The sequence below is a fragment of the Xyrauchen texanus genome, chromosome 13 (assembly GCF_025860055.1).
Source record: "Xyrauchen texanus isolate HMW12.3.18 chromosome 13, RBS_HiC_50CHRs, whole genome shotgun sequence".
In the NCBI taxonomy this organism is placed as follows: Eukaryota; Metazoa; Chordata; class Actinopteri; order Cypriniformes; family Catostomidae; genus Xyrauchen; species Xyrauchen texanus.
Window position 1 is genome coordinate 35263276 of NC_068288.1, and position 121896 is coordinate 35385171.

The following is a 121896-nucleotide window of genomic DNA, read 5'->3' on the forward strand; positions in this document are numbered from 1 at the left end:
GGAACTAATGATATATAACTATTACTTTTCCATTATCAGAGGATGAGGAGGCTATTATGTATTTAATTAGCTGAATTAACATGCTGGACAAATACATTTTGTCTGGCTTTAGCTTTTCTGTTATTTAAATTTAGTTTTTTACAGACACCTCCCAGTTTTTTCCAGTACATTTAGAGCTTTTTTTATTATTATTTTAATCAGACATAAATTATGTAGAATACAGTCTCACTTCAAGTGAAAAAAAATTCTAGAACAAGATTTATACTTTTAGAAACTATAACTAATGAGTGCATCTATGTAAATACAATAGTGCATTCTTAACTACAGAAAACAAATCCACACTCATTTTGATTTAATCCTACGAAGTAAATCTACAAGCCATTCTAGACAGCAATACAATTCTAGTATCAGATTAATATGTCTGTGATGTCAAATCAGTGTCCTCTGAGTATAGAACTTATCAAGATCCTGTCTGTCTGACTGTCAGTGAGTCATAGTTATGATTCACTGCTGTGATGTCGATGACCTTATTACACAGATTTGGGTAACCTGGTATATAACTCTGGGAAACCTCTTGAAATTCAACTTTCATTGTCAACTTTCAGATTTCAATTCACAAGAGGCAGTCAAACAACACCCAGAAACTCTAAAAAAAATCCTTCTGAGCAAAGCATTAGTTAAAAAGATAATTTAGATATTTTAACTAATATTTTAGTAAGCTTAAAAGTTTCATCAGATTCATTAGGTTAGACCCAAAATACCCATTACATTCTCTTGGAATTAACAGTATCTTAGAATGAATTGTTTTAAGGGCTATTTTGCGTTTTTGAAAGAGAATATCAATGAACTAAAACCAGTGCCGGTCCTACCCCATTTGGCACCCTAAGCGAGACCATCCAGTAACCCCCCTCACCCACTAAAATGATTAGAGAGCTATATATTAATTTTTACACAAAAAGTACAAATTAACACATAATACATCCTAATGTGTATAAACCCAAACTAGCAAAACATTCATTTTAACAATGTTGGGATATTTGGGACATTCATTTTAACAATGTTGGGAAGTATGCAATATATTATGGCTTCTTAAGTAAGCATCATAAATCGGTATCACAGAATTTAGGAATAATTTTAATGTAAAGTGCCCTACAGTGTATTTCACAGCAGGCACATGTATAGGCTTTTATCATTACTGTGGAGTCTGGGGCCTATCAAATACACAATCTATTGTACTATGATGTTAAAGGGGGGTTTAAAATGATTTATTTATTTTGCAAAAACAGCACCAAAGCATTCATTTCTGGTGATTTTAGGAGCATCGTTTTCATAAGTAGCCTATATATATATATATATATATATATATACACATATACACTCACCTAAAGGATTATTAGGAACACCTGTTCAATTTCTCATTAATGCAATTATCTAATCAACCAATCACATGGCAGTTGCTTCAATGCATTTAGGGGTGTGGTCCTGGTCAAGACAATCTCCTGAACTTCAAACTGAATGTCAGAATGGGAAAGAAAGGTGATTTAAGCAATTTTGAGCGTGGAATGGTTGTTGGTGCCAGACGGGCCGGTCTGAGTATTTCACAATCTGCTCAGTTACTGGGATTTTCATGCACAACCATTTCTAGGGTTTACAAAGAATGGTGTGAAAAGGGAAAAACATCCAGTATGCGGCAGTCCTGTGGGCGAAAATGCCTTGTTGATGCTAGAGGTCAGAGGAGAATGGGCCGACTGATTCAAGCTGATAGAAGAGCAACTTTGCCTGAAATAACCACTCGTTACAACCGAGGTATCCAGCAATGCATTTGTGAAGCCACAACACGCACAACCTTGAGGCGGATGGGCTACAACAGCAGAAGACTGGTGGTGTAATGGTGTGGGGGATGTTTTCTTGGCACACTTTAGGCCCCTTAGTGCCAATTGGGGATCGTTTAAATGCCACGGCCTACCTGAGCATTGTTTCTGACCATGTCCATCCCTTTATGGCCACCATGTACCCATCCTCTGATGACTACTTCCAGCAGGATAATGCACCATGTCACAAAGCTCGAATCATTTCAAATTGGTTTCTTGAACATGAAAATGAGTTCACTGTACTAAAATGGCCCCCACAGTCACCAGATCTCAACCCAATAGAGCATCTTTGGGATGTGGTGGAACGGGAGCTTAGTGCCCTGGATGTGCATCCCACAAATCTCCATCAACTGCAAGATGCTATCCTATCAATATGGGCCAACATTTATAAAGAATGCTTTCAGCACCTTGTTGATCTTCTAACAGTCTTGTAAGAACTAGTACAGACTTACAGTGCATTCAATGTTCACATTTCTCAGTACATGTGTTCCTTGGGAATCAAACCCATGACCTTGGCATTGCAAGTGTCACCCTCTACCAGTTGAGCTACAGGTACTTTACTTATTAAATCCAGCTAAATGCTCTCAGTTTCAAAAAATCTTACTAAAGTGATTTTTGCAGCCCAGAAATTCCTTTTAAGAGCTCTTAATAACTACATAATAAATATTATTCTCTTTTCCCTTGTTTTTACATTCATTTCGAGTTCATGAATGGGATATTTGAGGCTCCTCTAAAGGGTTGCTTGAGGATCTCCAGAGGGTTCCACCAATGTGGCATGTGAGGAGACTCTGAGGAAGGTCTATATGTTAAAACAACACCACTCACTAAGACTTCGATTTTCACATATTTGTTTGGATATGCAGGGCAATTATGAAATCCTTCAAGTTTTACTCTGCAGCGAAAACAAATTTGAAGTGAATGTTCTGTAGGATATGCAGTGATTAACTAAGGTCCAAACAGGTTGACAAGAACTTGATTATTAATGTAATGTGTTCAGCTGTATCAAACATGATGAAAAAAAAAGTGGAATAGAAAATCACTTTTGATCCTTTAGTCACTCAGAGAAGAGGAAATTGAATTTAAAAATGAAAGAGTGAGCTGCGATCACAAATGGAGCTCCAGTAATGTATATTGCTTTGATTTGTTACTTCTTTGAGCTGAGCTTTCAGGCAACAGAGAAAATCAGACAAGCATATCTCTGACTTCGCTGTAGCATTGGCAGTTTGATTAAGATATGTTTCAAGAGCCTCAAAGCCTTTCTCTTTTGACAGGGTTACTGATGGAACCATTGACAATTCTAGAGGTCTTTAGAGTTTTTTTGCAGGAACTAAACAGTAAGCTTCTCATTCTTCAGAGAACTGAAATGGTGCCTGGTGGATCTCCAGAGGGTTCAGCTCAGGAACACCAAAATGGTTCCTTGAGTATCTTTTAATGTTTACAATGGTGCCAATCATTGAACTGATGCAACAGCAAAACATTTATAGTGGACAAAAAGCTCATAAAATCATGTGTTGTGAATATTAGATATGACATAAGATGTAAATGGCATAAGCTAAACCTTTTGAACTGACTGTATCCCTCAAATCTCTATTTGCATTCACGTTAAATTAAACATGGTGTCTTCCCTGAGGTCTTCAGTATACTACACTGTCAGTGGTTTTCCAAGTGGTACATCTTGTGTCCGATGTACGTTAGTGCATGATGGTGTTAGACATACTAATATGGTGTAGGACATAGTACTTAAATACTAACTACAGCAATGTACGTATATTTTGGGTGATATTAATTGTTGTTTGTTGAATTTTAGGAATTAATTATTCCTAAATCTGCTGGCACACAAATGCACAGAAATGTATGGTTTCATAGTTTATTAAATATATTTTGAAGTTGTTCTCACCTTCTGCTGTTTGGCCCTTTGTAGAATCCATGATGAACTGTGGAAAAGCTGAGACATGCTTCATGTTGGATGTTGTTTCCCACAAGCCTTTTTAACTAGGTTTTCCACAGTCATCTAGCTTCACCAGATGGAATCATGTTGGTCAGCCAAGCTTTATCATTTTGTTAACAAAATGGTTATTATGCTAGTCCACTAGCTTTATCAGCACGTATCCAGCACTATAGCCAGTATAGTATCTGCCTGCACCAGCATGGAAATTAATGTAAAATTTCAACATGATTGCTGCTTCCTTACTCCTGAAACAGTCTTTAAATTCTTTCAAATTGCACAAATGCAGCATATTTTCAGAAAGGTATTAGGAAATGAGGTCTAAATGGTTCATGGCTTGTGTGTCAGATTCTTTCTGTTTTTCATCCAAAAGGAATATTTTTTTTTTCATGGGGAATTTATTTATTTCATAGCCCACATACATGTTTATCACAATAGGCATGTCATGTTTGAACATGCTAATCCTATCCAGTCAGCTCATCAGCAGAATTCTAATCAGACTTTTGATTACTTTCACCTGGTTCTCATTTCCTCTTTGCACACAAACAATGAAAGGACTACCCAAGCTGACATGCCTTGCTAGCATTCTAAAAGCAATTTGGACCATGTTATTGCCATTATTCATTGTTTGGTTTGCTATATCCTGTATGGGTGTTTTGGATGACAGATTTTGTACATTGTGTGCCTCAAATGTAAATACATTATATCTCTGCAGTTGGATCTTGGTTAGATTTTTTTACAAAGAGTATTAGAAATTGAATTAAATTATTAATAGGGATTGAAACTATTTTATTAAACGGATAGCTCTTTCTCTAAATTCTGAATGTATGAGGCCCATTCTAAGCCACTGAGAAATGCTGATAAATACACACTTGTGACTGCACATTCTATATTAAAGGAATATTCCTGGTTAAATACAAGTTAAGCATGTGTGGCATAATGTTGATTACCACAAAATAAAATAAAAAATAATAATTTTGACCTGTCCTGCTTTAAAATAATAATAATAATAATAAATGTTTAAAATTAGGCACAATGGAAGTTAATGTGGCCAATTTTTGAAGGGTCAAAATGTAGAAATGCGAAGCTTATAAATTTATCAAAGCACTTACATTAATTCTTCTGTTAAAACTTGTGTATTATTTGAACTGTAAAGTTGTTTAAATTATTGTATTTATGGGGGTATTAGGGTTTACGGCATTACGTCGACATGGTAGCGAAGTTGTAAAATTAGATATTACTTTACACAAAAAAAGGTCAGTAGACAATTTTATCACACTAAAATTATGTACACACGTATATTGTTTGAATCTTGTGGCTATACTATACTTTTCAAACCTCAAGTGTAATGGAGTATCATGATCCTCACTGTAACATTGATTTTCTTTCCCTTTTTTGTTTTTTTTTAAGGAGGGTTAGTCCAAATGATTATATTGAACCTGGAATATTCCTTCAATTCCTTCAAGTTGATGTGTTCCTTGTCAACTGTAAATAACAGTTAGGATAATTAACTATTTTACTTGGTGGAAGAATTGTTATTCAGATTACTACTACTTCTACTAATTAATAATAATAATAACTGTAAATTAATGTTAAAAAAACTATTACAAAAATATAATTCAAATAATATTTTGATATTTTTAAGTTATTAAATTGCTGTTGCTGCCATTTTATAAAAGCAATTAGCCACTTCAGGCTGTGTATTATGTGATTTTACCATGTGTAAAAGTATTTTCCACTTTGTGTTGTGTCTTGGAATAACACTTTCCAGTGGAAAACTCGCTGTAATGCATTTGAGTTGCTTATTGTTTTAGTGTAAACAGGAACAAAAGCAATTCACCTCTGACAATCATCTCACACTCTTGCTTAGCAGATCCTTCATCATTGTAATGAACTAAAATTATGATCTGTTGTTTATTCGAAGTCATCTGTTTGCTGTACAAGATCTTAAAGATTCTGGGTACGACTCTGTTTTTATAATGATAAAAGTAATGTGACAATATGCTTTGGAAGGGACACTAATTCATTTTGAATACCATGTATGGAGATCCTGACAGATTTTGGAAGGAGTGAATAAAAACATGTCTGAGCTAAGGGCAATATACTGACAGACATGACAGACCAATTTACCTTTCTGCACTTTCGAAGATATAATCACAGTGGTGAAAGGCCCTCAACAATATGCCTTAGCCAAAATAATGTACACTGGTGAATGATTTAAATAAGTGTGTAATGACTGACCTGGGAAATCATGTTTGTCATCTTTCCCAGATTGTAGTCATTCATTCAGTATTAAGACATTAATATCAGACCTGCAGGATTTCTATTTTTGCTCAGTATGAGTTTTAAATACAGGATGTCTATTTTATTTATCTCAAGTAACTGCGCTGCCACTAACCTTGCATTGCAGTGATTTTTCTTTTTTTGCAGTAAACTTTATTTACAGGCAGACTGATGAACTCCCAGACGTTGAGTGAAATCTCAGATTAAGGCTTGCCAACTCGAGAAAGTACTTACCAGTTTAGAGTGCAATATGTATCAGACAGTGAGCGAACAGACTATGGGTGGTCTGCGGGGGTGCCGTCTGAGACTAAACACAGTATTATGTGGCTATTGAAATGATTGTACATTCTGCTCAAGTACATTGTTCAGTTAAAATAATTTCTCTCCTTCTCCCTTGTAGCCATGCCCTTCATCATCTCCATGTTACTGGCCAGCCTGAACAGCTGCTGTAACCCCTGGATCTACATGTTTTTCGCTGGGCATCTATTCCACGACCTGAAGCAGAGCCTGCTGTGTTGTTCCACGCTCTATCTGAAGTCCTCTCAGTGCCGCTGTGATCTGGAGCACGACTCGCGCAAGAGCAACTCTTCCAACTATGTTATCAAAAGCACCAGCAGCCAGAGGAGCATCACCCAGACCTCCGTCACATAAGTCAGACATCCAATTTTTCTGACATTTTTGAAAGACTGGGAGATTCAGATGAAGGAAAGGACAGTTAAACTATAAATTAATTTGGCACACAAGACTGGAATTGAAGCTAAATCTCACAATCAAGTTCACCTCAGTTTTGTTTTCTTTTGGGAATTAATCAGAATGTCATTTAATTATTCCCCTTCTTTGCACTTTTTTTTTTTTTTTTTTTGCTGAAACGTAATCATTTTCTCATCTCTAAGAACCTGGAGTATCAACTGAATAAAGACAGAGTAAACTGTTCCTTACTTTCATTTACTGTGCTTCTAATTACTAAGGGGATCAGTTTTCAGCTATACTGTATGTTTATGTGATGTATACATGGGAAAGAGCACGAATGTCACAGTAGAGACCACTGAATCTTAAAGGGGAACCAAGAACATGTCTGCTGTAATTGGAAAATTTTAAAGGGGTTTTTATTACAGAGGTCATATGGACGTATCTGATCTGCCCTCTTCTGCTGTGAGAGTACTTACAGGAAAAAGCCTGCCTTTCATCATTAATACTGTCAACTCCCATTAAAATACTCATTCATAAAAAAGAAACAGTAGTGAAATATAAAATGTTCAGTTATTGTCAAAGATCAAGTTAGACATACTTTGTACTGAAGTGGACAGCAGGGTCATGTCATTTTAAACATTAAAAGGACACAAATGTTGGTCAGTGTGTAAAGAATGCACATATGGAAATAAGATGTTGAAGACACATGAAGTGTTAAAATCACCTCTATTTCATTCAGAACCCAATGACAAACATGGCCAGTTGCTCTTTTAAATGGACTTGTCAAAAAAGAAGACTGACCAACTCCCACTCCTTTTTTTTTTTTTTTTTAAAGAACACAAGCGCTATTTTGGCACATAAATGTTCTTATCGCTGCTCTTAAGTATACATGTAAACTTTCCTGTCTTGCTCAGAGGTCCATATGCATTTGCAAAATGTTTCTGCAATTCATCATTGTAATCAAATATGACAAACACACAAATGTTGGTTTTATTGTACAAAGAAGGACTGGTTGTTCTCTCCTACCCTTTTATGGTTGTTGGACTTGTAAGAGAAAGTAAGTTTACTGAGATTAAAATGTTTATTCCAGTTAAATATTTTTTTACGTATTGCTCTAAAAGCACAGTTTCAGTATACACTTTTGTTGCTGCATCTCCATAAAATATTTTTTTAAAAGAAAATGCAAATTTCACACAATTTTTCCACTAGAGCTGCAAGAGAGAAAATATGCTTTTACTGTAAAGAAAAATGCTAAAGGCTGTATTATCAGCAGAAGATTCACTGAAGCTCTGTTACTTTTTCATTTATAAAGCTACTGATTTTTCCCCCTGAAAAATATACTTCCTATTTACATTTAATATGTGTAGCTGTAGTGTTTATTTATTGAAATAAATTGTATGTGTTGATACTTCTAACTGTGAGTAAATGTTTTAAGAATTTGAGTATAATAAGCCAAATATCAATCATCCAGTGAGTAGGCTATTTGAAATCAAATAGATCAGATCATCAGACTGTTATAATATTACGTTTGACAGCCATTCCTTTCAATTAAACAGAAAAAAAAAAAAAACAGTACAGTACACTGTAATTTTGTTTTTTAATAAAATAAAAAACTGGCAGCTGTGATTACCAGAATAATTATTTAAAAAATTTACAGTAAATATTTAAACATTACAGAACAACCTGTACATTTAACAGTTTAAAACTTGTAATTTTCATGACCATGCTGGCACAGAAACAGTCTGCATTTTACTTTATAAGGTATTGTTAATCACTAAAAATTACAGAAGAGCACATGATGACATGATGTTCACCAATAGTGGCTCTTCCAAAAGTCTCCTGTAAAGTTTTAAAGTATTATGTTCAGATTGTGCTCTAAAACGTTTGCACTGAAAAGCCTTATATTTGTTTATTTAAATTTTTGATGTAGACGTAATCTTGTGTAGGCCTATGATCTTCCTTGGTGGGGACATCAGCATCTTAATCTGGGGATTAGCATCCAAAACAACATGTGGTGGTGACCAGCTATATTTTTTTCAGCAGGATTACTATTAATAACTATTGTAATAACATTTATCCATTTGAGGGGTTATTAAAAATTATTTGTGCATATTGTTTGTGTTGTACACAAACACAATGCTAAGGGTGTTGTGGGTGGTTGGCAGGACGTTGTTATGCAGTTGCTATGGTGTTCAGAGCTTTTTAACACATTTCTATAAGGTTGCTTTGGAGTTTTGTGGGACCCCATAGATCTGTTTTAAGGTCTGCAACTGATGGCGTATCGCTTAGAAAAGTAACGCCACACTCCTCGATAACTGCACATTTGAGGTATCATTTACTGTACATATGTCTGCTGCAGAAACTGTGAAGAACAAGTCATGCTTCGAAGTTTATACTTCTGGTTAGGGGTTGTTGAAATCCCTTTCCTGAAGTACGAGCAATAGCAGTTGAGACGCTTTCCTTAGCAAGCACCACTAATAATCATATTTCCCCTTAAAGATAGAAGACACCTCCAAACCATTCTATCCAACCATTCAAGTGTTTATTTTGTAGTTGTAAAGAATACATCTTGCATTGTCATGATAAATACACCACGCTCATCAACATCCCATTTTACTTCTGTCAAGCCAAATGAGAAAAACCTTACGAAATCAGGTAATAAGACTTATTCTCCATTGTCAGTGGGAGAGGCCTTTCATCACATGAAAATTTCTGAACAAGCAGAAGGAATAATCCTGAATTGCTCCCAAAACCCTGGGAGAAAAAAAAATTGCATAGGTTTAAACATACAGATAGACAGGGAGCAGTAGGCATTCATCATTGCTTTGTGTATGTACCAGTAGTCTTTTCTAGATGTTTTAAAGGACTTCAAGATATGACCACTTTAACCCAAATATTTGTGATATAAAATATATTCCTGCAAGGGCAGAACATGTAAACTTTGACATCAACCAATAAATCTAAACCTCTTTGCGTATGGCAACCCGAACGCTGCTGAATATTTTCCCCAGTGCCTCGAACAAGGGGTCACAGAAGGTATGGATGCAGAGAGAGAACATTCGACTCAGACACTGGGTCTCGATCAAATAGCTCTTGATGCAGGGCATAACAGCCCAAATATGACAGAAGGAGATGCAGGCGAAACAGAAGCCCCACAGCAGTGCCACTGGGATGCCAAAGATAGCTGACAGCACACGGTAGCACCAGTACTTGGAGACGGTAAAGGTTGTGTAGCTGGCCTTCCATACTCCATCCATACTGTGGGTGCCATCTGGTTCGGCTATCACATCCTCAAAATCCACCTTGGATTAACAAAAAGAAAACATGTTAACATTGCTGCTAGGCCAGTCATGATCAAGGTTATTTGATCTAACCACGGTTATTTGAGACAACCACGATTATTGGGCATTCAAATTCCAATCACATTTTAATGCCCAAATAAGGGAATTTTAAGCAAATATACATTATAAATGCCATGAACGTTGTGTTTATGCGTCATTCAGTTGAACACCAAATCTGAGCATCACTGAGCCACACTGCGGAGGTCAACAAGTTCCTTTCCTGAAGAGCAGGTGAAGCACTCTGATGCACGCTGTCAGCAGAGGCTCCCGCGAAAATGTAAACGAACAAGTATAAACTTTGACAGTGAACACAAAGCATTCCGGATTGACTTTAAATGATCGTGTGATGGCAAATTTTCATGGTTCATACACGCTGTGTTAATGACACGCAGTGACAAAGAGGAGACGCACACTTTATTTCTGTGAAGTGATAAAATTATTAAACAAAATCGCAAAGGTTTTGCTTCATGAGAAATAAGGGCTTGTGGGTTTAATTAGAGCATTAAAATAAATTGTGAAAGTGAAGGAATTAGGAAAGAAATGTTTTACTGTTGCATAATATAATAAAAATATAATAAAATATATAGAAAAATTGTATTTTTTTTGTATATAAAAATAAAGTTCAAAAGCAAGTTTATATGTCAAATTGACAAAACTAAAGTTGACCCCCCCAAAAAAGAGACATATTTTAAGTATTTAGAAATATGTGACTCCAGTCAGACTTCCTAAGCAACCAACTGGCCCAGTTGCTATGGTAGGTAGAGTCACATTGGGTAACCTACTCGTGGTCGCAAAAATGTGGTTCTTGCTCTCAGTGAGGCGCACGGTGAGTTGTGCATGGATGCCACGTAGAATAGCGTGAAGCCTCCACATTTGCTAGCCATGTGATAAAATACGTGGATTGACGGTCTCAGATGCAGAGGAAACTGAGATTCGTCTTCCGCCACCTGGATTGAGGCGAATCACTATGCCACCACAAGGACCTAGAGCGTATTGTGGATTGGGCATTCCAAATTGGGGAGAAAAGTGGAAAAACTTTTTTTACATTTCTTTTTTGTATTTAAAGCACTGTCATGTCATTCACACATTTTTATAGCCTTAAAAGGAAATAATATGATTTTTCTATTTATATATTTGAAGTTAAATATGTAAAAATGACTTCTTAAGGTGTATGAAGAGCACCTTAAAAATATGACAATTTATATGACAGTTAATCGTGAAAGCCCTTAATGAGACAATTAATCGCCACAGCCCTAAAACAGAAAATTAATCAACATAATCACAATTATTCGTCAGCCAAATGTCATAATTGTGACAGCGTTAATTGCTGCTTTTGACAACAATTGTGTTATCCTGTAATGTATTCAGCTTTTCTGTGGCAAACCATGTAAAATGACTAGGCGTGGGCCCAAAAACTAACTGGTGAAATATGTTAAAAAAATTCTGTGACAATGCCCTAACAGACCAGCTGCTGTCTAGCATTCCATTAAACAGATAGTTCACCCCAAAATGAAAATTATCTCATCATTTACTCCCCCTCTTGCCATCCAAGATGTGTATGACTTTCTTTCTTCTGCTGAACACAAACAAAGTTTTTTAGAAGATGCAAGTGAATGGGTGCCAAAAGATTGAAGCTCCAAAATGCACATAAGACTCCAGTGGTTTAATCCATGAGTTCAGACACCATATGATAGGTGTGGGTGAGAAACGGTTCAATATTTAAGTTCTTAATCTTTGTTTTTGATGATTTGCATTTTTTGTGCATATTGCCCCCTACTGTGCAGGGAGGCAAATTTATAGTACAAACTGACTGAAATAATGATCTGTTTCTCAACCACACCTATTATATCACTTCAGAATATGTGGATTTAACCACTGGAGTCTTTAAGATTACTTTTATGCTGATTTTATGTGGATTTTTGGAGCTTAATTTTTTTTGGCACCCTTTCACTTGCATTGTACCCACAGAGCTGAGATATTCTTCTAAAAATCTTCATTTGTATTTTGCAGAAGAAGGAAAGTCTTACACATCTGGGATGGTATCGAGGATTAAATGGTGAGAGAATTTTCATTTTTGGGTGAATTATCCCTTTAATATTACCAGTAATCAAACATTTATGACCAAAAATCGAAAATCACTCACTGCTCTTGGCTGGATAGTTTTAAAAACTATTAATGTGTCATAATCATAAATTGAATACCAGTAATTTAAGTAGTTTTATGTTACATTCCACTGCTTTTTTTAATTTCTGAATATTTATGTGAAAACTTTATACTGCTGTTAAACTTAAAGTAAAAGAAAAATGTTCTTGTCTTATTACTGACTATTTGTCATTAATAATTACTTTTGAACTTAAAACAATGTTTACTCAAATTAGTATCGAAACAGGTTTTGGTAATCATCAAATTGCTTTCAAATGTAGGGAAAAAGAACATAATAACCTAATTGAATTTGCACCGAATCAAAATCAGAATCAAATTGACAGCTTGAGATCAGAATCGATAATCAGGAAAAGTGTACCAATACCAAGAAAGATTCAACTACTTTGGGTAAAAGCATCTGCTAAATGAAAGTGTAAATGTACTTGCATCAAGCTTGTTTGCATGAAGCAGAGATTTGTATATGAAACCGTCTCAAATGACGTATTTACAAAATATTGAGCAATCAAAAGTCAATGCCAGCAATAAAACTTGGCAGACATGTAGCATGAATACTCTGCTGTTGATACTCCTAACATGGATGATGATTAATTCTTCATACAGCAACATTTGACATCAGATTCCCCTATCAGTAGGTGGCAGTCTGACACCTTGTTTATTTTAGCTTCAAATCTCATAACAACCAGAGAGCATTTAAAGGAACTATTTTAGTATGCTATTTTCCATCTTAATGAAACATCTATTTAAGATCTGATGCAGAGAAGTTTTAAATCTTCAGGGACCGCTATTAATATGCAATATTAATGAGATAATGATTAGTGAAAATGTAAATCTGAAACTAAAAATAAATGAATAGCGGTCTGATAGAGTTTCAGAATTTCTCACATTTCCTCTAATACTGCTGTATCTCTTATTATGAAACTATTTTCAATAGAAGGGAATGTTGAAGATTACACACATTCAGATTATAATAGTTCTCATTTGCCATTAAAGATTCTATGTTCCCTTAAATGTAAAGCCACCAAGAATAGCTATCACAGCAACAGAGAGTTGCCAACAACAACAACAACAACAGGATGATTACATTCACAGTCAACAGTGAGTGAAAACCATACTGTAATTTATGACTTAAATTGTATGTAGCTCAATAGCCAATATAAATTGCTATTATTTTGCTCAGTGATGTGAAATATTGAAACAGATGGAAGCTGCTGAAGTAGTAATAAGTCTTACTTTCTGACACACCCTTTTACCTCCTTCTATAAATACTGATATTATGGTCTGTCCTGCCAGTTGAAGTTGGTTTGGTGCTATTTTTGGGTCATGCCTTGTAGCTACAGCAAACAGTGCTGTGCAGCATGCATGCAAGCAAGTCAACCAATCCACTTATTTCAATTGTGCTTTTTAGGAAGCTAGTGAATTAATGAGTAAACATAAGCATGGAGTCTGCATGGTTGATTAGGTTAGGGAACATATTTTTGGAGAATACAGGTAAAGTGTGGCACTTTCTGACAATCTTTTATTGGCATTGTTTAATAATACAAATGGCTACATAAATATTGTCCCAAACTAGTTTACTAATTTAATAGTTATTGAAGAATATACACATAATGATGATATCCCACTTTACAAGTTAGCCCACTTTACTTGTATTAACCCTATATTTATGCATTTTGGATCATTTTCTCTCATCATAAATGTAATTTACATTTATTTAGTTTTTGTGCTTAATGTTAGGTTGTGCAAAAATACTTTCCTGACCCAATTAGTTTAGATAGTATTTTGACTGAATCAAGCAACCATTTAAGTGCCAAACTTTGTAACTATCAGGTTAAAGCTGTAACACACCAACAATTCCACATACCTTCACAACATCTTCATTGATCTGCTTGGGGTCCCTGTTGATCAAATCGATCTCCTTGGTGTGACTATCTCTCAGGATTTTCTCTTTGCTGGTGTTATATTGGTCTGCCATATTGGGGGCCTCTGTCCCAGGACTGGTCAGAATGGTAGAAATGTTTTTTAAAAGGCTCCGTATAGGAAATTAATTTAGTAACTAAAGGAATAGTGTCTGAATGGTCCACAGTCCCTAGTCCCCCTTAATTCTCCAATCTGTGGATTGACAACATGCCTGGAATGCTAGGGACAGCTGTGTGTTTCTGTCTCTCTCTCTCTCTCGCTCACACACTGGCTGTCTCACCCTACTGTATCTTACCCCTTCTCTACCCCACCCATCACCTATTCTGCCCCACACAGCCCACACACTCCAGTCCATAACTCATACACTTGGTAAAAGCTCTCCTCATAGGGGAAACCAGAGGCCGTGTCACATTTCACACACTGTTGTGGGGTCAGCCATGCAAGAGTTGCACAGTGGCATGAATTTCCACTCTAAAGCGACGCTGTGGAAGCTGATGCCCAACGGCCTGTATTGAATTTAAAGGGATACTTCACCCAAAAGTGAAAATTCTGTCAACATTTTTTTACACCAACTCGTATGACTTCTGAGGAACACAAAAGATTATTTTAGGAAACATGTTAGTCTCAGTCATCATTTCATAAGTTAGTTTACTTTTTGGAGGTGAACATTCTGCTTAACATTTCCTTCTGTGTTCCACAAAAAAAAAAAAAAAAAAAGTCACTCAGGTTTGGAATAGGGATGTTAACTGATAATCGATTAACTGTCGTTAACAATTTGATCAATTAAGCTTATCGATTGTCAATTCATTAATTTCAGAACACATGTATTCAATAATCATGCTAGCAGATGTTGAAAAAATTGACTGTCTATACATTCATCAGCCGCTAGAGGGCACAGTGCTGCTTGCTTGCTGTATGTAATACAGAAGAAGAACTACTCAGACGCATCCTTCCTCTCATGTAAAGAAGAGGCGGGCTCAATTTAATCAGTGTTCGAGCATTTCGCTCAAAATGAATATCATTTTCTGCACACACCATGATAGTTTGTTAAAATACAACATGACAACAATCACTGTTGATCCTCTGGTCTTCTTGTTTTATCTAAACCTACAATTACATCAGTGATTGCCAAGAAAGCTCGAAGGCACAGTCAGCAGACATCTCATCACCACAAGAGTTATTTTTTATTTGAGGTATTGAGTTCTTACAAATTGCTTTACACTTGCTAATCAAATTAGTCAAAAAGAAACACATTTCTCATGAAATTTTATTTTCTCCTATTTGAGAGATGAAGGCTATTCCAGTCGTGGTAGGCGGAGCTGTGGGAGGCTGGAAACTAAGTGTCCTAGATGACATTACACTACGCCACAGCAGCGACACCTGAGGGTGCAGTTTGTCTTTCATTTATTTCTTTCCTCCATACTAGTGAAAATTGTTGCACTGTGTGACAGGTGCTATTTACACAATACAAAGAAGATGCTTTCGGTTCCTATTAACATTTTGTGCAAATAGTCTCTGCTTTTAAATTATATTTAAACAGTAGGCTGCATGCACATATATTTTGGAGTCTTTCATGTGCATTTTGTGATATTAAAGTTAATGATTAATTGATTAATTGATCATTGATTTCCATGACAATCGATTATGAACATGTCTGAAAATTGACATCCCTAGTTTCGAGCAACATAAGGGTGAGAAAACATATGAATTTTCATTTTTGGGTGAACTATTCCAGTTTTATATATATAGCACTTTCCACAAAACATATTGTTTTGAAATCAGCTTAACAGTAAATAGTGCATTAATTAATACAGGGGCAATATTTAATATTATACTAAATAGTGCCTCAATTTGCCTTCCCTTTTTTGAAGCAGTAATATATATATATATATATATATATATATATATAACAAATTATATTCCAATAATTTCTTACACATATTTAAAATGCAATGCTGTTTTAAAATAATAAAAAATGAAATGCTTTCTATTCTAATATATTTTACGTAATGTTCTGAAGCATCTTTCTTCTTCCAAAATCTCCAGGTCCATCTTGTTAAGTCTTCTCATTCATTAGTCCATATTCAACCCTGAACATTTTTAATAAATGAAGGAATGCATGAAGCTGGCCATATTCCTACTAAAATGCTCTTTGCTATTTTCTCTTCACTGGCATTCGTTTGGATTGTTTTGATATATAATTTGCCACAAATTAGTTTGAATAATTTAAATTATTAATGTAGTAGAGAGTTGTGAATTGCTGCAAGATGATCTATACTAATTAGAGACTAGGATGGTTAATTTCCCACTGTTAAAAACAGTCCAACAGATATAAAGAGTAGACACAGGCATGTCTGGGTGGGGTATTTTTGTGCCTCTCATCCCTCAGGACCGGAACCCCACCCCAGCTCACAGAACGCTGAGAATATTTCTCTAATTAGAAGACAGACAGAGCACACACACCTCTGGCACATTTCAAGCCTCCGATTCCATTTTTGGTGCAGGAGAGAGGAATGTAGGGTGTTTAAATATACTCCCATTTTCTTCTAACAATGTCATTCTGTTTAAACAAGAGGCAGAAGAATGACGAGCAATGTAACAGCGGAATTACACAAAAACTGAAATTGCTACATAACTATTGTTCCCATTGTTTGCACTGAAGTTATTAGGACTGTGTTAAAACCTATAGGCATTCACATTTCAAATATGTTGGTTATTAAATCAAAATAATAACAGGGCACTGAATTGGCTACAAATTTTAGACAGAACATGTCAGGAAAACTACAGAAATTGATACACAGGCTCCTTAAAGACTTCAGAGAATATTTATCTCAGTCCCAGAAGGTAATTAAGACTTTTTACCAATGGTATCCAGCCCGTAATATCTGGGATTTAACAAGCACTTATTTAAATTCAGAATGAAAAGTCAAGTGGAAGAATATTTAAATGTGCAAGCCAAACTTAGAAGTCAAAGCTGGTTGCTGTATTGCTGTGAATCCTGATGCTGTTATGCATACATGATCTAGTTGAGGAACTTTTTTTCTTTTTCTGTCATTCATTCCTAAATTCATGGAATATTTTTTATGCCTATCTAACTGCATACAAAACAATTATAGTCTCCTTTAAGTCTTAAGCAGGGAATTGCACCTAGATTATATCACTTTAATTTTGTGGAGAACACATGGAGAAAAGGCCACAAAGAAAGTAGATGGTATGGTGCAATGCATAATTTGTATGTTAATGTGCTTTTGAGACTGGGACGTATCTGTTTAAAAAGGGGACCATAGAAATTGAAAGTTATATAGCTGTTAGTCAGTGAACACACACATTCACCATATCATTCATCTTTTACTTTTCACCCCTGGTCAGAATTTCTTGTGTGTGGGTGTGGGTGTGTGTGTGTGTGTGTGTGTGTGTGTGTGTGTGTGTGTGTGTGTGTGTGTGTGTGTATGTGTGAGCGTGTATTTATCACTTTGTGGGGACCAAATGTCCCCATAAGGATAGTAAAACCCGAAATTTTTGACCTTGTGGGGACATTTTGTTGGTCCCCATGAGGAAAACAGCTTATAAATCATACTAAATTATGTTTATTGAAAATGTAAAAATGCAGAAAGTTTTCTGTGAGGGTTAGGTTTAGGGGTAGGGTTAGGTTTAGGGGATAGAATCTATAGTTTGTACAGTATAAAAACCATTATGTCTATGGAAAGTCCCCATAAAACATGGAAACACAACATGTGTGTGTGTGTGTGTGTGTGTGTGTGTGTGTGTGTGTGTGTGTGTGTGTGTGAGTGTGTGTGTGTGTGTGTGTGTGTGTGTGTGTGTGTGTGTGTGTGTGTGTGTGTCTTTTAGTCTGTTTTAATGCAAGTCATTCCTTTATTTTGCTCCTTTTTTCTTTGGTCTTAAAACAGTGAAATGGCACATGCTTAATTTACTCAACTTTGGATTAATTTTCTTTTGTATGTGGCCCAGAGACATAATCATTGTGTACTGTTATTGCTTTAAAATTTGTTCTGAAATTAAAGCGTCTAATCACCAAAATTAAATTAAATGACTGAACATGTTAAGACACATTTTGGTTTGTTTTGTTTTTTGTAAAAAAAAAAATAATTAAAGTTGGTTTTCAAATAGTTAACATTGTATTAACAAAACTGGAAGCCAATATATTTTATGTTTGAATTAAAAAAGGTGTTTCTTGTCATCAAAAGAGAAACAACAGATGGAGAAATATGTATTTTGATAAATAGTACAGGTCTATTTGTTAATGTGTGCTTTGCATTCCTGAGCAAAATGTATGTTTTTCTACAGGAGAGATTGGTCCAAAAACTATAAAAACCTCCACTAGACAAAAATAAAAAATACCGATTCAAATGTGCTACAATGACACGTCCAACATCACATGAAATTGATTACCCATTTACATGTATCCTGTAACAAATAAAAGAACATATACAATGTTTTTACAGCCTTTATTTGGAACATTTAACACATGTCAACACAAGAAGGAAAACTGTTCCTGTAAAGCATTTACATGGAATCGTTAGTAAAGAGAACAATTATATCTTGAATTTATGGAATTTTCAACATTCCCTTCAAATGGAAATTTTCCTTGGTTCTGTGCATTGATTAATGTTTTGCCAAATAGGTGCTAATGAACTAATTCCCCAAAACCTCTGCAGAAGGAGGAGATGGCAATGTCCAACACGCTGTGCACCTTTGCCCAGTGCTAGTTTATTATGACCAAGAACTACACACAGTGAATTATCAGCCTAAAAAGGAGAGAAGACAGATAAGTTATCATTAGTATCTTCTTTTACACTTAAACCCAGCTTTTGTCACAGTTGGGTATATTTCCTTGAAAAGATACTTTTGTGTAAGATATTCATCCATGGAAAATACATATACATGTTATTTTAGCTACACTTGGCAATTATGGTTCCACAAGGTTCTGTCCTGGGCTCCTCATGTTTTGAATTATCATTAACAGGGAGCATACCAGCTACAGTAGACCTTTGGTTAATAATAAAGAGCTGTATTGCAGCCACCTGAAGTGATCTAAGCTCAACAGATTTCCACTACAGGTCAACTCTGTCAATGAATTCAGTTTGTTGATGGCCTTTTTTTGCAGTTAAAAATATATTACGACATGGGTATTGCATGCTGGTCTTTTTAGCAGGACTGCCTCTAGTATAATTAGAAAACACATAAAATGAAAACCGAATGCCACACACTCTGAAATCCTTGCCTAAACAACAGATGGGGAAATGTCATTGGTAACAAGCAGGACCATAGCATGGAATTCTGGGCCCATTACCTATTAATATAATACAGTTTTGAATTAGTTGTGGGCCACCCTGTTCCTTTGGGCCCCGTAGAATCGTTATGGCCTTTCACCCCACTAGCTACAGCCCTGGTAACAAGTACATATTAAAACACTTCAGTTTTTTTGTCTATCTGTGCACATATCTTTAATTAACATTAATTAACATGTATATCAATGTATTGTATCATTTTGTCTATAAATGGCAAAACAATATACTAACAGTTAGGACTTAATTATAGATGACAACAAAACATACTGGAAATATTATTTTATTGCACAACAATGTTTTTTTTTAATGAATTGTTTGTTTGATAGTATATTGCAATTGATTGTTGACTCAGTGGTGACTCACCAGAAATGTAGACAGCTGAGGAAAGCAAAGAAAATGCCTGCCGCAACTGGGACGGCAAACAGAAGGGAAATTACTCGGTAAAGCCGAGTCTGTACTTCAAACAGAGCATGACTCCACAGCCACACCTGATCAAAGCTCCTCACTGACGCAGGCTCTGCTATCACATCCTCAAAGGTCACCTGAGCGAACACATCATGAGAAAAGCTTTTTTTTGGTTGCCAAAGCTTTAGATGTATTACTCTTCCTAACTGATATCTTGGTAACTCTGTGTAAATTGAAGTTACTTGAAGGCTAATATAACTTGAATTGTTGCTAAAGTTACATTTTATTAAAAAAAATAATTCTTACTAACAGGGTAGCTACTATATATTTTTTAGTATTATCTGTATATGCACAGTTGTGTGACAGAAAGCATGCATTTAATAATTGTTTGGTCAAAATGTTGCATTTTTACTGACTAATTGCACAGATGCAAAAAAAAAAAAATGGATTCTGTTTGCAACATTGTATGATATAATATGCTGTACACCAAAATGTACACCAAAAGTGATCTAACTGTAATTTGATAACATTAAATGGGCATTCACAAAGTCATCCTGTCATACTACTTTTTATCATAAGAGGGCAGTGTAGCATTACAAACAAAACCTACCAAACATGACCCAAGATTACCATCCATTCAGATATAGCCTAGTATAGCAGCAACACTGGACATCATTTATTTCAAAAAGCTATTGTGTAGTTCCATTTTCTCTATGAAATTTGCATTTGGAAGACCGGGCTTGTTTTCACAGAGGGACGCTGTCACAAGCAAATGTCCAATTATATGAATTCTTGTTTTCTCTAACAGATGTTATCTATGCTGGTTTTAAACACCTTTTTCAAAAAAAAATTATAATTACTTATCATTTCTGTGAATTCTATTTTCAAACAAAATTCAACAATATTTTCATAATTTTGCCCCATCATTTGGGGTAGATTTTCACAAAAGTTCCATGTGTGTTCATCAAACTTTATCTTTATTTCTGTACATATACAATGGAAATGTTCAATAGCTTTTATGTAGTCCAGCTTTGCATCTGTACAGAAACACATTTTCTATAATAACCCTACCATGAGAAGTACTTGAATAAAACATGTGACATCTAGCCCTGGTCTAACCTACAGAAACGTCCTCTCACTTTCAACTGCTTTCATTTTCATTACATGTGTAAATGTTTGTATAAACATAAAAAGATTCAACAATTAAGACATAAACTGAACAAGTTTCACAGACATGTTACTAACAGAAATGGAATAATGTGTCCCTGAACAAAGGGGGTGGGGGGTTAATCAAAAGTAACAGTCAGTCTCTGGTGTGTTCTTGCTGTGAGATGTTACCCCACTCCTCCACCAAGGCACTTGCAAGTTCTTCGGACATTTCCTGGGGAATGGCCCTAGCCCTCAACCACTGATCCAAAAGGTCCCAGACGTGCTCAATGAGCTTGAGATCCGGGCTCTCCACTGGCTATGGCAGAACACTGACATTCGCAGTATGGCTAGTTGCATTATCATGCTGGAGGGTCATGTCAGAATGAGCCTACAGGGAGGGTACCACATGAGGGAGGATGATGTCTTCCCTGTAACGCACAGCATTAAGATTGCCTGCAATGACAAGCTCAGTCCGATGATGTTATGACACACTGCCCCAGAACATGACGGACACTCCACCTCCAAATTGATCCAGAGTACAGGCCTCGGTGTAACGTTCATTCCTTTGACTATAAACGCAAGTCCGACATCACCCCTGGTGAGTCAAAACCGTGACTTGTCAGTAAAGAGCACTTTTCGCCTGTGCTGTCTGGTCCAGGAAAGGTGGGTTTGTGCCCATTGGTGGCATTTTCTGCCGGTGATGTCTGGTAAGGATCTGCCTTACAACAGGCCTACAAACCCTCAGTCCAGCCTCTCTCAGCCTATTGCAGACAGTCTGAGCAATGATGGAGGGATTGTGCATTTGATGGCAGTTGTTGTTGCCATCCTGTACCTGTCCCGCAGGTGTGATATTCAGATGTACCGATCCTGTGCAGGTGTTGTTACACGTGGTCTGCCACTGCGTGGACGATCAGCTGTCCTTCCTGTCTCCCTGTAGAACTGTCTCAGGCATCTCACAGTACAGACATTGCAATTTATTGCCCTGGCCACATCTGCAGTCCTCATACCTCCATGCAGCATGCCTAAGGCACGTTCACGCAGATGAGCAGGGACCCTTTCACACAATTATTTTTAAAATACAGTGATCTGAAAAAGGGACGCTTCTTTTTTACTGAGTTTAGCTAATAAAGAGGAAAGAAAAAAATGTGTCTCACAATGTGAGAAAAAAAGACTAAATCAAGCTGGGTATCCACCTATTAGTATTTACACAATTAATGTCTGTTGGCCTGAAAAGAGAAGGCCATTATTCTGCACAGTGTGGATTGTATGACTCACCTTTAGACATTTGTTGATTCCCTTTGGGTCTCTGTCCTTTAAGAGAGCTTTTGTTTTACTGCGAGCAGCAAATTAATCCTGCTGTCCTTCTGTTTGCTTTTCTGTAGCACCACAAGTATTTTAATACATTTCATGGTGATTCAGGAGTGAAGAATCCCCCTTCCTCTACAATTATCTCTACATATATAGTGATGTCTTCTGAAGATGCTTCCTGGTCCGTGATGTGCAATATGTGTGTATTGTTTTGTGTGTGTGATTGAGTTAGATGCTAGCTGTAGAAATATGTGTGCAATGTGCAGACTTACTACTTTCCAAATTAGTTCTCCAAGAGGCAGGCCTGTTTCTAGCTATAAGCGGTATACGGGTATGCTTAGGGCCCCTGAGCCACCAGGGCAGAAGCTGCGATTAAGACTCAGTTATTTATTATGGCTCAATTAGACAGGTATAGGGGGCCCACTTGTGGTGGGGCACTAAGTAGGATTTTGCTTAGGGTTCCCATATGCTCAGAAACAGCCCTGTCAAGAGGGCAACTCAAATGACTGGCTTGATTTAACACATGGCAGAGGATGGATATTGGATGGGTATTTGGTCCATGCATGAGAATGCATTTTGTTCTATAGTAAGGAACTGTATCACAGCTCTTGGGCACTCCCTGTTGGTCTCCAAACACAGAACAACTTGCAGTATATTTTTATGGTGCAATCTTGTTTATAACAGGACAAGGACTCTTCACTGTGTGTATCTTTCCTCTTGCTTGTGTTAGCAGTGTTCCGGACAGACATGCTGTCTGTATATGCGTTGCTCTATGACACACAACGGTCGATCCTACTTTGGCTTTGTTCTACATTTATTTAAATAAGTGGAGCAAAAATAGACAAAATATTAGGCAATATTGTGACTAAAAATCAAGTCACTCGCTATGGCTATAAATGTTGTAAAAGCAATAGAACACTTGCAATTGTGCAGTTGTACTGACTATAAGCATGGCTGTGGCCTGCAGCCGAATCACAGCCGTGCTGATATCAACATTGCTACTTGGTCGTATGATATTGCTTAAAGTGATTATTCACCCAAAAATGAAAATATTTACTTCATTTTCTCACCCTCATGCAATCCCAGAAGTGTATGACTTTCATTATTCTGCTGAACACAAACAAAGATTTTTAGAAGATTATCTCAGTTTTGTTAGTCCATTTAGTGCAAGTGAATGGTGACCAGAATTCAGAAGATTCAGAAAAAGGACATAAAGACAGCATAAACGTTATCCGTACGACTCCTGTGGTTAAACCTATATCCTCTGAAATGATATACCGGTAATGGGTGTGGGTGAGAAACCGTTCAATATTTAAGTCTTTTTTACTACAAATCTTTGTTTGTGTTTTGCAGAAGAAAGAAAGTCATACACATCCTTGAGATGTTGCTTTTTGGGTGAACTATCCCTGTAAATATCATCAGTAGGTGAAAGTACATGTACATTTTACTGTTATTTATATTCACCTCAGTTGCCTTTTAAACAACAGCCTAGAGCAAAGCAAGAATAGGAAGAGATTGTGAACACAAATCTGCAGAATCTGGCCATCCACTGTTGATCTTTTTGATGTCAAGTATATGTTGCTGATTTTATTCAAAAGTAATATGGCAATGATTTTCATTTACTGTAGATTATTCAAAGAAAATGACTCAGATGTCCCACCAGAGAGTGATAATATTACAAAATATGTGCCATTTTTGAGTGCCAACTTACTGTATTTTGACTGAGTTTAATTTTAGGATCTTCTTAGGTTGTTGTGGATTACTGCCTTTGATTATGACCGATTCATTAATTAATAATTTATAGTAGACTGACATGTGAAATGGTACAATCAGTTCATTAAAAGAACCTTCTCAAAATAATGATTTGCACACAAATCAGCACCACTATGACTTGAAAGCAAGTTTTATTCTATATCTACCTAATAATGCATAATAGAACAGAGAATATTTAGAATATTGCATATTCACAATAAAACATTCCATGTCTTTTAAGATTTTAATGATTTCCATTCATATTTCAGACTCTGAAAACAGTTTTAAAATTCTGCAATATTTCAGGTTTTCCATGACCACTATAACCTGATTTAACAATGTGCTTCCAGGAGCATCTGCATTCTTCAGCCTTTACAGCCTTTAAGAGATCATCTTCCAGAGTCATCTTTTAATAACCACAGTCAGCCTTGACTGTCTGTGAGGGGACCTCTTTTTTATCTGAGAGCTGAAACATTGTTAATTTCCCCAGACAGGCCTTCCAGAGAGTCGTCATGAGCAAGGATATAGGCTGATAAATGTACCTCCTAAAAATCCTGAATTCTATGAGTCATCAATATTATGACCTTTAAAAGGGAGGCATCTTGTGCTAGAGATTCATTATATTTATTAATCTATCTTATCTTTTTTCTGTTACTGAGATACTTCAGTTTTCACCTTCATACTACAGAGATACTCTTATACTTCGGATAATAACACTGATTAGTTTCCAAACTGTTGTGTAACAGGACTAATTCCCCAAACGGCTTGACCTAAAAACATCTGGCATCTGGGAGTGGAGGACTGTTTTTAAATTGGTTTACCAATTTATATATAAGCCCTTTCTTTACAGTGAAGAGTGTGGCCTTCAAAATATTACAGTATTAAAAAATCCTCATTAGAGGTTAAAGCACAATGTACACAATTTGTTCACTTTTGAATGCAAATCTGCGGTGTGTGAGACTGGAAATGCCAGAGTAAAGAAGATTTGTGATGTAAAGTAAATACTGAATTTTACCATGATATTGCTTTAAAAGTATAATCGTGTTCGTAATCTGAGTTTCCACACCCACTGTGTCGCTATCAAAAGGGCACGCATGCGCTGACAACCTCCGAAACTTACTGACATCTACCTGAAATAAACTAACTCTGGAACATTACCTATTCCGGAGCAGGTTATGTTCAGAGAGTAAGTTGCAAGGCTACTAACATATCCTGAAAGTTAGCTCAGTTTTTGGAACCGAAAGTTGAGGTTATCCAAAAAGTTGCTTAACCTGCTTTCTGGAATACCCCTCTGGTCTTCATCTCTTTATTTACTGTGTTTTTGGAGGGGGTGGGTTTGTCGCTGATCAGCTGACTGCAATTTCACCCCTCTTTAATCATTTTTCTTTAATCTTCACTTCAACATGTCTAAAGCCTTTCAGGTTCTAATTTTACCTGGCCTTGTTTTGATCATGACAGGGACACTCCACTTTGCGAATTCCTAATCATGCTACATGTATCTGCTTCTCTCTCTGGCCCTCCCCTCTATTCCTGACTCTCTCTCTCTCTCTCTCTCTCTCTCTCTCTCTCTCTCTCTCTCTCTCTCTTGCTCTCTCCTCTTGCATGGCTCGTTGTCTCATTGTTTGAAGTGACAGACCAGGTCACTCTTTATTGAATCACTGATGAGAAAGGACCTGTTTTGAACTAGATCCATGGCGGGTTACATCATGCTAGCTTCTTATAATAGACTTTCATTATAATTTTTTCCTCTACTTACAGGTAGGCAGCACTCTGTTGACAGTTTTCTTTAGTTATCCTCTTTTTTTCTCACTGAAGGGTGAAAATCAAGTAAAAGCAATGACGATCTCCCTCATAACATAATGAAACGAACAGGCATTGCTTTGTCTCATTTCATGCCTGTTGGCTCTTGCCAGAAAAATAAAATGATCATGTAATCTCAATTTTATGATCAAGTGAATGTCACAAAACCTGACAAGAAAATGAAACATATTCTTAAGCCCATTACGATTTTTTATTTGTATTTTTTGCATTGAGACATTATAATTTTCATGGCAATTAAGCACATTTCCCATACCAATTTTCGTTACCGTACTGCAAAACAATTAACTGTCATTACTGCAATATGAGGAAATATTAATTAATTAACATTTTGTATAAAACATTGAATTGCTTTTTGCACAATTTTATAAATCAATTTATTATAGTACATTAATTAATTTATAGAGTTGGGGTACTCGAGTTTGAACTCGGACTCGAGTCCAAGTCACATGTCCAATTTTAATGGACTTTGACTTGTCACTGACTCATTTGTATGCATTTGTACACAGACTTAACTCAGACTAGAGCCTTTGGTACTCTGTATTTTTATTCCGATGACATTTGTTATGAAATGAAAAAAAGTTGTAGATATAGTTGTTTCAATGTGTTTCAGAAAACACACGCGCACACACATACGCACATGTACAGTCACAATCATCAGTCAACCAATATGCTTGAATGTTACTAAAGAGAATACTGTATAACATGGTCTACCGAGGTGGCTGGCATGCCAAAAACATAAAGACAGGTATGTATCCAATGTAATAGAGCTAAACAAGGCAGTTTCACACCACATGCAACCTGACAACAGGTAAAATTGCATGTGGCATTTGTGCAGCCAAGACGGTGCTCGCAGTGCGGTTTCATCGTGGTTAGAAACTGCCCTGCATTGTGCGTTTTCCCACAAATGAACTAGAAAATCATGTCAGTGATGACATGGCCCTTATAATATCAGTGGGCTTTTCCAGTGTTTTTCGATGAAGCATTTGTAGTCAAATCATGAGACGTAACTTCTCAGTGCTTACCCGCCTGGGGTAAAAGGCCTCAAGGGGGCTTATAGTGAACTTGTGTACCTACCGAGGCAATATTTATAGGACATATGCAAATACTTTTGAGATAGCAAGATGCTTTTTTGAGAAACAAATTAAGATGATCCTTACTCAAAATATTCCCTTCAGAAAAGGGTGCATCATTTCTTGTTAATTACAATCACATTTGGCATTTCATCACATCTCAAGTATTCTATTAACAAATTAATCTCCATTGTGATTGGATCAGTCAATGTGATCTTTTTACCCCAAATACAGTCCTTTCACTTTTTGGAAAATGTTTGATATTATGGTAAATGGTCTGCACTCATATAGCGCCTTTTAACCTTAGCGGTATTCGAAGTGTTTACACTGCATCTCATTCACCCATTCACATACACATTCACACACCAATGACGGCAGAGCTGCCATGCAAGGTGCTACCTGCCATTGTGAGCAACGTGGTGTTCAGTGTCTTGCCCAAGGACACTTCGGCATGTGATTTGAAAATTAGGTATATACATGAATTTGAAAATGACAAATAAGTATTTTGTCTCAAAATTAATGGAATAATTTCTAGTATATTCATTTGCTACATACAACATTAAAAAAAAATATTAAAAATATTACATAAAATGACCTCAAACTTTAGACATCACACACAATGATCTCATGGATCAGGAATATTTTGCAGTGCATACTGTCAAACATTTGTTTAGGAAAGTGCTTTTGAGAGTTTATAAAATCAAAGGATCCTTTTACCCCTCAGGGCCTTTAGCCCAACTGTATCCTACGCAAAAAGGGAAAAGACCTTAAAATTGCTTCATGTTATCTCATTGTGAGTAATTTTCTTTCACATATCATGATAACGATATGAATAGTACCTGCTTTTACATTTGCCATTGAAATGAGTTGATGAATTGGAAAATATCATATAGTGTATCTTAAAAAAGAAGAATGGGCTTGAAACCCTTTATTAATCTGCTAGGACAATGTTCAGAGGCACCTTGTTGCTATGCAAGTCTCTGTCTCATCACATTTCCATGGTTACAAGGACAAATGGAATTACTGACATCAGAGCCCCCTTAGATACATGGAGAAGGTTTTTGCTGTCAGCATACTGAATCAGGCCTGATGATGTAACTCATGGAATGGTGTGAGATACTGATGAGAACCATCAACTTCTTAATCTACAATAAAACAAACTTTAAGTTGTCATTAAACCGCATTTCCAAATATTAGGTAAGAATTTTTTTTTATTAGTTTCACAAAAATATGGTACATTCAGCAATACTATTATTAATGAATATGTGTGTCATAATATCAAAATACTGGCTACACGCATCATTATAAACCAAGACTTCAGTAATAGAAATGACTGAGTATGCATAAGTGGTGATGATTATGAAAGCAATTATAGATTAACGCAATGTTTTATCAGGTGGCAATAAATGAACATATAATGAAAATATTGATAAGACCTTATCTTGAGCATTTGCTGTTGTCACTGATACATGCACCATAACAACAAATTATGAGTACATAGATTACAAAAGGGGACACTGGTTCAAAGAGCAGTTAGACCAGATTTTTTGTTTTGTTGGTTCAGGAAGAAAAAATAAATAAATCTTTTTTTTCCATAGCTAAATATATTTTTTAACGATAACTCATAAAACTTTAAGGACAGCCCTAGCATGAGCTCTACAGTTATAAATCAATGGTAAATGCTTCTGTTGAAGCCATTATTTCAATCTAAAAATAAATTCCAGGTGAAGATCTACATTGCATGGTGCTGAAGAGAAATGCGCCACCAATCCAAAAACCACAGCCACCAAAGTGTGCCAAACAAGCTCTGCAGCGACAGCCCCCTTGATTGACATACAGTGAATGATGCAATCGAGTCGGTCATCCTATACACTCAAATCTGAATATTTTGCAATAAAATGTAAATCTATTGTTTCAAAACTTACAATCAACAACTTTTTCTATTGTTTTGGTAATTTGTTTCGGTAATTCGCACGCAATCAGTAACAGTGGGATTGTAGTTCATTCCCTCATGAAACACATTAAGGACACAGCCTTGTACTTTTGTCTTTTGTACCTTTTGTCTGATTTTAAAATATTTTTGGCTTCCAATCAAAGATTGTAATGGTTTAATTCACATCAGAGCTGGATGGTTTGGTTCACGGCTTAGAACTCTTTTATGAAGCATTCTTTGTATTCCTATAGAAAAATACTTCCGAAACCAAGTCACCTGAAAATGAAGGTGGGCATGGTTGCTCTCTATTACATGATTCTTTCTACTGGCTTTGCATTGGGCAAAATGCTAATGAATTTTCATAAGTCATAACATTTCATAAATTTTTTGTTTCAATTTGTAATTAGATTCATGCACATAACGGTCTTCTTTTAAAACACAAAACTTCAAACTTATGTTTATTCCTCAGGGATCTGGCCAGGTAATCTGGCACCCTGGTCCACAGTGTTCTTTGGGCTGGAATTGCCACAACAAGGTCTGGTGATCTCAGCTGTGCTGCTGGTCCTCTGCAGGAACTGCAGAAGGTTCTCCTGGATGGAACCTTCATGACTGGAGGCTCGAAGTTCTATAGGTCTACTGGTGCAACATTTTCTTAGTTTTATGAGTTCCTCCCGGATCTGTCTGTTCAGAAGACCATAAAAGAATGGATTCACTGCAAACGAGGAGTACGCTAGCCAAGTGACAGCCTCTTCAATGTCTCCTGGGCTCTGAAGTGGAGTGATGATAGACATGTAAAGATGGAAACTGAAGTATGGAAGCCAGCATATGAGAAACTGTCCCACAATGACAACTAGGGTGATAGCAGCCTTTCCACCCCCAAAGACCCTCTCTGGAGACAATCTCTGGGGAAGGCTTCGGGTTGTGGTTATCATAGTGGTCTGACTGTTGATAGAATCTGAGCGACGCTTGGCTTCGTTAGCTGTCCATGTCGGCATCAGGACGTGCTGACGGGCAGCTGTTCGTGCAACTTTGTACACATTGCAATATACAGTGAAGATCACAACGGCAGGGACCAAGAAACAAAACACACTGAAGAGAATAGCAAAAACGTTCCTGAGGCGACTGTGGCTCCAGTGTAAAGAGCAATGGGCTGCTGCAATGGAGCTCTGGTTCCCATATGATGGCCAACCAAGAAGTGTAACCAAAGCCATCAAAACAGATTTCACCCAAATAAAGACCATAACGCCAAGTGCAAGGTTTAAAGTCATCTTTACCTCATAACGCATAGGGTGAACAATGTAGTAGTAGCGCTCTATACTAATTGCAGTCACAGTAAGAATAGAGGCACATATGAGGAACACATTTAGAAAGATGTAGACCTGGCACTCTAGAACTGTGAATGCCACAGTGCTGAAAAATGGTGAACTTGACACTATCCCAAGAGGCATCAATAATATAGCACAAAGCAAGTCAACTGCACAAAGATGACACACAAATACATATTTCTTCATATGCGGGGCTCGAGCTATGGCCACCATAACTCCACTGTTGCCCAATAGGGCTGCAAGGTTAAGGGTTACCATGCAAAAGAGCCCAACAAGATCCTTAATCTGGGATTCCGAGTGGATGACCTCCTCCAAGCTGGGAGGGGTAGGCTTGGTTGTACTCCGCTGGTCAGACATGTAATTTGAAGTCGTGTGATTGGTCAGGAGACCGAGCATCAGACCTGGTATGGCTCTCTCCATACTTCACAGTTTAGAGATAGTCTCAGGCTTCTCCATGTTTTTTCGTTGTTTTCTTTTCGTTTTATCTCCTGGTTTGTTGGGAAATCATGTCTGAGGAGAAATAAAAGGATTTTTGTTGTATAAATTAAAGATGAAAGTTGCTTCCCAGAGAAAAATACTATATATATCTGAACAATTTTGTTACGGTAAATTCACGCTGCGTATATTACAAATCACAGTCCATAAATTGACAAGAGACTATTACTTCTTAATAATTATAAGATTATTGTGCCATTAAAACGGTCATAATGAGGAAAGGTGCATGTTTTATATCCATAATGATTAGTTATATAATGTAAACTAATAACACCTCCATTACTCCATCACACACATTATACAGATAGAGATATCCCCTTCATGTCTACTAAACATTTATTGCCAGAACAACACAGGGCGTTGTTACATTATCACAAAATACACTTTTGTGCAATTAAAGATGGAAATTCCCTTTCTTTTGAATCTTGGAAAATCTCAAAATGAAAAGTAATTAGAAAGTAAGCACATTTGCCCTGCTGTGTGTTCTTTGAAATGTTGATCACCTTTGTAAGGTGCCTGGAAAGACATTGTCAATTTCCTTTCACTTGACCCTTCATGGAAAATCTTCCTTAGTTTTTTCTACCTACTCACCAGGACTCTCTATTTGCTAATGAGAGCAAAACAAAACCCTGCACTTCCTTGCTAACAACTGACAGATACTTTGACCCAACAGGAGCATCGTGTTTTTTTTTTTTTTTTTTTTTTGCATGATAGGGGATGTTGACCTTAAGGGATCAATGAAGATGGAGGACAACGAGACTGTTGTTATTGTTGTTTTTTGTCTGTGGGAGTCAAGTATGAGTCATACCTGATTGTGTGCCGTGGCCTCCCCACAACACCCACCTACATCCTGACCCTTCCTCTCCCCCACACAGAGGGTCTAAAGCAGTGAGATCATGGCCCCTCGCATAAACTTTATCTCACTTTACAGGAAATTTGAAAATACATGTTCCACTGAACTAAAATGTGTGAACTACTGTCATGTCAGTTTTTGCTCTGCTGTTCTGAATTAATCTCACATGTTGCGCAGACACTCATTATTCACAATTGGCAGTAAAGGCAGAAAATTAGATTTTTCTTACCTGTCAACCACTGGAACATCTTCACTTTTTCAGACAATTCTCCAATCAGATTTGGGATTAGAACATATGAACATGTTTCACAAATGTGGAAACTTTTTCCTATAAGGCTTTTGCTACACCTGCAGACATTTAAGCAAGTACAGTATTCTGGTATTTTCACATCAGAAAGTGACGTGAAATCCCATCTCACTCAGCATTTCAGGTGACTTGAATGAAGACCAACCAAAGGAGATCATAATGCCTTGCAAGTGTTATCATGCAGAACAGATTATCACTGGCTCCAATGAGCAAAGTTCATACAGGTGTTCCTTTTCCATCTGAAAAGATCCAGGTGAAGAATGGATATGGTCCCACCTGCTCTTCCAGTTGTCAGCAATGTTAATCAGTATTTACACCACTTAGGTCGATGTCTGTCAGGATGCTTTCTCACCCTGTGTCCGGTGCTGTGGAGGGCTGTGACTGTCACACATTGTATCATTGTGATTTTTTTCTTCCTCTTTCAAACAGACACATTCTCCACTGTCCTCCAGAGCGGCAGTCATCCCCTGGGTCCTACTGCACACCAATAATCATGATCCATTGGTAGCCTGGTTACAAACTCAACTCCTTTATTTACTGATAAGGATATGATGTGGGTTCACCATTAGTATCTCACCCTTTTAAACATGTTAACATTCATTGCTGTGCAATTACAGACACACAGAAATACACATGTATCCACATAGAATCAAATGTAACTGCAATTAATTAACTTTTTGTGAATTTCACTGTGAACATACAGTACATGTGACAGTGTTATGTTATACTGTATCTTAGTGTTTAGTCAAGAAACCTTTCCAAAATAATGTAAATTTTACTGAAGGAGATAGGTAAGAGCCGTAGACATGTTATTTTGTAATTGTAATTTGTATTTGACTGATTTTCAATTAGCTTCTTGTGAATAAACATCTCAGGAAAATGATTTTACAATAAAGATATTGTTTTCTTTAAAGTACTCAGTAGGGGAGGTAGAGACTTAGTGTATTTGTTTTAATATGACACTTCAGAGTAAAAACTATTTTGCTATGAAATATGAGGTATTTCAATGCAAAGTTATTACTCTTAATTTTTTATAATATTTGTTGAGTGACAAGTTGCACAAAAACATGTTAATATAATTAAACACAATATTTGAAAATGAAAGTAAATATCATGCCATAATACTGAAAAACACTCAATTAAATTAAACTAATATAAAGTGCAGGCAGTTTTAAGTCATATTTTTAGTACAGAAATGTGCAAACAAATTGATATATATATATATATATGTATATGTATATGTGTGTGTTTATTATATCAGTGATTTAGAATATGTTATAGTAAAAAGAACACTACATCAATATATAATATATATAGTATAAATCTAATAGATATTTTAATCGTATGTAATTTAATGCTTTTTTTGTCTCAGTACCATCAAGATAAATGTTTTATATCCATAATGATTAGTTATGTAATGAAAACTAATAACATTAACTAATAGGCTTGAGTACTAAGCTGAATGGAATATGATGCAAATAATGTGCTTGTATATACTATATACTGAGTATTAATAATGCATATATGAAGTCTAGCCAAGACTGAAATCTAAGTAAGAAATTTGAGAACACACATTGCATATTTACAGTGCTGTGGATAGAGGAAGAGGTAGTGTAGTGTAGAATAAAATATTTGTGTTTTAAAAAGTGCCATCTACTGGTAATTATGAGAACACAACAGAGAAAGTGTTGAAATATAATTATTTATTATCTTCTAGGCTTTTCATTCAGCTATAGTGGCTGACACTCACACTAACATTGATAAAAACAATCCTTAATCTTTACTTAATCTGAATTTAACATATGTATGCTATGTAAAAATGTATGTTTTTTTAAACCCTAACACACAACAAGAGAAAAAAAGGATTATATTGGGAAAATATCTGTTGGATTCATAGTGGAATATGATTGTATAAATCAAAAGTGCTTCAAACTAATAAACTGATTAAACATCCAACCAAAAGAAAAAAAGTGTTTAAATCACATATCCTTCATATGCCGTTTTTGTCACAAATGTTTGAGCAGTTTGCATGCACAGATATTTGCACGAAGAAGTGCAAGATGAGTCAGGTACATTTGGCAGCAATTATCATTTTAAAACAGGAAAGTAGAAATAAATAACATAAAACTTGCACTGTAAACCAGAACCATTTAAATTTCAGACATTCTTAAAATAAATTAGAGTATAAAATAAAATAAAAACACCCAAAAGAAAATTCAAAACATGCCCTCAAAAGGAATTTACCATTTTGATTTTTGTTTTTGCCCTTTTTTAACATTTATGACATTTTTATACAAATTGCATATTATATCAACAAAAGTGCCCAACATTTAAAGTCACTAAATTGTTTTTGTATGTATACAGTACAGAAACCTGCAGTCAGGTTAATAACATAAACAATTTGTCAGTTGTAGAACAGCAATATTAGGAAGCCATTCAAACCTCACCCAAAGAGAAGGTACAATGAGTAAACATAAAGCTATACTACCCAAAGTATGGGTTACATGATCAAAAATGTATCAAATATGTACTGGTCTTCCCAACTCAATAAAGAAAAGCCCTATCAAATCAGCATTACATTCTCTAAGTAAATTTGCTAACATAACTTCATTCTATCACCAAGATCTCAAACTATAATCAAAACATTCAACATTCAAAACTCTATAGTGAGAGTGAAAGCCCATTGCAGAAGTTGCAATATCTATAGCTGCCTTTTTCAACTCACTACCAGAGACTTTTGAACTGTAGCTCCAGGAGGTAACGGATGCGACATTGACTTTCCTTATAAATCAGATACTCACTGTTCGAGAAGCTACTTCCTTCATACTGCCGCTGATTTATGGCTTTTCCCTGAGGAACTGCCACCTGTTTGCCATCCAACTCAATAAAGACATCTTTCGAAGGATCTGTAAAAGAAGAGAGAAAAAAAATCAGACTGGAAGACTGAAGATATTGTCAGGAAATATATACCAATATTAAACAGGGTGTAGCAGACGCTGAAAAGGGATAAAGGTATGATTTTGGCGAAAACCTGGTTCTTGTTGTCCACGTGCAACTACACTGTCATAGCCAGCAGGAGCCTTTCTTAAGCTGGAATTGTCCCTTGTGATGGTGTGCTCTTTTCCCAAAGCAACTTCATTTAGAAACATAATCCCAATGTTGTTGGATGGACAGACTGCAATTAAAAATAAAAACAATAAATCTGTCAAATTTTTTCAGCATCATGTCTTTTCAAATCTGAATGACTTTATAATAGGGCTGGGATAAACGATTATTTTTTAAACGATTAATCTAGCGATTCATTTTTTTCAGTCTGATTCGATTTCGATTTGATTAATCGACTTGTGACAACACCGGTAATACCGGTTTCATCGGGGGTGGGGGTATATAAAATGTAAAAAAAAAAACATTTGCCGGGAGTTTGATTGACTGGCGATCTGATCAATCAATCATAATACGCCATTTTTGTCCGACAAAGTAGTCAGGAGAGAGAAGATTAACGTCGGTGGATTTGAATTTGAATAATGGATTGTAGGCTACCATACTGACATCATTCCGCGGTTAAAACAACAGTCCTTCTGATGTAGGCTACATTCATGTTTAGCCTATTTGATGCTATAAATTAACCAAGGAAAAGATGATCGGTTCACGAGCAGTGAAAACTTTAGGTGTCGACAACGTATTATAGCCTACTCCAACATCGAGTGCAAAGTGGGGAGTTGAAAAAAAACTTACGGTGCTCTGTCATCTCAGAGGTGGCGCCTCTTCAGATGCTGGTGCATTGCCGTGGTGCTAGAATGGAAGGCCATCTCCATTTTGCAAAGACGACATATCACAGAATTGTTTCCTTTTAAATTAAAGAATTCCCATACTTTAGAGGAACGAGTGCATGCCGCCTTGCACTTCTGATAGTCTGAGGAGCCACTCGTGTTGCTACTACTCGCCGGCGCCGCCATCTTTTGGATCCGACGAATCGACACGCATATTTTGCGTCTACGTATTTTTTGCGTCGACGTCAACTTTATAACTTTTATGTAAGTGCAAAAACAGTTCTTTTTTAGGCTTGACAGCTACTGGTCTCCATGTATTTGCATAGTAAGAAAGCAGCTCAGACATTCTGCTAACTTTTCCTTTGTTTTTTACAGAAAAAGGAAATTGTAAGGGTTTGGAACGACATGAGGTTGAGTAAATAACAGGATTTTCATTTTTGGGTGAACTATCCTTTTCATAGTGCTTATCAGTGCTGTTTGCCACTAATTAGTTATGCTTGTTTATATTGTGTCTTTCCATTTGAAGTTTATATTGATGCAAAGCAGGTTCCGTTCCTCACCGTATCCGGCAGATTTGATGTTTTCAGAAGCAAAATAGATTCCCCTGCCCACTCGTCCACCAGAATGTGGCATAATGCGAAGGCCTCTCTTCAGAATGGCTGCAACCACTGCGACATTTGTTCCATGCCACAGCAGCTTCCGGTTCTCCAAAGCATTGTTTTCACTGAAGCGCTCAGCCTGCACACAAGTAAATGCAGACACACATAGGATTTAATTAGGATTAGAAAACTCAGTAATGAACAGAATTTAGAACACCCAGTGAATCCGTGTGCTCACAGTTATTAAATTAGTTTGTAATCGAAACCTAAAAAGAGTTCTAATGAAAACAATATCAGTGTGTTCTTGTAAATTTACTTTTTTGTTTACTTTTAGTATTTGTCTGCCACCATTTCTGTTTAAAACATGCTTTAAACGTTTACTACATGCACTGAACTGTAAGTGCTTGTTTGTAATATATAAAAATAAAAATTCACATAGGTTTTAACATGTCATATTATGCATTATTATCTACCTCTGTGTCTCTGTCAACTTGCCAGACGTCCACTATAGAGATCCCTTTTTGTCCAGTGGCATTCAAGTACTTCTCAATAATCTTAAAACAAAAAAGAAAAACACAAAATTTGATTAACAAGTTTGCTATGCTGCATTTCAGTACACATAATGTATCTCTCTATATAAAAATGTTTCATAAAGCTTCGGAAACATTCCATACTGTAATTTAAAAAAAAAAAAAGACTTGGTTATATAAATAATAAAACATTATTTATAATGTCTTAAATATGTACTCTTTTGATGGTACTGTATATACATTATTTACAGTATACTGTATATGCTGTGCAAGAAAACCTTAAATACTTTGGACTTCTTATCCAGTAAAGTAAGATTGCATTTGAGAGACTGGTAGTTTTGGTCTACTGGATGAGGCACCGTGTCCTCCATCTCTTCTTTGGCTTTCTCAGACTCAGCTTTAAGACTCTGGGCAACCTCGATATCTGCAAGGACCTACAAGGTGGCGATACGAGAAAGTTTGATATAGGTCATTCTTATCTAGATGGCAATTTATCCTTTATTGTGGTATTAATAAGTAAAAGACTAAGCAGATTGGTTAAAAAAAAACACAATATGCTTAAATATGCAGATCTTAAAGGCATTTTTGCTCATTTAACTTTGTAAGCTTAATACAGTAGCAATATGACATAAGGGAGACTGGAGCTAGTTGTCACAAGGGTTAATGTACAGTATATCACTATAATGTTTCCAAATTACACAAATACTTGTCTCTAGCAGTGGTTTTATAAGTTTTAAATTAGGATTATTTGTGTAAATTCCAATTAAAATACCAAATAAAAAAAAGGAAGGTTCAAAAAAATGTCATGAACAAATTTAACCCCAAGTCAAAAGATTTAAGCACTCTGAAAAATGTTGCATAGTGAGGAGATCTTCAGAAATAATGCCATAAATAGTTTTTATTTATCAATTAAATTCATAAAATGTCCAGTAAACATAAAAAAGCTACCTTTGGCAATCTTTTCCTTCAAAACAGCACAAATTCTCCTAGATATACCTGGACAAGGTTTTTCTTGGTTGTTGGCAGATAGGATGTTCCAAGCCTCTTGGAGAACTTGCCACTATTCTTCCATCTATTTAGGTTGTCTCAATTGCGTCTGTCTCTTTATGTAATCTCAGACTAACTCAATGATGTTGAGATTCGGGCTCTGTGTGGGCCATATAATCTATTGTAGAGCTCCTTGTTATTCTTCTATTCAATTCTATTGGCAAAAGGGAATGTTGAAAACTCAAATTGATGTTATACATGTTCTGGTGTATAATGTGCACAATTTTTAATTACACAAAAAATGTATAATGCTGATTTTTATTTTTTTTCAAAAGAATGCATCACGCGGTTGGTTTTGTGATGACTTGCACGAAAAGCAGGCTTGAATTGTGCATTTCAGATGAGATGAGGAAGCATTTTTAGTGCATATAAAGCTCAGAATGACAAATGAATATCATTGCAATAACCAACATACATAACCCCCATGTCAGTTCCACTCAAACCAAAACATTGCAAACAAGGCTTAATGAGTTACTGCAGGTTTCGTGAGAATCCTTTTTTGCGAAAATGTCCCTACCCCCCTGTTGTTTTGATCGTTTTTTCCACTGATTCAGATACATCTTTCATTGCCTAAAAGTGGTGGGGCGTCGCCCCAGTAGTTTGAAAAGTGCTGGGTCAAATGCCAGCCCGTCCCCATTGCTTCGGCAGCCCTTAATACATTGATGAATAAATACGTCATAATTTAAACAATACACAATTTTGTCACATTGCGGCAATGAAAATATCCCAATGACCATCTTTTTTTTAATTGTGATAATAAGAATCGGGGGGTAAATTTGCTTCAATGTAAAAATCTTAATGGCCCTAAAAAAACAGGCTTCATTTTCTAAATGCAAAATATATATTTGTTATTTGTTTCTTTTCATTTTGGAGTAAAATAGGATCAAGGCAAGCAAACACAATGCAATGGTCAACAGTTAACGGCAACGGTCGACTAAAACTATACAATGAAAGAAGATTATAACTGAAAGGTAAATTATAAAAATATGTTCTGTTGGCCTAAAACATTGGAATAATATTTTAGTATGTTTCCACCATTTACATGTCTGTAATTGTTTTGTGTTTCTTAATTGTTTCACTTCTGAAATTATGTTGTCTCTTTAACTTTCTTTTTTTCTGGGTAACATCTGTGAAATGTTCAAGGCTTTTCTGTAGCGAAGACTTTGATGTAGGTTCCAATAGAGAAATCGACTTTCAAAAATAAACCTACCTTGAGAAATATTAACTGAAGTAAAAACTGTGACAACTAGCCCTAGTGTCCCATTCTTCTTATAACAGACATGAATTCTGTATCCAGTAACTGCTGTACAGCTTACCAAAAGCATCTCCTTCTTTCTCTGAAGGACAGAATCATCAGAGATGACAGGGGGCCTGTTGCGGCCAAAGTTATGAGGAATGATGGTAAAGAATTTGTTAGTGAGGTCTTCTAACTTGTTCTGCTCCCCCCTCTTTATTGCAGCTTCAATCTCCTCCAACACCTCAAAGCCTTTAGCTATCTGCTGCTTGCTCAGCTTCCCAAGTGGCATCTTCTTAATATCTGACAGAGAAATATATCACACATAAAACTCCTCCACAGAAAATAAAACTATTTAACATTGCAGATGCTGCTTAGAAAAGCAATAGACAGGACTGAAGCAAAGTTTTATAAGGGTTTCAACTTGTTTCACAACACAATCAAAAAATAAGTTATAAAGAACCACAGTAACATGGTCCTTAGTTTTTCATTTAAACTGGCTCTTTAAAGAAACATGCCTGTTTCAAATGTGTACATCCTGTATAAGTGGTGTGTGCATCCTAGAATGCATCACGAATCAAGCTGGTAAAAGTTCTCCATGCCCAACTCCAGTTAAATATCCACTGTAGAAACACAGAAATCACTTTATTTTCTGTTTAGAACTGCAGCTCTGTTTCGCATAGAAAGCTGTGTGAAAGCTCAACACGAGCCTGCTGTTGCAGTTACACTCACACACCACAAATGCAGGATGTGTGAAACAGGGGTTCAATTCAAAGATTCAAAGCTAAACCACAATAAACATAACAAACTGAATAACAGGCACACCCAGGTTCATGCTCGTCATGGCTTCTTTGAACATGTCGTTGTCAAAAATGAACCGGATGAGTCTTTGAGTTGCCTCATCCAGTTTACAAGGCAAAACGACGTGTTGTACATTTTTCACCTTCACATCTCCACTGTCTACAGTGTCCACCTAAAGACATACAGAACAATGGTAAAAAGTAAATGTGTGAGTCTTTGAGTCCTGGAAAGTGTCATTCGATAACAACAACTAAGATGGGAGTAATACATTAATTAAATGTTGAAAGAATTGATGAAACAGACTAAATTACCTTCACTTCAGCATCCTGGTCCCCATCTACCTCTATCAATGTGTACTTCCCTGAATGTGACACAAAGTTTTCTCGATCACTCCAATTATTCTTGGTCTTGTCTTTGAATTTCTTTTCAAAACATTTAATGGCTGCATCAACATGAGACGGACCAGCTAGATTGTTTTGGCCTGACTCTCCCTGGAAACAGTGAAAAAGACACGAGAAACGGATGAGAAATTTGTTGATTATTCAACAAAAGCAACCAGAAAGAGTGTTATGCTCATAAAGATGTTATATATTATAGACAGAGAGACAGAAAGACAGACAGATTGATTTGAATTGGAATTTGAATATTTTGACAACTTAAAAGACTTAAAACTTACCACTCTGCCCCATCTTGTCCAGCAATAGTACCTCCCTCCAGACACTAAGACTTGGATGACATAGAATTTGTTGTTGTTGTGTCCGATATTGGTTTGGTTAAGCATACAGTCAAAATCTTCATGAACCTGTTGGGTTTCACACTCTTTTCCATAAATGACTAATTTGCATTCCTACACCAACTGAAAGCTCTCCACAATCAACATCAAGTGTCAGAAGGCTGCAAGCTACAATAAAGACTTAAGAGGGTTGATCATTTAAGGCTTGTTAAGTCTCACCTCAGCATTTGATAGAGAACAAAAGCTGTCTGGTTTGCTTGAGCCCTTCACCTGCAACCCTGTTGCCTTAAGGGTCTCTTTGGCAGAGGTGAACTTGTCCTTTGGTGGAGCTTGGGGCTCCTCCTTTACCTTCTTCCCTCCAGCTTTAGCACTTGATGTTGCCCTTCGCTTAGGTGCCATCCTATTTCCTCTTATTGTCTAAGTATATTTAGGCCATATCATTATTTGTATGTACTGTATGATCCAAAGCATGATATTTCTGACCAGCACTTATGTTAAAAGAATATTCAGGGTTAATTAAAAGGAAAGCTTAGTCGACAGCATTTGTAGCATAATTACCACAAACAAATATTATGACTCATCCATTCTTTTCTTTAAAAAAAAGAAGCAGCAAAAATTGAGGTTACAGAGAGGCACTTACAATAGAAGTGAATGCGGACAATTTTTGGAAGGTTTAAAAGCAGAAATGCAAAGCTTATAATTTTATAAAAGCACTTTCATTCATTCTTATTTTAAAACTCATAGTATTATTTGAGATAAGTTGTTTACTGTTAGGGTTTACTGACATTGCATCGTCATGGCAACTAAGTTGTAAAATTCGATCTAATTTTACACAGAAAAGGTTAGTATGTTATTTATATCGCACTAAAATCATGTTTACCATTACAAGCATATTGTTTACATCTTGTGGCTATACTTATGAAATAGTATTTTAAAGTTCCTCATTTACTTCCATTGTAAATGCCTCACTGTAACACAGATTTTTACTTTTTATAAAGAAATGAAGGGGCAAGTCAAAATGACTTTTTGTGGTAACAATCAATATTATTGTAGAAGTAGATCTAGCACTACTTTACCAACTCACAAGGTGCATGGATAGAAAAAACAGGAATGGCACAGAGGAAACCTGCAACACTTGCAGTGAAAACCTGTATTAAACTTAAAATTCCTCTGTGCCAATAATCAATATTAAGCTACAAATGCTGTCGGTTGAGCTTAACTTGTCTTTAAGTCAGTTATTTTGTTGTACGTGTTCGATGTGTCTGTTAAATCTGATCAAGTCAATTAATCTGTATAGTTATATTGGTGATTAAAAGATATGCTTTTACACCTCAGGAAATAAATCCCAACAATAAAAGGCAATCAAAAGAGAATCCATTAAAATGTAATTGGACATTTCATGTCTGTTGTTCAATGTAGTTCTAGTGAGATGACGTTACTGTAAGGACATGTGAAGGCTTGACGGAACTTAATGTAAGTGACGTAGGCTACACATCCTATCAGTTTCGCTTCAAAGAAAGACTATTAAATAAATCACGGGGGCGTGTCTAGTCAACATGGATAGTTTTCTTTACTAAAAGTAACTGCCAAATGTCTTCAGGAATAGATGTATTTTGTTATAATATCGGAAATCACAAGTGGCCAGAAGCGAACGAAGGCAAATGAGCTATGGCGTTCTCGCAGCGCTAAAATCGCTAAAATAAGAGGGATTGACGCCAAATCCGCATGCAGCTGTAGCGTTGCATGGCAACATTGGTCTACAGATCTTTTGATAGTTAAACATGGATTGGATATTTTATTAATGATCGGCTGAAATGATACTGACCTGAATGCGACAAGACTGTCAAGTCTGCAGATTCACTTCCGTTTTACTCGGAGTCAAGGACACTACTAAAAGTATCGATAGGCCTACTTCCGATACTGATGTTGTATCAAAAATATCGATCCTCACACAAAAATATTATTTTTTTAACTAGGGATATTATTATTTGGTTACCTTGAACAATAATCATAAACTTCAAATGGAAATAAAATGTATTAGACGATATAAGCAAATATTCTTCCACTCATCTTAACATTCATAAATGTGTGTAATTTTTGTTAATAAGAAATAGGCCTAATAAAAAAAATAGTTAACCATGGTTTTACTAAAGGGGGTCAAACTATAGTTAGCCTGCTGTAGTGAAATAATTAATTTTTGTAAGGGTAAGCAAAACAGAAATCTACTCTTTAGGCTAAAAAAATAATGACTTGAATAAAGTCAGAAGTATCAGTATTGGTATTGGGATCGATGACATTGTACTTGAAATGATTGGTATCGAATCAAAAAGAAAATAAGTGGTAGCCTATTGCCCATCCCTATAGGACACAGACACCCCCTAAAATACCATAGTTACTACAGGCATTACAACTGCTGTAAAACCATAATAAATTAATATTGCTCTCTAGTTTAAATAGTGTAGGATGCTTTAATAATCTTTCTATCATGTTTATTTTCTCTTTTGAATGGTTGGCACACGCACCGTAAAATACGGGATCGTCCCGATTTTAAAAGATAAAATTATGCGTATTTAAGTTGGTCAGATGGCATCACGGTGATATTGTTAAAGATCGCCAATTTAACATTCAAGGGACCGTCTGAAAAGTCCACACACTATGCTAAAACGTGCTAATACTGTGAGGGCGTGGTAAGGGACCGTCTGAAAAGTCAACAAATGGTGGTAAAACTGGAGTTTTAACATATAAATGATGTATTAGTTTTATATTAATCATGGGTCAGGATCGTTCTCGTTTTAGCATATAAGAAAGTATATAAAATTGTAGTAACAATAACTATAGGTACCATGTACTGTAGATACAATCTGAGCAGCATTAAAGGTGCACTCTGCATTTTTATTGAAAATATTTGCTGAGATTCAAGGAGTAGTATTTGGCTGGTCATGTGATCATAACATGGCAGCCCCCATGTGGGGATCCTCTCTATGCAGATTTAAACAGCTTTTATAAGGTTACTGATATGAATGAAGTCTTTATCTCATGATTTTATACAAAAGTTTAAAAATGACAGTTACTTTCTTAAGGAGTACAACTACCTTTAATGAGGAAAAATTACTTAAGTGCACCTTTAAGGTAATGTTTCTAAGAAAAGAAAGTTAAAACAATCTTACAGTATGCATCCTTCTATTGCATTATTCCAGGAATTTCATGAATACACACTAACAAAGAGGACTGAAAGCTCTGGTCTATTTATTTTGGTATTCTGTTTATCTTAAATAATAATAAATTGTGGATTGTGTTGCTGGTTTTCCAAATAACCTCTAAAGAAGGCTATCAGATTATTTCAGTGCAGTTACATCTGTCAATTTTGTCCTTTGAATTTACAATAAACAGGTGTGAGAACCCTACAGATTAGGCCAGTGACAGGCAAGGGAAGCTTAGAGTTGGCTGCATACTGTATATCATGGATGAAGGATATAAATATGATACTTTGAAATTAAATGTGAAGTTCAGAAATAGCAGCATATGCAGTGTGTTTGCTTATGTTGATCTTTATATCTGCTTACTGGTTAATCTTTGAACATATGGTAGAGAGGTACATTATTACATTAATGGCACATTATGTTGTAAGGCAAATGCATTAATTCAAAATAACAGTGACACTGAGGGCATAATGTACTGCAAAAAAATTGTTAACTTGATTAATTTTTTTATCTCTGTACTTGATAATTATTTACCTAATCCAGTTTGATGTAATGAGCACCTATATCCTCTAGGTGGATACAATGTATAATTTTTGGAGTGTCATGGTCACTGCCAAAATATTTTATTCTATCATGAACTAGTTGATTTAAAATCTTATGTCTGAGATTTTTTATTTTTATTTTTATTCCATATGTCTGATTGCACCACACAATTTACATAATATTGTCCCTAATATTGTACAGAATGCTTCTTTAGTAAGTACATGACAAGGTCAAGAGACTGTCGAGAGGTAGAAAAACTAATAGAAAAATGGATCGAGCGTACACTGATTGCAATTCAAAGAAATGAACATACCATAAGAGAATCAATGGGCCACATAAGTCAAATCAAGCACTAAGCTCATATTCATATAAAACACATTTTATTTACATAAATTACAAGAAAGCACAAACCAGAATCACCATAAATCTACATTAAAAACATCCTTTATATAATACTTTAAACAGATTTACTATATTTTAACTCCATATCTCAAACAATACTTTTATTATGGTTTCCATAAAAAGAACGCATATACAGATTTTAAACTGGCATCCCACTGATATTATCTAACTAGTCAGAGAGAGAGAGAGAGAGAGAGAGAGAGAGAGAGAGAGAGAGAGAGAGAGAGAGAGAGAGAAACTGGGATTTGTACTCACAGCACGTTGAGAACAACATTACAGGCATTCTTTATTCAGAACAGCCTTCTCAACATTAGCAAACACTTGAATTCATGACTAGTGATAAGATTTATCTGTATACCACATTTGGAAAACAAATAGGGATCCTGTCTTTCAGAGTGAAGATGTTGTTGAGTCCACCACCTCTCTGCCATTACATACTGTAGGCACAATGTTTGAGGCTGAGACTGTAAAATCAACATTAATAATATAAAGAAACCATTAGTTGCAAATCACAAGGTTTCACCATTGTCATTCAAAAAAGTTTTCAGGTATTTGGAAGAATCTCACAAAAACACACTTAGGTCACATTTCACAGAAAAATTTAGAGAAAAAATACAAAACTATGTTTTGCATTAAGAAATGTAAGCCTAAGGCTTTTTTTGCATTGTAACATTATTTCCTCCCCTAGACTTGTTACCGTAAAGTGTTTGGATTTTTTTGATTTCCATTTTTTTTCCATGTGATTTTCAATGTTGATTCCGTTAGAATATCATTACTGTAATCGTTTTTTTACATTTATACAATTATTATTATTATTATTATTCTATTTACATCAGCATTAATAAAGGCAATACAACAAATACTACTATAATGTATAAATACTTTACATTGTAAAGTATTACAGTAATAATCAAAAATATAATTTTGTTTCGATATTACCGTATTGATTTAAAAAAAAAAATTATATCAGAGTAATGATGACAAAAGTGATTAGTTGCCATGAAAACAATGTCACAATACAGAATATCTTAATGGTACTAAAATAGGCTTTATTTTCATTCTGCATAATATAATTTTGATTGATATTGGGGTGATGATATAGACATGTTCTAAAGCAGGCTTTGCGAGATTCATAAAGTTACATTAATTTAAAGCTAGAGTGTCAATTCTATAACAAGATAGGTAGTTTGTCAAGACAAACTTTGATGTTGGCTTTACAAAGCCTTTTCGGATGGATGGATGGATGGATGGATGGATGGATGGATGGATGGATCGGATGGACGGATGGACGGATGGACGGATGGATGGACGGATGGACGGACGGATGGATGGACGGATGGGCGGATGGACGGATGGACAGATTTGAATTTGTATGTGAATGTTTTGACAGTTCATTTTAAACATTCCGTCCATGTAAGTCTATATGATTCTTTGTGGTTCTGGATTGTCCACTACAGGAAAACCATAAGTATTATCAGATAGATATATAAGATATAAAATATATATTGCATTATATTGATAAAACATTATATTGATGATGATCCTACTGATAATATTGAAGTTGATGATCATAAATAATACTGCACCTTGAGAGAAGCTGGAGCCAGGGCCTGTGGTCACACTGAATCGGGTGGTTGCTACTCTGTGTGTGCTGACATTCTTCTGAGGCTGGAAGAGGATTATGTGGATCTTGGGTGCGAAGAGACAACCCAGTACCACTGAACCGCTCAGACTCACAGAGATGCACATGGTGGTGGTCTGTACCTGAGAGAGCAATCAAACAGTAGAACTTTACACCACCAAACATAGAAACACAATAAAACCACCTGATGTGACTGAATGGTTAAAAGGAAAGATCATCCAAAAATGACTATTATGCCATCATTTTCTCAACCTTATGTTGTTCCAAACTGGTAGGACTTTCTTTATTCATGTGACACAAAAGATGTAAAAGGCAATATACATAGCTTCAGTCACCATTTACTTTCATTGAATGGAAAACAGATGCAGTGAAAGTGGTGACTGAGTCTAACATTCAGCCTTTTATTTTTAGGTTTGGAACAACATGAGGGTGAATAAATTATGACACTTTTAGGCAGATCAACCTACCAATGGTTTACTTACAGTTGGCTCTGCAAATTAAACTGGGGTAGGAAAAAGGAATTTCAAAACTATAACACACTTCAGCTTCTACCTTCAACAGGAATGTCAACATGGGATTTAATGTATTTTTCCATTTAAGTAAATTCTAATGTGTTGTGAAAGCCTTTGTGGCTAAAGATATGTCTTAAGAGGACGGCTACATGTCAAAGCAGGAGCATATGTGAGTGTGTGCAGAACCTGTGTGTAGTGTGCATGAGCAATCCCCTGCATACAAATACAGGCATTAGAGACATACATCCCCAAATAACATTTTGATGTGAGAGAGGATCAACAACCATTTCGAAGATTTTGCTCAAGATGTTTACTGCGTGTCATTTTACATTTAATTTGGGAGATGCTTTCATCCAAAGCAAAATGCAACCAAGGTAAACATTTGATCAGTATGTGCATTCTTTGGGAATTGAACCCATGGCCTTGGCATTGATAGCAGCATCCTTTACCAGTTGAGCTACAAGAATATTTTCATTATACAAAGGTTTACTTGATGATTATATATATATATATATATATATATATATATATATATATATTATATATATATATATATATATATATATATATATATATATATATATATATATATTTATATCAATCCTGTGCATTACAGCTAACTGCTGCAGGGCTGTTTTGTTTTGATCTAAATTAGATCGTGAAACATTAAATGTTACAGCTAACCACCCTCTCAGGGTCATCCGTTGGAGAATCAACAGTTTGACCTTGTTTAATAGTTCCAGTATGAAAACACAGAATAACCGTATAGAATGTGTTTTCTCTCAACACAAACAACAAGAACTCATTCTGTCTTTTTCAGCAAGAAAGATTTAGAAGTGTTTCTGTGCAAGCAGCATTGCGTTAGCATAAACCAAAGTGCTTTAAATAATGGATCATTCAGAGGAGATCCATGCTTGGAAATTTCATTTCCGCTTTTCCAGTGAGCAAGCTCTTGTCTTCATAAACATGCATTGTTCCTATAGAATATGACAATGAATGAGGATGTTGTAGTCTTATTTGCATGCAAGTATCAGAATCACGTTATTATACCTACATTTTTGCTAAATGATTTTGACGTGGCTTGTTGTACATATCATGTCAGTTTCCTGATGAAATAAGCACTTTTGCGCAACAACAATTACTTTTATTCATATTCACACAAATCACGACTTCATGAGTAAAACCGCATCAGTTCAAGAACATTTACTTTCGCCCTGTTCCTCACACAATGCTTTTTTATGATATAAAAACACCTTTAACTAGGCGATACATTTGAACGTTTGCAATACATAACCAACTAAATTTACAAGCCTGTTCAAATGCGATCCAACTGTGCAGTAGCTCAACTAATAGAGCGTTAGTAGCGTTACACATGAAATGGAAAGGATGTGAAGAGCACATGAGACATCACGTGAGCCTAAAGTGCCATAGAGGACATAAAATGGACAGTGATTGCTTCAGGAATTGCATTTTGCATATCACACTTGCTTTTTATGACACTATCGGCTAGGTTTAGGTTTAAGGGTTAGGGTAGGGAGGTTGGTTTTCTTGATATAAGAACAAGTTCAATACAAGTTAATCTCAATTGACAGTATTTGTGTCATAATATTGATTACCACAAACATTTTTTTTGACTCGCTGATCTTTTTCTTTTAAAAAAGCAAAAATTGAGGTTACAGTGAGGCACTTATAACGGAAGTGAATGGGGACAATAAATCTGAATGTGGACAGTTGTTGGAGGGTTTAAACACAGAAAAGTGAAGCTTATAATTTTCTAAAAGCACTTGCATTAATTCTTCTGTTAAAACGTGTGAATTATTTGAGCTGTAGTTTAAATAGTTCTTTTTACAGACATTGAGGGATTTTAGGATTTGGTGACATTACATCGTCATGGCAGCAAAGTTGTAAAATTGGATATAACTTTCACAAAACAGGTTTGTAAGTGATTTTATCACACTAAAATCATGTTTACATGCATATCCTTTATGTCTTGTTGCTATACTTTTGAAACAGTGAATATTTCAACGTTCAAAAATTGGCCCCCATTCACTTCCATACTAAGTGCCTCACTGTAACCTAGATGTTTGCTTTTGTTTTTTTTAGAGGAATGAGTTGCAATTTTTTTTGTGGCAATCAACATTATGCCACAAATGCTGTCGGTTGAGTTGAACTTGTTCTTAACCCGGAACATTCCTTTAAAAATAGAATCTGGTTGGGAGAACTTTAAACTTGCTTTTAGCACTACACAGTGGACATTTCAACTCAAAACTGCTGTGATACCACATAATGAAACATGTTACATAATTTAGAAAAAATATCACTGCTGTCACCTAATTTTCATAAGATCAGCCTGAATCTTGAACAACTCACTTTAGATGCACAAGATTACCAACCTACACAAACAAACAAGCAGGCAAACCTGCATACATGACTGCACACAAGTAAAGCATCCAGTTTTTTTAAATACAAGATTCATATTTATCTTCTCATGATCCTTCAGTCTATGTAATGTGCACATTTGTGATAGAAGTCTAAATTCTGAGAAGAGGCATATTAAATAGTTATCATAAAAATCTTACAAGCAGTGTGTGCTTTTCTTCAGCATATCAATGTCAAAGCCGGTAGGTGAAAAGCAGAAATTATTCAACTAAAATTATTTCTGTTGGATGAATAAGACTGTAGCAATTGTGTGAGTATGACTGGGGTGTGTGCAGCAAGGGCTTGGTCTCCAAGGCACACCTTGCTTTCAGAGCAGAGGCCCCAGCTGGCATTCAGCCTCCTGTGTTCTAACACATCAACACTTACACACGCAAACACACACGCATAAATGCAGAAACCCTGGACAGAGGGATAACAGAGTGACATACTGTCCAATCAAAACTGGAGATTCCCTACTATCTCCAGCAGCTTTTATCACTTCTTTTCTTTTGTGTTTGTCTTAATGGATTATGTAGAACTGACCTTCGCAGAAGCCTCCCCGCATCCATAACACATACAGATCATGTAGCTAGCCTAATGTTTTGCATACTAAAGCAGCTAAATACACTATACTGTCTGTTACAAGCTGTGTAATGGATCTCAGACTGTTCTTTTTATCACTGGCTGCATATCTTTGTGTATATATAAATATATTCTTCAAGCCCAAAATTTGTCATATGGTCTTTTAACATCTTTTCTTGTTTTCCTTTTCCTAACACCATTAAAAAACTACCAGAAAGTACCATGGTATGACCAGGCGTTTTTATGAACATGGTACCAAAGTTTTACCATGGTTTTTGGACATGTACCAAGGATATACTCATGGTATTTTTGTAAGGTGTAAAGTCAATAAAAATTGATTCATTATATACTTTAGGGACATCCACAGACATCGAGGGACAGGGGCTCTACACCTTTTTGAGGGACAGTCGCTTCAAAATTGTGGGGGAATACAATCTTCGTTACATTCACTGGTATAAAAACGTGCAGAAGAAATAAATGTGTATTTCATTGCGTTGAACAGAAGAACGCACAATTGTAAGAAGATTAAAAATCTTTTCCGAACATTATTTGTATATATAGATTACAGGGAGGTTTGGTTCATAATAAAAATTTATAAATAAAATAAGAAAGAAAAATAATACTGGTGTTCTATGAATTATTGAGCCCATATGAATAAAGGATAATATCATGTCTGACTTTATACAAACTAACAGAAACAGGTGACAAGACTGCTGATTATGCGTGATAGTTTTGCATATCATCAAGGGAACATTTACTGAACAACTAATTGAAATGTAAATAAAATCTGCCATCTATACAGGCAGATCTGTATGATCTTTAAACCAAGCAGGCTCACAGAATTAAAAACTTAATGGTGTGTAATACTTTTAGGACAAATAATGATAGCAAGTAAAGGCACAGGACAGTATTGCCTTTCGCAGTGCAGGGTAAAACGGGGCTAAAGGCACACCTTAAAGGGATAGTTCACCCAAAAATGAAAATTCTCCCATGATTTACTCACCCTCCTTGTATTCCAGATATGTATGACTTTTTTTCTTCTGCAGAACAGAAATGAAGATTTTTAGAAGAATATTTTAGCTTTGTAGGTCCTCACAATGCAAGTGAATTTATGCCAAAATGTTGAAGCTCCAAAGTCCACAAAAAGGGAGCATGAAAGTAATCCATGAGACTCCAATTTGTAAGAAAGTTTTTATCATAAATTCTCCTCCCTGCCCAGTAGAGGGCGATATGCACAAGGAATGTAAACCATCATGTCACAGTGTGTCTCTGTTATGTTTCCAAGGACGCTTATTTTGATATAGTTTTGTCTTCTGCACTCTGTTTTCCATTAACTAAATTTCCCACGGTGCACTGCCCTCAACACAGCCATCTGTTCCCCATCATCCTCACCTGTTTTCCATTCCCTCATTTATTCCTGCTTGTATAAATACCCTCTAGTTTTGTTCCCTCTTTGTCAGTTCTTGTTTGTTGTATTTGAGTTCATGTTTGTTTGTTTCACTTTCATCATCCTCATTAAAAGCCTGCAATTAGATTCAGCATTTCCCATCTCATCTTAGCAACTACTCGTTACACATCAAAAGGAGAAGAATGGGGAAATGAAGTGGAGATTGAATGTGCAGGGAGGAGGATTTATAGTAAAAAAAAAAAGACTTAAATGTTGATCTGTTTCTCACCCACACCTAGAATATCGCTTCTGATTATTTGGATTTAATCAGTCGCCTGGTGTACTTTTATGTTGCCCTTATGCAGAATTTTGGAGCTTAGAAATTTTGGCACCCATTCACTTACATTGTGTGGACCTACAGAGCTGAGATATTCTTTAAAAAAAATGTTGTTTCCAGCAGAAGAAAGTCATACACATGTATGGCATGAAGGTTAGTAAATAATGAGAGAATGTTCATATTTGGGTGAACTAACTCTTTAAGGAAATTTGCATTTTTCTGGTCACAAAATGTTTCATGATCAAATTAAATTAATTTATTTGTATGTAATATTGATGGAAAAACATAATTTGTGAGAAAACAAATAATAACAGATGGTTGTTTGGATTAAAAAATTTTTTTTTTACAAATATGGCAAAGGGGCCATTTACCCCACACATGGGGTAATGCTAATCATTATATGACCACAATGGGTTTTATTTAAATTTTTTTGAGTAACAAATAAAAATTATGTTTATTCACAATAACCATTTAGGTTAAAAAGGGTCAATCGTTTCTTGTTAATTTCAATCCAATTTGGTATTTCAGAACATCTTGAGTATTCTATGAACAAATTAATCTTGATTGTGATTGGATAAGTCAACGTGAGCCCACTTTGAACATTTTTATAACAAATCTATTCTCCCCACTTAAGAAAAACAAAGTGTTTTATGGGGGCCTTTAGCCCCTGCAACAGGTGGGCATTTAGTAAGAAATTTTGTCTCAAAAGTCAAATGAAAGTAATCATTTCAGGGATTTTCATTAGCTACACAAATTTGCAACATTTAAAAAAGATTAAATTGCCTAAAATCTACCTTTAGAAATTACACGCAAATATCTTATAGAACAAGACAATTTCACTGTGCATAGTAACAAACATGTGTTTAGCAAAGTGCTCTGGTAGTTTTTGTTGCAGTTCAGTGTTTTGGGGGAAAATAAAGTAAAATGTGTCTAATACCCAAGGAAACCTTGAGCTCCGTTCTACCCTGTTCTCTACATATTACATAAAATGCATAGAATACGGTATATCACAATTGGGGAAGAAACAAACAACAATTAACTTTATTTTTCTTATATACTGTAGACAAGCGCAATTATGAGCAATGTGGGAGAAATCCAAACGTAACTTTCTTAATTTAAAGTGTGTGTTTATTTTCTCAGTCATGCATTCCACATCTGTCTGAGTGCAGGTGTAATCTGATATGGCCTCTGTAACATACTGGGTATTATTATAGACATTATAATTGATTATTAAATCATATAATCGATCCATAGAAGTTTCAGCATAGTGCTGACTCATTTTAACACCCTTAAATACTATTATTAAGTGTAAAAAAAAATAATTTCAACTGGGTGTGAAAGCTTTCATTTTGGGTGGCATTTGAGGGGCACCTCATCCAAAAGGGCAGGTGCTCATGCCCCAGCACCCTCCCCCTCTACACGTGACTGCATCTGAATCCATCATTGCACCATGTTCACTTTCACAGTACTTTGCGTGGTGCTGTTTTATTATGGTATGTCTGAAAAAAAGGTATCTACTGTTCACTGAAATCAGTTGATAGACCTTGATTAGGGCTGGACTGGTAATCTGGCATACCGGCATTTTCCCGGTGGACCGACGCACTTTTGAGCCGTTCAGGGGCGTAATGGCCATCGGGAGAATCGAGCAGGCCGGTGATCCGGCCGCGAAACGTGCCGAATGGGCCGCGATAAGCAACAATGGGCCGCCGCGTTATGCAGAACGGACCACAAAACGGCGCCAACATTTCCAACATATGGAAATTATGGAAATTATTATATTCTTGGCTTTAAGTAAAATAATTAAACATTATTATTTGTATTTTTTTTACATTTGTAATTTACAGTAGTAAGTCATGCGTCAACGAGATAAAATTGTAAAAAGAATTGAAAAAAGTTCTATGCACTTTAAAATTGTAAAAGTCCTTATATAATAGTAGGCAATCTATGTTCAGGCTCTTGACTGAAGTATACTCATACTAAATGAATGGAATGTTTTCATAGTCTAGTCTTTTACCAGGATAAAATATCCTGCTTGCTTTGTTCTACACTGAACAGCTTTTGAGCCACATGAAATGTGAGCTTCTCCTTTCATCAGTGCAAAAGACAGGTGATCAAAAGGATTTGATCTGCCATCTGAATTGGCAGGAATGGTCACAAAAAAAATCAATCAGGCAAACTCCCTTACTCCTGCTCTCAGGAAAATTTTACATATGCTAAAAATAAAGGATATATTCAGTGTCAGAAAATGATTAAGGGTTATAAGAGAGGCTTATTATCTAAATGATGAAAAATATTCCATGCTGTCCTTGTGTGTGCAGTGTGATTTGAAAAAGCCTCTCTGATATCTACTCCCAGAGGAGCGCTGGTATTATCCCCAGGCATAAGATTTGCTTCTCAAATAAATGACATTGTTATATAGAACACTCAGGCAAATCCTTCATTAACAATATTGCAGGTATTAGCATAACAATGTTTAACCTTCCACAGTCTTGAGCAAGCAGAACATTTAAAATAATGTTTGTTTAAAATACTGTTTGAATGTATTTTAAATAATTTTAAAAAGATATTGGTTAAATGGTTAGTCCACCCAAAAATGAAATTCTGTCATTATTAACTGAAATTCTGTCATCAATTGTCGTTTCAAACCCGTATAGCTTTCGCCTTGAACAAAAACTTACTGACTTTGCTCCCACAGGGTATCACAACTTCCCCAAAAACAATTGATAATTTTTTTTTAAATGAATCAGCTTGCTACACTTTTGGTGTTCCCGGTCAAAAATGACCGGCCTATAAAATAAATTGCTTGTATATCTCTCATTATGCTATATTATCACCAAATATTGGATTAGATCTTTAAGCCAACTCTTTTTTTTTTTTTTTTTTTTGCACAGATTTTTTATTTGTTTTTGGAACTAATTGATTGTAGGCCTCACTGACCTGAGCTTATGCACCTCCGTTTTTGAGTGAAAAAAGCATTTATTTGTGGATAATTTTGGCAATATTAACAATAGTGTGCTTAATGTTTAACCAGGAAACTTCCTGTTTTTAAATGCTTTTATTTTGTACAAAATGGCACAAAGTCACACTTGTAGTGTTCCCAATCAAAAATGACCAGCCATTAAAAACGAATTGGGAGATCAAAAACGTCTTGGGTACTTGGTTACTTGTATCCTCCGTTCCCTGATGGAGGGAACGAGATGTTGTGTTGATGTAGTGACACATGGGGTCGCCCTTGGGAGCCCCAAACACCTCTGAAATTTGAAAAAGGGCCAATGAAAATTGGCGAGTGGAATTTGCATGCCACTCCCCCGGACATACGGGTATAAAAGGAGCCGGCTTGAAACCACTCATTCAGGTTTGTGCCGAGGAGCCGAGACAGAGTCCCGGCCATTTCAGCGGGTAGTTCAGTGTTGTGGCAAGAGAGACACAACATCTTGTTCCCTCCATCAGGGAACGGAGATTACAACAGTAACCAAGAGGTTAGCTATCTGTCACTCACTCGATGTTGTGTCGATGTAGGGACACTAGGGGTCCCTATACAAAACGCCACAACCATCTGAACTGGCGGTGCAGGTACAGGCAGGCCGCTTCATGCCTAGTAGCAAGTGCACTCTGCCCCCACGTAACCTTCCCAATGCCCCCATGTACTTACACCAGCTGCTTCGTGCCTTTTCTCTTTTTTTTCTCCCACAAAATGAAAAATCATTCAGCTGGGGCCATATGTATTCGCGTCGGGAAGGTGTTCTTTTTCCCAAGAGGAAAAGACACCATGGAGACCACATCCTGCCCGAAGGGGAGGTTAACATGTGGGGAACACATCACATGGACTTACCAACCTGTATTACATACATGTATGTGGAAAGATTCCCCTGCGGTTGGTCCTACCCGGAGGGGAGGAGCTCTACAAATGCAGCGACTGGGGGTGGAGGAGGCTCTGCCTGAGGGAAGACACAGGTTTGCCATCAAGGAAACCATACCATGGAAAATACATCACATGGGGTTACCACAGGCAACCAACACATGTGAAACACATACCAACACAAGTACAGGACATACTAACACAAGTATTGGGCCTGGCATCGAATTTCTCAGCCGAATCTGCCTGCCGCAGGTCTGAGGAGGATAGACATCCAGGGTACACCGGTCTCAGGAACTCACATGGGGGAAAAAGCGTATGTATGCAAGCGGTACACCCAGCCAGCTGCCCGCAAGCTTACCTGTTTGTACCTGCCAATACACGGGACAAAACTGTCTCAACCCGGAGATTATGAAATCTCGCAAATGTATTGGTGTCGCCCAGCCCGCTGCCCTACAGATGTCTGCTAGAGAGGCACTGTTCGCCAAGGCCCAGGAGGATGCCACACTCCAAATGGAGTGTGCTCATACTCCCAGGGGGATGGCACGCCCTGGGGCTGATATGCCAAGGTGATGGCATCCACGATCCAGTGGGCCATCCTCTGTTTGGAGACAGCCTTCCCCTTCCGCTGTCCCCCAAAACAGACAAAGAGCTGCTCATAGCATCTAAAGCTCCCCTTGTGGTCCTGGTAGATATGCAAAGCACATACCGGACAAAACAACGACAAGGCTGGGTCTGCCTCCTATCAGGGCAGCGCTTGCAGGCTCACCACCTGGTCCCTAAAAGGGGTAGTGGGAACCTTGGGCACATAGCCCGGCCAGGGTCTCAAGACCACGTGAGAGTATGCTCCAGGCAGGTATCGCCAACAGAGAACGCCTGCAGGTCCCCAACCCTCTTGATGGAAGTGAGCGCAGTTAGGAGGGCCATCTTCAGGAAGAGGGCCTTTAGCTCGACTGACTCCAGAGGCTCAAACAGGGCTCTCTGTAGGCCCAGCAGGAACACGGAGAGATCCCACAAGAGAACGAGGCGGTGCCTAGGAGGATTCAACCTTCTAGCACCTCTAAGGAACCTGATGATTGTGCTTCCCCAAGGACTTACAGTCTACCGCGTCGTGAATGGGAGTTTGTGTAGGGCCATCAAGCAATCAAGTTTCCTGCAGGGGGCTCTGCACCAGGGCAGAGTGGTTGGCTCATGCTACGGCGGAGCCGGTGTTGCTGCCGCAGGAGGATGTCCTTGGCGACGAGCAGATGGGTTGCAGGATCTTGAATCACACCGGGGCAGGATGTGCTGGATAGCCTCCGACTGCTTCTTGATTGTCGAAAACTGCTGGGCAAAGTCCTTGACTGTGTTGCTGAACAGGCCAGCCTGGGAGATGGGGGCGTCAAGGAAGCGAACCTTGTCGTTGTCCTTCATCTCAACCAGGTTAAGCCACAGGTGGTGCTCCTGGACACCATGGTGGACATCGCCTGCCCGAGAGCCCGGCCCGTGACCTTCGTCGCCCATAGGGCGAGGTCAGTCACCGAGCGCAGCTCCTGCACCACTCCCGGGTCAGGACCACCCTCTTGTAGCTCTCTCAGTGCTTTGGCCTGGTGAACTTGCAGGAGGGAAATTGCATGCAGGATGGAGGCAGCCTGTCCAGCGGCACTGTAAGCCTTAGCCGTCAGGGATGAAGTAGACTTACAGGCCTTGGACGGAAGTGGTGGCATTTTACAGGCACAAGTGCACCACAACAGCCTTATTCTCTTGAGGAATCTCCGTGTACCCCCTGGCTGCCCCACCATTGAGGGTAGTGAGAGCGGAGGAACTCTGAGGCCGGGTCTGGGCAGTGAAAGTTGCCTCCCACAACTTTGTGAGTTTCTCATTCACCTCCGGGGAGAAAGGAACCCGGGCGAGGCACGGCTGTGAGTGGAGCTCCGAGCCCAGGAACCAGTCATCAGGCTGTGAGGGCTCAGGGCAGGGTGGAGGGTTCCACTCAAGCCCAAGACTCGCAGCAGCCCAGGCAAGCATGGCTGCCAGCTCCGCGATGGCCTCAGACTGGGCAACCACACCCAAAGGTGGGAACCCAGCCAAGTCCTCCGTGTCCGACCATACCAGCCCGCTCTCCGATGTGGCGATCGAGAGCTCATACTGCTGTTAAGCCCTGAAAGAGATATTAAACTCACCCTGGGGAGAGCTGCCTGTGTCATCCCAGAACTTGTCTGGGGCAAATTAGCATACTGGGGAATGGGAGGTCTGTGGGGGTTCACCCGGCAGACCCGCTCCTATTGTGGTCCCCAAATCACCCCCAGCGTTAACTGTCGCGGTCTGATACCCGTTTGCAGAAGGACCGGGGCGGGGAGCAGCTGGGGTGGCTTTTCCTCTTAAGAAGGAAACCCGTGACCGCAACGTTGCCATGGTCATGCTCTTGCAGTGATCGCATAAACCATCCACGAACGCTGTCTCAGTGTGGTTACGGCCCATGCACGTGAGGCAGCGATCGTGGCCATCAAAGGTAGAGAGATATCGACTGCATCCAGGAACTACACACAGACAGAAAGGCATCTTTAAAATACGCTTTCTGTTAGTGCTCACTCTTAAAGGGAAATACTCTTAAGTATATACTCTTTTAGCATAGCTGCCAAAGTGCTCAGAGGCATTCTCTGCACTTATCCATTCGAGAGGGGAGAACCCGCTGTAATGTGCCATATTTCCAACAGCTTTGAATACTTTATCGATGTGAATTGCACAGCAGTGGAATTTATTGACACCGCTTTGCTCCGAAAAACAAATCTGAATGAGTGGTTGGAAGCCGGCTCCTTTTATACCCTTATGTCCGGGGGAGTGGCATACAAATTCAACTCGCCAATTTTCATTGGCCTTTTCTCAAATATCAGATGTGTTTGGGGCTACCAAGGGCGACCACTAGTGTCACTACATCGACACAATGTCGAGTGAGTGACAAATAGGGAACAAGAGAAAAATTGAGTGTTCATCATGTTCATGTTCATATTCACATATGTACCTGTGTGCTTGCAAACATACACACACATATGCACACTAAAACACGTGCACTGATGTTGGATGGATGAATGAATGTTGGATGCAGTTCATCTCTGTGAAAAAGAAAGCATGTAATACTCAAAAGAGTTTGTGCTTGTATGTGAGCATGAGTGTGTTTGTGAGTGTGTGTTTGTTAGTGCACATATGTGTATGTGCATGTGTATTGGTCTGAAGCCTTTATGTTTGCAAGCACACATGCACATATGTGTATATGAACATGATGAACATGCTCCTGAACACTCAATTGTTCTCTTATTTGTTATCTCCCCCATTCATTTTCAATGGCCGGTAATTTTTGACCGGGAACACCACATATGTGAAATTGTGAAATTTTTTTTACAAAATAAAAGCATTTCAGAATAAACCTCCTGGTAAAACATTAAAGCTTACAGGTGTGATAAATAGTACAGAAGGTGTTCATATTTTATTTAATATTACCAAAATTATCCACAAATAATGCTTTTTTTCACTCAAAAACCGAGGTGCTTAAGCTCAGGTCAATGAGGCCTACGATCAATAAGTTCCAAAAAGAAATAAAAAACCTGTACTAATTGAAAGAAAACAAGTTGACAAATAGATCTAACCTAATATGTGTTGATAATATAGCATAACAAGAGATTTATAAGGAAATTTTAATAGGCCTGTCATTTTTGAACAGGAACAAAAATTTTAACATAGCACAAGGGTTAATATGACTTGCTACAACCATGCAATGTACTGATTATATTTACTTACCCTGTAGTCACTAGCAGTAACATAGAAGATTGGCTGGAATGCCAGCCAGATTATGCAAGTGGTGTACATGGTGAAGCCGATGAACTTGGCCTCATTGAAGTTCTCTGGGCACTTTCTTGTCTTAAAGGCGTAAAAGGTACAGAGGATGATGAGGACACAGTTGTAGGTAAGAGACATCAGCATACTAGAGTCCTTGCTGTTGCACTTCAGTGTCACCACATTTCTTTTCTCTGGACTAACCTCCTTTCTAACCCCTGGAGCTTCAACCAGAAGCCAAACCACCACCACCAGGAGCTGACAGGAGATAAGAACAGCGCAGATGGCCACTTGGGAGGCTGGACTAATGAACCTTGGCCTTTGTGCTCCATCTTTGATACCGTTGAAGATTCGAGCAATTCGATTGGTCTTGGTCAGCAGTGCAGAGTAGCAAACAGCAAACGAGGTGCCCAATCCAAGCCGTCTTAACGTGCACACCACAGCAGAGGGTTTGCTGATGTAGATGAAAGTCATGCAATAACAAAGGAGGACACCTAGGAGAAGAATGTAGGAAAGTTCACGTCCACTAGCTTTTACCACTGGAGTCTCGTTGTGCTTTAAGAAGAGGCCGATTACGAAGAGCGTGCTAAGGATTCCGAGGCAAGCAATTGTGACTGGCCCAATAGCCCAGGCATCCTCCCAATGAATGTACTCCTCTGGTAAGTTGTAACAGCCTGTTAGATTGTCCAAAGGCCACTGTCCAAAGCTACAATCCGCACAGGTGAATTCGTCTAGGAGGTACTGGTAAGGCTGGCATGGAATGCAAATCCAGCAGCAAACATCACCTGGTTGCATGCTCTTTATTTCATTTTTCCGACATGGGTCACTGCATTGGGATGTTGGCACCACTTGGCTTTCCCAGGGGATTGAGCTGGTGTTTAAAGTCAGACTCTGGCCCCAGTACCCCACTTTTCGATACACATACTCGCCATTTTCTTTGTGATAATGGAAGATGTTGTAGCGCCCCAGGCTATCTCCATAAGCATCAAAGTGAATAATATTCTCTGTATCAGCTGGGCGAAATGGAGCTGCAAACACAAAGGGCAACCGATAAACATATAATTTCTTTATGTTCTTGGCAACATAAATAGATATTTAGATATTTCTCAGAAGCAAAGTGTATTTCTTTGTAAACAGAGAAACATACAACCCAGCGAAACCCTCTTATGTAAATGCTACCCTGCTTGATTCGTCATTCTGCCCAGCGCAACGCTCATCAGGTTTGTAGATTCACGGTACTCGGGTGCAAATGGAACATTTACATAATTGAGGTCAGGAGGTTGATACATTGCCTGGTTTCTATGATGTAATTTGACATTCTTAGAAGAACATTATCAAGCAGTTAGATGGCAAAGAGATTTTGAAAAAGATGAAATGTTATAGGGTACTGACAGACTAACATTACTCCCCTAATGCAAGGAATTGATCACTTGGCAAAGACATTTAATATATACAGTATATCGCTGGTTGTGATTACAAAACCGCTTGTATTTTTTAAAAATCATTTGGAAGTTAGCAGGGGGTTAATGAGGCTAATGCATGGTAATAAAACACTTAGACTATAATGTAAACAGACAGGTTGTGTGTTGAATTTATGCACTAGCGCAATACATTTTACAACAGCAGTTTTCACCAGGGGGAAACTTCCCAAATCCATTTATCATTCAAATTGATTTCTTTGACTAAACAAAGAATAGACATAATTAATTTGATCAAGACACAGTGATCAACATAAAAAACAATATTTGCTCTGAGATTTAAAATAGAAACTGAGAGCAAATATTAACTGTATATATATCCCCGGATGCTAATGTGTAAACATGAATGGAAATTGCTATAATCCCAGGATTATGTTTAATGCAAAGAAAATGTGAGATTATTGTAAGGGGCTGTTCACAATGAACGTGTCCTTACACTAAAGATATTGAAATTAATAAAACAGAATGCAGGTGTCTCAAGAAGTGCTTTTAAAAGTTGAAACCAGAAACAGTGATCATGATCTCTAACTCTGCAATAAATTGTATGGCATCTATGCTACATCTTTTTATTTGTTTCCCTCTTTAAACCTCGGTACTCCTATCCTGAGGTCACCAGAACCGGCTGGATCCAGCACCATTCCTGCTTCATGTTGGACTCCACTGCTACATGTCACAGAATGATGATGACTAAATGCAGCCGGTGCCAGCCATATATCACTTCAGTCTATTATCATGGACTTTAGATGATGAACTGATGCCAACTCCAACCTGTATCACCTTTGTCTATTGATGGACTATGATCTTGAAATGGAATGCATAGACTAACTATTGCCAACAAAAACTTTCATCAGCCAATTAACAAGGACAATTGCATCTATGTGAACTTTTGCAATTAATCAAGATGGACTTCAAAGGCTGTGGTCATTAATTAAATTACACAATGATGATTCATCAACTTTATAGACATTACAGTTTTATCGTCTGTTAATGCTGATCTTCTGTAAAGCTGCTTTGAAACGATGTGTGTTGTGAAAGGTGCTATACAAATAAAATTTACTTGACTTGACTTGACGGTCTTTTTAACTTGATTTGGTGTCTAACAAATGTGGCGCTTTTGCATGAGATGCTGAAAAACAGCAAGACATGCCACAACTGTCTAGTGACTAGTGCACGTCTAGCAGATTTCTAAAGGTAATCAATTGAAAAACAGTTTGAACGGATGCAAAAACACGTTTGGTGTGAATGGCCTCTTAGATCACAAACATATATTGCATCCAAGAAAAAAATTAATTAAGGAAATGTTCTAATATTTGTGGTCATGGTGCGAGCAATGGCAGCTGGTGGAGTTTTTGGTGCCCCCCAAGGATAAGATGGTGCCCCCTTAGGGAGTAGGTGAACCACAGAGACTGCATAATATACATATAGGGAATGACAGTCCCGGTAATACTAGATTGAAGATGAATAATAACAAAGAAATTGATAATTCTAATAATGGATGTAATAAAATCAGTGTTTGTATATTATAATTACTGGCATGTTTGACAATCAGCTACAACTATTTTAATCAAACAAAATACACACTTAGCAGTTTTATGTCATACTTTCTCAGAATCTCCACCAAACGTGTGTCTGAGAAGTTAGGGACTGTCTACAAAGTATGTGAACTTTTTTTATTTGTTTGCGACCAGCATGTGATGAAACCACTTTCGTTTGATTACAAACGCTGATCAGCGTGCATTATTATTTATTTATTGTATGCCTTTCATGTACTGACAATAGGTACATTTCTATTTTTGTAACATATACTGTTTATATTAAAACATGTTTTTCATGCAACCTTAATGCACTTTTCGATTATTTCAACCACTGTATTACTAGTTGCGTGGATGTTTTAATAAATAAAAAGTGAGTAGTTTCTTCATTGTTGTACAGGTTAATTGATACTAATAGCTACTAATACTAATATTTAAAAAACAATTAACCTCATACTCTTCAAAATGTTTGTATATTTAAACATTCTTTTGTATAATTATAATTTCAATACTTTTTAGTGGTTAGACAGTGTTGAAAAATAATATATATGTCATGAAACACCCTTTAAAGGGCACAGTACAACTTTTGCCAACTGTGTCTGTTAAGATATGATGACATTTTGAACATGTTACTAGAGAACAGTCAATACACTTTGAATGATTAAAAGGAATTAACATATAATTAATGTTTCCTTCAGAGCATAGGTTACTAGAACTTTTATGTTTGTACCAGCCACCCCAAAATTCCAGTACCTTTAATTGTTTGGACACAGTACTTCAAAACAAATTGAACAATTTAAGGACCCTCTACACCCTCTGTTACCAAAGGGTAATACTGCAGCTCAGGGTTATCTACATTTAACTATCACTTGAGTTTAAAACAAAACTGAAAACTTTTCAGTATAATTCAGCAGTAATTACAGTGCTCTCAACTGTAAAGTTCAGTAACTTTAAAATGGTGCAGGGAATATTTCTAAAACACTTTAACATTATCAAGAACCCTCTAAAGGACATACTACACATCATAGTTTGTCTATTCTAACATCTACTATAGCCCTTTTAATAGATGCAGGCAAGATACAGATCTCAATAGTGTTCAAATGAATGATCAGATTGTTCCATAACTAATTGGAGAACCTTTTAGGCAACCTGGAACACATGCTACATATTTCTTTTTCACAAATTTGCCTCAGATGTTCAATGTCTAGAAGCACTGTGATGTGTTGACTTCCTCAATGACACTAGATAAACAGTTCAATAGATTTTAAAAGGAGGAACGTATTGCTCCAAAACAAGTTTGAAAGTTTAAAGTTAACCTGATACTACATATATACTACAGCTCAAGGTTATTCAAATTTCACTATTACTTTAGTTTAAAACAAAACTGAAAACCTTTCAGTAGTAATTCAGTAGTATTTACAATTCTAAAGTTTAATACAAGTCAAGTCAAAGCAAGTCAATTTTATTTGTATAGCGCCTTTCACAACACACATCGTTTCAAAGCAGCTTTACAGAAGATCAGGCATTAACAGACGTTAAAACTGTAATGTCTATAATGTCAATGAATCATCATTGTGTAATTAGATAAAATATGATTGTTAATCATGTTTGCAAATTAGTAATTAAATAATAATTGTATTAATAACCCCAGTGAGCAAGCTGAAACCGACTGTGGAAACACAAAACTCCATAAGATGTTGATTAATGGAGAAAAATAACCTTGGGAGAAACCAGACTCACTGTGGGGGCCAGTTCCCCTCTGGCTTTAATACCTTTAAATTGGTGCGAGGGATAATTCTAAAACAACATTATCAAGCATCCTCAAAAGGACAGAATACAACCCCTAGTAATGACTGTGTTGCTAAATAGTGAGAACTGTAATTACTGCTGAAAAGTTTTCAGTTTTATTTTAAATTCAGTCCAGGTGATATATGAATAAACCTGAGCTGTAGTATTACCCTTGGGGTAAATTTAAGTTTTTCAAACTTGTTTTGGAGCAATATGTTCCTCCTTTCAAAATCTAAATGTTTATCTAGTTCATTGAGGAAGTCAACTCTACACAATGCTTCTAGACACTGAAAATCTGAGGCAGAAATTGTGATATGAAGAGATGTAGCATGTGTTGCAGGTTGCCCAAAATATTTTCCCATGTGTTTTAGAATAATCTAATTATTCATTCAAAAACTACTGAGATCTGTATATTGCCTAAATAAATGTCAAAAGTAGATTTTACAATTGCGCAACTATGATGTGTGTAGTACACTGGCAGCCAAAAGTTTGGAACATTGTACAGATTTCGCTGTTTCAAGAAGCATTTTGGTCTGATGTGAACAACTGGAGACATACAGCAGGGTCACCTTTTTTAGTGTGACCGTTCATTTCAATCACTTTATGAAGGAGCTCAATGGCAGACTGACATATAATGTTTTTATGAAGGTTACTCAAATGAGATAACTCTGTGTAAGTTGTTGTAAAGTCTTTGTAAACTTTATTCATAAACGGGAAAAAAACATTTAGTAGATTATTTATAGAAAGAGAATTATAAAAAATAAATACATAAATAATTAATATATAGGCGTACCTAATAAAGTGGCCGGTGAGGAAAAAAAATTGCCATTGAGCTCCTTCACAAAGTGATGAAATGAACTTCACACAAAAAAAGATTTGTTGACCCTGCTGTATCTCTGTAGTTGTTTACATCAGACCAAAATGCTTTTAAGGGAATACAACAGAAGAGTTTAGACATCACCAGAATGAATTTTGAGGACATTAAAACTGTGTGGTAAATAAAGGGGGGTAACATATTTCGGTAACCTCTGATGTTGCCTTGTCAGATTTGGTGACCCTGTTGTATGTCTGTAGTTGTTCACATCAGACCAAAATGCTTTTAAAAGTACAGAAGAGAGAAGTTTAGACATCACCAGAGTAAATTTTGAAGAACATTAAAGACAGCGTGTATTGCATAAAGGGGGTGACAGATTTCGGTAACATCTAATGTTGCCTTGTCAGATTTGGTGACCCTGCTGTAGCTCTGTAGCTGTTTACATCAGACCAAAATGCTACTAGGGAATAAAAAAAAGAACAGTTTAGACATCACCAGAATGAATTTTGAGGACGTTAAAGTCTTAACCATGAAAATGCTTTTTAGAGATAAATCAGTGTTAGGGCTGAAGCATTTTTTTTTTTTACATTTTGTGGTGCTTCTAGGACACTTTTGGCTCAGCAGTAGACTTTCATGCTATTCAAGACTCGTACCTTATAAATGTTATTTGTACCTTATAAATACTTATTAATGTATTTATCAATTAAAACGTTTTGTAGTACAAGTCATGCACTATAGTAAAAGGCTAGATTTCCCGAAGCACTAAGTTGAAGGTTAGTAGCACGTAATCTCTAAATCTCATTTCCCAAAAGCATCGTTAGTTCGTGAATATGTTCGTAAATTAATGAGAGATTTTAAAGTTTTAAGTCCAGTGTAACGAATGGCTGCTGCTGGCATAGGCAATTATGATAACGATGAAGTGAAAACCCAAGTGCAATTTATTAAATAATCCAAAACCCTTGCTATAAATGTGAACTAAGCTAGACATAATCATGAACATGACTTGACAAAAACATGGCTAAACATAAACAGCTACACTCACATACAATACTTGACAATGGACAATGGCAAACATGAGGCTTAAATACATGACATGACAAGACAAACAAGTTAACCAATGAAAAGACAGAACTGATCACATGACAATTAAACAATAAACCAATTTTATTGGCACATTTAACAAGACACATGAACATGGAGGGAAAACGGGACATCACATGACTAGGGAAACAGGAACTAAACCTTTCAAAATAAAAGATGAGGAATACATGAACCAACACATTAAACGTTACATCCAGTAAGTGCAACTTAAACATATCTTTCTGGCATCTTTCACAGTTTATCAGAGAATGGAACATTTAAAAAATTGTATTAATATATTTTGATCATTGGAAAGCCATTGGAAACTATTTCAGAGGATAAAAAGTGCTGAAAAAATCACTATGAAATCAATAGGTAGTCTTTGTAGTCTGTGCATGCACCATGTGCTAAATTACAAGACATGTAATACAGTATACAGTAACGTTATAATAGCCTTATTTGATAAGCATAATTGTAATGGCAATAGAAGGACGATATGTTCTTATTAAACAGATCGTATATGTGCGTAATGTGACCACGCAATTTAAAATGTAAAAAAAAAAACAATAATAAATAATTAGTTAATTTTATTAGTTAATAATTATCTCTCTTGGTTAACAAAGGTGATTAGAGTGAGAGTGCGCAATGAGAGATTCCATCTCTCTCTCTCTCTTCCTCCTCCTCTTCCTCCTCCTCTTCCTCCAATGGATGTTTCAAATTGGCTTGCCTATATTCTTTTTACAAGGTAACAAACTGCATGATGCAAGATAGCAGTAAGGCTACAGTAGACTACACAGTGTCTCACTCTCTAACCAGATGATTTATTCATATTTAGACCGACAGGTCTATGAGTAGTTCAATATTGATGCCTGTCATTTTAATCCTGTTCTGTTCTGTGTGCATGTGTTCAGTTTCCAGCCAAAGGAAATAAGCTTTAGGCAACGTGAGGCTCATGATTTGTGTAAAAGGGAATAAAGTCATTGTTTTTGTTGTGCCCCTAGTGTTCAAATTAAAATGAGAAATTCAAATATTCATTGAATTTGAGATAAAAATGCACATTAGAATGCTAAAAGAGCATAAAAATGTTGGATGTGTGCCAAGAACTGATGATGATGACTGAAACAGATGCAGTGTAATGATTAAAATGGAGCGTGGGTGTCTCGAGGCATGTTTTAAGGTTAAATTTCCTTTTAAATTTATAGTCTGAAAGAAAATGCATCGTTACTGCATGAGATGCTGAAAAAACACAAGGCATGGCATAACAGTCAAAGACGTCTGTCCTAGCACATGATTACATAGAAAAAGACAGACGCATTCGGAGTGAACGGCCCCCAGAGATGGAGGTCTTTGGCGGTTGTGTCTTGACTATGCCTTGCTCTCTTATCAGCGTCTCATTGCTTAAGCATTAGGTACACACATACAACTGTATTTAATGAACACGTTGGTACCGCCGGTGTTATAAATCTTGAGTCCGTGGCTTTACTAAAGCACTGGTATACTGTAGACTACTGTGCAATACTAAGTTAACAAAGAACCATCTTTTGAAGCGTTTCTTTTCTTGTTTACACACATTTGTTAACAGCCACATATGTTCTTTGCAATAATCAATCGCTGTAACATGGGCTGTTTGGTTTATATTGATTTGTTACACCATCAGATGTCTTAAGGATTTTAAATAATGTCTTTAAAATTTGAAGATAATTAGATTATTGGAAATATTTAAGTTAAAAAATATCTTATTTAGTTGACAGCACTATATTGTTTATTTCAACAAGAAACTGTCGTGATACATACAACGAGCCAAGTAAAAATAATTTTGTAAAATTGCTGGTAGCCTATAGTAACATGTTTCTTCTATAAGACCATGTTGAGCACACAAGTTGTATGGACTATTTTTAATATACTTTTTTGTCCTCTGTAGTTTGAGGCATAAATAATGTCAGAATATTCATTTTTGAGATAATCATTCCTTTAATTAGTTTATATCAAGCAAATCTACTGTATATTATGCAGTATTATGCTATTAAATATAATACATTACTCACCATCAAATTTTGTCCTCAAGATGTATTCCTTGTACAACTTTTTTCCATTTACTGGTTTCATGGCACTGCAGATTTTTGTGGAATTTGAACACACTGCTTGTCTCATGTTGTGCAAGGCATGGGCCATGGCGTAGACTGCATTCACCACGAACATAATCTTGGACTCCTGCTCGAATTTGCCATCTCTGAGAGAATGCTTCCCACAGTTAATATCGTGCAGGCTGCACTGAAAATTATGCTCCCAGAACTCTCTGAACCAGGGGTTCCGGGTGTTGTTGTAAGGATTGAGACTTATGAAATACGCTGAAAAGTCAGGGACTGTGTAGGACGCAAGCTCAATGGTAAAAGCTCCATCTGCCACATTCTCACTCCCTCTCACCACACTCTCCTGTGCACCCCAGCCATCACTGGCCACCCAAATGAAGGAAACATTCATGCGCTGTGCCGCAACCAGGAGCTCCCTGGCATCTTCACTTCTGGTAAAGAGGATCACTACTTTTGCATTGGACTTCTGCAACAGAGATCGGATTACTCCTTCGTAACTGTAGCGGTCCATGGAGCGACTGACTTTGGCAGATGTGGCAATACAGATTTGCAAGGCCCGCGCCTCCTGCTGAAATGCATCGATACCCGTCTCACCATAATCACCTTCAGAGGCAACGGTGGAGACGTATGTCCAGTTGAAATAACGCAGAATCTCAGCCATGGTTTTGGCTTGGTAGAAGTCAGGGGGCACAGTTCGGGCAAAGTAATCATAACGGGATTTGTCGCTCAATTTGGCACTGGTAGAGGCATAGCTGATCTGAGGTATCTGGAAAAGACGCAGGAGATTGGCCACCTGTAAGAGGACAGAAGAAAAACTGTAAGACACAGAGCTACGGAAGTTCATCAATGGTGAAGTGCAACGTTTATTTTATTAATTTATATATAATTAGCCATTTGTGGGTTGACTTTTGCAAGGCAAATAAACACTGTGGCTGTGTGGCACTTTCAGTTAATTTTAAATCATTCAAGTATGTACCTTTAAAAGGACAGTTCAAACAAAACCGAACATTCCGACATCATTTACTCACCCTCATGATGACAGAATTTCATTTTTGGGTGTACTGTATTTTAAAACCTGTGAATCTTAGTTGTTGGCAGAGAATTACTTTAGTGTACAAATGTACAGTACAATTGCTGCAGGATTGTCTTGTACATTTACATAATGTACAAGTGTTAGTTTTACATGACAAAGAAATCTGTATTTGGGTCTGCCACTTTTTTTAACAAGAGAATGTGATTCCTCAGATGCCCCAATTAGGGCAGTTATCACCAGATTAATGCTGCAGCGATTAGTCTCACCCTTCTCAAATCTCTCATCTGTGAATGCTAATGGAAACAACTTACATCTTAATTTTCAATTTAATAATATCATTCAAGATCTTACCCAAGGCAACTGGGCAACTCTAAGTGGGACATGGATTCAGCATGGTCAGCAGCAACAATTAATACTCACAATGGTAAAAAAAAACTCTACTTTAAATCATAATTAGCCTCAACAATCTTTGACAAAAGATGTTTCTTGCAAGGGGTTAAAGTTGAATATGTTAGCTTAGTAGGATAATTAAACGAAGGGAATGCAAGATAGCCCTTACAAAAATCTAAACTAGCGCACTCTTGCCGCAAATTTGCAGCAAATTTGCTGCTCATTATTTTCACATGCAAATTAGCTTTTGATTCGCTGCAAATGCTTGCCAGAAATTTGCAGCTCTTTGATGGTGGTGAACCTCCAGCAAACATTTGGTAACAATGGACAATTATTAGCAAGTTTGCACAAAGCTCATTTGCATGTGAAAATAATCAATGGTGAATTTGCGGCAAGTTTGTGGCAAATGTGACATGAAAATGTTTGCACTGTATGCTAACTGGTTAGCATGCTAACTCAAAACACAAAGAGAAATGTTTAATTTTAAAATTTGTTGCTATATATATAACATGTTATGTCATATATAGCTAATACAACAATAAATTATGCATTCTCATGATTAAGACAATCTTCAAGCAATAATGTAGGATTTACTATCATTCAATGAACATACTACCTATTAAATTCTGCCATTCAGCTGAATGGGAATGATAATGGATAACTTTGCACACTGGGTTTTTGTGAGCTCTCAGTCATTCGGGGGCATTGAGGGAAGTTAAAGCACTAGATCCATATAATTTGCACAGCAATTCACTTCACTTAGCAAACCAAGATTCTTCCTTTTCCAGCTATTTGTGAGAGTCTCGGTTGTGATCATGCTATATGAAATGTAGTCTGACTGCTCTTTGCCTCAGGCAGTTCCTAAGAAGCCTGAGGGAAAGTTAGCATGAAGATGCCAGCAGCGGATAAGAAAGATCTTTGAGATTTCTGTATATCAACATTGCATAACATGTGATTGTCATCTTAACTTTAAATTGGAGTTTAAAGTATTAAAGGCATTGTTCAACATCATGTATAAACATCCACAACCAGAGTTCAGTGAAGGTACATTACAAAACAAAATCAAAAAGTCTGCAATCTGCATACTATAACAACCTTTATTTTTGATTATTTTAAAGGTGATGGGTGCTATATGGTGTTAAAATATATTCTTCTGTCCCAGCTTATGTCCATTATTTCATTACCCTGAAAATTATAAACATTGCAACACTGGCTTAACCAGTGGCATAAGTTTGGTATGGCACTATGTTTGACTGACCAATGGAGGATGGGAGTAATGTTAAGGGGAAGCCAGTTTGAAATGAGTAATTATTTTAATAATTCCATTTGTTAATCCTTACAAACTTTAGCTATAATCTACTGCACTGTAACTGCTTATAAAGACCAAGAGTGCACCCTCTCACCTAATAAATCATCTACTGGTGGCATTATATCTAGCATCACGTAGAAAAAAAAACCATATGGGTTAGGGGATTATACAAAGTTCTGTCCACGTGCAAAGTGTAGGGAAATAAGCAGTCTGATCTTGTCAAATTTACGTGAGCATAGCAACGTTTTTGCAAAACTGAAATTACATTCTTTATTACACGTTTGGCTGCAGTTTTCAATTTAAATATCCAGTGGGGGGCACCAAAACTGAGGGAAAATAGGTTGTAATCAGACGTGGTTTTAAGGCTAATTTTAGATGGAGATTTTAATAAGTAAAACGTACATCCCTAACCTTTCCAATAGTGTGCGACAAGATAAATGAGAGTTTAACAAAACAGACATCCTTACCCTTAACCAACCCTTACCGATAGTGTTTTAATATGCAAATAAAAAAAACAATAAGAAAAACACATTAATTGAAGCAAGCATATAATTTTGTGTCACTTCTATGCCACTTTAACTTTTATACATCTTTGGTTGGACTTGAACATGGCAATCAAGCCCAAAGTCCAACGCTCTATCAGGTGTGCTACCAAGCAAGCTATTATTACTGGAATATGTGTGTATATGTAGGTGGGTCTGTAATACAAGTGTTAAAATGTTTTGTTTTTCAAATCATGCGTTAAAATAAAAGATTTTTTGATATCATAACATAGTGCGGGGTGAGTAATAGAGTGAAAAATATGTTTTTATAAAATCTAAATCAGCAATTGTACTCGTGATCTGTGTGACAATGTTTAAATCACACAGTTGTTGTAGTGCCTCTGGTGTTCATTTCACCAGGAAACTGCAGCGAAACATAGAAAGCAGCACATACAAGTCAGTTTGCAAAAATGTATATAGAGTAACGTTCATTCTATGAGACCAACCTGGCAGTCTGTTTAAACATATTAGAATATAACTGCCAAAAATCTTTGTATTTCTTTTAGTATGTCCTCAAAATCCACACAACATCTTAACTGTGATCAAACTGAAGGACTTGAGGAAGAAATAAGCAAGGTGAAATTATCAAGAGACTCGATTTGTGACTCTTTCTGATTATAAACATTTTTTATATCAATAATATGATGCTAAGTAATGTATATATTAAGCGAGGCAAGTAAGTTCATGGGTGTTACACAAATATAACTAGAGTAATTTTCAAATGATAGTCTATCCGCTAATATCCTCTTAATTATTGTCAATTTTCTAATTTGCTCTTAAATTATATTTAATAACAGTATTGATTTGTCAGCTTTGTACTAGCTTCACATTTGCTTCCATTTAGTCGAATGTGCACGCAGGTGCTCATAGGGTATATAATGATGATGGGCAAATACTTTAAAATCAGACATTGCTTATGAGGATCTGATGGATGACATTTGTTCTGCACTGTATCAGAAAGCTGACACCTCTCACAAGATTAAAATATATTTTTCATGGAGCATTCACTGTCTCCTGGGTGAAAGTTAAAGTAAAAGATGTGCCTTGATTAACATCTTGACAAACTCTAAGTGTACAACCATGTTAAATACCCCTTAACAAAAAGGTACCATGTTTTGAACATATTACCATGGTATTGTCATTGTAACAATTCGGGAAAGGAGGAAGCTGGGACCAGCTTGACAAAACACGTAGACATTTATTGTTGCACTTTTCAGTCGCACACAATAACACACTGCTTCACGCTACATTATGCTTTCCAGCGTCTACATAAATACACTCAAACACAATAGGCTTTTCAGCCAAACATTTAACACACACATAGCCTTGTACTTCTATCTCTCTTGTCTACCGCTGTCTCCTCTCCTTAAATACTCCCGCCTGCTCATCACTGGAACGTGAGACCGGTGTGGCACAAAGGTGGCACTCATTCACCACTTATCTTCCCTGTCTCGCTCTGCCCATACGCCACTCGGCCCCACCCTGCTCACCACAATCATGTTTTTTGTACTGCACCATTCTTTCAAGTACCTTTGAATGCCATGTAAATACAATGGTATATGAATATGGTAATCTTTATTTACCACAGCGTACCATAGTACTTTTTTGCAAGGGACAGAAATGAAAGAATTACTGTATATCAAATGAGAAGAACTAGAAGGAATCACCACAACGTTGGAGTTTGGTGTGACCATTTTTCAACAGTCATCAGACTACCACTATTTATTGCATTGCATTTTTCATACAATGAAAGTGAATCATGACTGAAGCGATTCTGCTGATTATCATCTCCTTTAGTCTTCCACAGTAGAAAGAAACTCATATGGATTTGAAGATCAGGAGGGAGACTGTTGACCGGATTCAAAATTTTTGTGTGAACTATCCCTTTAATAGTGATGCTTGACTTACAGCTGAAGTCAGAAGTTTACATACACCTTGGCCAAAAATATTTAAACTCAGTTTTTCACAATTCCTGACATTTAATCGTAGAAAACATTCTCTGTCTTAGGTCAGTTAGGATCACTACTTTATTTTAAGAATGTGAAATATCAGAATAATAGTAGATAGAATGATATATTTCAGCTTTTATTTCTTTCATCATATTCCCAGTGGGTCAGAAGTTTACATACACTTTGTTAGTATTTGGTAGCATTGCCTTTAAATTGTTTAACTTTGGTCAAACATTTTGGGTAGCCTTCCACAAGCTTCTCACAATAAATTGCTGGAATTTTGGCCCATTCCTCCAGACAGAACTGGTGTAACTGAGTAAGGTTTGTAGCCCTCTTTTGTTGGCCTCCTTACTCGCACATACTTTTTGTCCACAAATGTTCAATCAGATTGATTTCAGGGCTTTGTGATGACCACTCCAATACCTTGACTTTGTTGTCCTTGAGCCATTCTGCCACAGATTTGGAGGTATGCTTGGGGTCATTGTCCATTTGGAAGACCCATTTTCGACCAAGCTTTAACTTCATGGCTGATGTCTTGAGATGTTGCTTCAATATATCCACATAATTTGCCTTCCTCATGATGCCATCTATTTTGTGAAGTGCTAAGTGCACCAGTCCCTCATGCAGCAAAGCAACCCCACAACATGATGCTGCCACCCTCATGCTTCACGGTTGGGATGGTGTTCTTCGGCTTGCAAGCCTCACCCTTTTTCCTCCAAACATAACGATGACCATTATGGCCAAAAAGTCACATTTGTGTTTCATCAGACCAGAGGAAATTTCTCCAAAAAATAAGATCTTTGTCCCATGTGTATATCCACATAATTTGCCTTCCTCATGATGCCATCTATTTTGTGAAGTGCACCAGTCCCTCATGCAGCAAAGCAACCCCACAACATGATGCTGCCACCCCCATGCTTCACGGTTGGGATGGTGTTCTTCGGCTTGCAAGCCTCACCCTTTTTCCTCCAAACATAACGATGATCATTATGGCCAAAAAGTCACATTTGTGTTTCATCAGACCAGAGGAAATCTCTCCAAAAAATAAGATCTTTGTCCCATGTGCACTGGTAAACTGTAGTCTGGCTTTTTTATGGTGGTTTTGGAGCAGTGGCTTCTTCCTTGCTAAGCAGCATTTCAAGTGCTGTCGATATAGGACTCGTTTTACTGTGGATATAGATACTTGTCTACCCGTTTCCTCCAGCATCTTCACAAGGTCCTTTGCTGTTGTTCTGGGATCGATTTACACTTTTCGCACCAAACTACATTTATCTCTAGGAGAAAGAATGCGTCTCCATCCTGAGCGGCATGATGGCTGCGTGATCCCATGGTGTTTATACTTGCGTACAATTATTTGTACAGGTTAATGTGGTACCTTTAGCTGTTTGGAAATTTCTCCCAAGAATGAATCAGACTTGTGGAGGTCCACATTTTTTTCTGAGGTTTTGGCTGATTTCTTTTGATTTTCCAATGACGTCAAGCAAAGAGGCACTGAGTTTAAAGGTAGGCCTTAAAATACATCCACAGGCACACCTCCAGTTCAGTACACCTACTATTAGAAGCTAACTGGCTAATTGTTAAAAGGCTTGAGGCACAGTTAACTTAGTGTATATAAACTTTTGACCCACAAGAATTGTGATATTGTCAATTAAAAGAGAAACAAATTGTCTGTAAACAATTGCTGGACAAATTTCTTGTATCATGCACAAAGTAGATGTCCAAAACGACTTGCCAAAACTAAAGTTTGCTAATCTGAAATCTGTGGAGAGGTTAAAAAAATTTGTTTCAATGACTTCAACCTAAGTGTATGAAAACATCAGGCTTAAACTGTAGCAGCCACTGCTAATAAATTAATGAGATGAAAGAAAATGAAGAAACAGTAGAAATAGACAGCAGTGCCCATAAAGATCATCAAAGGTTTCATAATTCAAAATCGGTCACAGTTACATTACAATCATAATGTTCTCAACAGGAATTTCAATCACATTTTGAGGAGCATTTCAATCCAATTGATTAGCTCTGATTAGCTGTGGGTCGCTTTCCCATCATGCCAAATGGCTTTATGTGACTTAAACGCATTAGATATGGAGCTCATGCCCTATTTCAAAATGTCATGATGCCCACAGTCTGCCTTCAAGACACAGGCTAGGATTTAATTAACAAAATTAACAGCATTGTGGATTTGCGGCCAGAAGAGTTGGCTGTAAAGTGGATTAATTATTCTAGAAAAGAGAATGGATCTTGAACAAGCGGGATTTGTATTTTGCGGAAGTGGACATACTCTGTGTTTGTCATTCAATATGTATAAGAGTACATATTTTGCATTTATGATTAGCATGTAAAAACATTCTCATAAAGATATTTTTGTTGTCTGACAGGGTGCTTATGTCTTATTCATTAACGCAGCTGCTTAACACTGGATTGCTGTCAGCCACTCTATCAATACAAGCTCTGCGCTGCTGACATATTGACATTTTAGAAGAGGAATGATCGAGAGGCAAAAAAAGAGAGAAATGGAGAATAGATACTTATGAGAGAAACATGACAGAAGCTCGTTCACAGTGGCACACACATTCACAAGAGAACTTGCGTTTTTAACGTTAGTTCTTGCTAAATGTTTACTAACTGAGAAATACGTCTAGACTCTTTTAATTTAATTTGTTAATGAATCATTGGCTGTCAAATTAAAGTGCAATTCTGCTTGTTTTTTTTTGTTTTTTTTGTGTGTGTGTGTGTGTGTGTGTGTGTGTGTGTGTGTGTGTGTGTGTGTGTGTGTGTGTGTGTGTGTGTGTGTTTTTTTTTGTTTTTTTTCTAAATTGTCAGGTTGGGATTTAAACCTTGGTTATCTTGTATAGTAATTGAATAGTCTACCACAACACTAAACAACTCACATTTTCATACATAACTATTATGTTACTTTAAAGTATTTTTTCTTTGGTCACATCTTATTTCACCCAGGGCACCAGGTGAGCCAGGAATGCCTGATGCCCCTGAGAGAGTTTATGCTCTAGCTAAGCTAAGGCAAGCAATAATCTTGTTTGCAAAGCTTTAGGAGCTTCAGTTTAAAATTGATCCAACCCAAGTTGCAGATACCACAAAGAATTTCCTTGGTCCAGTGACTCAAATTCTCTCGACTGAAATATGTGATTTTAACTTCCTCTATAATGCAAGAAACAGAAGCATCAGAGCAGAGAGAGACTGCACTCCCAGGGCAAAGCAGTGTTGCATTAGCTCAGAGGGTTTAAAAATGAGAGGTAGAGCAGCAAGAGAAAAATGTGTATTCAGACATTTGTCCATTCATACATCCATGAACCCAACTATTTACAAGAATGAATTGCTCTGAATATCCATATATTCAGTAATGCATAGGATATCCATCCACTCTTCCACACATTTTCTCACTCATTGATGCTCTTTTAACTTCTAATGTAACACATTTTTCTTGCACTATGACACATTCCTCTGTAGAAAGCAACCTTCTCAGCCATACTGCAGAAAATGTTCCTATGAAATATGTATAAACAGAGTAGAGGGAAGGTATTAAAACACACTTGAGCAGAATTAAATGTGTTTTAAGCAGTGGAACTTGATTGGTAGGTAGTAACCCAAAAATGGGTTTTAGGTCTGTTCTGATAGGGCTACTAGCTACTACTATACTAAATGCAACTAATAAAATGAAATGAACCATATAATCATGCATAGTTAGGGTAGCTTATCAATTTTTAAAAGGGTGGAGAAACACTTCCCATATATTTAGGTGTCGACGTAAAAGGACGAGCATCCAAATCTCTGGAATTTTGGTGCTCATTCATTTGTCACTTGGATGAAGATATTTAAATTAGGTAGATGCAACATTCCGAGACATGCCCTCATCCTCGAAAACCATGAACAAATCTACTCTTAACATAACAAAAGAAAGAAATGAGAAACTTCAATTAAAATGTTTGTTTAAAGTAACTGCATCACTATATTTAAAGGAATATTCTGGGTTCAATACAAGTTAAATACAAATAATTTGTGGCATAATTTTGATCACCACAATAACATTATTTTGACTCGTCTGTCATTTTCTTTTAAAAAGCAAAAATCAAAGTTGCAGTGAGGCACTTACAATGGAATTGAACGAGGCCGATGGTTGTAGGGTTTAAAGGCAGAAATATTATTATTATTATTTCAGTTCATTTTGAGCACAGTATTCTTTCCTCTCCTGTTCCGGCGTTCGGCCACCTCCTTTCCAAATGGAAATTGGTTTGAATTAAATAAAAGAATGGTTAATAACGTTCTTTTTAAAAGGAAGACATGACATTGAAGAAATCCACAATCAAAGGATAGCAGTGGAATGAACCATCCATCGAACTGCACTGTAGTGGATCATATATAGATGTTATGATTGTTTTCAACATGAAAAACCCATCAGTCTTTAAAGGGAATTCCCTGGAGATTCTCCCATCCTACCTTACAGCGATAGCAAAATATTCCCACTACAAAGTACAAGCACAGACATGCAAACAAAAAATATATTCTTATGCACTAGGGTTGTGCACCATATAGAAGTGAATTAAGAATCCCTTTTAAATTACAAATCAATTGCTGAATTTGAATGAGGTTGCAAACAGGATGCAGAACTGTACCTCGATTTTGAATTTAAGGAAGTAGAATTAAAATAGAATAAAATTCAAAGCAATTAATATACAGTATCTGTTGCAAGAGTAGTTATTATAATAATAATATTCATTATTATTTTTATTATTTTCAGAATTAATTACCAATAAAATAATCATGCACACAACATATGGGATTTTTCCACAAATATTACAGTATGGTATAGGTCAAATCTGTTTGGCTATGTTAATTGTTTTGACAGTATTACACTTTAGAGAAATGTCTAAGCAACTGAGAAGAAAGACATACAGTATTCAACATAACAGGGACTAAATCATTATAAGTAAAAATGAATGATGTAATTATTATGCTTTGATGTAAATGTTGTACTAATGTAATTCTTTGGTTGTTTGATTGTGAATGTAACTGAATTGCAATCCAGTAAATTCCTCTTCCTAGTCTTCCAACTAAAATTCCAACTCAGCATCTTTAAGTGTGTGGCCAAGTCAATAAATATTCCAACACAATTAAAATGAGCCAGTTTTAAACCCAGAATTTTGCCCAACACTGATATACCATACACACTTCATAGAATTCTGAAAAACACACAAGGTACAAGAGATGATGTACGTGCAGAGATGCATGAGAAGAATGGAACGTGAGGATCAGAATAAAAGCAGTGACAACAGTTACCAAAATATTTTTTATGATAATGTTGCTAATGTTACATCAGTGATAATGGTGATGAACAATGACAGCGCCAGTGGCTACATTGAGAAACTTTGTGACACAGAAGATGATATGAATGATGAACAGGAGTGAACTAAGTGACATCTCTTGAGCAGCTTTGTCTCTCTCTACGTCAGATGAGGTGGATTCCACATTCAGGATTTTGAAGCGTTCCGTTGCCAGGCAACAGGAGTGAATGTGTTTGGTCAGGTGGAAGTGTGACCCGGTTAGAGTAGAGAGTATCTCCATAATCTAACTCTGATCCTTCACCCCAGCCTGACTGAGATCTCTGTCAGAGGCCTTTACTTTTATGTGCCCTTTAGGTGGCATCAAAGTCACTAGTCACAGCCACTGCACAAACTCTTACAAAGTTTTAGTACATGAATTACATATTAATGATTATGTGTTTAAATGTGAAATATTAATGCAGCCTTAGTGTGCCAAATGAGCTAACTGGGTTAAAATCACAAGCCAATATATGGTTCACAATGAGTTGCACATTAAGCCTTGTGCACACTACAAGACAGAAGCTTGTCACCCTTACATGTTTTACGTCTGCAACTACTGTACTCACTGTGTACCTGTCACTAAATGTACTTTTTTTGTGGACAATTGATAAAAATTCACCAGGTAGTCACATAAACTACAACCAATTTCAAACTAGTCTGAAATCTAGACGACCAGATATCAGGTATGAGACTGAACAGGAACATTTTCATTTACTGTGTTTGTGTATGTTTTTGTAAGTTTTTCATGTCTTTTATTTTGTCGTATTAATTATTTTGAAGTTTAGTGCATGTCTTGTCTTAGTTCACTGTTTCCTATTCCTGTCCTGCCATGTGATTTCCATGTCATGTCATATTCCATCATGTGTTTATCAGTACCGTTTTGTCATTGGTTCTTGTTTAATTTTCTCATTATCTTGTTAACCCTTGTGTTTGAATCCCTCATGTTTGCCTGGGTCCTTAATCATGTATTGTGCTTGTAATGTCGTTTAATGGTTTGTTTTTAGTTCTTGTTCATGGATTCTTCTTAGTCACAGTATAGTCAAGTTGCAGGTAAAGTGTAGACAGGTTCTGATATATTGCTTTATAATCATGTTTCCAGTTTAGTATATGTGTTTATTTTCTACTTTACCCTTTTAGATTTATTAAAACTGCACTTAATTACATCATCACATCTTTGAGACTTGTCAGCTGCTCAACGTTACAGCATTGCATTGTGTTAACATCTATGTTCCTACATAGATTTTGTCCAAGTCTTATTTGTTGTACTTAATGAAATATTTCATCGTCCTTTTAAATGTGCATGTCTATGTACCTCATGGATATTAACATGCTAAGACTTCAATTTATAAAATCTCTGTTTGACAAAATTTCAGATTTTCATATACTGGATATATGAAACATGAAATGTTGCCTATATGATGTAATATACCACAGGTATCTTGCTTAAACCATCCAAATGTGGTAAAATGTCTATATAAAGTGTGGTAAATAACACACAAATTATTGTGCACTGCTAGGTATCTGTGGTTTAGTATGCCAAACTATTTTTGCAAACAATGGAATTTCAATACATTTAAAGTTTTTGAAGGCATAAAAAAGGCTGTGTTACTATCCAAATGCAAGCATTTATTTTTTTTCTCAAAGAATGGCCGGCATATGCTAAGTCAGGTAGTTTTCAGCCAGATTCTATCAGAAAGACTTAATATTATTTGGAATAATATGAACGAAAAGATACTTATATCTGTTGGCGTAAGACCCGTCCTACAGTTCAGCGCTCCGATGCTGCTTGAACCATCAGATCCTGCAAGAGGTGATGACTACAGGGGAGCAGAGCTTACCACAAAAGTAACTAAGAACCTAAATTAACCTAAGCCCCCAAAGGAAAAAACTAAATAATTAGACTCAGGACAACAACCAGGTCTTAAGAGGATGAGGGACATATCTGAAAGAAAATAAATATATGAATTATGCAAAACATAAGTATAATATGCTACTATTGTGCCATACCCTGCTGAAGGGTAGGCTAGCATATGGGAATTGTAGAGCCCCTGTGATTGGGTGAGCCTTGTTTGTGCAATATCTTTGCAGAAGTGTAAACAATGCTTGTGAATAAGCCCTTGCTTGGATTGGCCATTGCAATAGGCGGGCATGTTTGTGCAATGCCATGCAAAATTACGAAACAACGTTTTGCATTTGAGTCCAACGATAAGGGTGACCTCATCTGTGCAATTCCCCTGCAAAATAACAAACGACATTTGCATTTGAGCCCTAAGATAAGGGTGACGTCAATTCTACAGTACCCATGTTGGAGGACAAAAGACATTTCGCGTTTGAGCCCTAGATAAGGGCGACGTTGTTTGTGCAATACCTTTGCAAAAGAATGGAAACATTTTACATTTTAACACATTTTGCATTTGATGACGTTTGTGCGTTTGAGCCCTACGATGAGGGTGAGCATTATTTGTGCAATACCCTGCAAAGATAAACAATTGTTTGCCATTTGAAGGGAAATTGATTGGTTTTATATAAACAGCATTTGTGGTGCATAAAAGCACGCCTGAGACAACACATTGTGGCGTCTAGACAACACATTTGCACTGTTTAGATATACTGAGCTGACAGCAGAAAACACACCGTGGTTGTGGTGTGGTGGGATACTTAGTCGCATAGCAGAAGACAAGCTGCAGTTGCTGTGCCTGGATGGCACATTTGTGCTGCCAGCACTGTTTTTATCTAAATAAAGTAATTTAAATACCTTCGTTTTTACTACATGTTACTGTCCACTAACCACAAGCATGTGTAGTGAACACATATGTTGATGAACTAATGTAGAGAGCCTGAATGGGGAGCTTATCTTTTGACCAGCTGAAATGGAAATCAATTGAATGCAGAAACTTGAGTAATGAAGCTTGGAATTCAAACATTAGTGAAAAAAGGTGCCATGGTGTAGAGAGGCCCCTTTGTTAAGAAACCTTCATGGTCCTATTCTATAAAATAATAAATTAAGTTTAAAGTTTCAGTGACCTGTGGAAATACAAATCTCTCCACTGTAATGATGACAGATTACTCTAATAGAATGAAACATACAGTAGCAAGATATTAAATAATACCATGATTTGATTAAATATTTTTTTGTATTAGAGCACAGTCTGCATTGTACTATTAGTGAAATACAGAAATGTAATGAGCAATGCCTAGGTGTCAGAGGATACGTAGCAATGATGATGCTTTCCCTTTAAGGAAACGCGGATATGAATGTATGAGAAAAGAAAACACAGCATGATTTGACGTGCGATAAGAGCGAAAACGTCCACTGTGCTGCGAACAATCACCTAACATGTTCGGTGACAACCGAAAACACTAGTAAAATGTATATTGCCACTTTAAGCGATATGTATGCATTATAAAGCTTAAGATGAACAGGGATTGAGAACACTGGAAGCAGAAAACCTGAAACCCTACCTGCCACCAGCTATTTGCATTGACGATTGTTCCCCAAAAGAATAGACAGAGAGCTTGGTGTATTTTCCTGATGGTGACTGGCTGGTGAGGAGCGTGAACATCAAGGTGAGTGATCATCCAACCTGAAGCGACTGGATAATCAAGGTACAGCATGTAATATGATGTGTGTTTCACTCACATGTGTGTGAGTGAAACCACGGAAGTATGAGAATAAAGAGAGGCACCTGGCAGGCTTATAAAGCGGAGGCTGTATTGTGATTGGATTTGATGCCTGATGAATAAATCTTGAGATCTTCCTGCTAGAACTACGCTTACTTTACATGGGCCGGGGCCTTCTGGAGACTTCAACAAACTTCAAAGGGGGGCTCAAGATGACTTAAAATGAGTTATACTGTATTAAAATACAATAACTTGATTTAAATGCTGAAAATAGCTATAATCATCATGTAGGCATATAGCATATGAACTAATAGTTCTTGAAACATTTGGAATCCCAAAATTAATCTGGATTATTAAATTAATCTATTGACTCTTCAAATTTCTTGGGATTCAGATATTGTCTTGGAAAATAAGGAGGTCTCAGAGCCAAAAAAGTTCAGAACCACTGTGCTAAGAGATGGATTTGAATGCATTTAAAAGTAACAGTCTTCATGTTTGTGGGGGTGTTCTGGACTGTTGGAGATGTTATGCTTTTGTCAGATAAAACACTTTCTAGGGTGAGAATGTCCCTTTTTCCTAATATCAGGTGTCAATAACAAGCAATAGCAAGTACAAAAATCATAGTTTTACCAAGCTGTGACGTAAAATAAAGGCTATTTTACACAACCCCTTTGAGATGTCTCCAGCCCCCAACTTCTGTTTTAATAGTGTCAACACATGAAAGAAAGCTGTGTGCATCAAATAATTTCATGGAGTCTTTAAAAATTACATCAGAAAATGACTGGGTGGAGTTATTTTACAAGATGTCACATTTAAAGAGATGAACCGCAGCTCATTACACCAGCAATAAACAGTCTCACTCAAACCTGACACCAGATCACTTCATCATGGTAATAGCAAGTGCCAAACAGAGAGGGTCCTTATGTCTTTCTGTCAAAAAGAATGGCAACACTGTCGGTTGACTTTTATCTTACAATGCCCATCTAAACACTGTTTGTGAAATGCTCAACTGTAAATTTAAATTTAGCCATTTTTTCCAATTAAAAGTACAAACAGATTGTCCCTCTCCAAACTCACACTGTTGGTCGAGCTAATGTTGCTGTGTCAGGCTGGATGGGCCGCTCAAACCAACAGAGTTTTAAGAGTGCCACAGAGCCACAATGTTACACTTTTAGGAGAAATCAATTAATAGTTGACTCTGAGGAGAAAGAGTATTAACATCGAAAAAATTACACACATCAGCTTTAAAAATCTTCATAAGTCTATTAGATAAGAGAACTTTGAATGCTGAAATGCATTGTTGCAGAACTGCATTGCTCATTTATGTGTTGGCAGTCTGTTAGCATTTGTCCAGGGTACTGCTTCATTTTCAGTCCCACAAAGCTACGAACTCCAATGGGCCAATCAGAGCTGTAGTTGGCAGTATAAATTAATCACTTGGTAACCCTGAGGCTACATGTTCCTCTGTATGTATTACAGAATGATGGCAATCAACAATTAACATGGAGCTGTGAGCAATTTGTCAAAGAAGTCAACTTCCATAGGCTTTTCAGGCAGAGTTATGAACACACATTTGCAATGGTTTAAAAGCAATTTCAGCTAAATTCTTTGTGGACCTCTTGTGTGCAATTAAGTTCTCCTTATAATGTTATGATAGTAAACAAAACAAAAAAAGCTGTTAAAATATTATGGTTATATTTGCATTGCTATTATCACATGCAAAGACTAAGACATCAGGGAAGAAATGAGAAAAGACACCAATTACGATTCTTTACACCTGCATCTCTGTATATCTCTGGTGAGTCACTCAAGTGTGGTGAATCATCAAGACGCATAGTCAGAAACTACAAGTGAACACAAACTAAAGCGTGGTATCAACCTGTAAATCCATATGTGTCTGAATGCAACAAAGAGGAGTATTGGGGGGCCTGGGTAGCTCAGTGAGGACGCTGACTACCACCCCTGGAGTTGCGAGATCGAATCCAAGGCGTGCTGAGTGACTCCAGCCAGGTCTCCTAAGCAACCTAATAATTACACACAGTCATGCCACAAACTTGAATTTTGGAGTGGAATTTTTGTTTTTAAAAAGTTGACACTAACACATACACTCACTGCTTGTGGTAGTGGTAGTCCTTATTTAGCAACATGTTTGCAACATACATTTTTTAAAAACAAAGCAGCTTCAAAATTAATGATTGTGTTATGACTGCGTAATTTATGTTGTAGAACAAAACTATCTCCAAGTATTACTTCCCACACACCTTATTTTAATTATAAATTGTATGAACCCTATTATAAAAACCCATAGGAAATTCCTGAGAGAACCCATAGTGAATTAGGCTTCATGGTTCACCTACAAATTTACATCTTGGCTGAACAGCTCTGTTGGTTTAAAATAATTTTGTGGTAAAAATCCCAGTGATGTAAATACATTTTAAACGTTTCTGAAATAATTTTATGTATCTTCCAGTCACATCACAGGGGAAAGTAAACACACTGGAGCTAAAGCAAACTGTCTGATAGGAGATTCCCTTTGTCAATGAGTCTGCACACTAACGTGGCCGATCTTAGGGTATTGGCAGTATCGGAAACAACATGATGACCTCCCGGGTGATCTTGTTGATATTTCTTGCTTTATTTTCAATTAACATTTTTATTGATTCATAGACATCACAAAGAAAATACAACAACATATATATATAATGAATCACATTTAACATTAAACCCCCACTATTACACCTCCCCAATTTAATAACATTTTCCTTGCCAATCATAGATAAATGTAATGAAAGCACACCTGCCCACAGTGCTCGAAAACCTTACTAACTAAATCAGACAAATTTGCTGGGAATAAAATGCCCAAATACACACCCGGTTGGAAAGCCGTTACTGGGCAGTACGCTGTCAGAAACAAAGCTTTGGATTTAGACCAACTAACTCTGTATCCTGAGAACTTAGAAAAGGAATTAGTGGAGGCCAGGCATAGATCAAGTGGGGTCGGAGATGAATAATAAAATATCATCTGCGTAAAGCAAAAGATTATTTGCCACACCTCCCACCACCACCCCTAGAAAATTATCTTTTCTTCTCATCGCGGCTGCTAATGGTTCCAGGGCAAGACAGAACAATAATGGGGAAAGGGGGCAACCCCACGGACTGATTCAGGCTTGTGTTGTGGTTGGTGGAAGCTTTCCATTCTTTAATGATTCCATATACACTTCTAACAAAAGTGGAGCCAATTCTGAAGCATAAGATCTAAAAAATTCAATGGCAGAGCCATCTGGCTCCGGAGCCTTGCCTGTACTTTGTAATTACCACGCCAAGCTCTTCCATGGTTATCTCAGAATCAAGAGAATTTTTTTGCTCAGTCATCAATTTAGAGAGTTCTAATGGTTCCACAAAATTTCATATATCTTCATCAGTAGACAAAGATGTGGAACTATAGAGATTAAGATATAATTCTTTAAAAGCATTATAATATCAATGGCTGTGTTAAAAATGTCAGCACCACCAGATTTCACTGAGGGAATGGTAGAAAAAGTCTCTCTCTGCTTTATATATCTGGCCAAAAGCTTCCCTGCTTTGTCCCCAGACTCAAAGTATGACTGTCATGCCCTGAATAGCCAAAACTCCACCATCCATGACAAAATATTATTATATCTGTATTTCAGTCGGGTCAATTCTCTGAGGCCATCAGGCAACATTCAGCTCTTCAGCTCTGACTGCACTTTTAATATTCTCTTCCAACTCCATGAGTTCTTGTGCTTTGGATTTTGTGATGAATGAGGCATACTGTATGATCCGACCCCTAAGAACCGCCTTAAGTGCCTCCCAAGCCACAGCCACAGAGGAGACAGGTTGGCCTCCATATAAACATTGATTTCAGCCATTAACATTTTTTGGAAATCACGATTTTGCAAAAGGGATACATTAAAGTGCCAACTATATGATTTCTTTTTCTCCATATGTGGCAACACCTCTAAACACACCAGGGTGTGATCTGAGACTAAGATGTTTCCAATTGAGCAATCAACAACAAATGAAATGAGGGACTTAGATATAAAAAAAAAATATTTAAGTAATCTATATAAAGAATGTATGGTCCCTACCAGATGGGTTCAAAAGTCTCCAAATATCTGTAAGACCAAGATTTTTACACATCCTGTGAAGCGTCGGTGTCGCTCTAGGGGGCTTGCACACTTTTGCTTTACTATGATCGAGGACTGAATACATTAAAGTCTCCTCCCAATATTATATCATGAGGGGTGCCAGCAGCTTGCAACATCCCTTCAAGATCTATAAAAAAGGCCTGATCATCAGCGTTATTAGCCAAAATCTGCTTTTTCCCCTGAATTTCTGCTAAAACAATAATGACTCTTCCTAATTTATCTTTACTCTGTTTGAGACATTAGAATTGTGTATGTTTACTTATCAATGTAATGACTCCCCTGCTCTTACTTGTGCCAGCACTAAAGAAAACATGCCCACCCCAGATCCTACCAAATATTTCAGCTTCCTGCAGGAAAAAAATGCGTTTCTTTAAGAAACACAATATCATATTTATTTTGTTTAAGAAAAGAAATAACCTTCCTTCTTTTTATAGGGTGCCCCAACCTATTCACATTCCACATGGAGAGAGACAATCCACTCATATTAACATATAACATTTTGACATATGAGAAAAAATTGTTTGTGTGTCAAAAATACATTTATAAAGACCACATTCCAACATTAGTGCAACAGTCAACTCCAAACTTCCCCCCGAACCAAACAAACAGAAAAAATTTAAATGTGCAGTGTCACTTTCGTAAACATTTTAATACTTCCTGTACATCTTTGCGATGCTGAGACCTTTGCTCCCAGTGCACACATAACTATGAGCTTGATGGTACATGGTTTAGGAGGTAACAAAGGAAGACATCCTTGTGATCAATGGGTTACATGTGCTGACAGCCAGCAACTTCAAGGACCACATAGTTCACATCACAGGGCACTTGTCATGGACCACATACAACAACAGCTTTATCAGTAAGTATCTGCAATGCATCTACTACTTCAGGCAGGAGGGGGCATTCAGAATGGGCCCCCAGACATTGAGATCTTAATCAGGTGCTCTATAGGAGGCATTCTGTCAGGCAGAATTAACGGCTGGTATGAGAGCAGCAAAACACAGGGGTATGGTGAGGTTGGATGAATATATTGCCAGAAGTGTTTGGCTCAAACTACAGGACATCTCTATCAAGATCAAGGCCTGGAAATTCATCAAGGATTCAAGCCACCTAAAGAACAGGGTTTTCTCACAGCTACTGTCAGGGAAATGCTACTATTGCCTTATGACCAACACAAAGAAATTTAGGAAAATAGTTCATTGGATACAAAATTAAGACATCAGAAGATGTTTGTAATCCCACACAATAACCCATGGCCATCTTATATTAATATCTTCATGTATATTGCCTAACTGTCTAAGTTAAATTATAAATGAATCAATAAATATTTTTAAATGAAGTCTAGAAAACACTCACAAAAGTGACAAGCAGAGAGGATTCAAGACAATTCCTTTGTATCCTGACACTGGCACAGAGCATAGTTTGTTTAACATCTTAACACACCATCTGTCACAATGATGAGTCACAAATCCAAGTGCAAGTGAACAGTTTATTAAAGACTGACAGCACAGGGAAATACTTCAACGGCCGCGAACAGGCGGGCGCTCTAGAAGTGACAATCTCGAGAAATGATAAGCAGGCTGGAATATAGCTCGAACTCAGGTCAGCGTCAGGAACCAAACTCCTAGAGGTCCTCAGTAGACTGGAGGTAAAGGGGAAATCGGGTTGCACCCGTAAGGAACTAGGACACAAGACTGGGTAACAAAGCACAAACATGAATAACGAACCGACACCATGCATGCAATTTCCAGCTAGATAAAGGCAGCTAACAAGCAGTAGTGATTAATAGCAGCTGACAGCAGTGGAGTAATCAGCTGGTGCTAAGCAACAAACAAGCACTACTCACACACACACACGCACACACACACACACACCCGCACCTATAACACCCCAACAGATGACAAAATGAACACACGGATTGATGAACCGTGACACCATCAACATGCACAGTGAATTAACCAAGTCTAACTGAACCTGTCTGGAACAAATGGTGAACAAAAGAATCACCAGGAACAACATCCACAAAAAAACAATAACAGAACCTGATCTCATGAAAATTATGTGACAGTGGCAAAATATTTGCAAAATGCTATTACATGGTACATGTTTCACGGCAGTTCCAAGGTGAAATGTCCACAGTGTGGCGCTAAAAGGGGGTTACATTTTCTCCCAAACAGTTAAGGATTTTATGGTTTTTGCTGTAACATATCAACAAAACTGACCTTCCCACCCTAAACCTGGAACCTAAAACTAAAGCAAATGTGACATGAAAAACATAATTGCTGAAGCAACTGTGTAATTTTGTGGTGCTTCCGAGACATTTTGGGCTCATTTGTCGACTTGCATGCTCTTCAGGACCCGTACCCAGACATTTACATCGCAAGTGCAATGCTGTATCAGTTAATCTGCTGCACCACTTGACTGGGCTTGAACAAGCTAGTAGGTGAAAGGAATAGTTCACCCAAAAATGGAAATTCTATCATCATTTACTCACCCTTATGCCATCCCAGATGTGTATGACTTCCTTTCATCATCTGAACTCAAATTAAGATTTTTAGAAGAATTTCTCAGCTCTTTTGGTCCCCATGTGAATGGGTGCCAAAATGTTGAAGCTCTGAAAATCACATAAATCAGCCTAAAATTAATCCATAAGACTCCAGTGATTAAATGAATATCTTCAGAATCTGTATGATAGGTGTTGGTAAGAAACCTATCTTGAGAACTTTTACATTCTTCTTTTTCTGTTTTTTGTTGATTCACATTCTTCATGTGTATCGCCCACTACTGGGCAGGGAGAAGTTGTTCAAGCAAAAAAAAAAAAAAGACTTAACTGTTGATATGTATCTCACCCACAACATCACTTCTGAAAATATAGATCAGAACACTGGAGTCATATGGATTACTTTTATGATCACTTAATGTGTTTTTTGGAGTGTCAAAATGTTGGCACCCATTCACTTGAATTGTATGGACCTACAGAGTTGAAATATTCTTCAAAATATCATAATTAGTGTTCTGCAGAAGACAGAAAGTCATACACATCTGGGATTGCATGCGAGTGAGTAAAAGATGAGAGAATTTTCTTTTTTGGGTAAACTATCACTTTAAGTAATGCAAATGTTCAAATGTATCGTCTTTACAAGTCATACCCTATAGCAGTGTTTTTGAGCTTTGAAGTTATAAAATAGAATTATTGTCAGGAAAAGGGTGAAAAATATGTGTTTATGAATTGATAATCTGCCGTTTTTTTGTGTGAAAGATATTAAAAGTTAATGTTGTTGTAGCACCTCAAGTGTTCTTTTTTGTAGGAAAGTGCCAATACAAAAAGCCACAATGTGATTTTATGAGACCAGACCAGCTTGGATAACGGAGCAGTTTTGTTGCTGTTCAGCCATCATTGTTAAAAAAGGGGAAAAAAGCTAAACACATCCCCTTAATTTTGGAGAACAAATGGACATATGGAAACTAGACAGAATGATCTTTCACATGAATCCAAATTAAGACTGATATAATGACAAAGAGAGTTTATGAAGTCAACAAGGAGAAGAAAACCCCTCTGTGTTCAAATCAGACAAATGAGCCAAGAACATAATTTCTATCGGGAAGACACGCAGGCTTGAGTGAGGTTTAAGATGGCATTTATTTGATGAATGTAAAACAGAAAAGTAATGTCTCTCTTTGGCGTAGGCCCCGTCTGCCGGAGATAGGAGGAAGGGGCGAGGAGCCTACCACCGTGCGGGACAGGGCTCAACTGGTAGTGGTGGGGTGGTGGAGGTTGCCGGTTAGCACACTGAAACAGCAATGTGATAGATTGTGAGCAGGCTTATAAAGCAAAGGCTTACGTTCGATTGGCTTGGAGTTACCCGGCTAATGATGTGATGATGTACAGCTGCTAGTCTTCCCGCTAGAACTACGCTGCGCTTCCATTTTATGCAAACAATCAAAAATTCAGTAAAGTGCCTGATTTGAAGAATGTGATGTGAAGGTACATAAAATAATCTGAGCAAGTTCAACAAGAGAAAGCTCATCAAACAAAGCCATGACTTATAAAATGACTAACTCTCAAATATGGATTCATTCACTTACAAGGGGGACATAGGATGGAGGACATCCAGGAGCAGAAGATAACTGGGGTGTGAAAGAATACTGGCAATATTAGTGCCGTGTAATTCTCTGATAAGACTAAATTAATGACAATGTGATGAACATGAGTGCATTAGTGCTAATTTGTAATTGTAATATTGTTATAAGGATGTTTTAATGGGTCTTAATTAATGGACATTATTGTATAGTTTTACCATGAGGATTATTTCAGTTACATGCCAAATCTTGTGTTTCCTATGTAGGAGATGTACAAGTCTGCAGTGCTATCTGTTAAACAATGTAAACATTGAATTGCACTATAAACCAGTCGACATCCAACCAGCTTTGATGTACTGTCAAGCAGATGATATACGTGTCAGATTTAGGGGGTAGTGCTTTGGAGCAGACACTTTGGAACAGCACCTCCATAAATAGCTGCCAGGCAAGGACATGCACTTTTATGAGAGAGACCACAAATACCAACCTCAACCAAAATTACATCTCGTTCATCAGACTCTCTCTGACCTTCTCGCTTCCCTCTCTCTCTCTCTCTCTCTCTCTCTCTCTCTACACACACACACACACACACACACACACACACACACACACACACTTTCTCTCCAGCTCTTGCTTTCTCTTGTGCCCTAAAAGCCCTCAAAGCCCCCCTTCTAATCTCGCCACAGAAGAGGACGGAATTAAAAGAGAGTGGAGAAAGTCTTTTCACAGGTACTGCTAAAAGCATGAAGTAACCACCTGCCTGTCTCACTCGACTTCAGACAGCTAATAGTGAGTTCACACTGCTGTCACCCAAGTCTCACTAATCTATGGTTGATGTCTAGTTATTAGCGGTGGCTAATGAGTTCACAAAAGACTTGTTTTTTAAGTAAAGATTGTAAATTTCTTCTGCAGGACAAACATAAAGATTTTTAGAGGAATATTTCAGCTATGTAGGTCCTCACAATGCAAGTGAATGGTTGCAAGAACTTTGAATCCAAAAAAGGCATAAAGGCATCATAAATATAATCCATATGACTCCAGTGGTTTAATCCATATCTTCTGAAATCATATGATAGGTGTGTGTGAGAAACAAATAAATATTTAAGACCATTTTAACAATAAATCTCCACCTTTAACCAGCCCCAACCAGTGGGTTGCTACATGTGAAAATGAAAGTGTAGATTTACAGTAAAAGAAAAAGTATTTAAATATTGATCTGTTTTTCACCAACACCTATCGCATAACTTTTGAAGATATTGATTTAATAACTGAAGTCTTATGGATTACTTTTAAGCTGCCTTTATTTCCTTTTTGGAACTTCTGAGTTCTGGTCAACATTCACTTTGTAAAGACCAACAAACTGAAATATTCTGCTAAAACAAAAAATCTTCATTTGTATTCTGCAGAAGAAAGAAAGTCATACACATCTGCGATGGCATGAGGGTGAGGAAATGATGAGAGAATTAAAATGTTTGGGTGAACTTTCCTTTAAAGGATGTTTTCACTGGACAACAGATTTAATAAATGTTCATTCTGAATCTCCAGTTGAACTGAATTGAATTCTGATCGACGAAAATCAGTGAAAAAGATTGATTGAAAAGATTGGTCAGAACATAATTAAAGGAAATTATGTCATGGTTCTAAGAGGCAGCAAATGGTATTGTAACAGGGATTACCCCGTGACGTGTTTTAGAAGAGAGCTGGAAGATGACTCTCACTTTCTCTAGCAGTGTTCTGCCCGAAGTGTCCGTTTATAGCTTGCCCGTGGAAAGAAACAGTGTGTGAGCATGTGTGTGAGACACACCAACAGTTGCTTGACATGTGGAAAAACTGAAGGCAAGCAGGAAAAATCAACAAAATTAATGAAGAAAAAAGGTGAAGCAATATTTAGAGCAGAACATATTGAAAAAAAGAGAGTAGGAGTGAGATAATCTCTGTATAGAATAATACATTTCATACACTAACCATATACTTCACTCTCTCCCTTTCTCTCTCTCTCTTCTTTCCTGTCTGTTTTTTCTGAATTATTAATGTATCCCATGGCTCTGCGCAGGTACTGCAGTAATTATACTCCTGAAAACCTAAGAAAGAATGAACAAATTTCTCTCTCACACAGAGTGACTGATTAAATCCGGCTGCCGCATGCATCTGACTGTCACTTTAATATGTGATCTAAAAGCATTAATTCATCAGACAGCATTCTACTATTGGAGGATAAATACTTAACTTGTTATTTCAGATCAGTGCAGCTTATATTTTTAAAAGTACTATTGGTATTTGCATTAAGTCTTAACAAGCACCTCAATGTCTGTCACACCAAAAGCAATGATTTAAGAACTTTGCAATAAGAGGGCAAGATATAAATGGTACACACTGGTAAAGCAGGGTATACGTGAGTGGTTGCTATGCAGTTGCTAGGGACTTCTGGGTGGTTGCATATTGGAGACAACCCTCAGAGTTTAAGGACATTCTGGTCCCTCTATGGTTTGAATCCCTCCTTCAATGTAAGTCTATATGAGTTTTACTCTGAATTTGATGTCCACTATCTAATCACACACCTAATAATGCAATACTTTAAAGCAGAATTGTAACAACATATGTATAACACATTAATAGCATAGTAATACAAATGTCATATATATAATCCATATAAACTAGTATGATAGAGTCAGGTTTTAGTAACCTTATCCCACTACAAGACCCTGTCAGTCTGTGGATTTATCCACTGTATTGATAAGGTGAATCAATTTCATCAGTTTCTGTCTTGTTAACTCCACGGATTGCAGGAATTCTTCTAATTAGCATTACTCACTCTTTCATTCTCTAACATCATATTAAATCTACATGAGCTGATCTATGGAGCACATAATCAACCTATCACTGTCTCCATTTCTTAAAGCTAACATCTGTAGCACGTCTGCTCCTCATATCCCAGGGAGTGTCAGGAAATACAAAGACTCGCCACATGGTTGGCGGCAAATTGGATGGGCCAGGCATATGGATGGCAGGTAGCAAGACACCTCCATTCGTTGCTTTATCTCATTAAGAGTCTGCAAAATTGTCTTATTAAAGGACATGTACTGTAAATCCACAGAATTTTGAGACTGTGAAAACCCTCATGTTCTTTTTAGATTGTGCATACTTTATGTTGAGGTTCCCAGAGACCCTAAAATGCATGAAAAACACTAAGGCTGTCGATTTAAAGCTGCACTATGTAAAAATGAACATATTACCATTATTGATTGAGAACAATCCATGTTCAAAATAATGTTCTTACCCTACCCTGATTCACTACATTAAGCATTTCAAAATTATTTGTATTTTGAGCTGTCAGGATCGATTTGACGATAAATCGTTGGCTTATGACGTACATCCTAGCATCATTACGTCATGTCCATGAACATAGGAAAGAAGAGCCGGCTGTCTCATTCTCATATAAACAGTAGATGGTAATAATGCATTATTTTAGTTTGCGGGTAGCAAAAAAATAAGTAGTTAAAAAGAAGAAAGAAACTACAGTTCAGTCACACTCACACTGTTCCAGACAGCATCGCAACAATTTGGATGGATGTTCATCTGTTATCCATTTGGTGAAGTTGTTTACCTGCTATAATGCTTGGACATGTTGTCTGGTAGGGTTGTTGAAGCTAATATTACTTGTCATGCTTTATAAATAGAACAATACTCATGTGTTAACCGATCACAATGTATCAATGTTGTCGGGGGGAGTTACTGTGGCATGTTCACTAATATTTACGACTCCTGAAATGGACTGTTAACTCTTAATATTGCATTTTTAAGCATATTATTTTCATGTTTAATAAAGTATATATTAGCCGCATCATTTTTGAATCCTCGTTTTATGTTTTTAGTTTACTGTGTTATCGTGTGCATTCATAGACATATGACTTTAATATTACGGTTCACTTGCATTATCAACTGAGGCTGTAAAATATAATTAAAAATAATAAAGTCTTCCATTGAACTCGTGTCAGCCATATCACGAGTATCACCTCTTAAATTGTTAAGTGTAGTACAAGAAAACATTAATAGTAGATAAAACACATGAAAAATTATATCAAAATATACTGCCAGTGAATGAGGTGATTGAGTCCCCTGTTCTTTATGTAAAAGAGCTTTGAGTGTTGTGTCAGAAAAGCACTATAAGTGTAAAATTCATTCTTTCAAAATCAGTGAATACAAGTGTTTAATATCTTCATCAAAGCAAAGAATATTTCAGTTTTAAATGTTTAATTGTATTACATAATATCAACTTGAAAATACCATATTATGTCTCTGAATATCTCCCAGTCATGATCACATACAGGCGATGTCCAGGTAGATCAATCAAGATGATCAGAAGAGCAGTGCAAATTTCCTCAAATTGTCTTGTTTTACCGTTGCCCCTTTGGTTTCCATTTTTGTCCCTTTTGTTTTCCATAGGTTCACTTTTGTCCCTTGTTTAGCTCCACTGTCTCACTAGTCTATTGTTTAAAGAACTACACTTCCCAGTATCCACCTGTCATCATCACTGCCATTTTGTGTCTTTGTTCACACCTGTTTATCATTTGTAATCATCCTGTCCTTGTGTATTTATATCCTGGTTTTTGGTTCAGTCCTTGTCTTTCGTTGAATGTTGTTAGCCCGGTGTGTGTTCGGTGTTGTGTTTATTTTCCCCATTGAGGGTTTTCCTTTGTGTTTTTGTGTTTGTAATAATAAAGTAAGCTGCACTTAGGTCCACTCTCCTCGTCTGCCTTTGCTGTCTGCATTCGTAACAGTAACATGGTATGTGTTTGACTTTTTAGTTAATCATTAAATTATTATTTATGTTAAGCCAGTTCTCGCCTCCTCCTTTCCTCATTTGCGGCACCAGAGTAACATGGTAAAAGGGAAAGGAGGTGGCGAAAAACAAGCTTAACATAATAAATAATAATTTCATGATTAACTTAAACAAAAAGATATACACAAACACATGATGGGCAGTTGTCCGTATCTCTCTGTAATGTTAGTACTGGCAATGACAATGATGAAGATGATGACAATGAAGTAAAGATGAACACAAGTGCAGTTTATTTACATAGTGATATCCAAAACGTGAATCCAAACCATAACAAACATAACTGACTTGACATAGATTTGACTTGACTTGAATACGCTACACAAACACAATATCTGACAAAGGACAATGGTAAACATGAGGGCTTAAATACATGGACAAGGGGTAAAACAATGACGAGGGAACCAATGAACAGACAGAACTGATAACAAGATAAACAAACAATAAACCAATTAAAACAAGACACATGAAACTGGAGGAAAACATGAAATCACATGACATGAAACAGGAACAAAACTGTTCAAAATAAAAGACATGAAAAACATGAATCAACAAAATACACATGACACTCTCTCTCTCTCTCTGGAACTGCCACCTCCGGTCACCTTTATCCCTCTCGAGGGCTTGATTAGCCTAATTAGGGGCCGGGTGTGCAGCATCACAACCAGACCCTACCCTCCTCCCTGCCACAAATATATATATATATTTATATTTAATATTTGGGGTCTCTGAGACACCAACATAAGGAATGTCATATTTTTCAATAGAGAGTATTAAAAGATTTTTCAATTTGAAATATAGTTTATAATCAGTTCTCATATGAACAACATGTTACTTAAATGTTAAGTATGTTTTTTGAGCTATCAAAATGGCCTTGGGGACTCTCAAAACTTTTAAAGGCATGGTTATGTTCAAACTGAATTAAATGTAGGTTGTATCTGTTGATGTTTCTGTTTTGAGTGAAATCCAAATGAATTCTCATCCACATCTATGACTTGCTACATTATGAAATTTGATCTGATTATTAATTTTCCTGAAGGACAAGTGGCAAGCTCGTTTGTGATGGAATGCAGATGAATACAAGTTTTTAAAATGTGTGACAGGAATCAGTACCTGTATTGACACATCACTGTAGGAGCCTCCGATCACTCCAGATATAGCAAGCGGAACATCGTCATGGATGGCGTAGGATCCATCTGGACACGTGTACTCACTATCGTCCACTTTTGTTAGCGAAGCACGAACAAACTCTAGTGACTGCTCTAGTGCATATGTGTCCTTAGAGCAAGTGTCCAGGATGTGGGCACCTAATGTTACCCCAGGCAAAATCTGATCATCTTGATTGATCTCGTCCAGGGCTAGCAGCATTGCCTCCAGTCTTTGAATCCCTCTCTGGGCATTGATGCGGCCACAGTCCTGTGCCCCATCTCCCTTATGATGAACAGGAAACAGGCCTCCAATCACTAGGTCCCCCTCAATTATGATCTCCTTCTTTGAGGCATCAGTGTTGTATCCAGGGACAGCCAAAGACTGGGGTGTCCTGGCCAATAGAAGCAGCAGTAGAGTTAAATGAAGGGGCCAGGATGGGCCGTGACCTCTAAAATGAATTGTCCTCTGAGCCATTGTGAGCAAAGATCTAGATGCTTTTCAGGTCTATCCCTTTTTAGCAGTCTTTGGTCCTCTCTCTTGGTGCTGAAGATGTGCTAAGGGAAGACTTCAAATAGTCTTCAGTGTCCTTGTAACCAGGAGTAGGTAAAGTCAAGCATCATTGCATCTCCCGCTTGTTAGTGAAGATCACAATCTGTGGATCAAACAGAGAGATTGCTTCAGATGTTATACTATAGGACACAACCACTATTTTGTCTTAATAATTGACAATGTTTTGTTTTTGTTGTTGTTCTCAATAGATCGGACATTGGCATGGGGAGAGAACACTTGTGGGACATTTCCCCCTTCATTTAAATAAAACTGAAATTTGTACATTGTTTTAAGTAAATGTGATTAAATCAGCCAGCCACTTAGAGTCTGCTCAAATGTTCATGTTTAACATATTAGAAAATAGCTACTCCATCTGTTTGGAACAACATAATGTATACTCAACATTTTTTTATTTGGACTCCAACCTTAATTAAGATCTATATATTATGTTATCATAAAATAATAATTCATATTAATAGTAATGTAAAAAAAATTCTATATAAGCATTTGTACAGTATTACGCTGAACATTTTGTCCCCCACACTTGTGCAAGGATTGCTACACCTCTCGATATGCCATAATGTTAATTCATGTTCATGAATGTGAAATGGAGTATGTTTTTAAAAGTCAAATATTAGGTTAATGGTTAGAGGTTAAACGGATGGTTTTGAGAGCATTAAGAGCAGACGGCAGAACTTGAAATCATGAAACACATGATTAATTTACAAGAGCTGCAGTATATGTAATATGCATGCAATTTGGCGAATAGCTCTAGCATGCAAGTGTCATGTTGAATACTTTATGAAGCAGAATATTCTTGTGAAAAAAATGTCTATAATGTACATCAAGATCAAGGCAGGGGAAATATAATATTTCTGTTCTGTATGTATATAGAACTTGAAACATTTCAGTGCCATGAGATAATTTTATCTTTGAAATCAATTACTGAATCATAAAAAGTGTAGGGTTGTAATGGAGTACATGTAACGTAAATTATGTACAAAAAACAATATATTTAATTAGAATGCATTGCATATGTAAATGTGCATAATCAGATTACAGGTACTTTTATGGATTACATGATTACAAATAGAAAACATTACCCATCAGTCTTAGATTTAAGATAAAAACAAATGAAAAATCTCTTAGATTTAAATCAAAGCCTGCAAAAGTAATCAAATTATAATCTAAAAGATTACAATACTGATTACAATTTCAGTTGTGTAATTTGTGATCATTACATTTCAGAAGTAATATACCCAACACTGATCAGAAATGCCACAGTTTTATGCCAATTATATATTTACAAATATATATATATATATATATATTTAAAATTGAAAACCTAAACAGTTCATTTTCATTATTCAATCCAGTAAGCAGTTACAAAACACTTTAGCATTAGCTCTGTTTTTTGTTAATCAGTGGTAGTGAACACAGAGGCTTCTTAATGAGGTACCTCAATGTAGCTTGTTGTGCTGATGAAAAATCTATTTGGCTGCACTGAATTTCTCTGTATGTCAGTGAATTTATTCTATAATTCCATTAGACCACTGTAACCACTTTGTTAGCTCATGGGCCCAAGGTATTGGCTCCCTAAGGCCCCTCTCCCTTAGACACCTGGTTAGTCCATTGGGGGTTTTGTTCAGCTGTATGTTTGTGTGTTGTGTGTGTGTGCGCATGTGGATTTGTGCTCTGGGGACAGTGTGACCACTGTGGTGTAAAGCAAGCTCGCCTGAACTTTTGTAGAGGATCACTTTTAGTCAGCTTGTAAGCCAACAGCTGCTTCACACACACAATGACATCTGAAGATATTCAACAGTACATATGGTTGCATATTTGAACACTCATAAAGACAATGACCTTAAAATATGCAACAACAACAAGCATGTAAAATAGAATGATTGATAGAATGACCTCTTTCCCTCTTTAATTTTCTTTCTTTCTCTCTCAAATGCACAGATACCGACACAGATCATGCATACTAATTTCACACATATAAGGGTGTTGAGTCTGGCTTTCATATGCTGCGAATGATATAATTATGGGGATAATTTACTATCAGCCCCTTTTTTGTTACAGTGACTTTCAACTGTACACAACCAGAATTTCAATATTTGGAGCATGAAATAACATACAGTGATTTAAGGTCAGTGACATATGATTGTGGAAATAGATTTGCATTTCCTGAAGGAAATACCAATGTTTGTAAAGAAGCAAAAGAATAGTGTTAAAATTTAGGGCCATGTCCACACGAATACATTTTCGTTTGGAAACACATAGATTTGTTTTATGTTTACACTTCTCATTCACACTAGAATGGTGTTTTCCTCCACCAAAAAAAAGGAGACAGCAAATGCTCAGAAAATTCTGTCCATTGGAAAACAATGACATTCGCAAAACTGAAAACTGAGTTTTCAAACTTAAATGGATTAGTCTGCATGTGCATGTGGAATTTAAGGCCTTTGTTCTACAAATGAAATGCTGCATCAGAGCAGCTTTGGTGTTGAATAAAATAGATGAAAGGTTAATGGAAATATGGACATTGAAAACTACAGAAAACAAGTGGATAAATGTGAAATGAAAACTCTCAAATTCAAACCCAAAATCCAAATTTGATAAAAGCCTTTCAACAATCAATTAATTTATTTGTAGTTTGTAGTCCTCAGTTGAAGACATAGGCTAACCTAAATTTTTTCTTTGATAAATAATATGCACCCCTAAAAAAGCCAAAAGTTTTCAAAGCTTTCTTTCTTTCTTTCTAACTTTCATCAAATAGTCTTACTTTCAGTGAAATAACAATAATTTTTATAGTGAAACAAAGCCTTTGGAAGTAGCCAATGTATTCTGAAGTAAAATGATCGCTTTGGGTGAGAAACAGATCAATATTTCAATCCTTTTTTGGAATCAATCTCCACTTTCACTTTCACAATATGAGAGAAGGTGACTTAAAGGGATAGTTTCACGGTCGGTGAGTATGCAGGATTGTTCCCCGTGTTTACGTTTGTTCTCATGTGTGTCAGGTGTCGTGCTGAGTGTTTCCATGGTGACACTGATTATTCCACTTTCTGCGAGCAAGCGGCTTATTCCACTTTCTGCTAGAAAGAGGCACCTGATTGTGATTTGCTTTCTGCCTATATATTCCCCACTCCGTTTTGTGTTCTTTGCTAGATTATTGTAGTGAGTTTAGTTACTCACCTTGCTCTCTCTCTGCCCAGTCAGTCCTGTTTCGTGTTTTCCAAATTGATTACCAATCTCTGCCTGTGCTTACCTTCCAGTCAGTTTCTCTGATATCTCTGATTCTTCTCCTGAGGTTACCTCATTGGTTTTTACCCTTCATGGACTCTGCTCTCCACACTCCCTCATTAACGTGGCCATCCAGGTAGACCATCGCCTCAGAGAACGCCTACAGGAGCGACAGCAGGAGATCAGATTGCTGGAGTCCGCCAGCCCTATTAAACTGCCTTCATCCCCTAGCGACCCAGAGGAACCCATGCAACTAGGTAGAACCAGGATATCCCAAGCATAATGCAACTGATGGATGAGGGACAGATGCTGTCTCTATTGTGGCAAGCCAGGCCACTTTCGCTTTGCATGTCATGAGTTGTCAGGAAAAGCCAACTCTTGTCCAGAAGGAGGGGAGCCAGGGCGAGTATAGCAACCATCCTCTGCTTGGCGACCTCTGGTTTGACCATCCATGCCACCCTTAACCATGGCATTCAACATCATCAAGTTTGTGCCTTTGTAGACTCTGGGGCCGCCGGGAGTTTTATGGAATTTGAGTTGGCCAAGAGACTTTCTATTCAGCCTGCGGCCCTTCAGAAACCCCTTAACATTAAGGCAGTTGATGGCAGTCCTCTGGGTTCCGAACAGGTTAGTCAATGTACCCCACCTCTCCAGATAAGGGTGGGGTAACACCAGGAACAGATACAGTTCCTTTTGATTCACTCTCCTAAGCTTCCTCTAATTCTTGGCTTCCCATGGCTGACCGCTCACAACCCACACATTGACTGGTCCCGAGGGGTTGTTATAACCTGGGGAACCAACTGCAGTGTCTCTGACATCACCTTCTGCTGTACCCCCAATCTGCTTAGATCATTCCCAGAACCTTCGCCAGAAATCTCCAGGTGGAGTTGTACCTCTGTTCCCGAAACCCTGTCCACGGAAGTCATGGCTCCTCTCAAGATGGAGCCGGCAAACCCAAGTCTCTAATGCATCTTCCCGAGTTATCCCGAGTACCACCAGATTATGCGGACCTCCATGAAGACTTCAGTAAAGACAGAGCTGCCTCACTGCCCCCTCATAGATCTTATGATTGCTCTATTGAACTGCTTCCTAGTTCCTGAAAGATTAGCCATGGATAAATACCTTAAAGAATCTCTGGACAGTGGATTCATCCATCCTTCCACCTGACCTACAGGAGCCGGTTTTTTCTTTGTTGAAAAGAAGGATGGCAGCCTCCGACCCTGCATAGACTACCGAGGTCTAAACCGTATTACCATCAAGAACCAGTACCCTCTCCCCCTCATGAACACGGCTTTTGAGATCGTGCAGGGTGCCACCATCTTTACCAAACTAGACATTCGTAATGAATATCACCTAGTTAGAATCCGTGAGGGAGACAAGTGGAAGACAGCGTTCAACACCCCGATGGGCCACTACGAATACCAGGTAATGCCATTCGGCCTGGTAAATGCCCCAGCCGTCTTCCAGGTCTTTATTAATGATGCTCTCAGAGAGATGCTGAATAGATTTGTGTTTGTTTATCTGGATGACATACTCATATTCTCCCACAACTACCAAGAACACGTTCAGCATGTTCGGCAGGTCCTAGTGCAGTTGCTGAAGCATAAACTCTTTGTGAAGCTGGAGAAGAGTGAATTTCATGTTCCGGCAGTCTCATTCCTCGGCTTCTGTGTGTCCAAGGGCAGTCTTCAGATGGATCCTTGCAAGATTCGGGCAGTATTGGATTGGCCTTGTCCAACTTCAGTGAAGCAGGTACAGCGCTTTCTAGGCTTCTCCAATTTTTATAGGAGATTCATTAGAAACTTCAGTTCTGTTGCAGAGCCTCTCTCCGCACTCACTAAGACGTCAACCAGACAGTTTGCGTGAACCAGCAGAGCTAACCAGGCCTTCAATAATTTGAAGCAAATTCACATCTGGCCCTATCCTTAGTCTCCCTGAGATGCCCTTTGTATTGGAGGTGGAGGCCTCAGATGTGGGGATAGGAGCTGTCCTGTCACGGTAATAAGCTTCACCCATGTGCATTCTTCTCTCGTCGGCTTACCCCAACTCAGAGGAATTATGATATTGGGAACAGGGAGCTGCTGCCCATTAAAATGGCATTGGAAGAGTGGAGGCATTGGCTGGAGTGGGGCAAATACACTTTCCTCATATGGATGGACCATAGGAACCTCACTTACATCCAGGAGGCAAATAGGTTGAATTCTCGACAAGCCCATTGGTCCCTCATTTTTTTAACCAATTTAATTTAACTGTTTCCTATCGCCCAGGTTCCAAGAATCTCAAGCCAGATGCACTCCCGAGACAGTTTGAGCCACCAGAGGGAGAGTCCTGTCCAGAACCCATTCTCCCCACTTCCAGGGTGCTGGCCCCCATCCAGTGGGATATTGAGACGGCTGTCAAGAGGGCCCAACTGCAGCAGCCAGGACCAGGTAATGGCCCTCCAGGGTGCCTCTTTGTCCCTAACTGTCTGTGTTCTGAGGTTTTGCAGTGGGCTCATGCCTCCCTCCCTTCTGGACACCTGGGAACTACTAGAACTTGCAAGCTTGTCCAGAGGAAGTTATGGTGGCCTAAACTGCAGAGGGACATCCGGGCCTTCGTCGCTGCTTGCTCCATTTGTGCCCAGAACAAGGAACCTAGGACCCACCCTCAAGGCCTGCTGCACCCACTACCTATCCCACAGTTCAAGTCACTGTTCTAGAAGGCCTTTGGTCGGCTCATCGGATCTTCCATCAGCCTGTCTTCCGGATTCCACCCCCATTCCAATGGCCAGACAGAGAGAGTAAACCAAGACATTGAAAGGACACTAAGATGCCTGGTCACCGACAATCACTCAACATGGAGCTCTTGATTAATCTGGGCTGACTTTGCACATAACACCCTTTACCATTCTCCCCATGTCTCCTTTTGAATGTCAGTATCCCCCTCTTTTTCCTGGACAGGAGCAAGAGGTTGAAGTCCCTGCTGCTTCACAGCTGGTCTGCCGGTGCCGACGTTCCTGGCAAAGAGCATGTGTTGCGTTATTGAGAGCCACCCGACAACAACAGATGCAGGCTAACCGACACCGGAGGGTGGGACCCACACATCAAACAGGGCAAAGAGTATGGCTGTCAACCTGAAATCCTCCTCTGTGGGTGGAATCCTGAAAGCTGGCCCCACGATACATTGGCCCATTCAAGGTCCTCAGAAAAATGAACCCAGTTTCCTATCGACTCCGTCTGCCCAGGTCCATGAAGGTTCACCCCACTTTTCATGTTTCATGGTTAAAACCTGTTGTTTTCTCCACTCTGTCTCCAGTTAGTAAGCCTGCCCCAGTACCTCGTATCATGGCCAGCCAGCTTACACCATCCGCAGACTGCTTGATTCTCCCTGGGTCCGTGGGAAGACTCAATATCTGGTGAAATGGGAGGGCTATGGCCTGGAGGAGCGGACCAGAGTTCCTGCTCGAGACATCCTTGATCCGACTCATCTCAGTTTCACCGAGCCTGAGGGAACTGACAGGAGAACGTCAGGAGTCGTTCCTAGGGGATTGGCTCCTGTAAAGGATCTCCACTTTGGGTTGCTGTTCCCCTCCAGACCAGCAAGGGGTGCTTTCCTTGAGCCTTCCATGCCATGCTCCTTCCAGGCCTGCAGATGGCACTTATACCTTGAGCTCTGTTCTCTCCACTCCTGCAGATGGCACCAATGCCCCTAACCCTGTTCAACTCTCTGCATGTTAACCCTCGTTCCCTTCACCTATGTCTAGGCCTTTATAAGTCTGTTTGTTCCCTGACTTTGTGTTCAGTATCGAGCCTATGTACCCCGTGCCTCCAGTGACCAGTTCTCTAGCTAAGTGTTTTCCTTATTATACCCTTTTTGACCCCTTGTGTCTATTTTTGTTTTGTCTTTTCTGTGGAAGCCCGGCTTTCCTTGTTTATTTGTACTTTGCTTTATTTTTCAAGTAAAGATTATATTTTTTGGGAAGAAACAAAAGTTTCCTGACTCATTGCTCTGCTCTTCAACTATCGTGGAGTTAGCTCAGTGGTAAAACACCTAACACTTGAGCACTGCAGACCCAGTTCCGATCCCTGCCTATGGCAGCCTCATTACAGCTTATAAAGATATAAATTAAACCACTGTTGTCTTATGGATAACTTTTATGCTGCCTTAATGTGATTTTTGGAGCTTCAAATGTCTGGCCACCGTTTACATGTATTGTAAGAACCAAATGAGCTGAGATATTCTTCTAAAAATCTTCATTTGTGTTCTGCAGAAGAAAGAAAGTCATACACATCTGGGATGGCATGAGGGTGAGTAAATTATGAGAGAATTTTCATTTTGGGGTGAACTATCCCTTTAAAAAAAAACATAAACAACCTGCATACAAAAACAAATACATTTTAAAACGAGTCTATTTCTTCTCTATAGGACGAGTCTATTTCTTCTCTATAGGACTTGTGTCACGAACATCCAATGAGGGATCATTACCCTCAAATTAGTATTAGAGTAACTTCACTGTATTTCTCTCCTCAAACAAACAACTCCGTCCAAACGGCCAGCATGAAAGTGAATGTTGGGGAATTGGAGTGTCTGTATATGTGTGTATATATGTGTTCATCTCCGGGAGACACACACTTACTTATTAGTATCTTCTCCCTACCCCTTGTTTCCATGGAAACTTGCCAGACAAGAGTGAAAGGAAGGGAAAGAGAGAGAGGAGAAGTGAGGCTGAAAGGGCCAATCTAGTCTTCTAGGATGGGACTTAAGTTCCTGTGGGAATTCTTGTAAAGCTGGTGTAAATTGGCTATATCTTTTTATGACAGACACCTCGTGAACCACATCTTTCAAATATTAATGCTTGCAACCCTTCGAAACCATAAACATTATTTGAGACCACTATTCTCGCATCCCAATAAGATGTAATTTATAGTGCGGACAGTTCTTCCAGCATGTGCGCTGCCCCGGCGGCATTTGAACACTGTCCCAAAGTTTATATCGGCGTCTCCTGCTGAACGCACTTAGATGCAATGTACAATATGGAACAGCCTTTTCAGGTCAGTCCAGACTGGCAGCCCCTGAAGTCCGGGACTTGGACAAAAGGTCCAGTTGTCCCCCCTTATTGGCGGCCCTGGTAACCGTGTCACGGTTTCATGGTATACCACTGTTTTAAAAAGTGACTAAAATCCAAGTAAAGTAATGAACGTTTCTATTGTAAATATCAGTTAAATTAATAGAGAATCAGCTACATGCACACAGCATCATATAAACTTCATCAAATAAATCTCTAAATTTCAACATCCTCCAGTTTCACTCAACCGTCACTTCATCTTAAAAGCCACACGCGCAAACTGCATGGCGAGTGACTGAAGTCTGCGATGTGGGAACATTTTGGTTATTCAGAGATGGTCACCTGATTTGTAAACTTTATTGAAAAAAAGTGTTGGCTCAGGCAGGGGACACTTAAAACCGGAAGAGCCATAGCCATGACTATCACCCCAAGGAATATGGGGAGATGAATATAAGAGAAAATACAGCATATAGGCTCTATATTGATGACTTGTTGCTTTATTTTTCTAATAATTTTAGCAAGGCACCTTAATACAGTGATACATATCATTCCGTTTCACCCTGAGTTCCAAACAGTCGTTAGAAGATATGTAAAAATCTGTACATCTCTAGAGCTGTGCATACGAAGAAGCTGTAACGTTTTAGATGCTGTGAAAACGTTGATATTGCTCATTTCAGTGTCTATTCAAACATACAGAAATGTATGTGTAACGTTTGTATGCAAATATCTACAAACACTAATAAGGTAACCCTGAACTGTCTGGTCTTTCCTATGAGTGCAAAAACACCAAAGGTTACACAAGTGAGGTGCCTTTAAGGCAGCATACTAACCGTCATGGAATCTCGTATGATTGCCCTACAAAGGCAGCAGTTCTGTGAGCCACTAAGGTTACTAACATTCCACCGCACGAATAAAGGACTCTTTTTGAGCACTTCAATACAGGACATGGCTCAAGCATTTTAACTCACAATTGATTTTAACGGAGTTTGACATTAGCATGTTGCTAAGCTAAAGATGTGGTTAGGGTTAGGGTTAGTGTTAGGGTTAGAATAAAAACAGATACAGGCAGAAATACATGATTTTCTCAAAAGTATTATTTCTCACCATTGGCCATTTTCATGGGTAGGCCAACATGTTCAAACACTAAGCCTTCCTGCAAACAAATCAAGTGATACTAGGCTTTTAAATTTGCTTTTCACCAGCAAAAGAGAAACAGCTGACTTTGAGAGATTCAGTCACACATGCTGACAGTTTCTTAATCCTTAGTAAATGTAACTTTTTGTGTCCTAAGAATAAATCTAACAAGAACACTGTTGTACCCAATGTACTTCCATTATATCATGTATTTCCAAGTGAGAAAAAAATAAACAAATTTAGGGCAGAAATGGAAAGATTACTGAGACAAATGTTATTTTCTTTAGAATAATGAGCACTGATGAATCATTTACAATAATCTCAGGAAAAAGTATTAAGAAAGTAAATAGCTAAAATTTGTATTTAATGTTGACAATGCAATTTGTTTATCTCCACTTACAGAGATGTCTCTGGTAACTACATATTTACACTAGAGATTTGGCAATTCGCTGTGTAACAACTGTGTAACTATCCTAGAGTGGAATACCACATTTACATTTATTCAAATTATGTAAACACATGGTAATTAAAGACCCATAAATTTCCCTAAATATCCAGTCCAATTTAGTTATTTCTCTCTCCCTGCCTTTCTCTCTGTGTCTCTCTACTTGTATCTTCTGCCTCACCAGATGGCCTCTTCAATTTATTGGCTCTCCTTTTGCCAGTCTTCAAGACTGCTCCAGCCACACAGGGTGAAGAAGCAGGGGAAGTGAGAGGTGCTGGCAGAGGAGAGAGGGGTGGGGAGAAAGCATCTAAGAGAGAGGAGGGAATGGGAGCAACATTAAGGAGGAGGATGAGGAGTTGTGCAGACCCTCACAAACTGTTAATCCATTTCAGTATTTTCAATCTTATGCTGGCAAAGAGTGCAGCATGAATATGGTAATTACACATCAAGAGAAGAGGTCATCTTTATGTAACTGCAGGGCAAAGAGAGGAAAAAGATTGAGAGGAATTCTGTATAAAGGACCTTTCTCTCAGGACAGAACTGATTAGAGAGGAGAAACTATGTAAATGGATTTCAGGCTTCCTCTTAAATCATATTTTAGACGACAAAAGGAAAATTTCCTGGGAGTAGGACATCTATGCTGCTGCTTGTGTGTGTGGGTATGTTAATGTGATTTTATGTCAAGCTACAATGCAACCCAAGAACTTCTATGAGATAACCTGTCCTTATGCGACCAACCTGTTGCTTTATTTTAAATGGCCCACATCACTCATCAGTTTAAATGTAATCACTGCCGTTGAATTGTGAACGCTCAATTGTAAATTCCATTTGCAACAGTTAGCCAAGCGATAAATGCACATTACATACTTTTAAGTGAATGACAGCTTCTCTCCATCCCAGCTACTGTGGATATCGGGGGTGCCACTGTGCCAGGTCTATTCTGGCAGTGATAAAGTCGAAAAACAATAAAGGAGAGAATTACAACTTCAATTTCTGCTAATCGCTGGATTGCAGTACATTTTCGACATGTTGACAAATGCCTTTTCAATTTAGAGCTCCAAGTCCCGAATCTAATCCTAACAACAGTGTGTAGTGCCACAACCCAGCAGGCATGTTATTTGATAACCATCCAAAGAGTCAGTGGCTGTGGGCCAAATGAGGTTTTGAACACCTTACTCAGAGCACTTAAAGCAACCACACCATCAACCACCATTTGAATGGGGAATTGCAATCAAGTGAGTACAACATCTCACTCTAAGGGGCCTTTGAAATGACTGTTTGAGAAGGGTATAAGCACTGAAAACTTTCTGTAAGTCAAATCTTGAAATAATCCAGTGATTCCCTTCACTGTTTATGCACTTCAAAACAAAAGCTATCTACTTTGATTACTCTAAATAACAAAATACCAAGCCATTTTAATAGATGTTAAAGTTTTGAAATATTTAAATTTCAAATTTACATATGTTCAGGGCAAGCAGGAATGTTTTTTTATAGCGACAGAGCCTATTCAAAAAAGAAAATAGAAAAAAAATTATCAACAGTAAAAATTAAATCAAAACAAATATTATGAATGAATCTAACAGCAACACTAGCTAGTCAAGTTTTAGATGGAGGCAGTGTTTCTTTGATTTCCTTGTGTTTGTTGTTGTCTCACAGAGGTAAAAGCTTGTTGTGAATTTGCCATCTTATCTCCAAAATTCAGATGAAATGTCACATGCCAGGACATAATGCTGGTTCATTGCTGTGTTTGGCTGATTACATTATCAATGGGGAAAAACAGGTGGAAACGAATGTACTAAATTCTGAATTACAACTCATTTACTTAGTCACTCATTCAGAGAGCAACATTTTCGCTTATGTCCTAGTTGACGTACCAAAAGCAAATTTCCGAAATGTAGAATGGCAGGGAAGAGCCATTTAAATTCATGAAGAAAGTGATATCTGATTGGATAATTCAGTCAAATTTATCAGGAAAGCGCTACCTGGTTATAAACTACAACCCAACCCTCACCCTACCCCTAAACCTATCCGTAACAAATCAGGTCACTGTAAAATATGTCTGTAATTTTAATGGTAAAAGACTGGTTTTTTTTAATTGATTAACAAGCATTAATATCAAATATACAGTAATTTTATATACATATATTTCTATCGGGAAGACACGCAGGCTTAAGTGAAGTTTAAGTTGTGCCCGGAACCGTCATGTCCTGCCAGAGATAGGAGGCAGGGGCGAGGAGCCTACCCCCGTGCGGGGCAGGGCTCAACTGGTGGTGGTGGGGTGGTGGAGGTTGCCTGTGTTTAGCACACTGAAACAGCAATGTGATAGATTGTGAGCGGACTTATAAAGCAATGGCTTACATGTGATTGGCTAGGAATTACCCAGCTAATGATGTGATGATGTACAGCTGCTAGTCTTCCCGTTAGAACTACGCTGCGCTTCCATATATTATTTTTATTTTTTACACTGATTTACAGTAGTCTTTACAATAAAATGTTGTAAAAAAAAAAAAAAAAAAGTTGTTCTATAAAGTTGTTTACATTTTTACTGTAACAACGACAGCTGCCATTTTTTATTTATTTATTTTTTTTTTAAACAACTGGATTTTTTCTTTTACAGTGTTCTTAAAAATATGAACTTTTTATTTTTATTCTTGCCCTGTCATCTTACCTCTTAGAAATCCATGAACCAAAAGTCATTCAAGGAGCTGTTTTTAATTTATTAATAATTAATATTTTGTTTTATGCAGAATAATCAATTACAGAATGGATAGATATAACAAAAAGAGATAAACAACAGAAGTTTTCTCCATGTTTTTTTAATGCAAATGACACAGCCTGAACAAAGAAAGAAAGAAAATAAAAACACAAGAGACATGAGCTTTCCATAACCTGGGTAATTGTTCCGACCAAACACTATGAAGAACACATCCAGATCAAAGCATTGTTTAAGGAATTCTGAAATTACTTTGAAAATCTTATGCCAATCATCTTGTAGATTAGGACAAATTGCATAGCAATGCAGTAAAGATGTATCAGCAGCCTTACATTTATCACAGACTGGGGAGACATATGGAAAAATATTCTGTAAGTTAATTTTTGAATAATGAAGCATATATGTCATTTTGAATTGGATGAGACAATGTCTGAAATTTATGGAGCATTGGTGGATTTCCTCAAGAAATTTCCATCACTAGTTCCTCCTCTCATGCAGCTTTAATTGTAGATGTTGATTGTAAATGAAAAGACAGTAAGGTGTCATCTAAACAGGAAAATATTTTGTTCTTTACCATAATGAATTTTAAGACACCTATCCAGGCAAGAGGTACTAGCAGTTGCAAATCTTTTTGAGTGTGCAAGCACATCCTGTTGATTCTGATTTGCAGAAATCTGAAAAAAAAAATACTCCAATGGAATCCATATTTTACCTACAGTTTTTCAAAAGTGGCAAAGGTCCCATTTAAAATACAGGTTATATATGGAACAATTACCAACATCTCTCCAATTTTTAAAGCCACTGCCCAGCACATACAGTGGAAAAGGTTGTCTGCTATGTGAAGTAAAAAGGATAATGTCTTCACACCGAAGTAGGTTTTGACAAATCATATTATGAATAATAAATTTACCTCCGTAAATTGATTTTTTACTATTTACAGGGGAGAGCATCACAGCTCCTATATCATAAGCGAGGCACGTCTCTCATTCTAGATCCAGCCATTTCTAGAATCCAGTCAAGGAGCCAGTTTTAATCAAAAGCATTTTACTTGGGTATATAAAATCTCCATCTCTGTGCCTGTGATCACCTGAAGTATTAACTGAAAGTTTGTTAATTATTAAAGTTATAAGAAGGTTATAAGAAGTAATAATATCCCAAAAAACAAAAAAAACAAACAGCCAGCATTAACCAATGAATGATAAACTAAACATATGATACAGACCAACATTGTGAAATGCTTATTTCCTTTCTTCAAGTGAACTTGCGTTATGCTGGACTGAGGTCTAAAATTCCCTCATAGCCTACAAAATTAGGGTTGAGTAACCCTGGAAATGGGCATATTAGTAAAAGTCTCTCAGACTTTTTTCAAGTTTAATTTGGCGCCACAGTGAAGAACGCAACATGATCACATGTGAAATGGACACGTGAGTTCAGAAACGTTCTGGACTTTGTGGAAAAATCTAGAGATTGCACATTTACAAAATGAAACATTTTTATTGAATTTTAAAAAAAAATACTGCACAATATTTGACAAAATATTTTTTCATTTGGCTCCATTTAGGGCATTGCTACGGTTGAAAGAGATAATAAGTTCAAATATGTTGTGCAATAAAGGCTGCGTCCGAAACCAATGGTAGCTGTCTTGTTGCCTCGCTGGTCTATCAGTCAACAGACAGCGTTTGCCTACAAAGGTACCTCCATAAACTGGTTTTGGACAATCCACTGAGCTGTGACGTGCACAGAAAGGGGGGAGCAGGGGCAGAAGGTGCCCTTCTGGTTGTTCAAAAAAATAAAGTGGAAATTGTAATAATTAAATTAAAATAGCAAAACAAAACTAAATTAAAATCTCATAATATAAATAATGTGTTATTATGATATTTCTTTGTAAATCGTTGGGGTAATTAAAGAAAATTATGTGTAGATGCCTTTAACAGCGTGCGCTACAGCAGATGGGGGCGGATTCTAATCCAAGTGATCCTCCCTATGCCCTACACACTCCAAAGTTCAGAGCCCTTGAAGTCGGTACTGCGAAGGGAACATGCAATTACTGTATGAAAATGCCCTTCGTCTTGTGGAAGGGCCCATTAATTTCTCACTTTCCTTTGGAATGAGATTTCGAGTGGTGCATCCCCTCCCACATGTGTTGTTTTGTGCAGGGCGGCTGTGGCTCAGGCGTAGAGTGGGTTGTCCATTAATCACAGGGTTGGTGGTTCGATTCCCAGCCCACACAACTCCACATGCCAAAGTGTCCTTGGGCAAGACACTGAACCCCAAGTTGCTCCCAATGGCAGGCTAGTGCCTTGCATGGCAGCTCTGCTGAAAATTGGTGTGTGAATGTGTGAATGAGACACAGTGTAAAGCGCTTTGAATACCTCTAAGGTTAAAAAAGGTGCTATATATGTGAAGTCAAACTAATCTGTTCATCTTTAGGAGACAAAATGCATCTCCTTCCTGAGCAGAATGATAGTTGTGTGGTCCCATGGTGTTTATACTTGAGTATTATTGTTTGTACAGATGAACGTGGTACTTTCAGGCATTTGGAAATTGCTCCCAATGATGAACCAGGTCTTGGCAGATTTCTTTTGATTTTTCCATGGTGTCAAGCAAAGAGACACTGAGATTGAAGGTAGGCCTTAAAATACATCCACAGACACACCTCCAATTGACTCAATTAGCCAAATAGCCTATCAGAAGCTAATTGGCTAATCACCTAAAGGCTTCACATCCTCTTCTGGAATTTTCCAAGCTGCTTAAAGGCACAGTTAACTTAGTGAATGTAAACTTCTGACACACTTGAATTGTGAAAGTCAATTAAAAGTGAAACAATCGGTCTGTAAACAATTGTTGGATAAATTACTTGTGTCATGCACAAAGTAGATGTCCTAAACGACTTACCAGAACTATAGTTTGCTAATATAAAATCTGTGAAATGGTTAAAAATGAGTTTTCTTCTGACTTGAACTGTATAAATTATTATGATTATTTATTTTTCAGCACAGAATGTCAAAAGCATGCCAAAACATGTTTATGTATAATGATTTAAGTGACTCAAGAGCAAGCATACATTAATTTCCTCATTTATTTTCTGCAATGCATGCAACATGAATAATAAACACTATGTAACTAAACAAGCTTACATACTTTGAACTCATTTGTGATGCTTCAATAATTTAATACTTTTGAATCCAGAATTTACATTGTTTTGTTTGTTTATGAAACATATAGTTAGTATTTTGGCTGTATACTCACAGTACGACGCAGACACACCAATGCAGAACTATAAATGCAAACCAACACAGGTCAGATAAAATGTTCACTCTATGTATGTGTTGTTCATCAACAGATTAATACTTATTTCCAACATCACATGGCACACCTGCAGTGTAGACAGCTTTATTAATTACAATGGGAGTGGTTGCATCGTTTTCAGCTATATAAATATAATGTATTTTATAGAATACTGCCATTAACTGAAGGAGCTGTCTGATTCAGGCAAAGCCAGTTTGGTTTTTGGTTAAATTAGTAGACTAATTACTTACAGAAAAATACCCTGGTATTACCATTTTTTGGACATGTGGGCTACCCGTTCAAAACCATGGTGATGAGGTCAGAATGGAAGCAGCAGAGATAAAATTATAAAGTGTGAGTGCAGAGATGAGAGAAGTGAAAAGAGTGATGAGACTGAGAAAAATTATGTTTATAATACAAGAAAAATGCTTAAATACTCAAAAAGCAAAGAATAAGTTAAGTATATATAAGTGCTACTCTTTAAAAAATATATGAAGAAATAAATATCAGTGCCCTTTTTTATCCTTTTGCCCATGTCCCTGCTGAGGTCTTTGCACACCACTGCCACTGAGGCAGTATAACCTCACATTATTGATAGGATACCAGCAACTGATTTATGCCATCTGGTGTCATGTAACTTTGTGGTTTGTTTGGACTGACTGGTCTAATAATCTAGAACAAAATAAAGATATTTGGCGATAACCATGTGTATATTTAAAAACTACAATACTTCTTTCTCTCTATAAATGGAATCAAAAGTTGGAAAAAGTAAATAAAAATGTACATTTATACACAAATTGCCTATCAACCGCCTCTTCGTCCACCTTTTTTTTGCTTTATCTCAACTGCTGTGGAACTATGCGGGCAGGATTGCAGGATTTCCTAGGCAGTGAAGGATGCATCTATGCTGCCTTAAAACATCGATTAGAAGAAGGTACCTCAGTTGACAGGATGTGAAGTGAACATTGGATTTGAACGTGCCTTGGTTCCTTCCTACCACTGTATACAGCCACCAGAAGCAGCGTTTATTTGGTTTCAGACGCTGCCATAGTGTACACTATGCACTATGTCTGGGGCAGCTGTGGCTCTGGTGGTAGAGCGGGTTGACCACTAATCACAGATTTGGTGGTTTGATTCCCTGACTCCACATGCCGAAGTGTCATTGGGCAAGAAACTGAACCCCAAGTTCCTCCCAGTGGCAGGCTAGCACCTTGCATGGCAGCTCTGCCATCTTTGGTGTATGAGTGTGAGTGTGAATGTGAGTGTAAAGTGCTTTGGTAAAGCTAAGGTTAAAAAAGGCACTATATATGTGCAGACCATTTACCATATACTACTACGCCAGTAAATTAAGCATTCTTCATTTATTGCATTTTTAACACTTTGAACAAACAATTATGACTCCTAGTATTCTTATTGTTTCTATAAGTCATTACCCTCTTTCTATGCCCTGCTGGCTGGAATAAGTAGTGTTTGGCAGCTGGCCATAAATGCAGGGGCTTTAAAACCCAGCCGATGCCTCTGCCAACCGCTTGTTTCTGTGGTGAACTGAATGAACACTCAAGCAGTAATCAACCAAGGACAGCACACCCTGCTTTTCATCACAGACAGACAGACTACTAGGCGAACAAAGAGAATGTCATAAAAAAAAATTATTTATGTGTGAATCTTCAAAAAAAGATCAGGGGCTTGGGACAATACATCAGCGGATTGAGCCTCCAAAGTCCGCTCGCAATGCCACTGCTATTGCTACTGTATGGTTTTGAAAGCTGGACAAGCCTTCATTTAATATAACAATCCATTTTTCTGCATCTCTCGCTTTCTCTTGTCTTTTACAAAGAAAAAGAGATCTAGCTTTTACAAGTCGTGCTGAGTTTTTTGCATTCTTTATGGTCTCTCCCCTCCCACTCTAGACCTGTACATAATTCATAACCCAATCACTGGAGACCTGTGAACCAATGCATACAGGGTTTCCCGTATGCCTTTAAACACATAAGTGCAAGCCTAATACATCACATTATGTATTTATCTGACACATACTCTTGGGAGCGTGAGTAAACTTGCACATGTTCCATTTCTCCCTGTCGGAAAAAGTACACAACATACAGACCTACTGTGATGAAATGCCACAGTCTACCTTTATTTCTCAGAATTTGACATTTTTTTATGATTATTTACAGTATATGTACAGTATATATCCCGTTGTCTCAGACATACACAGATATGTACACATGTGCACTATTGCACATATCCACAAAATACTTTTCTTCTGGCTCTGTGTGTGAGTCTCTCATGGGATCTGCACAGTCTCACAGTTTCTCAGAATGTCTTTTATCTGATGCTTGACAAGGAACACACACCATCTGCTATAGAATGTGCTAGATGCATTTCTGAGGATCATAGCATTTTTCTGCATTTCCATAGACAGTCATAGTAGAAATTAATGTATTATTCACAAAGAAATGTTCCCCTCAAGAGATAAAGTTCAGTTGATGTTCACAAATTTAAATGCATAAAACTGCTCTGCTTCAAATAAGTGTAAATTATTGCAAAGATCAATGTTAAAAGTAATGAGCAAAATCAATGTTCATTCGATGTTTAATCAATGATCATTTCTATTTTGAGTGACCTGTTAAATGCCATACAAATGTACCATTAACCATATGGTAATGTAAAAGCTGGATATAGCCTATTCATCATTCAGAGTTTTCACTTTGTCCATAGGGTTTATATGAATAAAACTAAACTTTATTATGCTGTTATTGATGATATTAAGATGCCTAATTTCAGAAAACCACAACTGTTAATCAAGTGATACATTAATGAAATTATCTGTGATTATCTGGAACAAAGATGTGATTAGATAGATCTCTGAAGAAAAAAAAACTAGCTCAACTGTTATGCCTTTTGTCCTATTGTGAATGCAGGACTGAGAATGACAATGCTCCACAAGCAGACTGTAGTGATGTTTCGCTTGTGAGTGAATCTGTCTTTTTAAACAAATTAATCATTCTTATTCACCTCCATACACTGACTCATATTTCTCGTTCACTGACATCTCTCCCTTTTGAAGCCAATGAACTGCTGTTTGAAGTACGAGACTGTTTTTGTGGCATTTCATGCTCCAGCCAATAGCATTAGAGTCTGGGCTGTGAAGGAGCATATCATTGGTTTGACTGACTGAACAAATAAACCTCTTCACTGAAGCAGTCGAGTCGGTCATTTGAGTCTGAACAAGAAGAGATGCCTCATTCATGAACGAACTGAATGTACTTGCATACTCGTTTGTGTATGAAATGAATAATTCACAAATTTTGTTTATGAACTAGGATCTGCTGACTTACTGAACAAAACAAGGCATGTTGTTTGTTCATTTTGCCCTGTGAGCCATTCGCATTCAAAAAGGAGAGAAAGGGGTGAATTACACAAAGACAAGTTTACAGGTATGCACATGATCCCCAATTTAGGAATGTGTAAAAATGGCTGAAGACTATACAGTTAAAATTACATGAATTATGACTGGAAATGTTGGGCTTTTGTGCACAGTGTAGGACATTTAGTATTTTCTTGAACTTTTACTATGTCTTGATAAAAATGAAACCCAGCTTTTGACAAAATATAAGAAAAATAATACCTTTCTTTTCATTTGTGGTGAAAACGGTTGCGGTGTCTTTATACATTTGAAGACATGCAAATTCCATTTGTGTTTCTTTGTTCTGCTTTGAAAGTCTGACTATAGTGCAAACCAATATCATTAGAGTACTGGCTGTGAAGGAGCATATAATTTGTTAGACCCACTGAACAATACACCCCTTCACTAAACTAGTAATTAGTCATTTGAGTCTGAACGAGATGAGACATCTTGTTCTAAACAAACTGAATGGACTGGCACACTTATTCGCAAACTAAATTAATAAATCAGTCATCTTGTTCATTAACAAGGATCTGCTGACTGCCTGAACAAGAGGAGGAGGCATGACATTGGTTGATTTCAGCAATCTTATTCAACAAGGGGCTGGATGAATTATTAATAAAAGTGAGTGATGACCACACATTACAATGACATATGATTATTGAAACTCATAATTATTTTTAGGCTAGTAGTATTGTCTTTTTTTTCTTTCTTTCTTTTTAATAGCTTGATAAAAAGTTGTGCTTAGCAGTTCACAGTATGATTGATATGCTTTGTTGTCATCTGTGGGGAAACAATTCTGATGATTAAACACTGCAGTTATGAAGTAAATTTGTATACATGCACATTTTAATAAAGCACAGTTAGACTTGTTTTGGCTGTGAATGACTGTGCTTTTGGTTCAATGTAATTACTCATTAAAGACGTAAAAGATAATGATTTAGCGCCAACTACTAGTGCAACGGCGTAATTTGCAGAAATTGTAAATGAACAAATCAATGAATGAATCTGAACGAATGTTTTTGGTGAACAACTTCAAAATCATCTAGTCACTGGGATGACTCAAAATTTGCACCACTGGCAGACTGCTCTCAGAGTGTAATCGTTAACAGTAGGTTGACTTTTCTTTAATTAAAATCGGTCTGTGCTTACTGAAATTCTATACACTGTCCCCAGTGACCAAAACAGTAAATTGGGTATATGGGCTCATGTGAGCTCCATTTTCTGAGTGACATTTCCATGGAGAGGCACCAAAAGTGAGTTGTAAAGTGAGTTGTTATCAGTTGTACAAAATTGAATACAGTGCACAGCAGGGAATGCAATTTTATGCACTGAACTCAACAACCCAAACCCCAAACCTTAACCTAACATCAGTAGAGTAAAAATGTCATGCTAGATGGAAAAATGTAACCTCCTAATCGTGCTCATCACTGGTTATTCTAACATGATTACTTCAAAGTTTCAACACGCTGCTGAGGCAAAGCGCATCCGGTCATGCCACAAGAGAAGGTAAAGTCACTTGAGCCAAATGCAAAAATGTTTGATGGGAGATCCCACTTGTCAGTGAGTCGGCATTATGTGTCCGATCCTATAGGGTACAGGAACTTTCTGAAACAACATGCCAAATTCCTGTGTGATCATGTTGCTACCAGCATAAAATCTACAGTGTAGCTTTATGTCAATATTAAACACATTTCCAAGTGGAACCGGATATTCAATGAGAAAAAGTAAAGCAGGATTTTATCCATCAGGAAATTATTGGATTGATTATACCAGAATGCAGCAGCACGAGTTTGCAGTCAGACTATTGGTTAACATTATCCAATAGGATAACAGGGCTTGGTGAAGTGAGCCGAAACTGAATGTTGTTTCAGAAGCGGAACAAGTTATTAAATTTTGATCAAGCCCGAACAGAATTTGCCTACGTTTTCTGTGTGTAGAACTTCTGAATTCTGTGAAAATTTGTGGAGCATTCTGCACAGGTGGGCACCAGAATTAAGAAGTCCAAACATATTATTTATTTGTAATAACAAGCAATGGTCAATCATGCACAATAAGAACAGGAATACACTGTAGAATAGAAAGTAAAAGATACGTTGGTGTACAAACCCTGGATGTTGCCATGGATTTTCAAATTGACCTGATATAAGTTATGGTTGCTGACACATCCTAAATCTAGACTGTTATGACAGAACTGCTTTCTTACACTGATTTCTTGTAGGACTAATACTCATTTATTTACAACGCAATTAGGCCTACTTTAACTGTCTTCATCACTGTAACCTATTTATCACGTACGCGGGAAACACTTTCCCGCCATAAAGGCTTGTCAGAGTCTGTGACTGAATGACTTAAAAGCTTCCTTGTCCTGTCTGTTTTCTTCACCAAAGAGCTTGTTGTCCAGGTTAGGTAGACATGAGGTGAACTCTGTATTAGCAATTCTGGGTTTTACTGCATAATCAATATTCTATGACGTGTTCCTTGCTGTAAGGTGCACTTTTAGCTTCGACACGCTCACAATGGCGTCACAATGAGACTTGAAGGATTGTCTTCCATTTATCTCTCTTTCTCGAACTCACATCTCTTTACGTGTTTAGCTGTGGGTTCAGTCGCTGGGCGGCTGCTACACAGGTGAAGTGGTTCCATTAGGACTGTGGAGAGACTTTCGCCTCGCAGCAATTCCTCATAGCAAAAGATAAGAGCATGTGCGGCGCGAGCTTGAATTATTTAAACTGACCAGCCAAACGGTTGTTCGCCACTTCTCGGGTTCCTGTTATTTTAAAAGCGCAGCCTGTCATGCTCGCCAAAAAGCCCCAGCACAAGCATATAGCCTTCGAAACGACTTGTTTTTCTTTGCCATTTTAATTACATTGCTGTCAATGCATTCATTATTAATACAGTTCACATAAATATCGGCAAGAAAGATAATCAATCGACACGATGTTACTTATGTCCTCGTTGACGTGGTCAAATCCGCACATTATGTCAATTTAAAGCTTATTTTCTAAATAAAAAACGAAAATGATTTCGAATATTTTAGAGAATGGTCAAGAATTTAAAAAATGGATAAAAAGTTAAACAAAACGAATATTTTATATATATATATATATATATATATATATATATATATATATATATATATAGTCACCACTCGCTTCACACCAAGTGAACAGAAGGCATCGTATTATCTTCATACTGCAACATTTGTTTGATTCATTTCCTTATATAGAAAAAGTCTAATTATGAAGTTGCATTGTTATAGAACACGTTACAAATGTACAAACGTCATCGTGTTTCACGAAGTTCCAGAAAGGGTGAAGTCTTGAATTAAAAGCTTTGAATGTATTTAAACCGTCAGCAACTTTAGTGTACGTAACATAAACAGTCAACGGATTTAATCTGAAGCCAGTTCAAAATTATTGAAATACTTGCACTTTACGAAACTTTTGAACATGCAGCAACAAGCCACTATTTAAGGAAATTAAAGCTCAAATACTCTGTAGAATTACACGCCTTCCATATTCATCCACAGAGATGCGTTTACAGACACAGCCCAGATATGTGATGATGATATGTTGTTACCTGTGCGATTGTTTATCTGATCAGATGCTTCATAAACCAGCGGATTGTCTACGTTTCGAACGGAATCTTGTGCAAATGGAAAACTGTACATTGTATTCTGATTTAAAGCGAACATCTCTTGAATGTCAGGTGTCAAGTACAAAGCATGTTATTAATACATTGTAATACATTTGTCCCTTTATTTCCACGCTGATACGTAACACTTGCCGTAGGCTACTTAATGAAATACAGAAAACTAACATGGCACTTTAATCATCAGATTAGTTTCAAATGATAACATTCTTACCTGTCCTGTCCAGTTTACCTCACATCGACACATTCCAGGCGGATAGCCGTCAAGACACCGGGTGAAAGTCCTTGTATTTTTCTTCGTATCCTTTGTGAAAGTTTGGTGTTATTCTATTGCTGTATTTAAATCATATTGCTGAATCCCAGCAACGGAATTCAGGTTTCATTCAATGGGTGAAGTTTGCGTGGAGCGCGCGCCACTGAGACGCTGTGCGCGCCTGGAACTGTCCATGGTACTGAAAAGGCGTAGCGCGCGTCACTGAATTCCTTGAGACTGTATTATCATAAATGCAAAAGAATGCTCGCTCCACTATGCCAATTATTATTGTTTTTTTTTATTTTATTTTTTTTTTGTGGAAGTATTGCAATATGTTAACTCAATATAATGGCTAAAAATTAAAAGTCAAAAAAAAATTTCCAATGCACTTTTCTAAAATCAATTCGGAATGCCAATTAATGATTCTAACAAAAGATTTGCGCTGATTTGAAGAGCGAAATGTTGAAACCTCTGGTCGAAGATGTGTAAACCAGACACAGTCAGCGACCCCCCGGCAGATTTCTTCAGCTGAAACAAAGCATTGAGTAGGCATACATGATCCTTGAATTTATAATGTACTGGCCACTGACATAGAAATGTCGTCTATAAACTGCATATGGTAACCAAAGTGATCACCCATAATTGCGATATGAGGAACTGTTGCGAATGGTAACAGCAATTTCCCCCAATCTGCTCCGTTTGCCCTGCGAGATTGGGAATATATAAATGTGCCCAAATACGTCAGATAATGTCGATTTAGTTTAATTGGCCCGTGACGCCGATATGTTGGCTTGTCACAATCACACATCATAGGATCAATGTCCTATTCAGGTCGATAGACAAGTTCTTACATGTTTTATAACTTGTGAGAGACTATCATTCGCTTTCTGTCGGTTGAAGAATAGCGCGTCATCATTTGTCGGTCAGCAAAGTAAGGCACGACTGTTTGCAGTCTTCATAAGACAATATGGCCATGGATATACTTTTGTTTATTTTTGCTCCGTCAACGAAAACAGTTCCAAAAGAAGTCAAAGCAGGATCAAGTACATCAGGATCGAAAACTTCTTGCCTCACATGTTCACACTCTTGTTGTAAAGGCAGCTGGCTAACCAGAACTCCTCTGAAAGATAAACACTAGGTCATTTCAATGCTCCTCCTTCACTGAGTCCTCCTTCAATGAGCTCACTGCAATCCCAAGTGTTCAAAAGATACAGAACCAGCAGGAGCTCTTCAGAAATTGCACTTACATTGATTTTTATTTTCAAAGACAAACACTCACATAATAACCAAAGAGAAGATCAGAGGAAATTGCTACATCACAAAGGAGGAGAATTAGATGGAAGGGGTTCCGAGGGTATACTGCAAATGGTTAATGGGACACTACCCTTACCAGTCAGTGCTTCTTGAGCATGCATTAAGACCAACACGAGGCAATGAAAAACACCTTTTTGAGTCTACCTTTAGTAACAATTAGCAGGTTAATAGATTAAAAAAATAATAACAATGTTAAGACTTTACAAAAAAGTTGCATTGTTGAATTAGTTGTCAAAATATCTAATATGAACTCACACTGAACAATACTTTTACATAATTTATTAATATTTGTTTTTTTCTACATACA

General features: G+C 37.4%; 6 protein-coding genes across 6 annotated transcripts in view; 1 reads left to right on the plus strand and 5 right to left on the minus strand.

The window, feature by feature from the left end:
• The window catches only part of LOC127653811 (isotocin receptor-like), an 11207-nt gene extending 4283 nt beyond the window's left edge, over positions 1–6924 (plus strand). The window contains exon 2 of the mRNA XM_052140586.1: positions 6500–6924. Within this exon, the coding sequence (XP_051996546.1) occupies positions 6500–6750 (251 nt within the window). The 3' untranslated portion in view covers positions 6751–6924. The remainder of the gene's footprint in view (positions 1–6499) is intronic.
• A 2395-nt stretch (positions 6925–9319) lies between these two features.
• On the minus strand, positions 9320–14496 carry LOC127653822 (caveolin-3-like). Its single transcript, XM_052140601.1, has 2 exons — positions 14155–14496; positions 9320–10091 (listed from the first exon to the last, which is right to left on the minus strand). The coding sequence occupies exons 1-2, from the start codon at positions 14263–14265 to the stop codon at positions 9750–9752; spliced, it is 453 nt and encodes a 150-aa protein (XP_051996561.1). The 5' UTR covers positions 14266–14496; the 3' UTR covers positions 9320–9749.
• Positions 14497–18805: 4309 nt separating this feature from the next.
• On the minus strand, positions 18806–29253 carry LOC127653771 (caveolin-2-like). Its single transcript, XM_052140543.1, has 5 exons — positions 29234–29253; positions 22349–22406; positions 19883–20061; positions 19522–19617; positions 18806–18976 (listed from the first exon to the last, which is right to left on the minus strand). The coding sequence occupies exons 1-5, from the start codon at positions 29251–29253 to the stop codon at positions 18955–18957; spliced, it is 375 nt and encodes a 124-aa protein (XP_051996503.1). The 3' UTR covers positions 18806–18954.
• LOC127653808 (probable G-protein coupled receptor) lies at positions 28370–32265 on the minus strand. The gene is made up of 2 exons (XM_052140583.1): positions 31860–32265; positions 28370–30792 (listed from the first exon to the last, which is right to left on the minus strand). The coding sequence occupies exon 2, from the start codon at positions 30700–30702 to the stop codon at positions 29416–29418; it is 1287 nt and encodes a 428-aa protein (XP_051996543.1). The 5' UTR covers positions 30703–30792; positions 31860–32265; the 3' UTR covers positions 28370–29415.
• Positions 32266–33620: 1355 nt separating this feature from the next.
• LOC127653805 (protein mono-ADP-ribosyltransferase PARP3-like) lies at positions 33621–42521 on the minus strand. Its single transcript, XM_052140579.1, has 11 exons — positions 42477–42521; positions 40871–41068; positions 40595–40720; positions 40230–40409; positions 39943–40090; positions 39200–39420; positions 37115–37270; positions 36780–36860; positions 36268–36445; positions 34969–35112; positions 33621–34843 (listed from the first exon to the last, which is right to left on the minus strand). The coding sequence occupies exons 2-11, from the start codon at positions 41048–41050 to the stop codon at positions 34662–34664; spliced, it is 1596 nt and encodes a 531-aa protein (XP_051996539.1). The 5' UTR covers positions 41051–41068; positions 42477–42521; the 3' UTR covers positions 33621–34661.
• Positions 42522–44883: 2362 nt separating this feature from the next.
• LOC127653803 (metabotropic glutamate receptor 2-like) lies at positions 44884–120442 on the minus strand. Its single transcript, XM_052140577.1, has 6 exons — positions 120237–120442; positions 96505–97192; positions 68078–68915; positions 59305–60368; positions 46383–46560; positions 44884–45260 (listed from the first exon to the last, which is right to left on the minus strand). Exons 2-6 carry the CDS (start codon positions 97012–97014, stop codon positions 45187–45189), a joined length of 2664 nt encoding a protein of 887 aa, XP_051996537.1. The 5' UTR covers positions 97015–97192; positions 120237–120442; the 3' UTR covers positions 44884–45186.
• Positions 120443–121896: the final 1454 nt, after the last annotated feature.

Excerpts from the sequence above, each read along its gene's own strand:
- LOC127653771 (XM_052140543.1), bottom strand. The coding sequence starts at position 29,253 with ATGCCCACCTTCATTTTCAG. Across the intron at positions 22,407-29,233 it reads ATGCCCACCTTCATTTTCAG|TAAAACAAAAGCTCTCTTAA; the intron begins GTGACTTGGTTT and ends TGCTGCTCGCAG. Across the intron at positions 20,062-22,348 it reads GAATCAACAAATGTCTAAAG|GTGACCTTTGAGGATGTGAT; the intron begins GTGAGTCATACA and ends GTGTTCGCTCAG.
- LOC127653822 (XM_052140601.1), bottom strand. The coding sequence starts at position 14,265 with ATGGCAGACCAATATAACACCAGCAAAGAGAAAATCCTGAGAGATAGT. Across the intron at positions 10,092-14,154 it reads TCAATGAAGATGTTGTGAAG|GTGGATTTTGAGGATGTGAT; the intron begins GTATGTGGAATT and ends TGTTAATCCAAG.
- LOC127653803 (XM_052140577.1), bottom strand. The coding sequence starts at position 97,014 with ATGGCTCAGAGGACAATTCATTTTAGAGGTCACGGCCCATCCTGGCCC. Across the intron at positions 68,916-96,504 it reads ACAGTGATGTGTCAATACAG|GTGGCCAATCTCCTGCGTCT; the intron begins GTACTGATTCCT and ends GTCCTCTTACAG. Across the intron at positions 46,561-59,304 it reads TTACTGCTAGTGACTACAGG|GTACAGACCACCACCATGTG; the intron begins GTAAGTAAATAT and ends TTGCTCTCTCAG.
- LOC127653805 (XM_052140579.1), bottom strand. The coding sequence starts at position 41,050 with ATGGCACCTAAGCGAAGGGCAACATCAAGTGCTAAAGCTGGAGGGAAG. Across the intron at positions 40,721-40,870 it reads GTTCTCTATCAAATGCTGAG|GTTCATGAAGATTTTGACTG; the intron begins GTGAGACTTAAC and ends GAAACCCAACAG. Across the intron at positions 36,861-37,114 it reads AGAAGTCCAAAGTATTTAAG|ATTATTGAGAAGTACTTGAA; the intron begins GTTTTCTTGCAC and ends TTTTGTTTTAAG.
- LOC127653808 (XM_052140583.1), bottom strand. The coding sequence starts at position 30,702 with ATGGAGAGAGCCATACCAGGTCTGATGCTCGGTCTCCTGACCAATCAC.